The 110,144-nt window shown below is 38.7% G+C and overlaps 4 protein-coding genes and 1 non-coding gene across 7 annotated transcripts; 2 read left to right on the top strand and 3 right to left on the bottom strand.

Moving 5' to 3' along the window:
* Positions 1-14,421: 14,421 nt before the first annotated feature.
* On the bottom strand, positions 14,422-14,561 carry LOC128586851 (U4 spliceosomal RNA). The gene has a single exon (XR_008380314.1). It is a non-coding gene; the product is annotated as a U4 spliceosomal RNA (small nuclear RNA).
* Positions 14,562-25,628: 11,067 nt separating this feature from the next.
* Positions 25,629-37,070, top strand: CTBS (chitobiase). Its single transcript, XM_053592724.1, has 7 exons — positions 25,629-25,871; positions 28,159-28,297; positions 28,791-28,999; positions 31,759-31,930; positions 33,715-33,812; positions 34,126-34,287; positions 36,375-37,070. Exons 1-7 carry the CDS (start codon positions 25,704-25,706, stop codon positions 36,573-36,575), a joined length of 1,149 nt encoding a protein of 382 aa, XP_053448699.1. The 5' UTR covers positions 25,629-25,703; the 3' UTR covers positions 36,576-37,070.
* Positions 34,297-88,704, bottom strand: SPATA1 (spermatogenesis associated 1). Of its 3 annotated transcripts, none has more exons than XM_053592720.1 (14): positions 84,897-88,704; positions 75,704-75,865; positions 73,459-73,565; positions 71,711-71,828; positions 67,964-68,017; positions 67,642-67,873; positions 60,608-60,722; positions 59,490-59,547; positions 55,949-56,057; positions 49,134-49,259; positions 45,496-45,674; positions 43,854-43,952; positions 39,925-40,012; positions 34,297-35,670 (listed from the first exon to the last, which is right to left on the bottom strand). In XM_053592720.1, the coding sequence occupies exons 2-14, from the start codon at positions 75,737-75,739 to the stop codon at positions 35,648-35,650; spliced, it is 1,344 nt and encodes a 447-aa protein (XP_053448695.1). In that variant the 5' UTR covers positions 75,740-75,865; positions 84,897-88,704; the 3' UTR covers positions 34,297-35,647. The 3 variants fall into 3 exon arrangements, with proteins under 3 accessions (XP_053448695.1, XP_053448693.1, XP_053448696.1); XM_053592718.1 differs by lacking the exon at positions 84,897-88,704 and adding an exon at positions 83,958-84,062; XM_053592721.1 differs by lacking the exons at positions 34,297-35,670; positions 39,925-40,012; positions 84,897-88,704 and adding an exon at positions 43,134-43,771 and having other exon boundaries at positions 75,704-75,804.
* GNG5 (G protein subunit gamma 5) lies at positions 84,217-92,612 on the top strand. Its single transcript, XM_053592737.1, has 3 exons — positions 84,217-84,347; positions 88,716-88,860; positions 92,377-92,612. The coding sequence occupies exons 1-2, from the start codon at positions 84,267-84,269 to the stop codon at positions 88,839-88,841; spliced, it is 207 nt and encodes a 68-aa protein (XP_053448712.1). The 5' UTR covers positions 84,217-84,266; the 3' UTR covers positions 88,842-88,860; positions 92,377-92,612.
* Positions 92,613-93,257: 645 nt separating this feature from the next.
* Positions 93,258-107,461, bottom strand: RPF1 (ribosome production factor 1 homolog). Its single transcript, XM_053592725.1, has 9 exons — positions 107,185-107,461; positions 105,796-105,852; positions 103,307-103,387; positions 101,343-101,438; positions 100,601-100,754; positions 95,871-95,953; positions 95,305-95,486; positions 94,719-94,845; positions 93,258-93,830 (listed from the first exon to the last, which is right to left on the bottom strand). Exons 1-9 carry the CDS (start codon positions 107,410-107,412, stop codon positions 93,789-93,791), a joined length of 1,050 nt encoding a protein of 349 aa, XP_053448700.1. The 5' UTR covers positions 107,413-107,461; the 3' UTR covers positions 93,258-93,788.
* Positions 107,462-110,144: the final 2,683 nt, after the last annotated feature.

The raw sequence follows: 110,144 nt of genomic DNA, 5'->3' as shown, positions 1-110,144 counted from the left end.
GGTTTTGCTGGGGTTTTTGTTTGTTTTTTTTTGTTTTTTTAATTTTCTACAATCAAAATGTTGAGCTGCAAAGCAGTATAGGATTTTCTCCCCACATGAACATGTTTTATTAGAAAAAGCATTTGCAAAGATTTTGTGGAGATAAGGATAATGAAATGGGTTATTCTAGTTCTTTTTTAAAAAATACAGTGAGTTTTTTTCCCCCAAGTTGGATCTGACTTAATTTGGTGTGGATACTGATTAAATTATTTGATTCATGTAAAAACTTGCACTTGACTGGGTTTTCGTTTTTTAAAACATTTATTTACAAGTGATAATTTTCAGTGGGCTTAGGAAGTACTATAGTACTGCATAAAGAGCCTGGTAAAGATCCACCTCATACATTTAAGATTCAGGGGCAGCGCCTGTGGCTCAAAGGAGTAAGGCTCTGGCCCCATATACCGGAGGTGGTGGATTCAAACCCGGCCCCTGCCAAAAACTGCAAAAAAAATTTTTTTTCAGAAATATTAATACTAAGTATAATGCTTAACATAAGTACATAATACTTGTTGAGAATAAATATAAAATGCTGATGAAACTTAAATAGCATATTTCCTGGAATGAATGGAGTATAAATTTTGAATCAGAATCCTATTTCTCAAGAGGGTAGGAACCTTGTTTTATGATTCTTTTTGTGTATTCCCAGCCCTATCCCACTTGATTGCTTGCACAGAATATCGGGATAGAACAGGTTATGCTGTAGGTGACAAACACTGAGTATCGCACAATACAGCAGTTTAACTCTTGCTCTTGTGATGTCCAGTTGGGACTGGGCAGTCCTCCATCTTTAGCTGTACCGTCTGGAACACGTGGTCTCCAACATTGCCAAATCAGAGAATGAACAGACTGGCGGCTGGCACAGGACATTTTTAAGGACCAGACTGGGAAAAAGACATGCCTTTCATCTACAGCCTAACTGCAAACAAGACTGGAGGAAACAGAGCAGGTAACGATTTGGTGAGCACTCTCATCCCCGCTACATCATGTAACTGATGCTAGATATTTTATCTATGCTGTCGTTTAATTTTAAAAAATAAAACATAGTGTTCTGAAGGGGTTATTGCTGAATATTAAGGTTTCAAATATTCTTAATTTTTGGAAGGAATGTGTTTTAAGGCTTTTCTTACCTTTTCTAACCTTTTAATAATATGAAGTTTCAAAATGTTCAAATGGTAGTTTTACCCATTTAGCTACACACAACACGCACATTTTCTTTTGATTCTTTCAGTAGCCCCGTGAAAGAGAACACTTCCTATTTTTAAAGAGTTGATAACAGATTCAAATGACAAACCCAAGGTCCCATAACTAGTAAGTGATAAGACCAGACCTTAACCTGTATCTTCCGATCCCTAAATTTCCGACTTATTCCACAGTGTTGCAGTGCTTAGGACTGTTCAATAAAATATTGAAGAGTGAACAGTCCAGGTAGAGGTGACAGAACTTTCCCAAGATGAGAGGGGTGAAAGGATAAAACCTTTAGGGAAACTACAAATGGTTCTGCATGGCCAGAGTGAAGGAGTAGATGGGCCAGGCTAACAGGGTCCTAGATTCAAGACCTTATGACTTTACCCTGAAGGCTTGATGATGCTGTGTTCCTCTCCTAGTCGTGGCACCGTGAGTATTCCTTTATTAAAGCACTTATTACAAACGCCTTAACAGCATATCCTTCTGTTACAGCATTTATCTCACTCTGATTTCCAGATGGAAGCAGTATGGAGAGCTCCTAGAAGGAGCACGAAATAGAGATGAGGCCAGCTCCCAGGGATCCAAGTAGCGACTGGGAGGAGAGGCTGGGCTTGTAGGTGGAATATGACTGGACGCTGGGGTTAAATAAACAATCTAGGCTTATTTCCAGCTCAAGCAGCGGTGGATGACAGGGTTTAAGGCAGAACAGCTTTGGAGGATTACGCAGACCTTTGGAGGATGTGTCTGCACGTTACTCCCAGCAAAAGTCTGTCTTTAGGACTGCCCCTGGCCGGCTTCCGGGAAGTGCCCCTGAGCCTGGCGTCTTCTGCCTGCTGAGTGCCTTTGTTGTATGCCTGAGGCCTTACCATGCCGTACAGTGTGATCAGCTGCATTTATCCTACTGTGGTTTATGATGAATGCCTGTTTTGATCTGTGGGGCTTGAGTTTGAGTAGCCGAGGTTAGTCACATCATTGGGCACTGGACACCTCCTACCTGAGTGACCTCCAATAAAAACCCTAAACACCACGGCTTGGGTAATTCTTATGGGTAACTCTTCACATGTACCGTCACATACTGTTGTGACTCCACTAGGAGAGGACACCTGGAAACTGCTTGGTTTCTCCTAGACTTTCCAGTGTGCCTATTTTTTGTGTTGACTTTAATCTGTATCTTTTTTCTGACCACAAGCATCACAGCTTTTCTGAGTCCCATGAGTCTTTCTAGTGAATCATCAAGACCTCTGACCCAAGGATAATGATTTGTTCTGGACATGTTGAACTTAGGGTTCAACTTGAGACATCCAAGTTCATGTGTCCAGTAGGCGTCTAGATGTATGGGTTTGTAGCTTGACAGAGAGGTGCAAGCTAGATAGTGAGATCTGAGAACCAACACAGAAGTAGCTATTGAGCTATGGGCATACATGAGGTCACAAAGAGAGCCAGATCTAGAGTAAGAAGCAGAAGGCAGAGACTTAGATATCACTGATGTTTTAAAAGCAAATGTGAAGGCCAAGTATGGTGTCACATGCCCATAATCCTAGCACTGTGGGAGGCTAAAGCAGGTGGATTGTTTGAGATCAGGAGTTTGAGATCAGCCTGAGCTGGGAAGGAAGGAGCAAGGAAGACCCTGTCTCTAATACAAATAGAAAAACTAGCTGTCATTGTGGTGGGTACCTGTAGTCCCAGCTACTCTGGAGGCTGAGCCAAGAGGCTCTCTTGAGCCCAAGAATTTGCAGTTGCTGTGAGTTATGATGCCATGGTTGTGTTGCCATGACACTCTAGCTTGGGTGACAGAATGAGACTTGTCTCAAAAGAAAAAGAAAAGCAAATTTGGAAGCAAAGGCTCTTTATATGGAATGAAGAGCCAGACAGTTGAAAGTATCAGGAAGTTGTCAAAAGCCACCTTAGGAAGGAGAGAATTTCAAAGAGGTATAAATGTTCCAAAGGGGACAAGTAAGGTAAGGATCGAAAAACACTATCAACGGCCAGGCACAGCAGCTCACACCATCTGTAATCCAGCATGCCAGAAAGTCCAGGTCTGTGATCTCTGCCTAGGTCAAGGAAGAATTTATACAAGGCTGATAGCGAAAATTTAGGTTGTGCTGTTGAGTGGGCAGCTGCTGGTGGTCGGTACTGAGCTAGTGCTTCTGTGCTTCAGAAATAGCTCTTCTGGCAGGAGGAGTTAACAGGGAAAATGCTGGGTCACAGCGCCCTAGGGACTCTGTCCCAGCCAGACCTGACCATTTAGTTCACCTCGATCACTTGTTACCGTGCAAGCAGTACTGTCAACATATGTAAGTTTAAGTTTTTCTACAAGCTACGTTGAAAAAGGTAAGATTAAAGGTGGAAATAGTTTTGATAATGTATTTTATTTAACCCAATGTGTCTAAAGTATACATGTTATATTGTATACTATTTTATATTGATTTCAAACTATAATCAATATAAAATCATCAATAAATTATTTTACATTTTTTCATACTTCAAAATCCAGCACATGGTTTACACTTGCGGCACAACTCAGCTCAGACCAGCGGCCTTTCCCGTGCTCACCTGCCACGTGTGGCTACTGGCTTTCCTACCGCACCAAACAGCTCTGTGAGTGGACAGAGAAAGAATATTCGCAAGGGAAATGCTCTGTTGCCATTAAGTGAGAGCAATTTATTTCCTGGCAGTACTTACAGGCCAACTTTCTGTCACTAAATTCCATCCTCTTGCTTCCACTGAAGCACTCAATGTATAGTTGAAGCTCTGGAGAAGAGAGGAACATGAATAAAAGTGCTGTCCTTACCGTCATTGGGTGAAACAGACACTGAAATAACTTCCATGTGGGGTGAGGTGTGTTATTAAATGCTGTGGGAGCACAGACGCAAGAATGAACGAAAGAACACCCCAAGAGAAAATTAAAACTGACTTCTCCATAGTACCGTGCTGCGGATGTGATTAACCATCCATTTCTCTCACTGCACCCACACCTTTCTGGAGCTTCCATTTCCCCAGAGCTCACAGTAGTCCTTTTCTATCACTGCACAATAAACAGGCTTAAAGCACATTCACTATTTCACAGTCCCTGGGGGTCAGCAGCCCAGACATGCAGCTTAGCTGGGTCCACGCCTTGGCAGGGGTCTCAAGGCTGCAATCACAGTGTCAGCCCAGGTCGAAGATGCAGGGAGCCGCCACCAAGTCCCACAGGTCGCCCCCACGTCCTGGCCACTTGGCTGTGCCCATACTGGCAGCCCGCGACATGGCAGCGTGCTTTCCCAAATCCAGCAACAAGAGACTCCAGCAAAACACAGCCTACAAACCCTGCCCACCCTCCTTAAAATTGCAAACCACCCTGACCTGACATTCCTAATATCCCTTTACCCTGCTCTGCTCTATCTTTTCTTCCCACGGCAATTATCATTTGTAACATAATATGTACTTATTTATTAATAAGTACTTTCTCCGCAGCCAGATTCTGGGAAGTAGACAAGACTCAGACAAGACCAGCTCTTATTTCTGTTGAGCTGCAACTCTTGTCCTTAATTACTAGGGGTAGCTCTTTGACCCACACCTAGAGGTTATACCCAAATTAAATGGAAAGTGTAGAAAATCATCTGATTTTCTTTTTTTTACTCAAGTGCCTATATATACAAATACATATGAATGTATACTTATGTTTAGATTTATAGGTGTGGGTGCATATTTTAGCCCTTCAAAGTCTACAGAACAGGGATATGTTTTATACTCAAAGTGCACACTAAAGATACTTAGTTTGTTTTTCTAAAAAGATATTATTAAAATCATTGTTTATGTCCGTTTCACATTGTTTATGTCCGTTTTATGTTAAAACTAAGAAAACATATAAAGTGAACCTTAGTAACACTGACAGTGTTTAGGTAACAATTCTAGACCTCTTGAAAGATTGTTACCGTAAGAATGTCCCTTGCTTAAATTTCTCAAGGAGGCATTCCAGCATTCTTAATGTTTAGTTTCTTTATTATTTGTCTTAGAACATCATCCAATAAATATTTATTTAGAGTATATTCTAGGTACTTTGGATACATTAGACTAGGCGTGGATTGGGAAAGTTTTTCTACCAAAGGCCAGATAAGAAATATTTTTGGCTTTGCCATCCAAGAGGTAAAATGAAGGATATTTTGCTGTTACTTATCTAACAAGAGAGAAAATAAATTTCCACAATTTTATCATTGGCATAATTCCTAATAAAGTATTAATAATCAGTTTTAGTTAGTTTTCCCTATCAAAATTAATTGCAAGTGTTCCTTGGTTAATGCCAATCAATTAGATATGACATTTTATTCTTAAAAATGTCCTTTCACGAAGGTAAGTAATGACCAATAATGATATCCATCCATAAACTGATGACTTTTAACTGAGCTTATTCATTGTTTGGAAATTGTTTCAGAATTAGGTTCTTGTCTTGATATTTGCTTCTTAGTATGTCATTATCTTGCAAATTGATCTTCTCCAATTGCAGGTTAGATAGAAGCTCTTCAATTGCACAGTTAAATAGACTTTGAAATATGCTAATTTTCTTTGTACTTTCATTGAGGTCTGGAAAATGCTGCTGGGATTATTTTGGAGTTCAGAAAATATATTTGCTACTTTGTGTGGGAATGAAGATGTAACTCACTTCTTGGTTAAACTTAACATGCGGAAAGTGTATAAAGCAGCTTAATATAATTTTTGGTTCATTTAGTTGTAGTTAAAATAACTTTATAGCAAAATAAGACTTCACAAGTGGAGTCTTGCCTTTTAATTTTAGGTTGAGTTTATTAAGAAACATTATCAAGTCTGCAGCAAAGGCTAATTTCCAAAATCATTCATTGTTGAAAAATAGTTAATAAGGGCGATTTCTTCCTGCTTGGAAAAGTTTCAGACTTGGCCCTGATTTCAAAAAATTACAACAAACATGACCACTGCTAAGCCATCAAACTGATGTATTATGTGGAAAGTCAGGATATTCAGATTCTATTTCTGACAAGCATTCATGGAATTAATAATGGCTAAGACCACAAGGATGAAGAAATTCATCATTGGCACCACTTGTTTTGTAACATTTGGCTACAGTGCCATTGAAAAATAGACGCAAATGAGTTCAACTCTTTCAGCAAAGCACCTGTTACTCCAGACATATTTTCACCACCATTAGTTGAAACACATCCTAGTATATTCTGCTTCAGGTTGCACAGAATGAGTGATTTCTAGATGTCTTTAAAAAATACTCTCACCTATTGTTCCGTGTCAGTTATTCACAGAAGCTAATTCTTCTTTGACTCCTTGAGTAAAAAAAACTGGGCCCTATCAGTAATATCTGTTGACTTTTCAAATACCAACGAAAGCAACTCAAAATCACTTGCTTTGTTTTTTTAGATTAACTACTGATGTTGCTCCCAATGTCCCCAACTCTTTGATTAACTGTTCTTGCCAAAAAGCTAATAGTCTTAATTAAATAAGTTCATTATTTTTCTGGAAAAAAATTGGCTCAATTGCAGTTATACATTTCATTAGCTCACCACTGGCAAACAGTTTTTCTTGACTAACAAATGAGCCCCTTGGAAACTTAATTTTATTGCAGCCTCATTTTTATTTTCAACTTTTGTGAAGAAATCCTGCTGTGATAAGATAGTCTATTTTTAATTTTCTAATTTTTCTGGGGTTTTCCCATAATTAGGATTACTTTGATGAGTTCTTAGTCTGATAATGTCAATATATTGTATTTTTTAGCACAGTTATAATGTCATTACACACAATACTAAAACAATGCATTGATACATAGCATGACATTCCACTGTTCCTTAAGAGTGCAGCATTTAGGGCAGTGCCTGTGGCCAGTGGTTCTCATAGACAGCTAGAGGGTGTCACATGGAGGGGGGCAAGAGAGCCAGAGCGAGCTGGCTTTTACGGGTATAACCAAGGCACTCCCACAATAACAAACCCACTTCCATGATAGCAACATTAAACCGTTCATGAGGGCAGAACTCACATTCGTCCGTTTATGAAAACAGAAGGATTTAAGTTTCCGACACACAAACTTTTAGGGACACATTCAAGCTATAGCACCGTTCCACCTGCAGGTTAAAGTTCATCACTTCTGCCTTGCAGTCACAGGATATTCTCACTGAGGTTTGGAAGTACAAACCGGCCTACATCTTCTCCTGGAGTTCCTGCAGAAAATCACCTCGCTCACGCTGCCTGACCCTGGTGGGGGAAGGGGTCAGAAGCAACATCCCCCAACCAGGAGAGTGGAGTTGCCTTGAGTACTTACTTTCTGGAAACCACCTGTACATGTCACTCTCCTGGGCAACTCTTTTTTTTTTTTCTGATAAACTCTGAATAAAAAAAGAGGAATGGGCTCAGCAGTGCTGACAGCAGGAAAGACAGAAGCCCTGAGAATTCTGCCTTCACACCCCACCCACCTCTCACTCTGCCCCTGTGTACTGGGGAGAAGAGGCTCTTTCCTTACACAATTTGACAAAAACCCTACTCTCTGTTCCCTGAGGCTGAGAGTCTGAGAGTGAATTTTCAGAAGATGAATTATCATGCTAAATAATTGGCTTAATTTAACATCTGGGTAAATAGAAGGAGCTAGCATTGGCTCAGTTGGATGGTGCTTGCTCTGGGAGCCTCATTTTCTTCTGTCCTCAAGGATGACATAATACTACATGAAGTCTTTGTGCCTGACAGAGTTCTTGCCCCCACCTGTCACCAACTGCAACTGGACAGAGATGTGGGGAAAGCAGGTTCCCGGAGAAGTCTGCAGCAGACAGACCGTCTCCCTGGGATCCTGTGTGGTGGTTCGAGCTCCATCTACAGTGGCCAGGTGTCAGACTTGTCCTTGACCTGTGCTTTAAGTTACAGGAGCCACAGCCTACAAGATTTGCCCCTGAACACAACGCTGAGCACAGGGAATACACCTGGGGAAAAGATACAACTCAATCTTAATGGGGAAATTCTCCCTTTAGGTGAGCAATTGAAATAAACAGGCAAAAACCAAATCCCCAACAGGATTCTAGAAGAACCATCATTTCTAGGACCTATTTTTGCATGCTCACCTTGTTCTGTCCCTCACAGTCATCTCTAAATGTTTTTGGTTCAGATTTTCAAGGTTGGAGGGCCTATCTTTCCTCACCCAGGTGCTTTCTGGGAGAAACTTGGGTTTGGAGGGACAGAGGACAAGAGCCCTCCCAGTCCAGGGTAATTCCTAAAAAGGGCAGTCTACCTTGAAGGATAATGCAGCCAAATTATGCTAAGGGAAGGGATGCAATTCTCTTGTGTTTGAGTGTTTGTAAGGCAAAATGTAAGCCATATGACTTATGAGAAAAAAATTGTACTGGTTGCTCAGGTCAAAATCAGATGACCATGTTTTGTAGAGTCAAGTATGAATAACTTGAGTCTTGACAAACTTTTTCTGTGTCCCAGCCCAGCTCAAGGCTTAGACTCTGAAACTAAAAAAACTATAGTCTGAAGACCAGAAAATGTTTAGTGTCAAACTGGTCGGTTAATAGTTACAAAGGTTCCAGTCAGAGTATCTCTCCAAACCGTCCTTATCAGAAATAATCATCCTACCAGATCTGAGAAGTGTAGAGAGAATTTTCATTTTAAGTGACTCATTTAACATAGAAACACCCTATTGTGTATTTTGAAATTCCACTCCATAAAACTTTCAAAAGACGTCTAAATGTGTGTTCAGTTCCGTTATAGCATGTGAAGAGAATTATTAAAAAGAAAACAAATCTAAATGCATAAAAATATGGGCTCATCTGAACAGAGTGACACTGAACAGAGTCCAAGATCTTCTCCCTACTTCTCTGTGTCCCTTGCATGGGGACAGTCATGCCCTGGGACAATGCCACGGAAATAGTCCCTTCCTAGCTCGTATTGGAGATGGGGGAAAAGCAGGTTGGTTAAAAGCTGTATGGGCTCCATTCCAGACCTGGTCCTGTCACGGCCAAGCTGTGTTCCTTTGGTCAAGTTGTTCAACATCTCTGAGTCTAGGTTTTTCAGCGGCCAGTGTGTTCAGAGTCTTTGATTGACAAGCGTGAGAGCCTGACGCTACGCAGTGGAGGAAGTTCAATGCTGAGGCACGTCCCATCCTCTCTGTCAAGCTGCCTGTATTGCTAGTTTGAAGGCTTCAGCATCCACACTGGAGAATCAACATAAGGAGATGTAACATTTGCAAGGTTAGAAAGTTTGCACATGCAGCTTCAAGACAACCTCTCTCCTCTTTCCAGCTCATTTTAATTTCACAACAATCATGGAAGCATAACCTTCAGGTAAATATCATTATTCTCTTAAGGAGATGAACAAACAGCTTAGGCAAGGTTGGGCAATTTACTCAGAAGCATGTAGCTAACAAGTAGCCTAAGGAAAACCTGGGCCTGTAACTCTGAGCACCGCAGACCTCCTGCCTCAAGGCTGATTCCAGGAGAAAGGCCAAGTGGTCACACCAGGCTTGGTCTGCCAGTCTCAGCAGTGTCACCCAGGTGCTGGCTCTAACTTTCTGAAGTCTTTCATTTTCACCCAAGCAGAACGTGAAGGGGATGTCAGCCCTTCCTCCTCTTTCCATGGGGGAAAATCGACTAAGCATGGCTCAGCCATACAGCTCTCACTTGAGGTGTTTCAGTTTGTAGGGATAGAAAGGCTGGAGGATTTGACTTTGACCTCCACAAGAAGGTCTTTTCGTCCATTCTCTTCTCTCTGCTTCAGCCTCCCGAGGCTGCAGGTGGCCAGAGGACAGCCCAGGATGCCACTTGTAAACTATGAAATGGATCTGCCACTCCCAAATCAATGACTGTGATGCAAATTCTAACCACACCCTGCACAGAGGGACAACTTCAGAATTTCCATGAAGAAGGATCTCGCTTAGGGGTCCCAATCTAGCTGGAAGGAAGTGGGGAGGGAGGTGTTGTCTTGACTTTGAACGTGCAAGTCAGCACGCTGTTTTCACAAGGCTTGTGTGTTCTCTGGGGTGGCAGAGGCAAACCAGTAACACAATCCTATGAAAGAGCTGTGTGGAGGAAAAAGACGACAAAGACGTTGACCAAAGAGAGGACCGCATTCTGTCAGGTGGAGGAAAAAGATGCAAAGGCCCTGGAGGATATTCGTGCTGCAGGGAACTCACAGCCTAGAGAGGAAGGCGGAAGGGCAGCGCTCCTCCACCCAGAGATTACTCTCTGCATCTTCTGACTATCATCAAGACCAAGTTTTCTTTCCTCCCCAGATTTACTGACCACCGCAACCTACTTCCCCCCATTAATAGGGGTAACTTTACCTGTGATCCCTTCAGCTGAAGAAGAAAAGAAAGGCTTCCTTGGGGACTTAGAATAATTAGTTTATCAAACCAAGAGTCAGGCGGGCCCCGTTTTAAGGGCAGGGAAATGCTACTCCCAGTGGCCTTTCTGTCCAGTAGGGTCAGTTCAACATCAAGCCTGGATGCTCTAACACTGTTGTCCAGTTTGTTTAACAGATACTTATCTTAGTATATAATGTTTAGGCACAGGAAGAAAACACTAGAAGACCCACTTGTCTGTGCCACTCAAAATTTATGTGATTAAAGGAATAAATCAGAGAAGCATACTGAAGTAGCCGCTGAATGTATTTCAAATGCATAACAATTTCCCTAAAAAATAATATCAATCAAGTAACCTACCATCCAACCGAATAAAAAAAAGAAAGAAAACACTAGAAGAAATGCTTTAAATATGTACTTGTCTCTGAATGACGAGATTAAAGGTTTTATTATTTCTTCATTAGGTTTTCTGTGTTTTCCAATTTGTTTTTACAGTGAATAAGCATTAGAAAATAGAAAAACTAATTTCTGTTGCTTAAAGAAAACACACACGAATAGAAGTACGGATGGAGAGGCAGGGAGGTGGGCAATGAAAATCCAAATCCACCGTCAGAAAGCCAAGGGTGGCCTAAAGGATCAGGCAGCCTCGCCCATAGCGCCCCGCCCCTCCCTTCGGCCGCTCCTCCTCGACCCGCTCAGCCCCGCCTCTCTGCCCCTCCTCCTCGTCCCGCCCCGCCCCTCGGCCGCTCCTTCTCTTCTCGATCAGCCCCACCCCCGCCCCGGCCCCGCCCCGCCTCTCACCGCCCCTTGGCCGCTCCTCCTCGACCCGCTCAGCCCCGCCCCTCCCAGCCGCTCGGCCGCTCCTCCCCGCCCCGCCCCGCCCCGCGGCCGCTCCCCCTCGTCTCGCTCAGCCCCGCCCAGCCCAGCTCAGCCCCGCCCCGCCCCGCCGGCCCCCGGGTTCCAGCAGAGGGCGCCGTGGGGTCGGGCGCCCGCGCGTCTTTGCAGTCCGTTTACTCCGTGCCGAGCCCTCAAGTCTCCTTCTCCGTTCCAGGGAAGTGGAGGACTGAAGCCCTCCCAGGGCCGCGGGAGGGCCAGCACGGATGCCAAGCAGCTCGCGGGATGCAGAAGCGCAGTCCCCGCGGCCCGCTGCACATACCGGCGCACTCAGCCTGCAGTGGGCGCTGCCCAGGCGGGATCCGAGCCGCGCAGGCGGCCTTAAACCCGGTTCCGTCTGCTCCTGCGCCCCATCCTCTGTCCCAGGAGCTCCACCCTGGCACGCAGGCGGCCCTGGTCACCCAATGCGCGCCCAGGGCAGCGTCTGATGAAACCCCTTTATACCCAACAGTGATTGCATCGGTATTGCAATTGAAAAGAAAATCATAGAACATACAGAGTAATATATAGGAGTAAAAAATCCCAATAATGTGTATTCGTGTTAAAATCAGTCTCCCTTCACCACCGTCTTACCAACTCCCCATCGATAACGATGGACTAGTAATAGGATCCAAACGCATCGTTACACGTATAAGGAAGATAATTTATTGTACGGGGGTATCCGTGTGTAGGTTTGTTCATCCTGTCTTCCCTCCTTAGAAGAATATTGATCCAAATGTCAACAGTGGTAATTTCTAGGTGGTAAAATTATGAATGATTCTTGCTTTCTGAATGTTCTACAATAAAATGTGTTTGGGATGGAGAGAGGGTTGTTACTATTTTTAAATTCCATCTGCTCTTCAGGCCGTCCTCACTTCCACCTGAATAGACTAACTCTGGCAGCGCAGAGCCCGTGTGCCCTGCAGTGGAGAGATGTGTCACCCCCTAACTTCCCCATAGACTAACTCTGGCAGCGCTGAGCCCGTGTGCCCTTCAGAGGAGATGCGTCACCCCCTCCCTTCCCCATTGACTAACTCTGGCAGCGCTGAGCCCGTGTGCCCTGAAGAGGAGAGATGCGTCACCCCCTCCCTTCCCCTTAGACTAACTCTGGCAGCGCTGAGCCCGTGTGCCCTGCAGAGGAGATGCGTCACCCCCTCCCTTCCCCATAGACTAACTCTGGCAGCGTTGAGCCCGTGTGCCCTGAAGAGGAGAGATGCGTCACCCCCTCCCTTCCCCTTAGACTAACTCTGGCAGCGCTGAGCCCGTGTGCCCTGAAGAGGAGAGATGCGTCACCCCCTCCCTTCCCCTTAGACTAACTCTGGCAGCGCTGAGCCCGTGTGCCCTGCAGAGGAGAGATGCGTCACCCCCTCCCTTCCCCATTGACTAACTCTGGCAGCGTTGAGCCCGTGTGCCCTGAAGAGGAGAGATGCGTCACCCCCTCTCTTCCCCCTAGACTAACTCTGGCAGCGCTGAGCCCCTGTGCCCTGCGGTGGAGAGGTGCGTCACCCCCTCCCTTCCCCATTGACTAACTTGGCAGCGCTCAGCCCGTGTGCCCTGAAGAGGAGAGATGCGTCACCCCCTCCCTTCCCCTTAGACTAACTCTGGCAGCGCTGAGCCCGTGTGCCCTGCAGAGGAGAGATGCGTCACCCCCTCCCTTCCCCATTGACTAACTCTGGCAGCGTTGAGCCCGTGTGCCCTGAAGAGGAGAGATGCGTCACCCCCTCCCTTCCCCTTAGACTAACTCTGGCAGCGCTGAGCCCGTGTGCCCTGCAGAGGAGAGGTGCGTCACCCCCTCCCTTCCCCTTAGACTAACTCTGGCAGCGCTGAGCCCGTGTGCCCTGAAGAGGAGAGATGCGTCACCCCCTCCCTTCCCCTTAGACTAACTCTGGCAGCGCTGAGCCCGTGTGCCCTGCAGAGGAGAGGTGCGTCACCCCCTCCCTTCCCCTTAGACTAACTCTGGCAGCGCTGAGCCCGTGTGCCCTGCAGAGGAGATGCGTCACCCCCTCCCTTCCCCTTAGACTAACTCTGGCAGCGCTGAGCCCGTGTGCCCTGCAGAGGAGAGGTGCGTCACCCCCTCCCTTCCCCTTAGACTAACTCTGGCAGCGCTGAGCCCGTGTGCCCTGCAGAGGAGATGCGTCACCCCCTCCCTTCCCCTTAGACTAACTCTGGCAGCGCTGAGCCCGTGTGCCCTGCAGAGGAGAGGTGCGTCACCCCCTCCCTTCCCCATTGACTAACTCTGGCAGCGCTGAGCCCCTGTGCCCTGCGGTGGAGAGGTGCGTCACCCCCTCCCTTCCCCTTAGACTAACTCTGGCAGCGCTGAGCCCCTGTGCCCTGCAGTGGAGAGGTGCGTCACCCCCTCCCTTCCCCTTAGACTAACTCTGGCAGCGCTGAGCCCGTGTGCCCTGCGGTAGAGAGGTGCGTCACCCCCTCCCTTCCCCGCGCTGCACTTTGAGTCCCCTGGGAAAGGAGCTGGAAGTTTGTATCTTGGTGATTAATGGTTATAATGCGCTTGGCTACTGCCTGTATTTCTACCAGTTCCAGGAGCAGATTAAATCAGAAAGCGTTCCCTGCTGATTTAAGGGAAATAACAAAAGAAAACAAGATGATCATGCTATTAAGACTTCGTGGATTAAAAACCTACACGAAGGGGATTTCCTTTTTCCTTTTTTATTCTTGAAAAGCAACTTTGAATTTTTTCTTTGATTTTGGAGGCCAGAAAACCCAAGTTCTGATGAAATTTGGGTTCCATTAAAACTTGGTCTAACCACCCTAGAATCTTTTTTGTCTTTGAGAGTCAATATAGAAATTACATGTCTCTTCCTTCCTTCCCAGTAGAAAAGGGTTGGACGCTCTATGCTTAGCACAGGGCTCTCCAAACTCAGGTGTGTACTGGCATGTTTGTGAGAAGCAGGTGTGCAAAGCAGCCCTGCCCTGCTGCCCTCCAGGGATGGTGTGGTTTGACTTTTGCACATGAAAATGATTTATTTAAATACATATATTTTTATTTAATTTTTTAAAAAATTCAGTCTCCATAGACACCATCAAAAATTGCCAATGCTGACTATATTTGCAAGGCGTCATAGCGGGGTAGTGGGAAAAGTTCAATTAGCAATGATCACGCCTTGTATAAACCTCACTGGCTACAAAATTGCCATTGCGCAAAGCTAAATACTTATTTTTAAAATCACAATTTTAAAAGTAAATTAAAACGTTGGACATTTTGAAAATAAATGGAGGAAACAAACAAGAGCCATGTGTAAGCCTGTCTTTCCCTAGGGATTAACTATTTCTAACAAATTCCTTTTGAGGTTGTACTTCACCAGCCAGGATGATTAGCAACAGGACCAGACTGTGGAGAACCTGATTTGCTCATCTGTTATGAATTTGCCAGAAAACCCAGTTGGTTTCCAAACTTGTAGGAAACGCATTACTCCAGGGATTCTCTGACTTAAACATCTTACCAACATGCAAAATAGCAAAACAACTTCAGGAATTGGCGATGGTGCACTAACTTTTAATTTTGCTAGGTAAGTTCATTAAGAAAAGAAGCTGTTACCTACTTCTGAGTAGAGTAGCTGGCACTACTCTTTTGGCAAAAGAAAGACACATTGACAACAAAAAGGACATGATCTCAGAACAAAGAACTATCTCAAAAAAACAATTGTCACCTTATGTTTTGCCATATTTTCCTTAACTTTTCATTTTTTCCCCAGTGAAAATGTTGTTACTAACTTGCACTTTGCCCATATGCCTGACTTAGTTACTAGGCCTCATGACTGTAATTGAATCTTTGTAAATTGATGGAGACTAGTTTTATAATATTTAAGGGCTAGGATGCTGAATATCAAGGAACAATGCCCAGTACCTAGAAGTGACAAATGTTGGATATTTGGCTGAGTTTGTCCCAATCATAGAATCCTGTGCTAATCCTGCACCCAAGCTTCCTAATTTAGACAAGTATACTATCATTTATTAAACTTTAGGTTCTTTTTTTGTTTCTGTTAGGTTTGGATTTATATACTTTTCTAGAAAATTGAAGTTCTTTTTACGTGCATTTTTATCAGTTGAAGGCATTCTGCTAGTGACCACCCAAACAGGCTCATGCCTATAATCCAGCACTCTGGGAGGCTGAGGCTGGAGGCTCCCTTGGGCTCAGGAGTTCAGGACCAGCTAAGCAATAGCAAGACCCTGTCTCTATTAAAAATAGAAAGAAATTAGCCAAGCATTGTGGTGAGTGCCTATAGTCCCAGCTACTTGGGAGGCTGAAGCAGGAGGATCACTTGAGCCCAAGAGTTTGACGTTGCTGTAAGCGAGGCGGACACCATGGCACTATAGCCTGGGCAACATAATGGGACTCTGTCTCAACAAACAAACAAAAAAGAAAAAACAAAGAATTAAGCATTTTGATATCATATGGCCTTTTCCAAATCATAACCTTAGAATTTTAAGAAAACAATGTTTTGAAGGTAGATTGTACCAGACAACAACGTAAAGTGAGGGGGAGGGGACAGTTAAGAATTAAGGTTATGGTGGGGGGGGGAAGCAGAGAGAGGGACAGGGGGAGGGGGTGGAGCCTTGGTGTGTGTCACACTTTATGGGGGCGGGACATGATTGCAAGAGGGACTTTGCCTAGCAGTTGCAATCAGTGTAACCTGGCTTATTGTACCCTCAATGAATCCCCAACAATAAAAAAAAAAAAAAAGAATGAGTTGACATGAAAAGGTACTACATACAAATAAAAATTTTTAAATCCTTTTCTAGAATTAAAGCAAATACTGTGACCTCAAGTCAAATTCCCTTTTCTTGAAAGCAATCGTGAAGGCATGGAATCCTCTAGATGTTGAGAGCAGTTTGTAGAGAGCTCCCCTGATCAGTCAATGCCCACAATGCATATCTCAACCAGCTGAAAGTGTCTCTCCCCCAGACCTGGTGGAATAATTCCAAGGCACTTCCATGGAGATGAGGGCAGCAGAGAGTTTTTCTTTCTTTCTTTGTTTCTCTCTTTCTTTCTTTCTTTTTTTTTTTTTTTTTCTGGGCACAGGCTCTACTGCATTACAGAATAGAAAAGGAAACTTAATTATGACTTTCTTTCCAAACTCAAAATCATTTGGTATTTAAAGCATTTCAACCAGGAAAAAAACAGTCCTCAGCGGTTTTACCTTGTCTAGAAATGGAAAGATTCAACTAAAGACCTGGATGTCTGTAAAGAGATATTTTGCAGCCTCAGATGTCTTTTTCTTTTTTTTTTTTTTAAGACAGAGTCTCACTATATCGCCCTTGGTAGAATGCCGTGGCATCACAGCTCACAGCAACCTCAAACTCTTGGACTTACATGATTCTCTTGCCTCAGCCTCCTGAGTAGCTGGGACTACAGGCGCCGACCACAATGCCCAGCTATTTTTTTGTTGTTGCAGTTTGGCAGGGGCTGGTTTGAACCCACCACCCTCGGCATAAGGGGCCAGCGTCCTCCTCACTGAGCCACAGGCGCCGCCCCACCTCAGATGTCCTGAACTACAATTTTCAAAGTCTTCCATCAGAACGGACTTGACAGAAGACTCACACAACATTGGCACTTTCCCAGGCTTCATCCCGTGACTTGGTTCCCTTATTCTTTGGTCAAGACTCTCAAACTCGTGGCTGCAGCTGAGTTAGATCCACGCAGCTGCTGAACTGGCACCTCCAGTCCTGACTTCTCTCCAGTGCTGAATATCTTCCATCCAACAAGTTCCTTAAATTCAACATATCCCAAATCAAACTAACCCAATTCTGTCCTCCACTGGCAGCTTCCTTCACCCTCTGTATTTCTTTATTTTATTTAGTGACACTGTCACTTACCAAAGTGGTCAAACCGAAAACCTTGGCGTCATCCCAAGCTCCAGGCTTTTCCTCCACCCTACTGCCGCCTAATGGTCACTAAGGTCTGTCCTGTCCTACCCTAACATGTCTCATCCTTCATTCCTTTACCCCATCCCATTGTCACAGCCCCCTTTAAGGCTCTCATGTCTTCTTACCTGGACTATGGCTACTGCTTTCTTTCTTTTTCTATCTTTAAAAATTTTGTTTATAACTGACGCCTAATAAGCAAGTATGTTTATGGGGTATAATGTGATACTTCAATGCATCTATACATTACATAATGATCAGATCAGGGTAGTTAGTGTGTCCATCACTTCAAAACTTGCTCATATCTTTGTGGTGATAAACTTTCAAGATCCTCTTTTCTCACCATCTTGAAATAGACAACGTTTTAGCTATGGTCTCCCTACGATGTAGTAGAATGCCAGGACTTTTTTCCATCTGACTGTGACTTTGTACTTGTTGGCTGGCTTGTCCTTATTTTCTCTTCCATCGCCCTTTCTAAGCCCCTGGGAACCACTGTGCCACTCCTTCCTTCTATGAGATCAACTTTTTAAAGCTGGGCTTTCCAAAATGAGCCTGCCTAACTTCAGAGTCCTTCAAGCGATAATTTTAATTGTTCTCCGTTGCATCTCACTTCAGTGTTTTGGTAGATGGCATTTAATGAGGGTTCAGTTTTAAGTGAAGAGAGGACACTGGTTCACCATCTTACTTGATCTGTGATATCTTGAATTGTTTCTCCACTTACAATAAAATAGAGAACTATTTCATCAGATCGTATTACAATTATGAATTTTCTTTAACAATTCCCCAGAGACCTATCCATTAAAATTCATGTGATCCCACAAGCATAAGGTAGATCTTATTCCACAAGTGAATCCTAATTCTCAAGAAATACATCTGCCTTTGATGAAGAAAGCAAGCTTTAACTAGGATCACCCAGGCAGTAAAGCTGGACTGTATAGAGCTTTTGCTATTTGGTGTTCATCCCAAAACAACAAATGGTATTTTTCTTTCATTGGGAAGGATAACAAGGGGACTAAAAGCAGCTGAGATAGGACTGGATAACTTAACTATTTTCAAATATTGAAATAAGACACTTCAAAACTGGTTTGAAACAAAAAATAATATGGCATAACATTGAAATATTTTTATTCCCTAGAAAAGGCAAATCATAAATTTTTTTTTAAAAATGTCTAAAGGTTTGATCTTACATATAGTTAAGCCCTGTGATTTTCAAAGAGTGAAAATCTCATTCAAAATAAGAGATTACAGATGCAAAGTTTTAAAAAATAAAACACCCCCCACACAGACATACAGAGAAACATTTGCAGATTTTGAGGAATTTCTATAAATTTTGTGAGAACATTTTAAGTCCTATTATTTTCTTCAATATTTTATTGATGTAGGATTCAAAAAGGGAAAGGTATAAAAAGCCAGGAGAGTGGCAGCAGCAGCAGCCTGTCCGTGACATCCTGAGTCCTGACACAGCAGCAGCAGCCTGTCGGTGACATCCTGAGCCCTGACACAGCAGCAGCGGCCTGTCGGTGACATCCTGAGCCCTGACACAGCAGCAGTGGCCTGACCACCTCCCCCTGCAGCCTCCATAGTGAGGAGGAGGCATCATATGTGTCATGTTAAACATAATTTTTCTGTATATAATTACATTTAATACTTCTTTTTAAAACAATAAAGACATGGTAGGGAAGATTAGGATCCAAATTTTCTACTTGAACATTTTTTCTTCCTTCTTACAGAGACCCCAGTGCTAATTGAGCATGAGAAAAATGGTGTCATACTGACAGCCCCTGGTCATTACATTGAACTTTTTTATGACAGAAAATCGTGCAAGATATTCCACCGTTATGAACAGTTATTGCCTTTATGGTTATCTGCTTATTAAAATGCATAATCATTTTTCCTTCTGCATGTCTTTTATTGTTGTTGTTTAAAAGCACAGTTGCTAGACTGTGGAAGATCTAGAATGTCAGACTGAGAAGTATGCATTTTATTTATTTATTTATTTATTTATTTATTAATTTAAGACAGAGTCTCACTCTGGGGCTCTGGGTGGAGTGCTATGGCGTCACAGCTCACAGCAACCTCAAACTCTTGGGCTCAAGTGATCCTCTTGCCTTAGCCTCCCAAGTAGACATAACTACAGGTGCCTGCCACCACGCCCAGCTAGTGGGTTTTTTTTTTTCTATTTTTAATAGAGACAGGGTCTCACTCTTGCTCAAACTGGTCTCAAACTCCTGAGCTCAAGCAATCCACCCATCTCAGCCTCCCAGAGTGCTGGGATGACAGGAGTGAGCCACCGTGCCCAGCCTGTGACTGTCGGCAGCTAGCGATCTTTCCACCATGAAGGGGAAAGCCGAGTGTGCACTTTATTTTGAATGTAATGGGTTACATGTGTAGAACAGGGTTTGGGCAGATTATTCTGGCGTAGGATGTAGAGGTAGAGGAGAAAGGCAGACCAGTAACAACTACCTCAACTATCCAGTAACTAGAGACTTACAGTTGGGGTTGGGATGATGGTATAACCCTAAAAGTCAGCTGTGTCAGTAAATATTTGTTAACTGCAGGGAAGGGGCAGGAGAGAGAGGGCAGGGTGAGAGGCCGCCCAAAGAAAGTGTGAGATTGCACTTGGGGTATGAAGGAAGACGTGTCAGAAAGTGGCCCAAAGTTTCTAACCAGCAAAAATGCTAAAGTAGAGAATCTGGAGGAAGAAATGAACTTTGGGGATACATTTTTGTCATTGTGAAGTATAATTCTTAAGGCAGAGGATGGTCTGTGGGCTTGGTTATAACTTTAAAGTGCTTAGACTTCCGATTGTGCCCTTGCCCTGGTGCCTGCTCCTGCTAGGAAGGCTCTAGAGATTCCAGGAAGCCTGAGACTGCTGGTAGCTGGCCATCTTTCTACCAGGGAGGCGAAAGTCTGCCTGAGAATGGAACCAATTCAGTGAAAAGCAGAACCAAGCAATGGGGAACGAGACTTTGAGAACCAGTGATGTTATTAGATCTCTGGGTCCCCAGGATCTGCCCATGAACTTTTGGTTCCTTAAAATGAATAACTTCCTCTTTTCCACTCAAGCCTATTCCCATTTTCTGTCATTTTTATCCTGTGTCATGACTCTTTTGGAATCTTGATTTTCAGTTCAGTAAAATGTGATACTGTTACATGTGGGGTTAACAGTGACAAGATGGGAGTGAGTAAGAATGGAAAGGAGGCGGCGCCTGTGGCTCAGCGGAGTAGGGCGCCGGCCCCATATGCCGGAGGTGGCAGGTTCAAACCCAGCCCCGGCCAAAAACTGCAAAAAATAAATACATAAATAAAAAGAATGGAAAGGAACAGAAGCTAGTGAGTTTTGGGAAAATAGGACATGAGTGAATTGAGGCAGTAACGGAAATACTATGAATGCCACTCGTGATTGATCACTTCTCAGCCATATGCCTCAGGTCAAGTACTCTCGTGGCCAGAGATGAACTTCCAAAGTTTTCGCAAAATATGTATTAATATGTATAGATGCTTTTCGGAAGAAAGAGTTCATAACTTTTTAGATTCTCAAAAGGGACTTTGAGCTCCCCAAGTGATTAGGCAACATTGCCATAGTAAATGGGGAATGAGTTTGAAAAGATAGTGAAATTATCAGAACACTGTACTGTAGAAAGATTCTGAAAGCGCTAATTACAGCAGCGTCGCAACTTTATGCTACAAACCACCCTCATCACCATCACCCAGGGCTCTTGTTTCAAATTCATATTCCTGGGTTTCATCAAGACCCAGGGAAGAAGAATCCCTGGGGTTAGGGCCTAGAACTCTGCATTTTAAGATTTGCAGGTGATTCTTACCAAGACTAAAGTTTGAAAACCATAGATTTGTCAGATGGATTAGAGGAGAAAGAGACTAGAGTCCAGGAAACTAGAAGATGATTTTAACAGTGAAACAATGAGAACAGATCAGTGGGATTCGCCTAATTTGAAAGTGATTTTTATGTAACTGCTGATACCTAGGCTACTCACAGGTTTCAAGGCAATTTAATTGGAAGTACATATATAATTAAAGAATTTTTAGAAAACACAGTTGTGTCAAACTCCTCAAATTACAAGCTCCAGAGTGAACACCATGTGCCTTTGGATGAGTTTTTCATTCGAAGAAACAAGGCAAGTCAGAATATTTTGTGGTGCTCATAAGCTAAAAGGGAAACAAAAATTGTTAAAGGTACTTCATTAACACAGAGTTATAGTTCTTTAAATCTTGCTCCGATGATATGGGGTCCAAAAGGAAAAAAGAGTAAATAGTAAAAAAAAAAAAAATCTCCTTCATCCCACTTTCTCCCAGGCCCTACTTTCCTCTTCAGAGGTCAACACTGTTCCTAGCATCTTGGGCATTCTTCCAGAAAGTGTGTGCATGGATGTACACATGCTCTGTGCATACACCCATGTACAGGAATTCCTCATTTGGGTCCTATGCAGAAAAGAGTTACATTAACAGGGCTAAGACGGCGCCATCCTTAGAAAGGCCTGTTTCCCAGGTTGGCCATTAGGTGGTGTCTGAGAATTTGAGAGGATTTCTTCCCACTTCCTCAGTCTCTAAGGAGTTTCCATGGTAGACAACACTTCACACATGTCACAATGCAATGATGGTGCCCTGTGTGATTCAGAGGGCGTATACTTTTAGAAGTTTGTCTTTGGTTTCCTCCAGACCTTGCTGGGTACATTGTTTCCCTTTTCTGATTTTGCTTTATATCTTTCTGCTGAAATAAATCTTAGCTGTGAGTACAACTGAGTCCCGTGAATTCTTCTAGGGCAACACTGAACCTGGGGGTGATCTCAGGGACTCCCAGCACAGGAAGATAGGTGTTTTCTTCTGTATTACAGAACACAGTCGGATTCTATGGGAATCAGAAAGCTCTTTTCCTTGAAATAAAGGCAACCAGATTCCGTGAAACCATTCATAGCAAGAATGTTGCCAAATGCAGGTTCACCTGCTCGGCACCCAAGACCCAAGGAAAGTGCTGTTGAAGGAAAAGTGGTTTATTCAAGTGCTAGAAGCCTAAGGAGATGGTAGACTATTACAGACTACCTCATCTTTCTCTGTTTACTGAACATCTTATAAAAGGAAGTTGTGAAGGGGCTGGTAGCAACAAGCAAGTTTTGTGCAAGTCATTATGACTTGCTCCATGGTTATCAGCAAACAATAAGTTGTCTGGTGGATCTTGTCATCAGCAGTCTGCAGTAGGCCTATTCCAGACTCTTGAGTCTGTTTTTTCCTCAAGGTCATTTTCTCATTTTCTAATGTTGTGCCCAGCAGTTGTATAAGCAAGCAGCAAATTATTTTTAAACTGTTAAGACAGAACAAGTCAAAAGCATACCTGAAGCAAAATGGCTTCCCCTTAGCCAGTCTAGCCTTATAGTCTGAACGGCCCTCGGGGTGCACTTACAGGAACAGCCATTCCTCAGTACCTGCAAGGGGGTGGGGGGAGGTTGGTTCCAGGATTCCTGAAGATACTGAAATCCATGAATGTTCAAGTCCCTTATATAAGATGGCATACTATTTACATATAATCTATACACATCCTTCTATATGCTTTAAATCTTTTCTAGATTGCTTTCAATACATAATCCAATGTAAATGCTACATAGATAATTGTTACACTGTATTTTTCATTTATAAAATTCATTGTCATATTTTTATTATTTTTGAACATTTTTGATCTGAGGTTGGTTGAATCCGCAGATGTGGAACCTGTGGTTATAGAGGCCCAACTGTGCTGCTTCATTGAGTTTATCAATCAGTCTCAGTTCTACACCACCATTCTTCTGTACCTCATCAATAAAAAAATTTTGTGGGGCAAGTCAAAAGTAAACAGGGCTTTCTTGTCCACAGTTTCGCCAGAGACACCGTGTTTTCTTAGATAGCAATCATTGTACACAATGATGTCATGATTATATAATTCCTGTTTGGCACCTAGCCATTATTGTTCCCCTGGACATAAAAATGTACAGGGCTTCCCATGCTTGCTTCCTGGCCGCGGCAAGCTGAATAAAGGGATGTCAGTCCTGTCCCTAAATTCTTCTTTAGCTAGTCCAGATTGGATCATTTGCAAAATAATGGTTTTCTGAACTTTCACCATGACTGTTCACTTCAAAGTGAAATGGCTACCCATAAGTGTCATTATAAATTCTCCGACATGACCCAGTCTTTTACTAGATACTCTCTGACACTGAGCAGTTGTCATGGATAACTGGGGAGGAGGATTCATTTTCTCTTTCCTGTTGTGTCCCCTTTACTCTTTTGTTATTTATTTCCTTGTTTTGGTGAAACATGTTCTCTAGCATCCTGAGAAGGAATTTTTGATAAGTAAATACTTTGAAGTTTTATATGTCTGCAAAATCCTCATTCTACTTTTCCACTTGATTGGTATTTTGGAAGAATATTAAATGGAAATCACATACCTTTCAGAAATGCAAAGAAATTGTTTATCTTTGAGCTTTAGGTGTTACTTTTAGGAATCTGGTGACATTCTGATAACTGACCCTTTGTGACATTTTTCCCCCTGTCTGGCAGATTTTAGGACCTATTTTTTGCCTTTTCATTCTGAAAACTCACATTCTTCCATCCTAGAGCCTTGATAATTATCTTTTATCCTTTAGCACTACTGTGCTTTTCAAGCAGCCTTGTGAATTACTTAATTTTTTTTCTTGTCTAAACTACTTTTCCAATTTTCTTGTCTTTCTTTTTGTCTTTGTCTACATTCCTCAGTGTTATCTTCTGCTGATTTTTTTTTCATTTCTGCTATCTTCTTTCTTTTTCCAAGAACTTTTTATTTCCCATCCCTTTAATTGCACCCTATTGTGACTTCATATTCTGTTATCCTTCTGCAGACATTACTAGAAGTTTTTTGAGGTGTTCATATTCTTGGTTCTGTTGTTTGGGCTTCTTCCTTGCATTGGTTGCTGTCCTTTATTAAAAGTAAAGAGAGGAAACTCGGAGTGGGTGGCTCTTCCTGTTGACTTTGAATCGCTATACAGTTTGTGCAGAAAATCCTTTGATCAGCCTCTTGTGTTAATCAGATTCTGATCAGCCTAGGCAGGGTTCTGGTTTTCGGTAGGCACGAAGTCTATTATTTCCCGTTTTAGGTGTTTTACCCATATCCTCGCTAGAGAATTTCCCCTCTTCCTAGAAGTAAATCTCCCAACTTCGGTCTGGGAGGGAGAAGGAGATCTGTAGTGGAGACAGATCTAGCGATCTAACTGCTTCTCAAACGGCCTTCAGCTAATCCCATTCATTCATTTAATTTTAAGTTCCATGACATTAGCCTAACTCACAGCAACCTCTAACTTCTTGGTTCAAGGGATCCTCCTGCCTTAGCCTCCAGAGAAGCTGGGACTACAGGAGCTGGCCCTCTTGGGTTCAAGCAACCTTCCTGCCTCAACCTCTCCAGTAACTGGGACTACAGGAGCCCGCCACAACACCGGGCTATATTTTTCTATTTTTTAAAGACGGGGTCTGGCTTTTAGGCTGGTCTCCTGAGCTAGAGGGATCCACCCACCTAGGCCTCCCAGAGAGCTGGGATTACAAAGCGAGCCACGCCACCCTGCCAAACCATTTATTTTCTTTCTTTTTTTTTGGTTTTTTTGGCCGGGGCTGCGATTAACCTCTCAAAGGTATGCTTTCTAGCCTCCAGCATTTTGTTACTGTCATCTCCTGGGTTGGTTTTTACTGGTATTTAAACACAGGAGTAAGGGAAATGAGATGCTCGTATTCCAACCTACTACTTCTTCTTTTTTTTTTGGAGAGACAGTCTCACTTTATTGCCCTTGGTAGAGTGCTGTAGCATCACAACTCACAGCAACCTCCAGCTTCTGGGCTTGGGCGATTCTCTTGCCTCAAGTCCCAAGTAGCTGGGACTACAGGCGCCCGCCACAACGCCCGGGTATTTTTTTGTTGCAGTTTGGCCGAGGCCGCGTTTGAACCCACCACCCTCGGTATATGGAGTCGGCGCCCTACTCACTGAGCCACAAGTGCGCCCCCAACCTACTTCTTAACTCAGAACTGACATCTATATGATAAAAACCTTTTGGGTACTCCAAACATTCTGCTCAGTCGTGCCATCCAAAGACGTTCTACTGCTCCATTTTGGGAGACTCCCCAAGCACACAACTAACCAGTACACTGAGCCAAAGAGGAGCACCGCTCGGGGGAGATTGTGAGGGTGAGAGACTAGGACGCGTTCCAGTGCACCCTCCGCCAGCCCGCCCCTCCCGCCCCCTCATGTCGCCACGCCCCTCCGCACCGCCACGCCCCTACGCAAACACGCTCACCGTGTAGCCACGCCCCTTTGCGTTGCTACGCCACGCCCCACCTCCACGTCACGCCTCGCCGCCTTGCCGCCCGCTGGCTTAGGGGAAAGACTCAGCTCCCACAGTTTGGCGACCCGGCGACTGGCATGGCCGTGCCGCGGTTCAGACGCCGGCGCTTCCTCGCCCGCCAGCCGTCTAGTGCCCCCGGGCTCGCCCTGCTGGCGCTGTTGGTGCTGCCGCTCGCGGCCAGGGCCAACTGCCCGTGTCCGGAGCTCGAGCTCTGCCGCTCGATCCGCCACCGCCGGGACTTCGAGGTCAGCGCCTCTCCCCTACTCCCCCGGGTCAGGGTCGCAAAGCCCGCTGAGAAGTCGAGAGTAGAACCCATTCCTAACGAGGGAGAGGTGGTGTGAGTGCCACTGTTGGAGGCTTTTCCTCCGTGTGTAGATGAGGAAGCTCGGGCTCAGAGAGTTGAGTAACTCGTGGGGCTCACAGACAGGAAGGGCCTGCCTTGGCAGGAAAGTATTCAAACCCAGATCTGACCCAAAACAAAGCTCTTTTATTCCCTAGCTGTGCCTGTCTGGAAGATAGAGTCCATTTTTTGGTTTCCAGGAGAATGACGATTTGTAATAATTCGAAAGAATCTTAGCACTCTAACAGTCCATTGGAAGGCAGAATGGCACCTCAAAACCACCCCAAAAGGGTGGTAAAAATAGATCTGTCAGTAAATTTCCATTATACTTACTTAGCGATATATAAGGCTTTTGGCAACTTTAATCAAACACCCTTTCGGAAGCAATATTAAAACTAACTGGGGGCTTAGAGTTTGATGACTAGCAGGAATTGGAACTTATCAGGGAGGCCCAAAGGCTTAGTCCAAAGAACATATCTTTTGTAGAAATAGGAATGATTCCTAGTTCTTAATGTAGTTCATTAACTTTGAGACAGGGGCATTTATTTTAATGCCAATTAAAAAGTCCATATCCAAAGCTTAGGAGAAGAAATAAAAGTGGTGAAAGTGTTTATGGAGAACCTGCCTAGTGTGGAGACCTAACATCTTGTTAAAACTTTAGACAAATTTAAAATAATGGTGTTTGTTTAAGGAAAGAACCATTTATGAATTGTCATCACTCTAATGAGAAGGGATAGGTCCAGAAATGTCCCCCTTAGCAGAAAGAGCAGTGGGCTTTTATAGTTTGAACACAGAGGTAAAGTAAAACATTTACTTGATTGGCTATGGGGTAGGTTTTTGTGACCTGGTGGAAAGTCCATAGAGATTAGGTGGCAGTTTCTTATAGGTTAAGCTTACATTTAGATGTACTGTTGACATTGTTAACTTAAGCAGGAACCCAAAGCTGGAACTGTTTCAGCTTAATAGACTCCCAATTAAAATAGTTTTTAACAAAGATTAAAGATTCATGGTGGAACCCAATACATAGTGGGTTAGGCAGTATTTGTGGGCACTTTGAGAACCAATTATACGAAGAAGCAAAATTGTGCTCATTTGTATGTTCATGGTGTAAAGGAAATTAAAAATCTTGGGACCACCCACCCAATTCCGTATTCAAAAGGGAAGGTCCAGCCTGGAGCTGAGTCACACTATACCCCCTTCCAAATGATGAATTTTTACTAACATCACAAGTCAACAAGATTCACAAGTCAACCAGATCCCTAGGGCCTCAGGCATCTAGGACTGCCCCCACAGATCATTCATAAGGAAATTCTTTGATGGCTTCCTGTAGGAAATATCTTGCAAATTGTGACTTTGGGTCTGCAGGCTAAGTCTAGCTCCTGAAAGTAGAGTCTATCCAATTCCATGGTTAAAATATATATATTTTTTAAGAACAAGGTCTCTCAACAGTTACCAAGGCTGGAGTGCAATGGTGTGATACAGCTCACTGTAACCTCAAACTCAGATGATCCCCCTGCTTCAGCTGGCATGCCTGGCTAATTTTTGTTTTTTAGAGACGGGTCTTGCTATGTTACCCAGCCAAGTCCTGGACTCCTGTCCTTAAATGATCTTCCCCCTTTAGCCTTCCAGAGTGGTGTGAGCCACTGTGCCCTACCCTGAAACACAGTTTTAGCTGAGGATTCCTTCCTCAGCTTCCCTATTCTGCCTCCAGTTTTTGCTTCTTTAATCTATTTCCTACTTCAGCTAAAGGGATATTTCTAAAATACATACCTTCTTTAAAAATTGCTTTTATTCTCTCCCTTTCCCTCAGGATAGCTAATGGGGTACTCACAGGGTTTACTAGGCCCTACATGATTTAACTCCTGCCTTGGTAACTGTGAGAGACCTTGTTCTCTGGTTCTTCACTATGTTCTCTCTCCAAATTCTAGGTGTTGGCTGTGCTATGTATTTAGTTATACAACTACCATGTTCTCTGCCTCCAGGCTTTGGCACTTGCCACTATTTTTTCCAGGCTCATCCTTCCCCACAAGCCAATTAGACTTGACTAATTACCCTGGCACCAATTATATTAGGACTCCTTATGTCTCACTCACTGTTGTAGCATGGCACCTGATATCTGTATAGTGGTGCTTAATGTATTTTGGATGGTTAGCATGCCCTTGTTTTAAATGATGCTTATCCATTTCTGGCAGGTCTTTGTGTTTGATGCTGGACAAAAAAATTGGAAATCTTATGATTGGTCACAGATTACAACTGTGGTGGCTTTTGGAAAATATGACTCTGAACTTATGTGCTATGCTCATTCAAGAGGAGCCAGAGTAGTACTTAAAGGTACGTTTTTTACCAGATCTGTGAGTCCACCAAATTGGCAGGTTTATCTATTACTTGCTATTGTACTGACTTTCAGAAAAATTCTTTTTATGCTAATCTCAATCTGTTTTTTTTTCAGGATCCTAAAGTTGATCTTAAATAGTATATAATTCGTTTCATAAATACAGATATATTTCTGAAAATTAAACCACTGCATGGATTTGAGCAAAATGTGACTGCCTAATTAGCATGACTTTTACTTAGTCATAGGCAACAATTTTTGCTTCTAACTTGAGAATCATTTTACTAATTATTAATGATGGTTGTTTTGGAGATCACTAAGTAACCTTTCTATTATTTTGGTATATTCTTTCTTCATTTGGAAAACTTAGGGGTGTGGTCTTCCAAAATAATGAAATGTTTTAAAGACACTTTGATCTCTTTGGAATGGATTGGTAAGTAAATGTCATTATGAAAAACATATATGTACAAAAGATGTCTACTTCTTCCACAGGGGATGTATCCTTACAGGATATCATTCATCCAACTTTCAGAGCATCCTGGATAGCTCAAAAAATTGATTTGGCCAAATCACAATATATGGATGGAATTAATATAGATATAGAGCAAGAAGTGAATTGTTCAGCACCTGAATATGATGCATTAACTGCTTTAGTTAGAGAAACCACAGACAATTTCCATCGTGAAATTGAGGGATCACAGGTAAAAATTCATTTATTTTTTGGAAACCCCATATTTTTCTTATTAAAATGTACTTATGAGGGTATGACCAATACAATCTTAGTTTTATAGAAATAGAAGGGTAAAGAATTTCAGCTCATACTTCCTAAACATTTTTCTGCAACTTTTGTAGATTTTTTTTTTTTTTTTGTAGGAAACATATTTCTCACTCAAACTTAGATATTGAGAAGCATAATAACCAAAGTCATTAGTCAGGCAGAACATAAGTAACTATATTCTTGCAAAATGTTCTGGTACAGTTGGTCATCATGCATTTAAGAATCATTGGTAAAATAGTAAGTAAAGTGCAAGCGGCATCTTTGTGGCTTTATGCGTGCAGGGAAAGTTTGTCAGAATTCAGCTTCTCAGATGAGTACAGTGTATATCAAGAATGGTAAATACCAGGTAAGCAGGACATCATCCCCCTCGCCTCCTCACAAATTTTGGTCTCAGAAACCTTTCCTTCATTCTCTAGATAGTTGTTACTGATAGGTTGTATCCCATACATCAGTTCTGACCTATTTGCCAGTGCTGATTAAGCTGTACTGAAAAGGCAGGGAGGAAGACCTTGCAGTAGGACTGGCTAGTTCCATGTTTGAGAGATGAGTAGAATGATCTGAGCCAGTCAAGTTTATGTTAGGTGAATTAGTGAAGGGCACAGTTGCGAAGGTGGCCAGACTGTGGAAGATCCAGAACATCAGACGGAGAAGTATGCATTTATTTTGCATGTGATGGGTCACACATGTAGAATAGTGTTTGGGGAGATTATTCCATGGTAGTGTGTGAAACTAGAGGAGAAAGGCAGACCAGTAATGACTACCTCAACAATCCAGTAAATAGAGGCTTACGTTCTGATTTGGATAACTGTATAACCCTAACGGTCAACAAGTGGTCAATAAATGTTTGTTAAATGAATTAGTTAATAGGAAGGGGCGGTGGCGTCTGTGGCTCAAGGAGTAGGGCACCGGTCCTATATGCCAGAGATGGTGGGTTCAAACCCAGCCCTGGCCAAAAACCACAAAAAAAAAAAAAAAAAAAAGGAAGGGGCAGGGCAACTGTGAGAAGGAAAATGTGAGATTAGATCTGGGGTGTGAAGGAAGAAGAGTCAAAAAAATGACCCAAGATTTCTTAAATTGGTAACCAGCAAAAATGACCAAAATAGAGAATCTGGAGGGAGAAATGACTTTTGAGGATAAGATGATGACATTAGTTTATAGAATTGTGGTCATAGAATTAAAGAGAAGCAAATGTCCTCGAAGAGTCTTTTCTACATACTTATTTTTATAGGTAGGAAAACAAGATGATTTAAGTGACTTAGCAGTGACATAGACCTAGTTACAACAGGACAAGGACTAGAATCTGAGTCTTTCATTTTCTGTCTAGTAGACTAATGCTGCCTTCTCAAAAATAATGAGATTAATTATGACAGGAAATCTAGGTGGAAATACTTTTAATGTGCAACAAAGAGGTAAGGACTTACAAAATGGATTTTAAATTTACCTGTTTAGAATCATTAATTTTTTTCTATAATACTCCTATTTTATAGGAGGCAGAGATAAAATGGGGTCCAATCTGTAAAAATTGCACTTCATAACCTATTTTGTTGGAGCGCTATTGAGGAAAGCTTGCATTTGTAAAGCAGAGTTCCCTTTGGTGAAAATGCTCAGAGAATTACAGAGATAATGTCTTGAAAAAAGTTTTGCTAGAATTGGCCAAAGTATAAAAAGTCTACCTAATGGGCCACGCCTGTGGCTCAAGGAGTAGGGCGCCAGCCCCATATACTGGAGGTGGTGGGTTCAAACCCGGCCCCAGCCAAAAACTGAAAAAAAAAAAAAAAGTCTACCTAACATATTAACCTCTCAATTTTTAAAATCATCAATAAGTGTTTATTGAGTGCCTAATTGAGGACAAAAACAATCTTTAATGAAGTTTTAGAACATTTGTACACATATAAAATAAGGCTAATTAATATTTGGTTAAGGCTATATATAAACAGATAAAAGAGACATCCTTGTTGAGTGCTGTCTTACCATTCAAAATGAAAGCTATTACTCAAGGTTTATTTGAGTATTTCCACAAAATGAGATCATTGAAGTGATTTGCTTAACATTTTGAGTTGGTTAATTTATACCTGTGGGCTATAAAACACCACTATTTTCTAACTGTAATATTGGGCCAAACCTACTGGGTAGTCTTAACTGTGAATCAGGGAGACAACCCAGTCAGGTTACACCAATAGGTGACACATTTAGCCTGTACACATTTAGCCTGCACAATCAGCTCACAACCCGGTCAGGTTACACCAATAGGTGACACATTTAGCCTGCACACATTTAGCCTGCAGAATCAGCTCACAACCCAGTCAGGTTATACCAATAGGTGACACATTTAGCCTGCACAACATTTTAGAAACTTTTATATTTGCCTTTGTTCTCTGGGTGCTCAAGGGCACCACCACACTCCGTTGTTACTATACTCTTTTCCATGAGCCTAGTTTCTGAAGACTCAAGAATTTAAAACCTGTCTTCTATATAACGCCCTGTTCTTGGTCATTACACATCCAAATATAAGTCTGAATTATTCCAATGGAGGCAAAAAATATATTTCTTAGAACTGTTCTAATTCATATGCTGTAAACTTCTTTTTTGTGGGTAGTATGAGGCAAGAAAATAAATTTAAAAATATGACATAAACATACACATTTCATCATGTTATACATAAAGTGATGTTTTTCTTCACAGGTAACCTTTGATGTAGCGTGGTCTCCAAAGAACATAGATAGAAGGTGCTATAATTACTCTGGAATTGCAGATGCTTGCGACTTCCTCTTTGTGATGTCTTATGATGAACAAAGTCAGGTCTGGTTAGAATGTATTGCAGCAGCCAATGCTCCCTATAATCAGACATTAACTGGTAAGAATCCAAAAACGATCATTTATTAGCAGAATTAATTCAGGAACTTCAAACATTAAGATATCTTTTAGTATTTCTATTTGTATTCGTATACCTTCTTCATTTGCAAAGTTTGGTTGATAGAAAAATCACTTCATTTGGAGAGCTTTAAAGTTTATAAAAAGTTTTAAAGGTTTAAAAAAAATTTTTTTTTCTTTTAGTTTTAAAGTTTTGAAGTTTTCTAACAACCTTGTGGCATAGGCATATTGATATTGGGTAATCCTCTATTATAGATGAGATAAAAGTTCTCATTGTTTCTCAACTATTAAGTATTATATAGTTGGGACTCAATCAGGTATTATAATTTCAATTCCAGTATTCTTTTTTTTCCCCCAGTGCTAAGATAGAATTTTATTAGACAGAAAGGAATAAAGCAGTAAAAAGCACCAGAGCTTTTGGCAAAGGGGACCCAAGACTTTAGACCCAAGTTGGAAGTCTACTCTAATTCCAGTATTCTTGTTACGAAATCACATGAAGAAATTGCTTATCTAGAATTTGACAGGATATTTTTATTGAAATAACAAATGTTAAATAATTTAATAGTAAAGATAGTTATGGTGTGGGTACCTACATTAAATGATTAGTAGAATTGGCTTTATTTATTATTAGTACCCATGATATATTTAAAATTGTATTCCTATCAGAATTTGAGTACTTCTGACCTGTCACTCATATGATGTGGTCTTTGCATTATCCTCTCTAAAGTTTTAATTCATTTCTGTCACATCAGTCAATTGAATAAAAGATTGCTGGCTGTTTTTTAGACTCAACTGAAATTTTATGGCATAGTTGATATCAATTTACTTGGTATTGATTTATAAATAACTTGTCTTTTCTTTTGCATACAGAGGTTAACATCTTAGAACCTGGCCTATTCTAATTGAGTAGAATAGTCTGATCATAAACATGTACTATTTAAATTAGAAAAATAACTGAATTTCTTTCTGTTAAAATTATATAGTATTTAATTCAGAATTAATCAGTTTCATGAAAGATGTCAACTGTATTCTAGCAATAAAAGGTTCATTGTTAATTATGTCTGGGAAATGATGTGTACCCCCCTTTGGGATATCTAATGGTGCAACATAACAAGAAAGGCTCTGAAAAGCAACCCACTTACTAAACCCAACATTCTAGATAATCTACGCGTTATCTCTTACCAGGAAAACATGGTTTGCAGTATTGGGCAAGAAAAGGATAGATAGTATCACAAATTTGTTCATATTTTTGTTTCCTTCGACTGCAGGTTATCTACAACAGCATGGTGGACATTTCTTATCTCCAGCTATCATTCATACTTACAGATTATTTGTAAAACGCTTGTGCTTTCTATAACAAATTCTGAGACTATCACTGCCAGAAAGTTTAAGATTTATAGAACTTTGTTGAAACTTTAGAATCTAGAATATCATATATATCACGTCTTAGCAATTAATAGAACTATTATTGAGCTTTCCTGAAATGTGTCATTTTTCCTAGAAGTAGATTTTGTGAATTTTCTGTTTCATTATGATCTTAACTATTTTCACTTATTCAGAAAGAAGTGACTTAGAAAGCAAGATATTTTCTACATAGTTATACTACATAGTTATTAAGGATGAGTTTTATATTAAACACTGCTGATTTTTTGCATAAATATACCTGTTCTAACTAATTTAGACTGAGTGGTTGCATAGCTTATATGAACACATTAATAGATATGTGAAGAGAAAAAAATACTGCTTTTTCTGCCCCTACTTGACTAGGATATAATGACTACATCAGGCTGGGCATTAGCCCTAAGAAACTTGTAATGGGCGTTCCCTGGTACGGTTATGATTATACATGCCTGAATCTGTCTGAGGTAAGAACAGTTCATTTGTTATGTAATTTTTCTTCTCTATTTTTTAGAGCTTATTTTCTTTTCACTAGGAACATGTAAACTTTACATAGAACTTCTGAAATATAGTTTGAGATTAAAAAATGTTTATTTTAAAGTATTTAATCCCATGAAAGCTTCTGATTATACACAGTTATAGTCAGGCTATATATTTATAGTGTATGTTTTATTTCCAACAAATAGTTTTGATTGTTTTTTAACAAATAGTTTATTATTTGATCATGTTTCATCATCACGAGACTGATGATCTGTCACATGAACATTCTTGCATCTCTAGGATCGTATTTGCACTATTGCCAGAGTGCCTTTCCGGGGGGCTCCGTGTAGCGACGCTGCAGGACGTCAGGTGCCCTACAAAATGATCATGAAGCAATTGATTAGTTCCATTTCTGGAAGCCAGTGGGACAAAGATCAGCAGGCTCCTTATTTTAACTACAAAGTAAGACTTCTCATAAGTTATGAACACTCATTCTATTAATTTCATAATTGTATGTTTTAATAATTAGATACTAAGTATTTCCATCAGTTTTCTTACTCATAGGGCATAACATACAGACTGCTGTTTACATGAACAAACTTGTCTTTGAATCGGTATAATCAGTATAATTTAAGTTCCCTGGGGAGCAGTTTGAGTTTTGCTAATACACGTAGTACAGCTGCTCTGTGTGGGCCAATCTGTCATTTTAATGATGCCATAAAAACATGCATATCACAAACAGGGTTTCCTTAGTAATTGACAATTATGATAACTATTTCTTTTGAAAGAGCTTGTGGCCAAAATAGGTTACCACCTCTGACAGCCTCCATTTCAAAGTAGCCTGAAGATTTTGATGAGACTTTTACATAGGAATGAATGAGGCTGAGAACAGATGATCATCAATTTTACAATGGAAAAACTTATTTCAAATTTATTTCATAATTAAATTATAATTAATATTAAAAATTAGAGACAAAAACATTATATAAAAGAAATCTGAAGAAGTATAGTAAATAATTAGCAATCCTGTTAGGGAATGTGTAAAATAGGAACTGCTATACCAAAGTGGTAAAGAAATTTTTTATATTTTTTATAATTTACCCTTTGGATAATATCTTTTTCACACCTCAAAAATCTAAGTACAAATAATCTTTGAATTTACTTTGGGTTATGTTACTCTAAAAGAAATCCTAAAATCCTGTATCATTATATGATGTAGGTTAATTCTAGCAAGGGTTTATATGTCTGACTAATGATCTGATACCCATTTATAAAAAAATGACTGCAAATGCACTATATGTAACAAATTATAATTGACATACATATATATGCCTGCATATCAATCATATAGAAAAGTTTAGTGTAGAACTTTCTAACTTTAGAATCAAAATTATGTATCTATTAGTGAAACTAGGCTGTATTGTAATTCTGTCTTTCCTAAAGAGTATTTAGGAATACCCTGTCCTGGGAACTGCTGATATTATGTACACCACCCATGTGCACAAAATATTCACACATGTGCTATGGGCAAATGTATTTAGAAAACACTATATATTGTATGTCTCTCTTAAAGATAGGATTTGAGACAGTACATAGAGTGTTTAATTGTTGAATAGAACCTTGTTTTATGGCACTGTTAGCAGCAGGCAGGGGAACAATGTTTCTTGGATGTAGTTTGCTGAAGGATATGGTAACCAATTGCATATAGAGGCAAACCCTGGAGCTATTCTGTGAGACCTAAAAAAGAAGGTGCTTTCCTCCTCCATTGCCATTACCTTTTGATTTGGCTGATTCATCATAAACAAAATCATCTGTTGAGCTCTTAGCTAGGCACACTTCCAGGTACTATAGGAAATACAAAACAGTATATAAGCGGGTTTAGAGGACCAGTGAATCTCCTTAACTTCAGAATGGCCTAAGGCAGTGGTTCTCAACCTTCTAATACAGTTCCTGTGGGTCACAACCCACAGGATGAGAACCGCTAGCCTAAGGGAACATTAAAACACAAAACAAACAAATATGTCCTAGCACCATCTCTAGAGAATTTTGATTCAGTAGGTTTCATGTGATGTGGGCCTAGGCATCTATATTTTTAAAAGCCCTGCAAGTGGTTTAGATGTACATCTTGGCTGATAATCACTGGAGCAGGGCAAGGAAAGAATCTTAGGATATGAGAGGATCCTTAAGTAAAATAGACATATTAGAAGGCTCATTTTTGTAATCTATGCTTGTTAAAAGTGCCATAAGCATTATCTGTAACAGATGCTCCTAGACTTACAATTGGGTTGTATCTTGACAAACTCATCATAAGTCAAAAATATCTTATGTGGAAAGTGCACTAAATACTCAATAAAGTTTAAAAATCGTAAGTAGAACCACTATAAGTTGAGGACTATATCACATAAAGAACCTGGAATAATAGAGTGGGAAAGTATTTGGCCCTAAAATGTTTATTATTTCATTGTCTCCTTTTCGAATCACTTTCGAATCACACCCCCTCCCCCATTGTACTGAATACTTTAACTTTACATTTTAATTTATTTGTATAGGATGCTACTGGCCATTTTCATCAAGTGTGGTATGATAATCCTCGGAGCATTTCTTTAAAGGCAGCATATATCCAAAGTTATGGCTTACGAGGCATTGGCGTGTGGAATGCAGATTATCTCGACTACTCTGGAGATATTATAGCCAAACAACAAACTGATGAAATGTGGAATGCCTTAAAACCAAAACTATGGCAGAGATGAACATACATCACACTATTAAGATTTAGAAAAATGATCTGTATATAAAGATCTAGTTTCTTGAATAAATAAAAATGCGTACATTTTTGTCATGTTGTTATTATACTGTGTGGCCATAAAGTTTGTGTGCAGTTTAAACCATTGTACACGTATGTGTATACTAAAAAAAAAAAAAATGCTTTCATTCTTTGATTTTGAAAAATACATATTTACATCATTAGTATCCAGAAACATAAAGACAAGGAACAAGTCAACTTACTCTATTAATCCTCTATGAGATTTTTCAACACTACAATTAGGAAAAACTGCTTTCAGAATTTTATTATGCCAAACTTTCCCCTGTATTACTAAAATATACTTACAAATCAATGTTGATTTTAAAAATATATATAACTTGAAGTGGAAATTGTTTGCTTGGAATAGATATTTTAAAACCTAGGCTTTGATCAAGCAGTGGATGCTATACCTTTTTTCCTCCAATAAATCTTAAATTTAAAACCTGCATTTGAGTGTCTGATACAAATGATTTTTCTGTATCCTGACTCCTTATAGTACTTATATCTCTGAGGTACTTGAACTAAATCTCCAGACAGTGAGTGGAAAAAAAAAAAATAGGGGATTAAATATGCTCAACAAAAATGCAAGCAGGTAACTTTTAGTATTTTGAATTAATAAGTAAGTTACTAATACTGCCCAATTAAATTATTTCATGAGATTTACCTGTTAAATTTTTTCCATTAGGAATAATTCGGTGTTGAACTTGGTCCTATTCAATGTCATTTACAATTTTAATTCATAGTCCTTCATTCATGGACATACAGAATTTCTTGGCTAATTTTCTTGGTTAAATTTTTGTTTTCCTACATCTGCATTGTACTTTTAATTATCTAAAGCAGTGTTTTTCAACCTTTTTAAAAATATCTCAGCCTATAGTTAAACTTCCAAGGCACACTTAAATTGTGCTTTGAACATCTTTTAAAAATAATTTAATCTTTAAAATTTTTCACAGCAGACCTAAGATGCTCTCATGGTGCAACAGTGTGCCAAGGCCCACTGGTTGAAAATCAGTGGTCTAAAAACACTGATTAGCTTCTTAGCTAGTTAGAGGAATTTTATGCAAAGAACTTTCCTAAAGGTAATGACATCTCTGTTCTCAAGGGGCAATTAAGAACAACATTGTGCTGCCCTCATTAGTTCCTACAAATACACAGATTAACAACCTGAATCATCCTCCCATTTGATCCTGCAATCCCATTACTAGGCATCTACCCAGAAGAAAAACCTTTTATCATAAGGACATTTGCACTAGACTGTTTATTCCAGCTCAATTTACAATTGCCAAAATGTGGAAACAGCCCAAATGCCCACCAACCCACAAATGAATTAACAAGCTGTGGTATTGTATACCGTAGAATACTATTCAGCCATTAAAAAGGAGAAATTTTACATCTTTTGTATTAACCTGGATGGAGGTGGAACGCAGTCGTCTTAGTAAAGCATCACAAGAATGGAGAAACAAGAATCCAATGTATTCAGTTCCAGTATGACAGCAGTAGATGAGCTCATACAAGGTGGGGGGTAGGGGAATGACAGAGCACGGAGAGGGGAGGAAGGCGGGGTCACAGTGTATGGCACACCTCTTGGGGGTGAAACACAATTATAAGAGGGACTTTAACAAATGCAATCACTGTAACCAAATTCTTTGTATCCTTAATGAATCCCAAACAAAAAAAATCTGCATCCTTTGCATTTATTTCACTGCTGATGGAAGATGATGAGCATTTCTTCATGTGTTTGTTGGCCATTCGTGTGTCTTCAGAGAAGTTTCTGTTCAAGTCTCTTGCCCACAAAAAATGGGGTCGCTTGTTCTTTTATTATTGATTGAGTTATCTGTAGATTCTAGTTATCAGACCTTTGTCAGAATCCTAACATGCAAAAATCTCCCATTCTGAAGGCTGTTTGCTTTAGTTGTAGTGCTTTTAGCTGTGCAGAAGCTTTTTAGCTTGATAAATCACAGTAATTTATTTTTGGTGTTGCTTCAATTGCCAGGGGGTGGGGGGACGGGGAGTGTTCCTCATGAAATATTTACCCAATCCTATATCTTCAAGCATTTTACATGCACTCTCTTCTAGTATTTTTATAGTTTCATGTCTTAAATTTAATGGATTGACAAATTGTGGTATATGTGTACCATGAAGTACTATTCAATCATTAAAAAAGATGAAGACTTTACATCTTTTATGTTTACACAGATGGAGTTGGAACATATCCTTAGTAAAGTATCTCAAGAATAGGAAAAAGTATCCATTGTACTCAATACTATTATGAAACCAATATATAAACACTTACATAATCATATGAATGATAAAACACAAATACAGTCTGGCAAGAGGAAGGAGAGGGGAGGAGAAGGTCATTTGGAGGGGTCTTGCCTAATGTGCACAATGCAAGGGTACACTTCAAAATAACCAAGAATAAGTTATAAATGTCTTATCACAAAAATAAGTGAGGTGATGATTATGTTAATCAGTTTGATTCAAGCATTCCATATTGTATATTAAATCATCACCTTGCATCCCATAAATTTATAGTTATGCTTTAAGAAAATGTAAAAAACAATCTGCATCCATGAACTCTGGATCACATAAATTGTGCCCTTCCCTAAATGTTCCACTCTCCAAATTGGAAGAGTGATTGGAACAGTGATTCAACCATCTGTTATAAGAATATTACATTTCCTATTTACACAATTGTTTATAACAGAGTAAAATCAACCATTTCTATACCATATGTTGAGTCTCTATTGTCTTTATATTCTAAAATACATGAATAAAAACATTTAAATTCTTAGGTACTCCCCTCCACCATACCCTGGCTGCAAGTTCATTATCTCAGTTCTTTTATACTTCCAGATTTATTTCAATTAAGATATAATGAACAAATTATGTTTCTGTTCTCATGCAGACATATTAGCATTTATTAAAACATTTTTTGTATTTTAGGTAAATTATACATCAATAAAATTGATTTAAAACATTTTTATTTATAATTGGGCTTTAAGCATTTAGCTCTTAAATTTTAAGATATTAAAAATGAAAATTACAAAATATAGTACTGTAAAACAACAGGTAATAGACTTAAAAACCTTAAAAACCTTAAAACCTTGTAAGAAATGACCAGTCGCCATTCTGCGTTAGATCATGTCTAGTATTTCCTCAAACATTTTGTAATACCCACATAAAAAGTGAAGAGAGGTAAATGTTATGGTTTATATAAAACATTACCAAGGAGAATAATGGTTAAAACATCTGTTGAAGTAAATAAACTTTTCAACAAATAGAACTTAACATACCTAACTGAGATGGTAGAGATGTGTTAATTTTCTTCCGCGCCAGTTCAGCTTTCAGTGTTCGTAAGTCTGAAACTGCTTGTTTTCTCATCTATGAAAAGAATTATCTTTGAAAAATCAACTTCACCTTACCCTTCTAAAAGTACATGGTTGCCATGTAAATAGAGTTTTTGTAACCGCTTTAATTGTCTTCTCTTCCTGGCCTTTCCGTGACTTCATTACCACTGGATTGCCATGGTAAATGTGCAGATCATAAATCTTTATTTACTGCTAGATATGCTAAATGATAATTTCCTTTATTAATATATAGGGATAATACAATTGAATTCTTAAAACTAGAATGAAAAAAGTTTATTTTTTGCCTAAGTTTTACAATGTGTCCTTAATGTATAAAGAGAATAGAATTTTAAAAAACCCAAAATACTGGGCGGTGCCTGTGACTCAAAGGAGTAGGGTGCCGTTCCCATATACCGCAGGTGGTGGGGTCAAACCCAGCCCCATCCGAAAACTGCAAAAAACAAAACAAAACAAAACAAAAAACCCCTAAAATACAATAAATAAATAAATAAATAAATAAAATAAAACCCGTAATTTCTAGTCCTCAGAACTGGAGAGATATTTAAGAAATATAATAGTGTTTACTATTATATTAGTAAATAATATAATAGTAAACATAAAAACGGCAAGCACTCCCCTTAATGTATTAGCCTCTTTGATTTTGTCAAAAAAAAATTTAAGGCAGATACTATTACAGTATTTTTCCCCATTTTACAGATGAGGATGCTGAGACCCTCTAAAACAGTGTTTTGCAAACTTTTTTATCTCATGGCACACTTGAACATACTTGACAACAAGTCAACACACTTGACTTCTATGGCACACGGAAGTTAAGTCGGTTAAAATAAGGAGTGAAAGAAAAGAAGATACTTACTGTGCTTGGAACTTCTTTCGAAAATAACTTAATTAATGATCTTTAAAAATTTTTGAGGCACACCTAAGATCCACTCATGGCACATCCGTTGAAAATCACTGCCCTAGAGACTAAATTACTTGGTCAAGGTATGGACGCGTCTAAGTAGCAAGCGGTATAGTGGGGATTGAAACTCAAACCACCTGATAGCAGAGCCCTTGCCAGTCGTCTGGACCTGTAGCATGAGCATCACCTGGGAGCTGCTTGGAACAAAGACTCAGGCTTCACCCAGACCTAGAGTCAGTTCCTGCATTTTTTTTTTCCTTCAGGATAACAGAGAGATTTTATTAAGAAAGAATAAAGAGACGGTTCAGAGTACGTCTAAAGAGAGTTGGAAATAGGTCCCTGTCTTGAAGGAGCAGAGGTGAGAGAGATGTAGACAAAGGCCTGCAGAGGTATTAAATATTTCATTAAAAACTGGCTGCAAGTTTTTCACGGTTCCTGTATTTTTAAAACAGGATCCCCAGATGATTTCACGTTAAACTTTGAGAAACACTAATTATGCTATATTATCTTGAATAAATATGGTTGCAACTGACGTAGGGTAGGTTTTCTGCCCCTTAGTTTTGAATCTTACAGATAGAGTTATTTTGGGAAGATCATTCTGGAATAAATAAATACTTCTTACTAATATAATGTCTGTATGTGCCATTAGGCACTATGGTTAAATACAGAATTTCCCCCCTCCAGTCTGTAAGCTAAAAACTTTGTTCTCTTTTTTCCCCATTTTATGTATCTCCTCTATTTTTGTACTAAAAGTTGTAATTTGGGTTCAAACCATAAGTCATATTTATAAGGTTAAAATATACCAAGATAGTAGGATCTAATGTGTGTGCTTTCCAGAAGAAAAGAACATGATGGGATCATAATTAAAGGCTCTAGGAGTATTTTCAATACTCCTTTCTACCCACTCAATTTGTGTTAAATGTACAAGTTTCCATATTGGCTTACTCTCCATATATCAAATACACATAATTTTCCTTAATTGAACAAATTATTGTATTTTTCAAGCACATACTGTGTAAGGATGTTTAACTGGCTGGGCACAGTGGCTTATGCCTGCAATCCCAGCACTGTGGAAAGCTGAGGCAGGAGGATCTCTTGAGTCTAAGAGTTTAAGACCAGACTGAGCATCATAGTGAGATCCCATCTCTACAAAAAATTTAAAAATTAGGCAGGAGTGATGGTACATGTGTATAGTCCTAGCTTCCTAGGGGTATCACTTGAGCTTAAAGTTTTAAGTTACAGTGAGCTATGACACCACTGTACTCTAGCCTGGGTGACAGAGTGAGGTCCCATCTGAAACAAAAACTATGCTTCGTCCTTTTCCTTCTCTCTATTTTCATTTTAAGCTTCTTAGTGCTGACCCAGGTTTATCCTTAAGAATAGAGCTAGTGAAAAGAATCTGGAACTGCACTGGCCAGTACAGTAGCCAGCTGCCACATGGAGCTCTTAAATTAACGAAAATGAAATACACTTTAAAATTCAGTTCCTTAGTCATACAAGCTACATTTCAAGTGCTCAATATCCGTATTGTGGCTAACATTTCAGAAGGTGCAAGTATATAACATTACCCCCATTACCACAGAAAGTTCAGCTGGACAGTCTAATTCCAGAAAGGGGCCATTGTGTGTCATGAAGCTGTTTTTGATTAAGGAGATTAATTGAGGGCATTCATATAATTATATATATATATATATATATATGTATTTTTTTTTTTAGACAGAGCCTCAAGCTGTCGCCCTGGGTACAGTGCCATAGCATCACAGCTCACAGCAACCTCCAACTCCTGGGCTCAAGCGAGTCTCCTGCCTCTGCCTCCCAAGTAGCTGGGACCGCAGGCGCCCGCCACAGTGCCTGGCTATTTTATGGTTGCAGCCGTCATTGTTGTTTGGTGGGCCCGGGATGGATTTGAACCTGCCAGCTCAGGTGTATGTGGCTGGTGCCTTAGCCGCTTGAGCCACAGGCGCCGAGCCTCATATAATTATCATCCTTATTTTTTTTCTGTCCTGTGTAGATACTTTCTTGAAAATGTATAATCCTCTTCTGTCCAACAAAAGAGCTTTTGAAGATATCTGTACTTCTGTGATAATTCCTATGATGTGACTAATTGGAACACAATTCTTTTTTTTGAGACAGTTTATGTCGCCCTTGGTAGAGTGCCATGGCATCACAGCTCACAGCAACTTCCAACTCTTGGGCTTAAGTGATTCTCTTGCCTCAGCCTCCCATGTAGCTAGGACTTCAGGTGCCCGCCACAACACCTGGCTATTTTTTTTTTTTTTTGGTTATAATTGTTATTGTTTGGCCGACTGGGGCTGGGTTTGAACCTGCCAGCTCCAGTGTATGTGGCTGGCACCCTAGCCACTGAGCTAAAGGCATGGAGCCGATGTTCACAATTCTTATCATATACATAAAGTATTCCGAGAAGCCTCTATAAACATCTATTACACAAAAGATCCTACGGGGATAACAAAGTTAACTAAGCCTTTGCCTGGATGGCAGTGTAGAGTAGAAGACTCAGGATTCATAATTTAAAAACCAATGGAATACATATACATGACAATAGCCAGAGAGAATAAAATAATTACCCCAAAGTGGAGGGAAAAATTAAATAGGCGTTCAGAGGACAGCTCGATGTTTTGCCAGATTTATTCATGAAAAACTTCTAATACAGGCAAACTATTTCTTTTAAAATATCATTTTGAGACTACACTAACTCACAGAGTCCTTTTCCTTTAATTTTTCTTAGTGAAATTTTAGTTCAGCCTTGTTATAACATGCATCTTTTCACAGGATTTAGTTTCTCTTCTTTCATTTTTTTCACTCATGTTCTTTATTGTTAAGGTAACAATTTTAAGACAGTTGATCCTGACTACCCTGTGGACACACAAAGTTAAAACACCAAAATGTTTTATTTCAGGATAAATGTTATAATCTGACAAGGAGAAATGAAAATTACCTTAACTTCTATTATGAGTTTCATTTTGTCAGTATCCAGTTTTCTCTTAAGTTGGTCAATTGCATGCTGTACCTCAGTGATCTGGATTATTAAATAATTCTGTGTGAAATATATGAAGACTTTTATTTAGCATAACATCTATACCTGTTTTTTTTTGACTATCTTGTAAACTGTGAAGTGATAACATCAAAAGAGCAAATCATGAAAATAACCTATTATCATAAAATAAACTTATTGCTTTAAAGTAAATTACTATTACTTTTGCTTTCTGTTGGTTTCTTGCATTTTAGGGACCATTTTCTCTTTACTACCATTTTTTATTTATTTTATAAAAAGTAGATATTTATAAAAGCTACCATTAAATTAGCATCATAAGAACCAACAATTACTACTATGAAAGGAATAAGTTAGCTTTAAGCTATTAGTAATTCTTTAGAAATTGGCATAATACTTTATTAGCTGAATTAGATTAGAATTATTTAAAAATATTTGGGATAATGAAATACTATGTTTTATATAAGGAAATCTATTTGATACAAGAAAACTTATTTAAAATAAGAAGACACCTGGTTTCTTTTGACCAGAAAAATGTCTGAGGTATGGTGGTCCTTAGTAAATAAGTTAAGAATTTTAAACTGCCTTTGTGAAAAAAAATTCTCATATTCAACTTGAAAAAAAGAACAAGATAAAATATTGGCTTTGCCAAAAAAAATATCAACTACTATGGAAAACCACTATTTGAGCCTATTGAATTCAGCAAAGTTATCTAAAATGGTAAACTTTTAATCTTGTCTAAAGTTAAATCCTTGCTCTTAATCATAATTCATGTTTTAAAATTATTTTTGAATAATCAGGATTAATCCAACAAAAAATCAAATTGTTACGTGGCCTCTGGGATTTTTTTTTCATTTCCTAGTGTGTAGCAAGCCTTGGAAGTTTCTTTTTGTTTGATGTTTAATATATGGTGGAATTTCTCAATAATAAAATAAATGTTATGTCTCTGATCTCAAGACTATCTCAAGAAAAAAATGAATCGATCAAAATTTCATAATTTCTATAAAATATGAACATCTTTAAATTCCATGGGTGTTATAACCCCTGACCAAGTAGGACCATAGTGGACACTGTAAGTGTCCTGCCCTACTTTGTCAGGTAGTCATAGCATCAGGAACTGTGACCCTACCCCAGAAACAGGTAGATGCTAATTAGTCTATGTCAATCAACACATCACATTTCTTGACAATTATTTTTGATACAGGGATAGGCTGGTTGACCCCTCACTAGACAATGGGAAAAATTTATATGCACGAATTCAGAGAGAGGTTTGTTTCATTTTGGAGCTATGTAGCTTGACTTGCTACTGCATTGCTACCATTAGAAAAAGCAGTCTCACAATCTCACGCTCTTCAGTCTTGCAATGAAGTCAGCACCAAAAGTAATGGGAAATGTGAGAAGCACCAGACCCTGAAGGCATCAACAAACTGCTGACGATATCTCCTCAGCAACACTCCTCTCACTACATGGTGATGAATTTCTTACTAAAGTTAGTGGGAAGCATCCTAACTATAATAACAATGGCAATGGTAAAGCACGTAATTTGAATAGAACTTTTCCAACAGAAGGGAGACACATTCAGTAGCACCTTAGAGTCTGTGATGTTTGCCAGATTCTTGGGTCTCATCTTTATCTCCCGGGCTTCAAGTTGCATGAGCAATTTTTTATAGTAGAGTTCTAGATCTTCTCGAAGTTTTGTTAAAACCTCCTCCAATGATGCTGTGACTTTCTTTGTTTGAAAGTATTTTTTCTTCCAACCATCATAGGCTATAAAGAAAAGCAAAACTATAGTTTGAAAATGATTAAAGGTGGAAAGGACCACAGAGTTAATGTCAATTTACATTGTTTTCCTCTGATTTCCTCTTCTTCCCTCATATGCTGAGAACAAAAGAAGTAAGGGAGAGATGTTTGTTAGGTAATGAAAGAACGTGCCTGAAAATATATAAAACAGTAATAATAAAAAAATATATATATATAAAAAACAGTAATAAATACAGCAACCCCAACCAAGTTCTCCTTTAAACATGCAATTGCTTATGAAAAATCTTTATTTTAAAAATATTGTCTATAAATATATACGTATTAATCCATGGGTTAATTTCCCATAATCTTATTTGAATGTTATTTATACAATTAAAACTGTGCAAGTAAAAGACATGATTTTTTTCTTATTTTTACAGCCCTCCTAATGACTTAATGTTTTGTGAAATAAACTATTCTTATTTATCATTTATCAAAATTATGCCACATATTTCCCCCAAATTCTATAGGACAGAGTTCCTCAAACCTGAGACCCCTGTAATTGAGAAATCTGGAAATTCAACAACCAGTTTAGAAAATCACATCGACACCAATGAAATTCTAAATACAAACTTAACAGGAATACAAATTACATGCCAGTACACCAGAATGTGCTTATGTTCATTTCTTTTACTTTATCATAGAAATGGAAACTCCAAATTTAAGAATTCTGCATTATAAGGTGATTTGATTAAAAATATGTAGCTAGATAGAACTGGAGCTCAAGATTTTAGCTATTTATTTCCTTCATGCCCTGTTACCCAATCCTTCGGCAACCTCCATTGGTACCACTGCTAAAAGAGTTCCAGCAATACTTTTTAAGAAAGCTGCGTTATCATTCGAATTCATCTCTCTGCTTGCATTCTTGCCCCTCTACAAGCTATTCCATATAGTGGTCATGATCTTTCTAAAATAACAGTAAGACCTCTATAAGTTGACCATCCAAAGGAGTAGAACAAACTGCTCAACATGCAGAAGTGGTTGACATAGGTACTAGGCCTACTGTACTGATACACACATGTGGTGCATGCCTGGGGTATGAAAATTAGGTCAGCTTAAGAACCTCCACAGTTGATCACTTCCTTATACTGGGTAAGGAAAGTCCCTTCCGTATATTGGGTAAGGATCACTTCCCTATATTACCCAATAATATATACACTATGGAGGTTCTACTGTATTTTTAAAATCATGTAAATCCCTAGCTTAAAATCCTCCAATCGCTTTCCACCTTACTTGGAATAAAATCTACACTCCTTGACTTGGCCTTTGTGCTTCTTGCTGACCTTTGAGACTTCATCTCCTTCTGTATCTTCCTTGTTTATCATGCTCCAGCAACACTGGCCTACTTCAGACCCTTAATACCACAAGGTCATTTCCATCTAATGATATTTAGTGTTCTTTGATATTTAATGTTCTTTTTTAGTGTACAACTTGATATTTAGTGTTTTTTCTTTTCTTTATTTATTTTTGAGACAGAGTCTTAGTACGTCACCATGGGTAGAGTGCTGTGGTGTCACAGCTCACAGTAACCTCAAACTCTTGGGCTCAATTGATTCTCTTGCCTCAGCCTCCCAAGTAGCTGGGACTACAGGCTCCCACCACAACGCCTGGCTATTTTTTTTGTTGCAGTTGTCATTGTTGTTTAGCAGGCCCGGGCCGGGTTTGAACCCACCTGCCTCGGTGTATGTGGCCGGCGCCCAAACCACTGAGTACGGGTGCCGAGCCTGTTTTTCTTTTATGACTGCTTTCTCCCTCTTTAGACACCCAACTCCTTACTCATAAAATCTTAACGACATCTCCTTAGAGATGCTTTCCCTGATAATCCTAGCTAAAGCATCTTTCTCTTGCCCCATCGTTTTTTACTAATACTCTTTTTTAACTGATTTCTCAGCTCTGATCAGTCGCAGATACTGTCTTACTTATTTGTTTATAGTCTCCTTCCATTAGGACACAGGCTCCTTAAGGAGAGGCCTGTCTTTACTGGTTTCACTGCTGTACCCCCAGGCATTTAAAACAAGGCCTGATCCTGCTTTGTATAGTGGTGAGTATCCCACCTGTCACACAGGAGAACAAAATAAATAAATAAACGGGGCCCGGGACATAGTAGGCTCAATAAATATTCAAAGGCTGGTATTTTTTATCTTGAAATATCCCTGTTGAAATAGAGAGTGATTGATCCGTCCCATTTTATAAACAGAAAGAGGAAGGTGTAGGGAGGAGAAATAACCTGCCTAAGTAAAAGATATATTTGGTTAGAATCTAGATCCTATGATTTCTAGTCCATTGTTCAAATTTGTTCGATAAAATTACTCTCTTAACACTACAACAAGGAAGAGTTATTACCACCACTTCCAGGGTATCACTAACCTTTTGAGGCAGAATCTTCAGAAATATCTCCTGACATTGCCTATAACCTTCAGTCAGTTCTAGTGCGGAAACAACAATTTTGCTGTAAATTGATAATCCTAAAACCAGTTAATTACAAATAAACCTTTCATCCTTCCATAACCCAAATTGCAGGCTTCTCAAGTCATCTCTCGAGCCATTGTCATACACTTTCTTCGCCCTGGCTTATCTTTCCATCTCCACCAGACCTAACAAACACTGTCGCTAATTCTACTGCAAGAAAACTACTTACTTTTCTTAACTTCCCTCATTTATTCGCTTAAGCAAGGTAGACGGATACACATACCAAAAAGTGAAGTACATAGGAGAGTCCAGGGGACTGGAAGAAGCCTTCTAGAGTAAGTGATATCTAACCTCATCTTGAATGATTAGTAGAAATAACCACATGAACTGGGAAGAAGGCGGGAGTGGAAGGTTGGAAGAGAAGTACATGGCAGAGGAAAAAGCATCCTGGAAGGGCCTTGAGCCAAGAAAAGGCACACTCCAGATCCTGGCATATCCAACCTTCTCCGGATAGCCTCTCGTGATCTCTTCCACCTAATGTAAGTGTTCTTCCTTTGTATTTCTATCCACAGAATTCGGCAATTCCTTTATCACAGCATTCATCAGGATGTATCATTCACGCTCACCTTATCATTTCCCCACTGAAATGTAAGATCTAGGAGGGAAAGGGGAAGACCATGTCTGCTAACAGCCCCCAGAACAGTGGCTAGATTCAATAGACATTTAATAAATATTTATTTAATAAGTGAATGGAAGAATGAATAAACAGATCAATGAATTTCAACTATAAAAATATTTGAGTTTTAATTTTAAAAAACCTATGTAAAGCATTTATTGTATAAAATAGTGTTGAAAAATGGTTTCACATTTTCTAGACTGAACTCTCTTCAATCATGAACCACTTAAACTGTAAGAGTAAAACAGCAACTATTAATTATAACTTTATTACTTATTCCAAAAGGGTCAATTCTGTAAAATGTTTTTCTTAACTGATGAAAGGGATGTAATAAAATTTACCTTGACATTGCTTTGATTTGTTTTGTTCAAATAGTTTTTTGACTTTTTTAATTAGTTCTTCTCTAATTCTTTCCAGATACCTTCTTTCTTCCTTTACCTGTTTCATTTGTTGGATGATCTTCTCTCCTAAAGAGATTGCAATCCATATTCATCAATATCTAAACGCTCAAAGATGGTTTGTAATCTAAAATATAGAGTGTAAAACTTGAAAGTGTCTAAAATAACAAAAATAAATTTTCCCCCAAACTGTCTTTCTCACTGAAATACAGCATTTACTGCTATAGGGAATGCAAGGGGTCACTTCAGTCTCCAAGAGTGATACCTAAGGAGATTTATAAGACAGTGGGCCTTTTCTGCATTTCCAAATATATCTAGAAACTAGAAGCTCAAGTACTTATGCTTATAATTTTTAGTTTAATTCTCTTGGCAAATTTCTTTGATCCAAAGTTGTTATACTTAAATCTTACATGGCAAATGTGTATTTTAGAGAGAGTGTGTATACATACTTTTTTATTTTATTTTATTTTTTTGAGACAGGGTCTTGCTCTGTTGCCTGGCTGGAGAGCACAATGACATCATTGTGGCTCACTGTTAACTTCAAACTCTTGGGTTCAAGCGATCCTCATGCTTCCACCTCCTGTGTAGCTGGGACTATAGGAGTGTGCCACCATGCCTGGCTAATTTTTCTTTTTTTTTTTTTTCTTTTTTTATTGTTGGGGATTCATTGAGGGTACAATAAGCCAGGTTACACTGATTGCAATTGTTAGGTAAAGTCCCTCTTGCAATCATGTCTTGCCCCCATAAAGTGTGACACACACTAAGGCCCCACCCTCCTCCCTCCTTCCCTCTTTCTGTTGCCCCCCCATAACCATAATTGTCATTAATTGTCCTCATATCAAAATTGAGTACATAGGATTCATGCTTCTCCATTCTTGTGATGCTTTACTAAGAATAATGTCTTCCACTTCCATCCAGGTTAATACGAAGGATGTAAAGTCTCCATTTTTTTTAATAGCTGAATAGTATTCCATGGTATACATATACCACAGCTTGTTAATCCATTCCTGGGTTGGTGGGCATTTAGGCTGTTTCCACATTTTGGCGATTGTAAATTGAGCTGCAATAAACAGTCTAGTACAAGTGTCCTTATGATAAAAGGATTTTTTTCCTTCTGGGTAGATGCCCAGTAATGGGATTGCAGGATCGAATGGGAGGTCTAGGTTGAGTGCTTTGAGGTTTCTCCATACTTCCTTCCAGAAAGGTTGTACTAGTTTGCAGTCCCATCAGCAGTGTAAAAGTGTTCCCTTCTCTCCACATCCACGCCAGCATCTGCAGTTTTGAGATTTTGTGATGTGGGCCATTCTCACTGGGGTTAGATGATATCTCAGGGTTGTTTTTATTTGCATTTCTCTAATATATAGAGATGATGAACATTTTTTCATGTGTTTGTTAGCCATTCGTCTGTCATCTTTAGAGAAAGTTCTATTCATGTCTCTTGCCCATTGATATAAGGGATTGTTGGCTTTTTTCATGTGGATTAATTTGAGTTCTCTATAGATCCTGGTTATCAAGCTTTTGTCTGATTGAAAATATGCAAATATCCTTTCCCATTGTGTAGGTTGTCTCTTTGCTTTGGTTATTGTGTCCTTAGCTGTACAGAAGCTTTTCAGTTTAATGAAGTCCCATTTGTTTATTTTTGTTGTTGTTGCAATTGCCATGGCAGTCTTCTTCATGAAGTCTTCCCCCAGGCCAATATCTTCCAGTGTTTTTCCTATGCTTTCTTGGAGGATTTTTATTGTTTCATGCCTTAAATTTAAGTCCTTTATCCATCTTGAATCAATTTTTGTGAGTGGGGAAAGGTGTGGGTCCAGTTTCAGTCTTTTACATGTAGACATCCAGTTCTCCCAACACCATTTATTGAATAGGGAGTCTTTCCCCCAAGGTAAGTTCTTGTTTGGTTTATCAAAGATTAGGTGGTTGTAAGATGTTAGTTTCATTTCTTGGTGTTCAATTCGATTCCAAGTGTCTATGTCTCTGTTTTTGTGCCAGTACCATGCTGTCTTGAGCACTATGGCTTTGTAGTACAGACTAAAATCTGGTATGCTGATGTCCCCAGCTTTATTTTTGTTACTAAGAACTGCCTTAGCTATACGGGTTTTTTTCCGGTTCCACACAAAACGCAGAATCATTTTTTCCAAATCTTGAAAGTACGATGTAGGTACTTTGATAGGAATGGCATTGAATAGGTAGATAGCTTTGGGAAGTATAGACATTTTAACAATGTTAATTCTTCCCGTCCATGAGCATGGTATGTTCTTCCATTTGTTAATATCCTCTGCTATTTCCTTTCTGAGGATTTCATAGTTTTCTTTATAGAGGTCCTTCACCTCCTTCGTTAGGTATATTCCTAGGTATTTCATTTTCTTTTAAACTATGGTGAAGGGAGTTGTGTCCTTAATTAGCTTCTCATCTTGACTGTTATTGGTGTATACAAAGGCTACTGACTTGTGGACATTGATTTTATATCCTGAAACATTACTGTATTTTTTGATGACTTCTAGGAGTCTTGTGGTTGAGTCTTTGGGGTTCTCTAAGTATAAGATCATGTCATCAGCAAAGAGGGAGAGTTTGACCTCCTCTGCTCCCATTTGGATTCCCTTTATTTCCTTGTCTTGCCTAATTGTATTGGCTAGAACTTCCAGCACTATGTTGAATAGTAAAGGTGACAGAGGACAACCTTGTCTGGTTCCAGTTCTAAGAGGAAAAGCTTTCAGTTTTACTCCATTCAGTAAAATATTGGCTGTGGGTTTGTCATAGATAGCTTCAATCAGTTTTAGAAATGTGCCACCTATGCCTATACTCTTCAGTGTTCTAATTAGAAAAGGATGCTGGATTTTATCAAATGCTTTTTCTGCATCTATTGAGAGGATCATGTGATCTTTATTTTTGCCTCTGTTAATATGGTGGATAACGTTTATGGACTTGCGTATGTTAAACCAGCCTTGCATCCCTGGGATGAAGCCTACTTGATCATGATGAATGACTTTTTTGATGATAAGCTGTAATCTATTGGCTAGGATTTTGTTGAGAATTTTTGCGTCTATATTCATGAGTGAGATTGGTCTGAAATTCGCCTTTTTGTTTGGGTCTTTTCCTGTTTTTGGTATCAGGGTGATGTTTGCTTCATAGAATGTGTTGGGGAAGATTCCTTCTTCCTCAGTTTTTTGGAATAATTTCTGCAGTACAGGAATAAACTCTTCCTTGAAGGTTTGATAGAATTCTGGAGTGAAGCCATCTGGACCAGGGCATTTTTTAGTTGGAAGCTTTTTTATTGTTTCTTTGATCTCAGTGCTTGAAATTGGTCTGTTCAGGAGGTCTATTTCATCCTGGCTAAGTCTAGGGAGAGGGTGTGATTCCAAATATTGATCCATTTCCTTCACATTGTCAAATTTCTGGGCATAGAGTTTCTGGTAGTATTCAGAGATGATCTCTTGTATCTCTGTGGGATCAGTTGTTATTTCCCCTTTATCATTTCTGATTGAGGTTATTAGAGATTTTACTTTTCTATTCCTCGTTAGTCTGGCCAATGGTTTATCTATTTTATTTATTTTTTCAAAAAACCAACTCCTTGTTTCATTAATTTTCTGAATGATTCTTTTGTTTTCAATTTCATTGATCTCTGATTTGATTTTGGATATTTCTTTTCTTCTACTGAGTTTAGGCTTAGATTGTTCTTCTTTTTCCAATTCCATAAGATCTCTTGTGAGATTGTTGATGTGCTCTCTTTCTGTTTTTCGAATGTAGGCATCTAGAGCGATGAATTTTCCTCTTAAAACTGCTTTTGCAGTATCCCACAGGTTTTGGTAGCTTGTGTCTTCATTGTTGTTATGCTCAAGGAAGTTAATGATTTCCTGTTTTATTTCTTCCTTCACCCATCTGTTATTTAACAGAAGATTGTTTAATTTCCATGCCTTTGGGTGGGCTTGAGCATTTTCGTTAGAGTTGAGTTCCACCTTTAGTGCCTTATGGTCTGAAAAGATACAAGGTAAAATTTCAATTCTTTTGATTCTGTCGATATTTGTTTTGTGTCCCAGGACATGATCAATTTTGGAGAATGTTCCATGGGGTGATGAGAAGAATGTATATTCTTTATCTTTGGGGTGGAGTGTTCTATATGCGTCTATCAAGCATAGTTGTTCTAGGGTCTCATTTAAATCTCTTACATCTTTGTTTAATTTCTGTTTAGAGGATCTGTCCAGCTCTGTAAGAGGTGTGTTAAAGTCCCCTGTTATGATGGTATTATCAGATATCATATTGCTCAGACTGAGTAAGGTCTGCTTCAAGAATCTGGGAGCATTTAAATTGGGTGCATAAATATTTAGAATTGAAATGTCTTCTTGTTGTAGTTTTCCCTTGACCAATATAAAGTGACCATCTTTGTCTTTTTTGACTTTAGTTGCTTTAAATCCACATGTATCTGAAAATAAGATTGCAACTCCTCTTTTCTTCTGAATTCCATTTGCCTGAAAAATTGTCTTCCAACCCTTGACTCGGAGCTTTAATTTGTCTTTTGAAGCCAGGTGTGTTTCTTGCAGACAGCAAATGGATGGCTTGTGTTTTTTAATCCAGTCAGCCAATCTATGTCTCTTCAGTGGGGAATTCAAGCCATTAACATTTATTGAGATAATTGATAAGTGTGGTAGTATTCTATTCGTCTTATTTTGTGAGAGTCCATTGCTTAGTTTTATCTTTTGCATCAGTGTGGAGGTTAGGTTCTGTCCTTTGATTTCTGAGTTCTTACTTTGCTGCTGATCCATTGTGGTGGTCAGTGTGCAGAACAGGTTGAAGTATTTCCTGTAGAGCTGGTCTTGTTGTGGCGAATTTCCTCAATGTTTGTATATCCGTAAATGATTTGATTTCTCCATCAATTCTGAAGCTTAGCTTAGCAGGGTACAGAATTCTGGGCTGAAAATTGTTCTGTTTAAGTAGATTAAAGGTAGATGACCATTGTCTTCTTGCTTGGAAAGTTCCATTAGAGAAGTCTGCGGTAACTCTGATGGATTTGCCCCTGTAGGTCAACTGGCGCTTACTCCTGGCAGCTTGCAGAATCTTTTCTTTTGTCTTGACTTTGGACAGGTTCATCACAATGTGTCTTGGAGAAGCTCGGTTAGAGTTGAGGCGACCCGGGGTCCGATATCCCTCTGAAAGCAGTGTGTCAGACTCTTTGGTGATGTTTGGGAAATTTTCTTTTATAATATTCTCTAGTATGGCTTCCATTCCTCTGGGGCATTCTTCTTCCCCTTCTGGAATTCCTATAACTCGTATGCTGGAACGCTTCATAAAGTCCCATAATTCTGACAGTGAACGTTCTGCTTTCTCTCTCTTCTTTTCTGCCTCTTTTACTGTCTGAGTTATCTCAAGAACTTTGTCTTCTACCTCTGAAATTCTTTCTTCTGCATGGTCTAACCTGTTGCTGATACTTTCCATTGTATCTTTAAGTTCCCTAATTGACTGTTTCAGTTCCTTCAGGTCTGCTATATCCTTTTTATATTCTTCATATCGTTCATCTCTTATTTGATTCTGTTTTTGGATTTCCTTTTGGTTATTTTCCACTTTATTAGCAATTTCCTTCATTGTTTCCATCATTTCTTTCATTGTTTTCAAGATGTGTATTCTAAATTCCCTTTCTGTCATTCCTAACATTTCTATACTGGTGGAATCATCTGCAGTAGCTACCTCATGGTCCCTTTGTGGGGTTGTTCTAGACTGGTTCTTCATGTTGCCTGCAGTTTTCTGTTGATTCTTCCTCATGAGTGATTTCTTTTATCTGTTTCCTTGCCCTAATTTTCTTTTCACTTCCTCTTGCTCTTTAAGTTCTTGTGCCTGTGGACTAAGGGTTACAGGACCAGAAGGGTGAGAAGGTTGAAGAGCAAAAAAAGGGGATGAAAGAAAGGAGGACCGAGTGATAAGAAAAAAAGAAAGATAGAGAAAGGAGAGGGGGTGGGTATAAGGAATATTGACAAAAAGAAGAGAGGCACAGAAAGAGGGAGACAGGGCAATATAGATGTACAGTAGGGTACTTTGACACAACCTTAAAAAACCCCACCTTCTGGGGGTGCCCAGTTGCGTGGTTCCCTTGAGGTCAGCAGCTCTTTGCTAAACTGATCGGACACAGTACCCCACCTCCACCAAGTAGAGAGGAAAGACAAAAATGCTGTAAATCAAACCAAAAGAAGCAAACAGAAAACTTTACAGGGATAAAATTGGGTGAAAAACCAAATTATATCGGTAGAAACACTAGCAAAAATGAAGTTGAAGTTATTAAAAAAGGCAGCAATGGGAAATTATAATTAAACTAGGAAAATTGAGAAAGAAAAAGGGATCTGTGTGGAAAAGATTGAAATTAAAAAAACAAAAGAACATCAGCAACGTCAAAATAAACAAACAAAAAAAAACAACCAAACAAAAAAAAAAAGAAAAAAATACACAACCAAAAACAAAGCAGTTTGCATATGTTATTGAATATTGTCTGGGCAACACGTGGTCTTCTGGGGTATGAGATGTTAGTCACAGTTCTGATACGACTGGAGGCTGCTGATTTCTCAAACCCCAGCAGGTAGACATTTTTACCATTTTTAAGTGTACAGTTCACTGGCATGAAGTACATTAAGTATTTTCAACCATCACCACCATCCATCTCCAGAACCTTTTTATCCTCCAAAACTGAAACTTTATACCAATTAAACAATAACTCCCCATTAATATTACTTAGCTTTACCTCACAGAATGATCTGTACTTGGATCACCATACTTACTTTCCATCTGCAATAAAGAGATATCAGCTTTTCCTGAAGAAACAGGCTGACAAGGAAGTGAAGGAAAATCAATGAGATCTGGTAGGGTGATGTACTCTTTTTCACCTGTCTGTAAGCAAAACATAAAAATTACTAAGCTCTGACAGCACGACACATTCTTTCTTCACTTGTCTGTAAGAGTCAGTCTAGCTTACAGTAACCTCAAATTCCTGGGTTCAAGTTATCCTCATGCCTTAGACTCCCAAATAGCTGGGGCCCATGAGCACTCATTACAATGCCCGGCTAATTTTTCTATTTTTAGTAGAAATAGGGTCTTGTTCTTGCTCAGGCTGGTCTTTGGAGCTCAAGCGATCCTCTTGCCTCAACTTCACAGAGTGCTAGGATTACAGGTGTGAGCCAACGGTGCCCAGCCATTCCTCTAAGTTTCTACTAGCATAAATTAGTGAAATATCACTATTCTTTTGCAATAACCAGTCTGAGATTCTCATTTTTAAGAGTTTTTTGGGGGTCTATTTTTGACTTTCTGTGTCAAATACTAAATCAGTTCAGGTTTAAGCAGGAAGGAATTTAATAAAGGAAATGAAGTGTATCAGAAAGACTGAAGGAGCCGGTTACAGGCGTGATCTTCCAGAACAATGGTCCCCAACCTTTTTGGCACCAGGGACAGGTTTCATGGAAGACGATTTTTTCATGGATTGGGGTAGGGCAAGGCAGATGGTGTTGGGATGATTCAAGTGCATTACATTTACCTCAGATCATCAGGCATTAGATTCTCATAAGGAGCGCACAGCCCAGATACCCTCATGTGTGCAGTTTACAACAGGGTTCAGGCTCCTATGAGAATCTAATTCCACCATTGATCTGACAGAGGCAGAGCTCAGGTGGTGACCAGAGCAATGGGGAGCAGCTGTAAATACAGACAAAACTTTGCTCTCCAGCCCACCACTTACCCCCTGCAGTGTGGCCCAGTTCCTAGAAGGCCACAGAATAGCCCTGGGATGTGGGATACCACAGTTCTGCAATGACCTTTCCTTTAGTGAAGTTAGCATCTTTGAGGTCATTACCAGAACAATGCTGAAAGCAAGAAGCTGCCATGGTTTCTCCCTTCCTGATTCTCACACTCAGGAAGGTGAAGAAAGACGAATACTTAACTCATTAAAAAAAAAAAAAAAGAAAAAGAAAGAAAGAAAAGAAAGGGTATTGCTATTCACAGATGACATGACTTTATATATATATGGAAAGTCCTAAGGAATCTATGAGAAAACCTCATAGAATAAAATATAGCAAAATCTTAAGAGACAAATGCAATGTATAAAAATTAAACATATACCTTTTGGGATGCAGGTCATTAAAAAAATCAATTATATTTCTACAAATTAGCAAGAAACAATCAGAAAATACAAATATTAAAATACCATGTATAGAAGCTTCAAAAATATCAAATATGTGGAAATAAAGGTAACAAAAGATGTGTAAAAGCATGATACTAAAACCACAAGCCCTGCTGAGGAACCTAACGACCTCAGGAGGGAGAGTTTTCACAGATTGGAAGACTCGGTGCAGTTATCAATTTTCCTCCCAAATTGATCAACAGATTTAAGGTGATTCTAATCAAAATTCTAATAATCTTTTGTTAAGAAATTGCCAAGTTGATTCTAAAATTTATATGAAAACATAAAGAATTTAGAATAGCCAAAACAATCTTGAAAGACAAATTAATCAAGTTGAAAGTCTGATGTTATCTGACAACAAGAAGTAGTAGCATAAATCCTCAGTAATGAAGATGGTGTAGTACGAGCCCAAGGATTAAGGAAAATATCACTAAGAAAAAGGAGATCTGAAATTGTTCTATACCTATAGAGTCAACTGATTTTTTCAGTTCTACATGGGAAAAATAAAGTCTTAGTAAATGGTGTGGGAACTGGATATTTAAGGAAAAAACTGGACTTCAAACCTAACCTCACTATGTATACAGTAAACCTCTGAGATGTAGTGGTTTTCTTGAAACTGCCTCTATTTCACAAAGAAAAAATGCACTGAGAGTGCAGGAGAAAGGAGCTATTGACGGTTTGAGGAGAAGGTAAGACAGTTGTCTAGAAGAGCAGGAATAGACTGGGAAAATATAGTATACTGGGCAGAATTAAAGACTCATTTGAGGTTTGTGGTTTAACTGTGGGTGGGTTTTTACCACGTGTGAAAGACTTGCACCATAGAAAAGTTAATATTACCATCTGTGTTTTAGGTTCCTCACCTGGGAATAAGGATAATAGTAACTCCTCAAAGAGTTGTTGAATTAAATGAGTTAACATATGTAAGGCACTTAGAACAGTGATTTGCTCAATAGATGCTATTTAATTGGTTGTTACCATATCATTACTATTATTTAGATATGTAATTATTAAAGTGGCTAAGAACAGCCCGGTGTGGTAGCTCACGTCTGTAATCCTAGGACTCTGGGAGGCTGAGGCAGGCAGATTGTTTGGTCTCGTAAGTTTGAGACCAGCCTGAACAAAAGTAAAACCCCCCATCTCTACTAAAAATAGAAAAACTGAGGCAAGAAGATCACTTGAGCCTGAGTTGGAGCTTGCTGTGAGCTACGATGTCATACTCTACCCAGGGCAATAGCTTGAGACTCTGTCTCCAAAAAATAAAAATAAATAGTAATGTGGCTAAGAACATGAACTCTATAGCTAGTCCAGACCCCTTGGAGCAGCAGTTCTCAACCTGTGGGTCACGACCCACAGGAACTATATTAAAGGGTTGCGGCATTAGGAAGGTTGAGAACCACTGACTTAGAGACTAACACCAGCTCTAGTACTTATTAAACATATGAATGACCTGGCCAAACCATTGAACCTCTCTGTGCCTCGGTTTTCTCATTTGTAAAATGGTGAAGATGAACACGAGGATACAGTGACTGAGTATATGAAAAATACTTAGAATAGCGCCTGACAGTTGATAGTCACTGTTAGCTGTTATTAAAACTAGTATCGTTGTCATCCTAAGACGGTCCTAAATTCATCCTGGAAATATTTGAAAAATTCTACCAGTCTCTCTATCATTTCTTGAGAATAAATTGGTGATTTAAAGAGTGTGTATTAACTCCTTTAAACCACGGCAATTTCAGAATTAGGTAACATATCCAAGACCACAAAGCTGGTGACTAATAACACAATAACCATTCCTACAGTGCAAATATACTATATCAATCTGTTCTAAGGACCTGAGTTGATCAAATACAAGTATAAATGTATTAAATTACAAACAAGCTCTTAAAGCTGCAACTGGTTATAAAATTTGAGAAGACAATCTAAAAGGTGTTGGTTTGTAACTTTTCTCTCCCTCTCATTTGGGCATTTTATTTCCCCACTCAAAAGCAGAAGCGAAACTTGGACTACTGACAATTTGATATTAGAAGTACATTACAAGAAAAAACGCACATTTTAATTTGCATTTTCATTTCAATTTCAGTATGAATGCTATGTTGCAATACCTATATTTTAAATTTGTGCAATTTAAAACACAAATTTTGAAATCATACCTGATAGTCCTGTCTTCTGCTGACAGCTGCATCATCTTCAGTTTTGCAAAGAAACTCACTTAAATGAGAGATTTGAAAGTCATTAAAACATGATTCCATGAATATTAGCTTTCTTATTTTACTTAATGTTCTTTTTTTTTTTTTTTTTGAGACAGAGTCTTACTTTGTCACCCTCAGTAGAGTGCTGTGGCATCACAGCTCATAGCTACCTCCAACTCTTGGGCTTAAGCAATTTTCTTGCCTCGGCCTCCCAAGTAGCTGGGAGGACAGGCGCCCACCACAACGCCCAGCTATTTTTGGTTGTAGTTGTTGTTGTTTGGCAGGCCTAGACTGGATTTGAACCTGCCAGCTCCGGTGTATGTGGCTGGTGCCCTAGCCCCTGAGCTACAGGCACCAAGCCTTATTTAATGTTCTTTTTTGTTAATCCCCGCTGCCCACCTCTCTTATTTAATGTTCTTTAAAAACAAATATAACATTAAAAATTTTCAAAGTCAGCCCAAGATTAATTTCATATTAACTTTCAAACTCATTAATGATCAACATAAAATACACTTAATATGAGTAATAGAGTCATAGTTATATTATATTATAGTTAAATTCAAATTCTAGTCCAATGTCTATAGGAAGATAAAATAACTGGAAATTTTAGAAGCATATTTTGTTTATAGTTGTTTTGTGAATAATTGTTTATAAAAGCCTTTGTCTTAATTTCAAAAGACTATATGCAAAAATATTATCTAAGTACTAAATTTTAAATAAAATTATACCAATGTGAAACTTAAACATATTAATTAGCTCATCTACAACCAAGAACCTAAGGGAGGCAGAAGAATTAGTTTTAACAAAGGCAAGCAAAGACATTTTTCTGTGATCAGGTTGCCAGCAGTGACAAAAGGATTACAAGAGAAATAATTTAAGTTATAAATTATCCCTCACAGTATTGGAATGTTACTATAAAACAGTCAAGATCTGAATCAAGGTAATTTTAGTTAAGAATATCGGGAATTTCACTCATATCTTTGTCCTAAGTGGAAGTCCTTACAGCAGTTCTCTGGACATCTCACTGTTTTTCTTATACTTTAGTCTATGACATGTGGGATTGGCTCTGTACTAATTACCTTCTTCTGTAGTTAAAGTAATCATTATCTGAATCTTCCAATGATCCCGATAACTCAGAATTTCCAATTTGATTTTTTGCAACCTTGCTTTCTTTTGGAGTGGCTTTTTCCTCAGCTGATGGTGACGGTCATCCATGGCAATCAGAGTTCAGAATATTAAGAAAACACCAAAATAAAATTTTGTTTTTATATGTATATACTATAATCTTGTCCTATGTTTTAGATTCCCCATGACCTCTACTATATAGATTAGAAGGCAACAATTCCCAGAGTGAATTTCATGAAATCTTAATTTATGTGAGAAAAAAAAATTCTTTGGTTAATTCAGTTTGGGCAACACTGAACCAACCAACAGTAGGAAGCAACACAATCCCACACACACATTCTCCTACCGCGGGGTTTCTCTCGTCTCTGAGCACAACTGAATCTGCAAGAGCGGGTAAACTGGGTCTTCCTTCAATTTAACTGTCTTTCAAAATCTTTTGCCCAAATCTTTTGCTCTGAGAAACCTTTCTCAAAAATGCTGGGATAAATACACACAACATGTCATTTGTTATTTCATATACATTCTCATTTATAAAATCTCCTTTCATTTTAACATAATTTCTCCAAAACTGCACACTCTGTCTTCAAAATATCAACACTAATGCTCTACATGATCTATATGCCAGCCAAAGATGCATGAACCTGGCAGTGTTAATGCAGACTGCTTATCCCCTGAAGGAATCAATTTTTTATCATTTAGGGAAAAAAGTGATTCAAATTAATTATTTGAAGTCACTTTACAAGAGTTACCAGAATATTTTACAACCTGAAGCTCATATTAGTTTTAGTGTGGCTGCTACCATTTATTTCCCAGCTGACATTGAAATAGTCATTTATGGATAACAAACAGGGCTTTTCTAAAAGACCTACTTGGGTTGGGGCCTGTAGCTAAGCAGCAAGGGCACCGGCAACGTACACCGGGGCTGGCGGGTTTGAACCGGCCCGGGGCCTGCCAAACAATGACAACTACAACAAAAAAATAGCTGGGCATAGTGATGGGCGCCTATAGTCCCAGCTACTTGGGAGGCTGAGGCAAGAGAATCGCTTAAGCCCGAGAGTTTGAGGTTGCTGTGAGCTGTGATGCCACCACACTCTACCGAGGGCCAGAAAGTAAAATTCTGTCCTAAAAAAGAAAAAAGAAAAAAAGAGGATCACTTGTAATCAAGGGGTGACAAAGTGAGACACTGTCTTAGAAGATCTACTTAATTGAAAAATGAACCAAAAAATGGATATGCCAGCTATTTAAAATATTACTCCACCTACCCAACCACAAAAAGAAACAACATAGAACTCAGGAGATTCTGAGTTACATTTTGTTGATAGGGATACAGGACAAGTACCTGTTATTCCTACCAACAGCTTAGAGCAATGATACACTGTGTCATGCAGTACCTATGAAACTTACCAACAAGGAGAATACAGCTCTGTTTACTTTTAAAAAATCATAACACAATGTTTTGAGAAATAGATATAAAATACAGATTCACAGAAAAAGCAGCAATAATTTTGGAACTAAGTTCCAAACTGTGAGGTGTCTACACAGCAGAGAAAGAGAGGAATTTCAGCAAAGAAGGGATAGCATCTATTATTATTTTTGTGTTATTACAATTATACACTACGAAAATAGAGGATGATTATTACACCTTATTAACTCATAGAGATACATGAAGACAGTTACTATTTTTCAATATTTGTTCAGGACAAGGATCTAAGACACTGTGTTTGATTCTACGTGTGTAGCAACATATCCTTGTCCTCAAAGAGTTTATCATATTTATGAAAACTAAATTAAAAAAACCTGGACTGCATGCCTGTAGTCCCAGCTACTTGGGAGGCTGAGGCAGGAGGATTGCTTGAACCCAGGCATTTGAGGTTGCTGTGAGCTAGGGTGACCCCATGGCACTCTGAGTAAGACACCGTCTCCAAAAACAAAATAAATAAAAATAAAAAGCTGAGCTGGTTTCTAACAAAATGACAAATAAACCATAGAATCAATGAATAGGGAGAGAAATAATCCAATTCTGTTTAAGCCAAGACTATGTAAAAGATTACTTAATTTGTGCATTCACACATTAAAAAGGATTTTCACATCTATTGTCCAATTTTGGGCCTCACAATAAATAGTAATACTGAATGGGAAATTGCCCTGCCAGACAGACGAATAATATTAAGTTACAGAAAATAAACTACGTCAATAGTGGTTTAGAAGATGTATAAGTGGGACAGAGTAGAGAGTCTAAAAGTTGTTATGTGCATGTAGGAATTTAGTGTGTGGTAAAGATGTCACTTGAAATCAGTGAGGAAGAAAGGACAACTGCACATGCATTTGGAAGAAACAAATCTATGCTACCTCTTTATAGCAAACATATTCCAAAGAGTTAAATAATTAAAAGTTAAAGAATTAAAAATTCAACCAATTCATCAAATATTCATCTATATCTTCTTTTAAGCTAAGGGCAAAGCCCTTTCTAAATATGACAGGCATGTCAGAAATCATAAAGAAAAACTGTGCAGCTTTGTTACATAAAAACTAAAAGGTTTTTGAAAATAATCAAAAACAATATTAATCTACAAACTGGAAAAACGTTTGTAACATTTAAAAAAAACTTTTACAAATCAAACTTAGGATGAACATTTCAACAGAAAATAGGCAAAGGACAAAAACGAACCAGTCATAAATATATGTAACTAGCCCACAAACATATTAAAAGATATTCAAACCTACCAGGAATCAAAGAAATCGCTAACAAAGAGAAAAGGAGTGAGCACATTTTTTTCTATCAAAATAGCAAAACTTCTAAAGGTTGGTAATATATCAGTGTTAAAGTCATATATTTTGGATTCTTGTGCACTATTAGACAAACTTCGCAATTTTAAGAAACTTTACAACTATCATCAATAAACTATAATGTACATAAGGGAAAATGGAGGTACTCAATCTCATAACACACATAAAAATTAATTCCTAGTAGATCAATGAACCAAACCATAAAACGTTTGCATTACCATAAAACATTGAAGCAAACCATAAAATATTTGCAAGATAATATAGGACTTAATTTTCATGACCTTGGGACAAAAGACATATTTTTAAAGAAGCTATGAATAACACTGACTATAAAAGAAAGTACCAATAAATCTGGCTATATTAAAATCTAAGAAGTGCAGTCCTACTTCTGCTTATGATGTAGAAAGCCAAAGGAGTGCTCCTACCTGAACCAGGAGAAAAAGGTAGATAATCTATAAAATAATAATTTCTTTCAAATTCATCAGAGTTGATTTTACAAGGCAATTTGGTGAACTAAGTATTCATACAAGAAGATAAGGGCAAAAATTTTCCAAAGTTGATGAAAAACAATATTACACAGGTTCAAAAAGCTGAGAGAACCTCAATCAGGATTTAAGTAAAATTAAAATGCTGTGCACATAATAATTATACTGTTGAAAACCAGAATTAAAATCTTAATACAGTGGAGAGAAAAAGAAACAAAAACAACAGACTTCTCATCAGAAAGTATGTAAAACAGAAGACCATACAGAGATATCTTTAAATACCAAAAGTCAACAGAAATGACAAATAAAACCTGACAATCAAGAACATTAAAATAGCCGGGCGCTGTGGCAGGTGCCTGTAGTCCCAGCTACTTGGGAGGCTGAGGCAAGAGAATCGCTTAAGCCCAAGAGTTGGAGGTTGCTGTGAGCTGTGATGCTATGGCACTCTACCCAGGGCGACAGTTTGAGGCTCTGTCTCAAAAACAAGCACGCAAGCAAACAAACAAACAAACAAACGAACAAAAACCCTGAGAGAATTCACTATCAGCAGACCTTCCCCACAAATTTTAAAGGAAGTTTTTCAGCCAGAAAGAAATGGTAATAATGAGGGTAAATATAAAAAAGTCATTTCCCTGGCGGTGCCTGGGGCTCAGTGGGTAGGGTACCAGCCACATGCACTCAGGCTGGTGGGTTCGAACCTGGCCCAAGCCAGCTAAACAACAACGACAACTGCAACAAAAAAATAACTGGTGTTGTGGGTGGGAGGCTGAGGCAAGAATCATTTAAGCCCAAGAGTTTGAGGTTGCTGTGAGCTGTGACTCCAAGGCACTCTATCAAGGGTGACAGCTTGAGACTCTGGCTCAAAAAATAAATAAATACATAAATATACTGGCACTTTCATGTTTATTGCAGCACAACAGCAAAGATGCAGAACACTTCATGTACTCACTTATAAGTGGGAACTAAATAGTGTGCATCCATGGAAGGAAGGTCTGGGACAATGGACAACAGAGAATTGCAGAGGTTGTGGGGTGATGGTGGGAGGATGGATGATGGGAAGTTGGTTGGTGGGCACAAAGTGTGTTGGTTCAGTGAGATACGTGCTGAAGGCCCTGACTTTACCACAATGCAATGTATTAATGTAATAAAACTGCATTTGTGGGCGGCGCCTGTGGCTCAGTCGGTAAGGCGCCGGCCCCATATACCGAGGGTGGTGGGTTCAAACCTGGCCCCAGCCAAATTGCAACCAAAAAAAAAAAAAAAATAGCCCGGCGTTGTGGTGGGCACCTGTAGTCCCAGCTACTCGGGAGGCTGAGGCAAGAGAATCGCTTGGGCCCAGGAGTTGGAGGTTGCTGTGAGTTGTGTGAGGCCACGGCACTCTACCGAGGGCCATAAAGTGAGACTCTGTCTCTACAAAAAAAAAAACAAAACAAAAACAAACAAAAAAAAAACTGCATTTGTACCCATGAATATATATAAAATGGGGGCAACAGAGACCCCCATCTCTATAAAAAAGCAAAAAATCAGCCAGGTGCAGTGGCATCCAGCTGTAGTCCTAGCTCCTTGGGGTGGGGGGGTCGGGGTGGGGGGCGCAAGGCAGGAGAATCACTTGAGCCTAGGAGTTTGAGGTTACAGTGAGCTATGATCATGCCACTGCACTCCAGACAAAGTGAGATTCTGTCTCAAAAATGAAAGAGGTTAGGTGTGGTGGCTCACGGCTGTAATCCTAGCACTCTGGGAGGCTGAGGAGGGAGGATTGATTGATCTTAGAAGTTCAAGACCAGCTGAGCAAGAGTGAGACACTGTTTCTATTAAAACTAGAAATAATTATAGGCTGGTGCCTGTAGTCCTTCCTAATTACTCAGGAGGCTGAGGCAGGAGGGTTGAAGGGAATTGTATAATGATGTAAATCTATATTTATTAATATGAATCTATGATATATTCTAAAATAAAAAGAGGCTTTAAAAATTTATGTATGTCTCATTTTTAGAAAAAAAAAAAATATGGTTCAGTGCCCCATAGCACAGTGGTTATGGCTTCAGCCACATACACCAAGGCTGGAGGGTTTGAACCCAGCCCAGGCCAGCTAAGACAACAATGACAACTGCAACAAAAAATAGCCGGGCGCTGTGGCAGGTGCCTGTAGTCCCAGCTACTTGGGAGGCTGAGGCAAGAGAATCACTTAGCCCAAGAGTTGGAGTTGCTGTGAGCTGTGATGCCACAGCACTCTACCAACGGTGACATAGTAAGACTCTGTCTCAAAAAAAAAAAAAACGAAAAAAGAAAAGAAAAAAAATATATGAACTGAAAAGAATAACTGGAGTAATAGACACCAAAATACTAACAGAAGCTATCTCTGGGTGGTAAAGTTATTATTAATCTTTACTTTCTTCTTTATCCTTACTAATGTTTCTAGAACTTTTGAAAATGAGCACAGACTGGCTTCTCATTTAACCTTTTTTTTTTTTTTTTAGTAAAGCACCAAAGAATTAATAACATTTAAAAACTATGTTTCCACAGAATTCACAAAATTAAAAACTCCCACAAAAGTTTCTTTTTGGGGAGTTCAACCAAGTAGCACAGTTCAGGAATTTAGCCAATAGCCCAAGGAGTGAAATAGGACACTATGCACACTTCATTACCACTTGACCTTGCCCTGTTCAGGAACACTGATACTCTACTCTGAATTTTTGTTTCCTAGGTGTTCTTTTCCTATCCTTTAGTGATTTTGATGAGTGGAAAGCAGAGGTATTTTCAGATAAAGAAGATAAAGACTCTCATTAAGAATCTCACTAAAATCAAGTAATAAATTGTAGATATTAAATACTTCTAAGAAAGTGCTAAATTTGGAATGCAACAAATGTAACTTGTTAAGAGTTAATATATTCTATACCCATAATAAATGTTATTATTACTTTCTGGGGGTTAATTCATAAATTCTTGATAGATGTGCTTTTCCCTCGTGGTTTATTTCCTTATGTAATATGGTAAAAAAGTTTAACTGATTCTTTTTTTATTGATTCCTAAGAGTGTAGACAACTTTCTTAACATAAATTTAATTTTGATTTGAGCATTTTTAATTATCTATCACTTTTTAAGAATCAAGTTATTAAGGGCAGCGCCTGTGGCTCAAGGAGTAGGGTGCTAGCCCCACATACCAGGGGTGGCGGGTTCAAGCCTGCCCTGGCCAAAACTGCAAAAAAAAAAAAAAAAAAGAATCAAGTTATTAGTAAGTGGATAGGTATGACGATTAAAAAATTTTTAATTCTTTAAAATATATATGTCCCCCAACATTAAACTTGTTTTGACTTTGGTTTGTTAGTGTTTTCCTGATCCCTCCATCCTTTGAATAATACCAACGTTTTATGAAGTAATCCTTCCTTTCTCTTTCCCCACAGGCTTAATTTTATCTGAAACTATTTTTATTTTTAAAAAAGTAAAGATGGTAGTTTATTTAAGCACTGTAACTATTTTGTTTTTATTTTAACATAGTACTTAAATTGTTCTTTTTCTCCCACCTGGCAAAATTCTTCTTCTTATTCTTTTTTTTAATTATTATTGTTTTTAAATCCCTAGGTTGAACAGCAACTTTCCTTTTTCCCTGTATGCTGCTTATATTTGTAAGGCTAGGTTGGCCGGGAATTGGTTCACAGGCTTGATTGCTAAAATGTACTGTTAATAGTGTCTTTGTCTTCCCCCACTCCAGTTGAAATCACCTTCTTCCTGATTCTTGTTAAGAAGCTCTTTCAAAGTGTTTTCTAACAAACTAGAGTATCTTCCGGGTTCCTCTCTTGAGAAAGATATGCTAACTGGTCTGTGGACTGTTTCATCAGCCTCGGTGACACCGTAACTAATCTGCTGCTCATCTAAAGTAATTGTCGATGATGCTGAATACACATTTCCTAAATGGTCCATTACAGGAAGTAAATATAATTCTGGTTGAAGAGCCTAAAACAGAGGAGATTTAAAACATTAGATGGTAATTAAAAAAGTATAAATCAAGAAATCAGCCTAAGTGTAAAATGCCCCATTACATACATATGGGGGAGCAAACGACTTGAGTTTCAGTTCTGATTCTTGCTTTTCTTTCACCTAGAAGTAAAGAAATGAGAAGAAATTAAAGCCTCGACAACATTTTTCAATTTCCGCCTGCCCCCTTTTTTGGCAGAAGACATGTTATTTGTGACACATAAATCAAAATTAAAAGCTAATAACTATGGCTAGATTCCACAAAAGGTGGAGTATAATCCTACTTTTGTTCACTAAACCAAACATAATAGAAATTTTATGTCATTTAATAATAATAATTATGGTTATCACTTCCATGGACTCACTATGAGCCAAGCACTACTCTACGTGCCTTGTATGTATTGGCTCAGTCAGTCCTTAAAACTTCTTCTGTCAGTCACTGACCATCCATAGCTTACAGACAAGGGGACTGCGGCACTAGAAAGCTAAGTCACTTGTCCAAGACTGTGTAAGTATGAAGTATCCAAGTTGAGACTCAAAACCAGGTAATCTGATCCCATGGTCCATATTACTAAACTTTATGTCCTACATATTCTTTTTTTTTTTTTTTTGAGACAAGAGTTTCATTATGTCGCCCTGTGTAGAGTGCCATGGCATCATGCTCACAGCAACCTCAAACTCTTGGGCTTAAGTGATTCTCTTGCCTCGGCCTCCTGAGTAGCTGGGTCTATAGGTGCCCATCACAATGCCCGGCTATTTTTGTTGTTGTTATTGTTTTTGTTGTTGCAGTTGTCATTGTTGTTTAGCTGGCCCAGGCTGGGTTCAAACCTGCCAGCCTGGGTGCATGTGGCTGGCACCATAACCACTGTGCTACGGGTGCTGAGCCTATGTCCTACATATTCAATCCATAGAATTCATTTGTTGTTATTTATTTAACAAATAGTACATGTCAGGCAGGCTCTACATGGTAGAGATGCAGTGACAAATAAGGCAAAGTTCGTGCTCTCATGGCACTTATATTCTCTACTAGAGAGAGAGCAGATATTAAATGATTAAAAATTACTTAGGGATTTGATATATGTTTTATTAAAATAAAACAGTGATGTAACAACAGGGTAGAAGAAAGTCACTTATAGAAAGAATATCTAAAACTAGGTAGTGAGGAAAGGCCTTTTTGAAAAGATAATACTTAAGCTGAGACTTGCGTTATGAAAAGCAGCAGCCAGCTCTCTGAAAATCAGGGGAAAATGATTTTCTGGCAGGTATAAGGACTAAAATCAGAAATGAGTTTGCCATGTTTGAGGCACAACGAAAGATTGTTGTCCCTGAAGCATAAGACTAAGTAGAAAATGGTAACAGATAAAATTTAAGAGGCAGCCTATGGTACCAGACAAAGAATGTCTAGCTGCCTGTCACGTCAGCCCAATGCAGAGATGAGGATTAGGTGCAACAAGCTTTATTGTGAGAGAGCCAGCAATCTGGACATCAGCAAGAGTAAGCTCTCCAAGTCTGTCCTGCCCTTCCATTTCCATGACCACAATTTTATACATAAAACTTCAAAGCAAAGACCATATTAACCCTTTCCTTAAATGAAAATAAACAAAAATCAGCATAACTCATGACCCATTAAAACATTTCCAATTCAAAAGTTAATCTTCTAAATCATTTGTCCTAAACTACTCAAGATACAGATTTTTAGGTGAAGCTCAATTTACAAAACAAGAATGTAAGACATGAGAAGAAGGTCGCGTAGGAGCTAAACCAACCAGAGCAGCTGTGTTGTCTCAGCCCCAGCCTAACTCCCCATCTTACTCTCACTACGGGGGCTCTCACTATACCTTCCAGGGGTTCACGACCTTCCTAATGCCGCAATGTATCTTCATTGCTAAAAAGGGTTGCTACCCACAGGTGAGAACCGCTGCTAGGCCTTCCTTATCTCTTTCCTGAACTATGGTAAGAGCCTTCTAGCTGGACTCCCAGCCTCCAGTCTCTTCCCACTTCAACCCAACCTTCTCAAACAGGCCCAATTAATTTTACTGAAGGCTTTAATTAGTCACCCTTTTGCTCAAAAACTCCTTGGTTTCAGAAAAAAAATCCCAACTATTAATCTGGCATTCAAGACCATTCAAGACAAATTACTTTATAACTTTATGCTTCCCACTATTCCCTTTCATGTAGTCAATGCTCCATTACAAAAATTAACTACTTTTTCTGTATTAGTTGCTTGCTTTTTTATTTTTATGCTCATTCTGTTTTCTCTGCTCAGAAAGATTTTCTCACCCTTTATCCTTGTGTGATCAACTATTTATCTTTCAAGTATGAAAGTGAATGTAACTTCTTCCTCAATGTTTTTTACCGCCCTTCTTCCCTTGCTGGAACTAATCGCTTTTTCATCTGAATATACAAAATATAATATTTTATTTATTTATTTTACATATTTTATCTTCACCACTACACTGAACACTTTTAAGAACAGGATCCATATCCAATTCTTTTTTCTAGTTATATATATAGAAAAACATCAATAAATATTTGTTGAAAATAGTAAAATATTAGAAGGTCCCTGCCAATCTGAGATTCAGTGATTGATATTTTATAAATCTACATGAGAGTTATTTATTTTCTTCCCTACTTGAGGAAAATTAACTTAATGATCAGTAAATCCTAATAACAAACACTTCTTCACATTTAGCTATTGATCCCAAGATTCCCACATAGTAAATTATGGTAATACTTTGAGGGAATATTCTTATTTCTTCCATTATCATTCATTATTTAATTTGCTCGATAAACATTTAAACACCCCTAAGTGGGCTTGGCAGGCACCAGTAGCTCAGTGTTTAGTGCACCAGCCATGTGCACTGGGGCTGCTGGGTTCGAACTGGCCAGGGCCTGCTAAACAACAATGACAACAATAACAACAACAATAATAAAATAGCCGGGTGTTGTGGCGAGTGACTGTGGTGCCAGCTACTTGGAGGCTGAGGCAAGAGTTTGAGGTTGCTGTGAGCTATGATGGCACAGCACTCTACCAAGGGCAACAAAGTGAGACTGTCTCAAAAATAAAATAAAATAAAATAAACACCTCTAAGTGTAAAGCACCATCAGGCACCAGTTATAAATATTATATGATGGTGAATTAAAGTTCCTACCCACAAGGAATTAAAACAGATATTAAACAATAATCACATAAATTGATACATAATAACAATATCCTAACTAGAATGCTATAAGAATATACTGCATTTTAAAGAGTTTAAATATACAAAATCTTGATAAAAGAAATAAACCTTATACAGATATGAGAAACATCTGAGATCTGATGGCTTGTTAGATTGGGAATTTCAGCTAGGAATTCTCTCCACTTAGACTATCATGACACGCATCAAAGCTGACACCAAAAAAAGAAAGAAGTTGGAGCCAAATTATCATTTTCACATTAAATGAGGCTAGTTGTGGCCCAAGCAATAAGAGCCCCATTTTTCTCCAGAACACAAGTACTTATTTAAAGTGCTTTTAAAAACTGTCATTTAGATTTAAAAAATATATTACTTTTATAATCACATTTTAAATGTCTTCCTTTTCTTCTTAAGAAAATTGACATCCAAAAAATTCCCATCCTTTTATTGCTGAAAATGTGCCCATGAGCTCCTTCCTTTTTGATCTGTGTTTTTATTGATATTCCCATTTCATTATGATTGAGATTAAATATCTCATAGTATTTTAAGAAACTTGAGTTAATAAACACTTAAGAAACATGATTTCATAAGGAATGGGTTTTCTTAATCAGAAAAAAAGTGAAAAAAAAAAACTTACCACAGCTAAATTATTTCCGATGCATTTCAGAAATAAAAATTTTTCTGCAACAGCATCTTCACCAAGGAACTCACCCAGACGTTCCCTCAAGGCTTGTAAAGTAAGGTGAGGAGATACCCTGAAATATCATGAAATTGCTTTATAATGCAAAACTAAATACATTTTCAATCTACTAATGATTCAGTAACTTTAGTTAACTCAAACGTAATTATTGGTTTAATATGTCCGATATAGCCTAATACGCTTCTACATTGCTTGGCCCTTTGTAAGTCTTTCTTAAATATCTTTTAAAATAAATGTTTAAAAGTCTGCCTTTTAGCTGAGTATGGTGGCTTATATCTGTAATCCTAGGACTCTAGGGGGAGGCCGAGATAGGAGGATTACTTCAGATCAGGAGTTTGAGACCAGCCTGGGCAAGAGTAAGACGCCTCTACTAAAAATCAAAAATTTAGCCGAGCGTTGTGGCATGTATCTGTAGTTCTAGCTACTTAGGAGGCTGAGCCAGAAGGATTGCTTGAACCCAGGAGTTTGAGGTTGCTTTGAGCTAGGCTAATACCATGGCTCAGCCATGGGCAACAGAGTGAGACTGTCTCAAAAAAGAAAAACGAGTCTGCCTTTTAAAATTATGTATAGGAACACTGTTTATAAATGTTCTTTTTGTAACGAAAAGGAAAATAATTGTCCACTTTGCTAATTAGCTTCAAATTTTGTTAAAACTTGTTATGAAATTTACATACTTTTAGACATATATTAAAGAATAATTTAGGCATTTAGATATTTATTTTGGAAGTTTGGAAAGCGTAGCTAGTGCTTAAAATTTTTTCAAACAATAAATGTTGTTGGATTCCACATCTTTACTTATTAGACATACCTCATTCCTCAATGTCTATAATTTAAAGCCATCATTTATGCTATTGTTCTGAGTTTTTGTTTTTCTAGGATCTTATGAGAAATATTAGATATACAGAAATATAATTCATTCATTAAGTCAGCAAGTTTTACTAAACCTCCTTTGTATCAAACATTGTTCCAAGGATGATAATATGGCAATTAACAAAACAAACGAAAACTTTGTCCTCATAGACTTTATAATCTAGTGGTAGGAGTGAAAAATTAACAAAGTAAATAAGTAAAACATATAGTTCATAGGACACTGCTAAGTACTACAGAGAAAAATAAAACAGGGAAGGGAGAAAGGGACTGTAGCTGTGATTTAAAATACAGTGATAGAAAGTGATACTTAAGTCAAGACCTAAAGGAAATGACAAAGCACGCATGTAGTCATGTGTGTTCCTGTGTTTTTATGCATATGCATATAGATAAGTACACATAATACATATATACATACGTTCTTTGTCTATATTTTTAAACTGTTTAGAGAAAGGGCCATTGCAGATACATCGGTTTAACTATTATTCACAGCTCTTCAACAGGTTTTTAATTTCAGATCACTTCTCTTTCAGTTTTCTTTGTGTATAACCATAATATACGGGTTGTACAATTTTTGGGATGGCAGTATTATGGCCCAGTGGTCTGTTCCCACAGCACTGTTTGATTTAATTGCCACATAGCACTATTTATTGATAGTATTCATTAAGTTAGGAAATGGATCTATCACATGGACAAGATATTTTTCACTTAGAATTTTTAAATTTCCAGAAAGCATTTTTCTCTGCAGGAAAAAAAAAGCGGGGGCGGGAGGGGAGTTCTTTTTCAGGCATGTTGTTACATGACCACAAAATACTTGCCTTATAAATCCAGCTGAAATGAATTTGTTAACAACTTCTATAGAAATGGTATTTAATTTATAGTTCCAGGATCCTTCAGGGACATAAAAAACATGAAGCTCCACCAACTGAATAAATTGACAAGAACAGCAGTTAAAATATTATTTAGGCGACAAAAAAAAAAAAACAGTTGATATCCTATAGAATTTTCATAAACACAATTAAAATAGATACAGAATGCATGCATCCCTCTGAGCAAACAAAAAACAAAACGAAGAACCAAGAATTTATTCTCAAATTGGCATATTTGACATTGGAAACAAAGTTATAGATATAGATTTAGCTCCTAGATTATCCCAACACTGATGGAAGATGTTCCTTCTGTGCCTTCTGTGGCCCACAATAAGAATACGGGAGCACCAAGACCAGTTTTCTTATCAACAACCTTCACCCCATTCTCCTCCCCACCTGCTCAGTTTCATTGGGGTGACCCTGTAGAATCTTTATCCTTTGTATATTGTCTCTTTACTCCGTTCTGATGATTGCTAGCTCTCCCGCAAAAGAGTCAATACTGTGGTCTGGAGAACATGTACATTCCCCAGATTTCTAAGAAGAACCTATTCCTAACCAGTGATGGGAAAACAAATGCTTGTTCTTACACTGGGCATATCTGTAAGCTTGTCTGTGCTTATGTAAAACTGTTTATTTTACTTTTAACGTTTTGTTATATCCTTGATTATAAGATTCTTTTTAGAGGAATCTTTAGATTACTACAACAGAAACAGAACAATTATAGCAAATATAGTCCTATCTTTTAATCTAATGAAGTTGTGATATTCACTGCATATTAAAAGTCAAAACATGGCTCGGCGCCTGTGGCTCAAGCGGCTAAGGTGCCAGCCACATACAGCAGAGCTGGCGGGTTCGAATCCAGCCTGGGCCTGCCAAACAACAATGACAACTGCAACCAAAAAATAGACAGGCGTTGTGGTGGGCACCTGTGGTCCCAGCTACTTGGGAAGCGGAGGCAGGAGAATCGCTTAAGCCCAGGAGTTGGAGGTTGCTGTGAGCTGTGATACTACAGCACTATACTGAGGGTGACAGCTTGAGGCTCTGTCTCAAAAATAAATAAATGAATAAATAAACAAAATAATAAAAAATAAAAGTCAAAACATTTAAATGATTATGCTCAAACCGCAATATTAAATATCTGAGAAACCTTTAAAAGTTTGAATATGATCTACTATTATTAATTTTTACGGGAGATAAAAACGGTTCTTAAACTGAAGGTTTTGTTTGTTTTTTAAAACCTAGAGATGACTTCTATACTTATGATGATGAAATATTAACTAACAATTTAAGACGTTTGTGTACATCTGATAGTGAAGTTTGCTATATGCTGCATTTTGAACATCACAGTATTTAAAAAATTATTCCCTAGCATACTAATAAATATTTGCAAAACCTTAAGTGAAGTAAATATGACCTTATTTACAAATATATTAATATTTTATAGGTGGAAAATATTTCTTGAACAATAAGTATGTTGATGGTATAGTGGTGAGCATAGCTGCCTTCCAAAAAATAAAAATAAAAAATGTATTTTAACAGTTAATTTTTTCCAGAACAACAAAGTAGTTGCAAAAATACTGAAAAAATTTTAAAGTATATATAGTGGAGGGAAAAGCCTGATTGGAGTTGGTTTAACTGAAAATGGGAAGAAGGTATTGGAAGTGTGAGGTGGTATGAAATACTTGTCTAGAAATGTGGAAAATTGAATAAAAGAGTGGCAGATAGTAAGATTTACTACCTGCAAAAGATTCCACTTAAGACTCACGGTCATGAAAGTAAAGTGAAATAGTCCTTATGCTGGCACATTTTTCTACAGCCATGTCCAAACTAGTCAGAGGTAGAATAGGTGGGGAAAAGGATTAACCATGGTTATTGTTTTGCCAAGGAGCAAGATCAGAAAGAGAGTGGCAAGGAGTCAAAAATACACACAAGGGAGTTATAAAGGCTTCCTGTGGAACCGAAGCTATTAAGATTTTCAAGGCACCATGCATTGGGATGACTCAATGCAATCTGAGTATCAGAGAAAGTCAGCTAGAGACACAAGAAGTCTAATCAGATAATGGGATACCTGCTGTTGGGATCGTGGTGCAGTCAATATCTATTACTTTATATAATATTTTTGCTTTATAAGAATTTCTCAAAAACAATGATAAGCAAGTTTTTCTTGTACTCTAGTATAAAAAGATTTTCTTACCTCTGAAGAGGAAGGTCGACTTGGATTGAGCGACATATTCACTAATGTCTGAATAGGATAATTATCAGTTGGAACTTTAGTTTTTTAAAAATCTTTCTTCATTTAAGTAGTATTAAATAAAAGTTACAATATATTTCTGGCTTAATATCATCCCACTCATTTCTGGTTCAAAAAATGAGAAGAAAAGCAAAAGCTTTAAAATAGAGTCAAAACGAATACTTAGCAATGTATATAATCTATGTGTTATTCTAACTCAGAAAGACATATTACCAGTAAATAGGGCTGGGAGGCTAGTAATTGCAATGAAAGAGTATATTTCCTCTACAACTAAGTAAACCGATAAATTTCATTAAAATGGTATAATTCTTACGAGGTGTATTTTACTATTCTAAACAACAACTTGTTTCTTGTTCAAAAATTAAGGTTAACGATTTGGTATTTTACATAAAGCAGAAATACACTTTTGGAAGTGAAAAGACCAAATTTATACAAATGACTGTGGAATGATGAACACTGTTTTACAACAATGTATTTCCTCCTGGGCCTGCACACTTCAGTAATAATTGTGAACAGCTGGGTAAGGTGGCTCGCGCCTGTAATCCTAGCACTCTGGGAGGCCAAGGTGGGTGGATTGCTTGAGCTCACATGTTCGAGACCAACCTGAGCAAAAGTGAGATCCTGTCTCTACTGAAAATAGAAAAACTGAGGCAAGAGTATCGCTTGAGCCCAACAGTTGGAAGTTGCTGTGAGCTATAACGCCACAGCACTCTACCCAGGCACACAGCTTAACTCTGTCTCGAAAAAATAATAATAATAGTAATCAGTGTGAACAATCATTCCAGATGACAATACCAGCCTTTAAATACACGTAGTATCAGGCTTCTGTGCATTATTTCTTGCATTTTTCTTCAAGGATTTATGGCAGTTCATGCCGTAAGAGTGAATGATAGAATTAAAGACATATGAATATATAATAAAAATCGAAAAATAAGGTTGAATTATTACTTTAAAAAAGAATTATCAAAGTAGGACAGTCCTTAACAATTCAGAATCTTTCCAAAGCTTTTCTACATTTTTTTTGAGACAGGGTCTCACTTTGTTGCCCTCGGTAGAGTGCAGTGGCGTCACAGCTCACAGCAACCTCAAACTCTTGGGCCCAAGCAATTTCTCTCCTCTCAGCCTCCCCAGTAGCTGGGACTACAGGCATCTGCCACAACACCCAGCTGTTTTTTAGAGACTGGGTCTCACACTTGCTCAGGCTGGTCTTGAACCTGTGAGCTCAGACAATCCACCTGCCTGGCCTCCCATTTTTGTACATTCCAACACATTGTTCCACCTTGGCTTATACACGTAGCAAGAAAAAATTTAAGCCCAGCAATACCAGATCTCTGATCTGGTACTGCTTATATAGCTCTATGAAATCCTATCAGGTACCATGAATTATTTTAATGGTATCAAAGTTGAAAAATTATTTCCTGGGATGTCTTCTAAGTCAAATTAGTTTCACATTATTACTTTCTATGTAAATTTATTACATTTTTTTATAGTCCAGAAAGCTAAGAATCTCACAATAAATAAAACTTAAAATGTGATTTATCATTTTGACCATGTCAAACATTATTTTAAATAAATTAATACTTTAAGGAAACATTTAGATAGTTCCATTTCTGTATCTAGCCAAAGGCTCTTTCTGACAATACACTAATATTAGTTAAATGAAATATATGACTTGGACACATATATGGTCACTTTCTTATCTTTCTTATTAGATAAGAATTAGTGGTAATAATCTAAATAATTGCAGCACATAATCATTAATGAACTGGAATGCAAATTAGGAGGCCAGATGTTTAATTTCTATAGATACATTACATTTGATATTTCAATTTGGAATTCATCCCTCCCACTCTTCCTTCTTTCCTTTTTTTTTTTTTAGATTAAGGTCTCCCTTTGCTGTCCAGGCTAGAATGCAGTGGCATCATCTCACTGCAACCTCAAACTCCTGGGCTCAGGTAATCTTCCTGCTTCAGCCATACAATTAGCTGGGACTAGAGGGATGCCACCATGCCTGGTTAATATTTTCTATTTTTTGTATAGGTGGGGTCTTGAACTTCTGGCCTCAAGCAATCTTCTCCATTTGGCCTCTCAAAGTGCTAGGATTACAGGTGTGAAACTGATGCCCCAGACCCAGAATAAACTTTTTAAGCAAAGTCAAGACAGGTCAATCAAGACCTTTACTGTTGTCCTAAGGTAAACTGCCCTACGACACAGGTTGAGTATCTCTAATCCAAAAACCCTGAATATGAAATGTTCCAAAATCTGTAATTTCATGAACCCTGGCATGATTCTTAAAGGAAATGCTTATTAGAACGCTTTGGATTTGGGGTTAGGGATCCTCATCTGGTAAGTATATAATGCAAATATTCTGAAATTCAAAAAAAAATTTGAAATCTGAAACATTTCTGTTGTTAAGCATTTCAGATAAAGGATACCCAACCTGTGTTACTCCTTCTAAAGTAACACTGAAGGCTGGGCATGGTGGCTCATGCCTGTAATCCTAACACTCTGGGAGTCTGAGGCGGGTGAACTGCCTGAGCTCACAGGTTCGAGATCAGCCTGAGCAAGAGTGAGACCCTGAGCCGGGCGTTGTGGCAGGCACCTGTAGTCCCAGCTACTTGGGAGGCTGAGGCAAGAGAATTGCTTAAGCCCAAGAGTTTGAGGTTGCTGTGAGCTGTGATGCCACGCACTCTACTGAGGGTTCTGTCTCAAAAAATAAATTAATTAATAATGAATAAATAAATAAAGCAACAGTGAAAAAGTGATGTTGTGGATTATAAGAACTCCCTTTGTCTTTTCCAACTGGATCAAGGTTGGACACCAAATCCTGGGCTGGCCCAGAACCAATGAAATGGCCTAATGTAAAAAGAAAAGTTCTTGGAAATTAGAGTTGGGATGAGAATTCCAGGTAAAAGTATCAGCAGACATTGAAGCAAAAAGAATATAGAAAGAGAAGTCATAGAGTATCATAGACATTAGGCAAACTCATGTTATGAAAAAGCTATACTTACTTGTAAACAGAGGTAGAAAAATAAAAACCCTCCAAGAAAATGATTAAGTAAATTGGTAGTATAGTCAGCGGGAGAACTAAGAAGCTACGTAGCTGATTCATGATTATAGCTGAGTACTGGAGAGAAGTCATAAACTCTTGCTACCGACGTCCCTAATCTTGGGTATATTTCCAGTATGCCTTACCAGTGCCACAGCTTCTGTTTTTGGATTTCCACAGGCTATCTGCCTCCACTACACTCTACCATCTTTATGTTTATCTGCCCGTTGCTTGAGGTAATGTGAGCAAGTCTTCGTTAGAGACACCAAAAAGGCTACTTAAAACTTTAGGCATGCTTAGAATTTGTAGTTGATCCTAACTGAATCACGTTTTATATACTAAATCCTAACATGTAATACTTGGGATTTTCAAATTCTTTATCCAATACTAACTAGCTAATGAACAAAATAGTTGCAACAAATTCAAACAAAAGCAGACTAATAGTTCAAGGACCAAAGATAAGTGACTCTAAGGTTCAGTCTAATTAATTGCATAATTCTGCTTTATAAGCCTCCTGCCAGGAGTGGAAGTCAACTTTATCTTAGTTACTAATTCTCATCAACTGGTGCTGTCTGTCTATAAGTGAGTTACTGAAAAAGATCCCAGGGTCACATCTGGCCTCAGTAGGAAAGTGTACAGAAATGAATTATCATAGTCGATTGTGGATTTGAGAAAGTCAGTTGGTGATTTATTTCCCTTCTTTGATCTAGTCTCTACATTAAAGAGAGTTAGCTATCATGCTTTTTCTGCACTTTTCCAAAATGATTTGGGGAGTTAACAGCAGAGCTGAAAAATCAAGCTTAGGAATTTCTAACACTCTGTTCAGCATCTAGGAACAAGGATCCTGGTAATTTTTATTTCCTGTCCAATTTGATGATATGGCATACAAGATGATGCTCAATGGACTTTAGAAAATCGGAAATAAATATTAAAAATAGAAAACTGACATGGGCTATGGTTTAAATATACCAATAGAGTAGAATTTCACACAAAGTAATTAGATGGACTGGAAGCCAGAAAAATAGGTTTCTAGTCCTGTATAATCTATAGGACTGTTCACTGGTCTAAGTCTGTACCGTTTTCCTAAGGTAAACTGGCCTACTATGCAGGTTAGGTAGGTATCCTTAAAGTAAGTGACTTGAAGATGCTTTGCAGCTCTAAAATTATATGATGCCTTGGTTGCTCAAGGAATGTAAAAGTTACAAGGAAACTTTTTTTTTTATTTTGGGGGATTCATTGAGGGTATTAAGAGGTTACACTGATTGCATTTGTTAGGTAAAGTCCCTCTTACAATTGTGTCTTGCCCCCCAAAGGTGTGTGTGTCACAAACCAAGACCCCACCCTCCTCCCTTCTTCCCTCTCTCTGCTCTTCCTTTCCCCCACCTACAAGGAAACTTTTACTCTGGAAAAAATCAGAATATAGCCAATCTCATGCCAGGTGATGGGTGTCTTCTTGACTAATTCCGGATTGTTAAATCATCAAAGCATGACATCTATCTGATCATAATAAATTCAGGTTACATATATGTCCTGAGAGTTGTGCTCTATCTAGTTCATGGTTAACCTGTAAATGAAATTATAATCCATTTATAATAAAGGGTTACCTGTTTTAGGCAAACAGATTAAAGTGCCTGAGAGCACTCCAGAGCCTTTAAGTATTTATAGCCTTTAGACTTGTAAGACCAATTAAGGAATGAAGTTTGTCTTCCATACAGGCTCTAGTGAAGACAAAAATGGCATACTTGTCTTGATGTGAGTTTTGTTTTTTAGAATATAAAGGGGTATTTCAGGGTGAGGGCCTCTTAGAGAGTAACAAAATGACACAGAATTAGAATTTACATTGGAAAATTATAGAATGTTTTCATATATCTATTCATGGTCCTTTAGTTTTCATAACCATAAAATAGCAACAGAATATTTTAAACAAATTTCTGGGGGCAGCACCTGTGGCTCAGTGAGTAGGGCACTGGCCCCATATACTGAGGGTGGCGGATTCGAACCCATCCTGTCAAGGCCAAACTGCACCAAAAAAATAGCCAGGCATTGTGGTGGGCACCTGTAGTCCCAGCAACTCAGGAGGCTGAGGTAAGAGAATCACTAAGCCCAAGAACTGGAGGTTGCTGTGAGCTGTGACACTACAGTACTCTACCAAGGGTGACATAGTGAGACTGTCTCTAAAAAAAGAAACAAACAAATTTCTGTTCACCCAACTATAAAAATTCTTTGTGAGGTTTCTAAAGGGATAGAGGTATCTTCTTGCCCAGCATAAAACCTGATTTAAAATGTATTTTACAATTGTTTCTCTTTGTAAATGTTATTTGAATGCTTAGAGTCTCTCAAAGTTTACAATCCAAAAATAGAAAATGTTCATAACTGAAAATGATTCAGGTTCAAATATATTTGAAGTTGAACACAGAAAACAAAAATCTTGCCTCGCTTCCTAATTGTATGCAACAATCAACATGTTGCTATTAACACACTTTGGTAGAATAAATACATCTTAAGCAGAGAGAAATACATTTCCCCCTAGGTCTCTGTCTCTCAGTGAAGGAAGGCAGAGTTTTTGAACACAAAGACGGCACTTTCACTTCTCCATATACCTTTGGGGAGGCCTTTCAAAAGGGACAATAGAAATAAAATAATCTGTATCATCTTTCTGGGCCAGAACTACAATTACTGGTATGAAAGTTATAACAGTAAAGGAATAGAAAAAATATATAAACTTTAAAAATAAGGGCTTTTTAATCCTAACTCATTCACCCCAAATGGCTCGTAACATCTATAGAGGCTGAGCTAAAAATACAATGAAGTCTTATGATCCTATTACTAGCTATCTTAATTAAATTCTTTTGCTGTTCCTTGTAGCCAAATTTCTATACAGTTCCATATTCAATTATGAAAACTACTCCTATACATGAGCAGTTCCATGGAAAGAAATACATTACCGACCTATAACGGGATAAAAATCAGGTCTAAGTTCTAGTCTTTTCTACCACAAACTAGCTATATAACCATAGTCAACTGACCCATTCTTTCCAACTACTATTGAAACAATACCATAAGCTCATGAGAAAGGGGTCAGAATTGTAAAGTCTCTTTAAGGAGACTCAGCTTTTAGTTAAACTATAAAGGCACATGAATCTTAAAGTATTTTACTAACTCAAATACTGAATTTATAAGTCTTTAGTGAAATAACAAACTTAGTGAAGTACTTAGGGTACTACTCAATTGAATAAGGTAAAGATTCCAGGTAAACTTAAAATAACAATGTTCTGCTGACATAAAACGACCACTTTCTTGGTTGTGTTTTCTTGCTATTTATTGTTATAAAGCTCCTCTTGGTGCCCAACTGTTTTTATTAACAGGTTTTAAACATTAAAATGTTAACATCTACCATACACACCTACATATTATACAGATATGATTGGTAAGGTCTTTACAATGTTTTACATCATTGTGGGAGGTTGAAGAACATCTCTGAAATAAAGTTTTTGTTCAGGAGATACTGACAGTTCATAAATTATATTTACTGCTAATCATTTCAGATGCAACTGAACTTAAAGTGAACGCAAATGTTTTTTTTTCCTTCCTTCTTTCCTATCCTAAAAAGAATCTTTAATTAAACACACTACAAAAAAACAGTACCTGGCATTTGAGATAGCAATCTAGTTTGGGGTTCCCAAAGCAGTGGTTAATAAAAAAAAAAATTTTTTTTTCTGAGACTGTTTAGGCCTAAAACACAATATGGGTTTTGCTTATTTCTCAACATTCTTTCTCACAGAAGAAAGGATTGTTCCTGCTCATTTCATTAAAAAGAAAAAAGAGAAAGGATTGGACCACACATTCCCTGAAATCCCTCCACAATTCTGACCTTACGGCTTAAGGGTACATTTTACAACTACCGTTAAGTTAAATAGAACATTCTCCGAGTAAAGATACTTATGTTTAATCTAACAGATCTGTAGAGTATGAATGAGATTTTAGCACTATATTTCAAGAAGGCACCAAAGGTGAAATAATTTAAAATACTGCTGGGGAAAAGAGCAAAGCAGTATTTAGCGAAATTTCTTTCATATTTTTTACATATATCATTTTTATATCATTCTCAAAAAACAACTCTGGGAAGTGTGCTTTATTATTTCATTTGGAAATGAGGAAACAAAGGCTTAGTGACCTTCAAGTGGTTTGCCCCAGGTAACAGCCAGAATTCAAACCTGGTTTCTAACTCCAGTCATTACATCTATTGTATACATTCAGCAAATGCTAAACTTACACAGTACATTTTTGTGAACTGATATAAACTGTAAAGTTAGGACTTTTTGACCCAGAGCCAATTCTACATGATTTTCTCACAATGTAAAACAGTTTAAATACACTAATGAGTAAATCATCTATGTTTACATAACTATCAGTGTATTTGGAGACAGGCTACCCCCAAATAAACAGGAAACATTTACGTTAAGTGCTGTGACATAACACACATTCCCATGGGTGACACGCACAGTCTGAGCTTGTCTTGCTTGGTTAGAATTAGAATCTACTGTCTCGCCGGAGATCAATTTCAAGCAGGAGGTAAAAAATTACACTGAAACACAAAAGAGCAAACTTTTCTGCAACACAAAGCTTTATTTTAAAAAGCACAATAAGCGTTCATTCTCTAAAGAAAATGGGTAACAGAGGGGACAGGTGTATCTTCAGCCAGCTGCTTTGCTTCTTCACAGCCTTTCCCGGAAAACCGACCGCAGGGGGGAGGCGACAGAGGTCCACTTGGACAAGATCCTGCCCAGCCAGTCGGCGCCTGCGCCCGGCCCACCGTCGGTTACCGCCACCCCGCGGCCCCTGCCCGCCTCGGGGTCCGGCCGGGACAGCGGCCCGAAGGTGCGGTCGGACCAACTCGGGTCCGGTGGAGACTCGCTTGTGCGTGGGGTGCGGTGACTCAGCCGGGCACAACTAGCTCCACGCCGGGGCTGGGCTCGCCCCTTCCCCTTGCTCAACCACTGCCGCAGACTCCGCGAGGAAAACCGGGACCTCCTGGTCACCCCGCCACCAGGCCCTTCAGAACCCCCCTCAAGCATGTGACTTCCCTCACGGGTTCTCTTCCGAGCCCCCTCTCGGGTCGTGGCGGCTAACGTCTAGATCTTTCCTTACCTCTCCCGAGCGTGCAGGAGAAGGAGGGCGCAGGGCGGCTCTGGCCTCCCGCAGCCGCCGCGCCCACCGGCCGCTCCGCCCTTCCACTCCTCTCCCTCTCCTTCCCCGCTCGCGCCCCCTCCCGGGAGAGCCGCCGGAGCCCCGGGCCGGGCAGGGCGCGCATGCGCGCCGGGAGTGGCGGCGCGGGGCCCAGAACCGGAAACTTAAGAGACAAAGTTCGGAGACCCGCCCCCCGCGCGCCGCCCAGCCGTCTGGCACTCAGCCCCGCTGCCCACCGCCCCGCCGTCCCGCCTGGCTCTCGCGTGCGCCATGTCTGGTTCCTCCAGCGTCGCCGCAATGAAGAAAGTGGTTCAGCAGCTCAGGCTGGAAGCCGGGCTCAACCGCGTTAAAGTGAGCGGGGGCGGGCGGCCTGGGGGAGGGCAGGGCGGTCGCAGCGGGTGGGATCCGGCGGCCGCGCTGGCTGCGGCGGGTGGGACGCGCGGCGGCCCTCGCTTCCCCCGGTGGACACGGGCGTTCGGCGCGACGATCGGGACCTGCCACGCCTGGAGAGGACGCTGCGCGGCCGGCACTGTGGTTTGGGGGGCCGATTAGTTCGCCCTTCCGCCCCAGGACTCCAAGGCGGCCCGCATTCCGGTCGGCCGCCCTCCCTCCCTCCCTCGGCGGTGACTCCCCCGCTGGCGGCGCCAACAGCTGCTGCTCCGCGCGCGGTCCGCGCCCTTCCCTGCCTGCCAACCTCCCTTCTGTCGTCGCCGGACGGGGTATTTTCTGACTTAGCAAACTTAAGTCTTTTTGTTTCATTTCTTTCCCAAACCTATGCCCTTTCGTAGTCGGTTCTTTACTTCCAGCATGTCTCGTCCACGTACTTGAGTTCTTGAATAACTTAAACTATGGATTAAAGAAGCATTTAAATAACTTAAACTACAGATTAAAGAAACATACTTGAATCTGAGGTTACCATCGGTGCCTGGTACAATCTCGAACGAAGGGTACATTTCATCCCTGGTCAGCGCTGTTTGCTCAGATTTGACCTTGGGGCTGTCTACTGGTCGGCCTGCCCGAGAAAGTGATTAGGGTGGGCCTGTTTTATTAATCTTATTTATTTTGGCGTTTGGTTAGCACTGGCCTTGTCTTGGGGTATTTGTTTTGGGGAAAATACATTTTGGTAGGACATCATGACATTCAGTTGCTATTTTAAGTATTTACTGATTTTTAAAATCCTAAATAGATTGGCTTCCTCCAGGAAGGAACAGGTCAGGTTACCTGTGTCACACTTCTCATAATTAAAAAGGAAACAGAGAAAATATGAACTGTGCTAGAAGCAGCCAGTTTCCAAGATGATTTAAGTTTGTACTAATCAGGCTAGCCAAAATGTTTTGTGGCGAGAGGGCCTCTCATAGCTTCCTTTAACTAGAAATGGCAGGGACCTGGCTTACTCATTTGCCACCTCAGGAGGGAAGGGAAATTCCTACCGGTTTTGATGTGGGAGCCCCCCTCACTTCCTGTCCTTTAAAGGCTGTAGTCGCTACTGCTGTTGGGAATTCTTTTTCTCATCTCCCAATTCTCACCTCATGCCAGTGGCTTATGGTCATTCTTGGCCAGATTTAGCTCTGAAATTTGAAATCATCAACTATTTTACTGTTATTCAGGGGTGCTTTATCATTGAGTGGGCCAGGAAAGAAAGAAAAATGGAAAAAGAAAGCTCTCCCCAGCACTCCCCCCCACCACACACACACAAAAAGAAAGTGGTAATTGTGTCTTCAAGGAAAATGAGGTGAAGTCTTCAAACTAAAGTACTCCCATAGATTTACTTTGAAAATCCTAGCCACTGCGCTCCCCAACTAGATCCTGCCTGTACACCTAATTCTTCGGTAGGTTTCTGGTCTGAATCATTAAAGCCACCACAAATGATTTGGTGTTCTCCATGTCTGCATAATGTAGCAAGGAGGGGAGGGCATCTCACGTTGGAATTTTAAATGAATTTTTTTTTTAACATGTTGCTAAATGTGGTTAAGTTCCATTTCCTAATGTGCATGTATTTTATCTATGACTCAGTGCTAGGTACTTATTGATGGTATTTTCTTTCTTTTTTTTTTTTTTATTAAATCATAGCTGTGTACATTGATATATTCATGGGGCATCATTCACTAGCTTCACAGACCGTTTACCAAGTTTCACATATACCCTTGTAAGATGCACCGCTGGTGTAATCCCACCAATCCCTTTCCCTCTACCCACCTCCCTCTTCCCTCCCCTCCCTCTCCCTCTTCCCCCTATTCTTAGGTTGTAACTGGGTTATAGCTTTCATGTGAAAACCCTAAATTAGTTTCATAGTAGGGCTGAGTACATTGGGTACTTTTTCTTCCATTCTTGAGATACTTCACTAAGAAGAATATGTTCCAGCTCCATCCATGTAAACATGAAAGAGGTAAAGTCTCCATCTTTCTTTAAGGCTGCATAATATTCCATGGTGTACATATACCACAATTTATTAATCCATTCGTGGATCGATGGGCACTTGGGCTTCGTCCATGACTTAGCAATTAGGAATTGGGCTGCAATAAACATTCTGGTACAAATATCTTTGTTATGATGTGATTTTTGGTCTTCTGGGTATACCCCCAGTAGAGGGATTACAGGATTGAATGGCAGATCTATTTTTAGATCTCTAAGTGTTCTCCATATCTCTTTCCAAAAGGAATGTATTAATTTGCATTCCCACCAGCAGTGCAAAAGTGTTCCCTTTTCTCCACATCCGCACCAACATCTCTGGTCTTGGGATTTTGTGATATAGGCTAGTCTCACTGGAGTTAGATGGTATCTCAAAGTAGTTTTGATTTGCATTTCTCCGATGATTAAAGATGATGAGCATTTTTTCATATGTCTGAAGGCTGCGCGCCTGTCTTCTTCTGATTGTATTTTCAAACTAGAATGGATGCTTACTATATTTTAATTGTTACATTTGAATGGAGTTGGGAATTACCACAAGTGCTTGACAGACTGCCCCCCCATAGGTAGGTCAGGACACTAGTGATAGTGAAAAAGGGCGCTAAAAATCATGCCAAGATTGCAGGGTTTCAATCCCCAAGTGCTTACTTGGGAACTAGCAGCTGAGTCCAGTTTTAGAGTCTTTATCACAACTTTCCCCGTTGCCTGGAATGGAATGCTGTTTCTCACTGGTAGTTATTTGGCTAAATCTCTTGTCATTGAAATCTCAGTTTCAGTGTCACCTCAGGCATTTTCTCTTATTGCAGCCACCCCATCACTGTGTAATAAATCATTCTTTTTTTACTGCAGAGCACTGTGGCTTTTTCCCTTTTTCCCTCTGTAACAGAAGGGTTCTTAGTTGTGTATTCTGTGCCTAATAGTGTATTTGGCACAAAATGGTGTTGGGGGAGGAGTGTTATGAAAGGGAATTAGGTTGGACCCTACTTACACTTCAGACAGAAAATTATTAGGTACATCGTCCTCACTGCATGTTTTCTGCTGGCTAATGTAAATGAAAACAAACACTTCAACATTATGAAAAATACTATCTACTACCCTACTTCAGCTACACTTGTTTTGGGGGGCAGGGGACTAGGTGGGAATAGGCATTTGTAAAAGTACTTGGTATCCATGATTTAAAAAGTACTTCTTTTTCTTAGCAGCTAGTAAACCTATGAAACTCATTATGTTGGCCGGGACAGTTGTATAAGCCAAACACAAATAGATTTGGGATGGGTTTAGATTTCATCTCAGAATGAATTACTTTTTCAGGTCTGGGGTACAGCAGTAATCTGCAGGGGGGTTTGGTATAGAGAGTATTTTAATTTCCTTTCAAAAGCCACATAACCAGTTGGACTGGACATCTGCTCTCACCCTCCTTGGGGATAGTTAAGACTGAGCATAAAATAAATGATTATTTTTCTTGTTTCCCGAAACCCCAATTCAGGACTGAAGGTATTGGATGCATTCAGGGCTTCTTTAGTCATTCATGTTCTACATCTGAGCCATCCAATTCATTGTTTGGTATTACTATACCATCAACTGTTTTGTAAAACTGTAGACAGTGACGGCTTTTGGTGTCATTTCTTTCTTTAGTCATGTGACTAAAAGGCTGACAGCAAAGTTAAACAGCTTTTCTGAGTAGGCTGCTTTTAAGAAACTATTTGCCCCAAATGTGATTTAACAATGTTCACATATGTGTTCAATGCCACCTAAAACAGAACTTAAAGGAGCATCTGTGGCTTTGCAGTTATTTATCTCCTACATCACCTTACCAAAATATATACAAATGTTTTAAGTGAATGAATGCATGCCTTTCACTGTTTTAATTCAAATTCAGGGGAGCATGAGACTGTTAAATTTGAAGAATGTGCTGAATACATTAGTGTTTGTTTTTCTACATAATATGCTATTAATAGTTATCTCACACAACGTTCATTCATAGTAGGATTCTTCCAGTTAATACTGCTCTCAAGACAAAGTAATCATTTTCTGGAATATTAATGCTTTTTGTTTAACCTCTAATGCCGTGTGCTAGGCTTTGTGCTATGTGTTGCAAATAAATATGATTGTACTGAATCATTGGATGCTTCTAATAAGAGGAAACATAAACCAGTCCTATTTACAAACAATATTTAAGAGCTCAGTATATGAATGTTAGTTTTTAGTATATCTTTGTTTTGAAGCAAGAGAAGTGTTTATTTCTAGTACAGTATTTCCAAAGATCTGAGAAAATCTTCTCATCACCTGGTACTTTCCTCCTGTTACGTGTAGGTTTCCCAGGCAGCCGCAGACCTGAAACAGTTCTGTCTGCAGAACGCTCAACATGATCCTCTCCTGACTGGAGTATCTTCAAGTACGAATCCCTTCAGACCCCAGAAAGTCTGTTCTTTTTTGTAGTACAGTGGATCTTCCAAAGGTAAGTTTCCTTAAATTTTACAAAACCTTTCGTGGTAGTAATAACTAGTCAGCTCTCTGCAGCACTTGAAAGATTATCCTGTGCATTTTCCTTTGACCCTCCTAAGTTTCCAGTCTTTTTCTGTTTGGTAAGGAAAGTGAGGATTGAAACTTGCTGATTTAGCAATTCCAAAGACTAATTGTTTCTGTTTTACCATAAAGAAAGTTAGAGGATTTAATAACCATAAAGGTGTAGGAGTATTACTATAAAATTCCATTGCTGTGACAAACCATGTGTTACTTTTTATAGCATTAAGCCCAATGGCATGTTTATTTTGGGGTCCCCAAGTACCAGTTTTGATTTTGTATACCTATCAGATTTTTAGACAGTTGAAAAAATCTGCATCATCTATGAGGGTGACTTTTAAAGTGCTGCCACTTAGTTGGGATTAATTCTGGTATAGGGCAGTACAGCAAAAGAATTGGGAGCTGGGAATGCAAGAGAGAATCAGGAGCAAGTTGAATAAGCAGACATGGTAGAGGCATTTGGAGCGAGGAATAACAGGTTTTACTTGTTCTCATTTGTTAAAGATAAACATGGAGGAAATAAGCTATGTGAGTTCTTGGTGGCTAACTGTAGATTGAATATCAGAGAATTAAACTTAAGACCTGCAGGCTCTATTAAAGCGTGCTTCAGTATATTAATTTATACCTTCCACATCACATATCATGTGTGCAAAAATGTTAGTCCAAGAGAAGTGACCAAAAACAAGCTTTGAATAATTTGAAATGTTAGTCCAGGATGCTACCTTTTTATAAATTCCTAGGACTTTAGTTAGGACACATACTCACTAGCATTGATCTATGAGAAGCAAGTTTAAATTAATAGTGCTTGGCAAGAAAAGGCTTTGTATACGGCACACACCTATTACTAGCATTTTCACTCTGCACAGTCCCGGAAGCTGCTTCCTAAAATACCTTGTTAAGTAGTTGTGCCCTCTCTAATTATGCTTTGTAGACTTGAGAATGTCCAGGAAGTCTGTGGAAGTACATGTTTCCAGTAAATAGTATAGGTTAAGAGGGTTTATGTTTTTTTGAAATACCAGGAGAAAAATACAATATGCCTTTGAGTAACAGGTGTCTTTTGGGATCAAGTGCATGAGGAAGTAATTCTTTTTAAGTCTAGCATCTTCGTATTTACAGTTCATTGTTTCCTTGCTTCTGGCAATATTCGATTCACTTAGAATCAAATGGTTCCTTTTTAACTTCAGTTCTTAATTGTCTTCACTTTACAAAGTGGTTTATATTTATTTGAATAAAATACTTTTAAGAATCCTCAGAATCTGTTAGTAGTTTTAAGCTTTGGCAGGGATACAGAATCCAGATTTCAAAGTAAAATAATGGCTCTTAATCTCAGCAGTCTTAAGAAAATAGCTTTGTGGATATTATGATTTGTAGAACTTTAGGCTAGGGGAGAATATTTAAGTACCAAAGCATTGCTTCTCAAACCATAATGTATCTACAGATCACTTTCCTAAAATGCAAAGTCTAATTCTATAGATCTGAGGTGAGGCCCTAGAACCTGCATTTCTTAAAATTTCCCATGTTATACTAATGCTGATGACATTGAGTGGCACGGATGTAAAGAATCTATGTTGGGGGTTTTACATACTCATAAATGTAGCTTTTAAAAATTACAAAGTTTTTGTAATTTGAAAAAATTTACCGTAAGTGATTTAGCAACAGGTAGTCTAAGAAAAATAGAAATATCATGGTCAGCACACCTAGAAATCCCCACTATTACGTGTTTTCTTTACTTTTAAGGAAAATGTTTTATTAAAATTTTTCCTTTTTAATACAAGGTAGAAGGAATAATACAGGATAAGAACTGCAGAAGTATTTAATCATTAGAACATGTATGCACCCAAAAAACCTGGATAGGAAGACAGGGTTAGTTACAATAAAACACCTGTAAAATTAAGGTAGCTTTCATATGAAACTTAAAAAAAAAACAAAAACACATTACAATGACCACCACAAAAATATTTTTATTTTTTAATAAGAAGGCTCCTAGTAAATTGAGACAGAATTTCTCTCTGTCACCCTGGTAGAGTAGCGTGGCATCATAGCTCACAGCAACTTCAAACTCTTGGGCTCAGGCGATCCCCTTGCCTCAGCCTCCCAGGCAGCTACAGGCACCTGCCACAATGCCCAGCTAATTTTTCTACTTTTAGTAGAGTAGAGATGGGTTCTCGCTCTTGGTCAGGCTGGTCTGGAAATCCTGAGCTCAAGCAATCCACCTGCCTCTGCTTCATGCTAGGATTACAGGCATGAGCCACCGCGCCCCCACCCTTGTAAACAAGATTTTCAGTCGTAAAGTTTCCAAAGTTGAGGCTATAGAGAGGCCTTGGTATCTATCTGTATACTTTACCTCTAATAATTAAAACAAATTTAAGTAAAATTAACAAGGAATGAACATCTAAAATTTTAACAATACTGAAAGTATATAACCCCTGCATGCATAATATTAGTACTTAGTCTTCCACAAGGAGCATGAGATCACTTTATTGCTGAGCCCTTGCCCAACAAATTTTAGCCTATTTGCAACTATTTTAAGTGAGAGTAGACGTTTTCATGATTCCGTTTATGCTTGTTAAACATTTTTGTTAATGAAATATCTCAAAATGATCAGGTACAAAGATGAACCATGTATCTACTATCCTGAATTAAATATCATTGTTAATTTTTTTTTTTTTTTAGGAAATAAAACAGTTCACACTTCTCCCTTTCCATATAGATGAACATAGATAGTTTATGTTTTTATTTTTTAGTATACATCCTTATTCCATCATCTCTATAAACCTTGGTTATTTATCCATTCCCCTACTGAGTTGTATTTAGGCTGTTGCAGCTTTTTACTTACAACACTACTATCTAGGTAAACAGATACGTTGTTGCACCCACTACTTTACTAGATATTGCCAACCTGCTCGCCTAAATACTTGTGCTCATTTCTTCTAGAGATGAACAGATTTTCCATGATTTTTAAGAGTTGTATGTTAACCTTACTATGATACAGAGTACACTTTGGGAGTAATCTTAGCAAGTTAATCTTAAGTCTTTTTATTTATAAAACAGAAATGATATACTTTTAGAGTGGTTGTGAAAATTAAGAGAAAGTTAAGATTTTACCGTTACTGTACCATAGGCATTTCCCATCCTATTTATCCTTCAAATTCTGTGATGTGTCTGCTTTCTAAACATAGATAAGGAAACAAACTTAGTTTAATTGAAAGCACTTTATAAACTGACATTTGAATGAAAACCCTAAAAGCAATTTAATAATAATAATAAAAAAAAAGAAAACCCTAAAAGCAATACAACATGTACTGTTTTTCAGAAAAACAGGCAACGTATATAGAGAAATTCATTAAAAATTGACAAATAGAAAAACACGGATAACTTGTTATTCATGAACAAACTTTTCAGACTACTTTCTTTGATACTTTACCCTAATTCATCTTCTTTCCCATTTCAGGTTTCCCAAACCACTTCTCATCAACCCGCGAATGTTCCAGAGAGCTAAATTTTTTGAAGCCTGTAAAAAGCTTATCCCTGTAACACATGTGCCACGCTGTAACACAGAAACTTCTACTTTTGTCAGTTCTTAACATCTACCTCTCTGAATTTTCATGACTTTCTGTTTCACGAGGGCGATGGTTTTATATACACTGGGAGGAGGAGACAATAAAATACTTGGTATAAAATTGCTTTGCTTTATTATTAGCTTTAAATACACTATGTATTAATCTGTTTTGAATATCTGTGAAGGGGTTATGTTTTTACTGTTTGTTCCACCAACTCTTCGTGACTTCACTGCCAAGCATTTTCGGAAAAGCTAGGGATTTAAAGGTGAGTTTAAAGGGATTTAAAGGTGAGTTTTAGTTTTTTAAGGTCAAGAAGAGAGAGGCTGTTAAAATTTAAGTTTATAGTTTCTATCCATGAGTCATTTACAGCGTTAACTTAGTTTTAATAAATATTTCAAGTAAATTTTGTAGGGGGTATTACCAGTTGCACCTAAAAGTTACTTCCTAACACAGACATGTCTCCTAAGGACAGCAGTAGAGAGAAAAGACTAGACTGTGAGAGAACGCCTGGAGGGAAGTACCATGTAGTGACAGAGCCAGAGCAGAGAAAAATTGGAACCAAAGATGAGCTTCAGTAATTTGCAACTTTGCTTCAAGTCCTGGCCATACATTTTGCTTTAAATTATTTTACCCTTCTGGGGCGGCGCCTGTAGCTCAGTCGGTAGGGCGCCGGCCCCATATACCAAGGGTGGCGGGTTCAAGCCCGGCCCCGGCCAAACTGCAACAAAAAAATAGCCGGGCGTTGTGGCAGGCGCCTGTAGTCCCAGCTACTCGGGAGGCTGAGGCAAGAGAATCACTTAAGCCCAGGAGTTGGAGGTTGCTGTGAGCTGTGTGAGGCCACGGCACTCTACCGAGGGTGGTACAGTGAGACTCTGTCTCTACAAAAAAAAAAAAAAATTATTTTACCCTTCTGAAAAGCTTAAGGGACTATTTTAAAACATGCCAGAAACCTGGCCTCCAAATGAAGTTAAGGCTATGTGTCAGACACTGGGGATCCAAGATTAATCAGGTATAAAATCAAGAGTATCTACCAGCCAGTTATTCCTCTCCAGCCCACATGTTCTATGAAAATGCAAATAAATTCACAGTTACAAAAAGATAAGTTTTAGGAAATCTAACCTGTCACCAAGTGACTTTTATTTATGTTTGATATATAAATATACTATTATTTAGCAATTTGTCCAGACACGAAAGATGATTTATGAAATCAGTAAAACCATTTTGAAAAGAATGTCCTGTCACAAATATTTTACCAACTTTAAAATTGATCTGTTCAGCAAAGTCTAATTCTGTTACTTCGGCTTTATAAATGGAATTTTCTTCTACTTGTATCCATTTCTCGGGGCTGTAAATTAGAAGGGTAAGGTAAAAAAGAAAATTAATGAACAATTCAGGTATGAGTGAATATTAACTTCCTTAGATCTCTATAGTGCTGAAAAATTCAGGTCTTTCTGAGACCCTGAACAGTCAGTCTCAGGTCTAACATAAAAGATGTTGGTGATCACTCTTCGGAGTGTTTGACTATTCAGAGTGTGTTAATTTTAGAGTAAAAACGTTACCTAAGTCCAGCTTACTAGATAGGAAAGAATGTTTTGTAACATTGAGGTTTTCATGTATGACTTAAGATGATTTCCAAACCTCTCTATATAGCACTAGTTCTCAAGGAATGAACATACAGTAGAATATGGATCTCATCCCCTAAGTTACTGACCCAGTAGATCTGAACCAAGAACTTCCATCCCTAATAGGTTCCTAGGTGATGGCCACGATACTGGTCCCACTTTGAGAACCACTGACCTTTAGGCTATTACAAATGAACCAGGATTAATCAGCAGTCCCAAACAACCATATCAGATGGTTTGTTCTAGCTTATAGGGGAAGAAATTCAGAAGCATAATCTAAGATGTAAGCACAAAGTTTAGAGCCCAAGGTTTCCTTATTCTATACTTTTCAGGTCTTTATTATCCAAATGTAAGTGCAGCAGCAGCATTACAGCTCACTGGAACCTCAGACTCCTCAGTTTAAGTAATCTTCCCAAGTACCTAGGACTACAGGCATGTGTCTATTTTTTTATTTTTAGAAGAGACAGGGAGGGGTCTTGCTCTTGCTCAGGCTGGTCTTGAACTGAACTGAGGGGATCCTCCAGATTTGGTCACCCAGAGTGCTAGTATTAGAGGTGAGAGCTAACCACACCTAGTGCCCTTAAATGGATTTTTAAATAATAAGCACATACCTTATGGACCCATTCATATTCTCCATATTTAGAATCAAAGGTTCCTTTCTGAAGAGATCTTAATTTTAAGGTAAAACGTGGTCCAAGTTCTTGAATTCCTACTTTCTTTTCACTCTTGAATATGTACCTTTAAAGAGAAAAGAGTTAATAAAGAAATTAGTCTGGGGCAGTGCCCGTAGGTCAGTGGGTAGGATGCTGGCCACATACACCAAGGCTGGTGGGTTCGAACCCAGCCCAGGGCAGCTAAAACAATGGCAGCAACAACAACAAAAAATAGCCGGGCGTGTGGCAGATGCCTATAGTCCCAGCTGCTTGGGAAGCTGAGGCAAGAGAATCAATTAAGCCCAAGAGTTTGAGATTGCTGTGAGCTGTGACACCAGGGCATTCTACCTGGGGCGACAGCTTGAGACTCTGTCTCAAAAAAAAAAAATAAGTCTGAACACACCCAACTGTTACTTAACATAATGACAAGGTTAAAAGATAATTTTTTCCTTTAGAATACTTGTTGCTTAGAAAACAGGTTCATGTTGAAAAGTATTTCATGAATGAAGTCAAAATCCAAGGTGTTAAAAAGTACCCTCCTCACCTGTGAAATCTAAAGAAGATATAATCTCGCTGATTATGGAATGTGGCAACCTGCCTTCCCATAAATTGAGGATCATGAGGAAAGAGAGATGCAAACATTCGTCCAACTGAATGACCCAACCGTGTTGTAAAATTATTCAGAATTATCTCAGGTATGTGTTCTGTAGGGTCCTTGCCTCTTCTCTAGGGAACAAAATGAAAAACATCATAAAGAGAGTCAATCAGCAAAACAGTAACTCTCAAGTACCGGAATGTACTTGACAAATTTGAAAAATTTAAGGGTTTTTTAAAATGACTACTACAGATGGCTTGTCAAACCCATGAGATGAGATGTATCTAAAATTATTTTAATACATTGTGAATGCAACTGAAGTCAAGTCCTACTAAAGATCCATAGGCTTCATGGTAATGAGGGCTAACACCTGTAGGCCTTAACTCAATCAACCTCGTAAGAAAACTCAAAAACTGATTTAACTGGGGACAGAAATGCCATTACTAAAATCACTTATTTGTGCCTACTAAAGAAATGTGAGGATCAATACCAATCTAGGAATGCATACAACCTACCTTAATTTCCTTACGAAGACGAACACTGCTCATTTTAAAGTGAGCAGTTGGACCATTTGGCAAGTGACTCAAAATAAGTCCGTCTGTTCATGAAAGTTAAGAAGAACAATGAACTTTAAAAACCAAATTCAATTGTTTAAATAACTGGTCCTCCGCAGTCCAAAGGCCCCTAAAATCTATAGCTAAGTGAAAAAGTGGGTGGGTGCAAAAATTCCTCTGGGTTAACCAAAGTTTTCCTACCCTAGCAAAAACTCAAAACACATCAATCAACTTAAATCTCTTAAGGAAATTAGTGTAGTCCTCTTTTTTTCTTTTCCCTGAAAAATAGCTTCTCATCACCCTCAATAGGATATCTTGAGGCAACCTAAACTGGGGTAGGTGGAAAAATTAATTGACTACCACTCTACCAGGAATAGCAGGATGGGATTCTAGAATAATGTAGCACTGCAAATAGAAGATAAATTAACCTTTGTGCTCAGAGACTCATAACCCAGAAATGCCATTTTTATGGTTAGGACATGCTGTCAGCTTTGCATATCCCTTAAAGACCAGAGACTCTTAAGTTGTCTTCTTGAAATCAAACTTATTTTTTCCTCAAGAGATAAACCCTTATTTGTAGGACTACTATACTATAAATTATAATCAACCAATTAATACCATTTGGTGTCTGCCATGAACAAAAAATTATGCTAAACAGTCTATAAATGAAATATAAGACACTTTCAGACAATCAGCAGGGTAAGCCCTGGGTGCAGCTAATTTAGATTACTACATATGCCTAATTGGTAAGTTCTCACATAATCTTAAATCTACAAGTTTATAGTATCATGCATTTTTTATTCATGCTATTTCCAATACCTGTGATATTTCATTCATCCATTAAGGCCCACTTCAAATGTTACCGCCTTTTACACAATCAGAATTAAACCCTTACCAAAGTGCTGGTCACTTATTTGAATTATAGTCATGCAAACACTTTTCTTCCCACCTAATCCATTAACTCTTAGATCTGTTTCTGACAGATGCTAGTGTCTACTTCATTGCACATTATCAGCAAATGTTCAAATTTTTCCCTTCTACAGGGTGTCCCAAAAGTCACCATACGTAGAGAAAATGGGGAATTGTGGCTGAACATACATTTACAAAATACTCATTATAAAATCTTACAAAATACTCTCTACATGTTAGCCACCTCTTTGTAAAATTGCGTAATAAACTGTAAATAAAGGTATATTCAGTTATAGTTTCCCATTTTCCCTACGTGTGGTGACTTTGGGGATGCTCTGTATTTAAAGATTTATCACAGGTTCAACTTCACAAAGTAGAGTCAGAACTATTTTTTTCCTTAATCTTCTACTTTTTTTTAAGAGACAGGGTCTCATTATGTTTCCCATGCTGGTCTCAAAATCCTAGTGATCCCCTTGCCTCAGCTTGAGTAGCTGGGGTGACAGGTACAAGTTACCACGCCCAGCTGCCAAAAACGTTTCTTTTGCACATATTAATGGGGCTAGGCAATGTAAAAGTCATTTTCTCCAAACCAAATCAAGACTTGACTCCTTTCTAGAGCATTCCCACTATACTGTGGGTCGTGTCAAAAGCAAAGCACAAAATCCAAACTTATCAGTTTCTTAAATAACTTCCTTTCCTGAGTACGTGCATGGAACAAGCAGCTTTATTTCTATTATTGCTAAGCCCTAACATGAGTTCATGCAGAAAAAAAGTCATCATGCCTAGTTCTGTAATGAGGGAGAGAATGAGGAGGGTCGAGTAAATTAGCTGAAATTCCACACCTAGGCACTAACAGATTCTGCCAGAGTAGGGCTACGCTTACGCCCAAGCCCTTGGTGGGCAGCCAGCAGTCCACATTTGAAAATGTATAGAGATATTTTGCTTGTCAGGATGACTCACACATTACTGGTATTTAGTACCCCAAAGGCCAGAAATGCAAAACATCTTACAACATGCTCAGGGTATAGCAGCATGAATTGCCCTGTTTCAAATGCCAAACAGTTCCCCATTTAAAAATAACAAATAAGAGGACACAGGTCTGTACAGATAAAGCTTCCATGCTTCACACTACACATTTATTAAAATGCCTACTACGTGCTGTGCATTATGCCTTAGAAACATAATACATTTTATGTAATTGTCAAAACTCCAAAGACAGGTATCATTTTCTATACTGAAAAATTAGGAAAAAGAGTGGCTAAGAAACTTGACTAATCAAGAACTAGTCACAGAACTAGCAAGTCATGGAATCTGTATATGATATTGTATTTGCCCACGATACAAGAGCAAACCCATGAGGGTTAGCTACAGTTTAAACAGCTGACACAATTCTTCCTTAGAATAAGTCAAAACTGCCTATCCTTGTCACTTCCTACCACCCAGCACTTCTCTTTCACAGAATAGCCTTTCCATCGTCTTTACAACTGTCATGTTCCCAGAGTCAGCTTCCCATAGGCTGAATCCTCCGTTTTTTCAACTCTTCCCCAAGTGTCCACACATGAGTTGTAACGTATTAATTCCTAAGCCCATGTTAAGTTTCTAGGATTCACCATTATTTCTTTTAGGTCCTTAAACTATTATTCTTTGAAATAGTTTACATTTTCTGTCTGGATCATGGCAAAGATAAACCTGTAGTCCTCTTTCCTCCCTCCTTCCTTTGGGTATTTCTTCCCCTCCCTCCTTCCTATAAAAATCCTAATTCCATTTGCCTGTCCCACATCTTCTTCAAAGGATAACAGACTCATTTCCAAGTTTACTTAGATATTTTTTGATGCTAGGATATCTGCCTCCTTTAAGAATTTCTTGGCCTTATCTTACAATCTCTTTATCCAAGATAGCCTTCCAACCCCTTTATCCATGTCCTTATTTGAAGATAATTCACTGTTAATAAAGTGACAAAAGCAAGGTAAGATTTCTGTTTTCCTAGTGTTTTTCACCAGTACTTTGCCATCAGTTGCCTCATTAGACTTTAATCAGAAAAGATCAGGTATCTCTGAAATTATAAACAACTAATATCCAAGCAGGATTACAGTTACAAAAATACTATTCATTGAGACTTAGGAATTATCTACTGTATAATGCTATATCCCCAAATTATAATCTCAGGAAGATACATGCATGCAGTTTCAAACTTGGATGAAATTAATCAGCCTACTACTTACTGAATATAAATCAGATCTGTGTACTGATGATACTACAGCTACCTGACAGTTAACCTACAAGGTATCCAATATGGTAGACAGAAAACTATTAATACATTTGGGTAAATAGATAATATAATTTTACAAAGAAAAGACAACATAAGCTTTGTGAAAGCAACAGGTGATCTAAGTGACCATAAATATATGCCTATATAAAATACTTCATATAAAACAAGGACAGAAGGTTTACTGCACTGATGAATGTCTGCTTCTCAGCAAAATGTTACTAGCAGCCTTGAAATGATGACAGTTTTTTTTTAACTGCCAAAAATAAAAAAAGAGGAAATCGAATTTTGGTACTTTTATTTTTGGTGGCAGTTTTGTTTTTTTTTAAAGGTGCAACTACTTCAAAAAACAGATCTTTTCTGGACTAGTTAGTGTTCAAGAGATTCTACTTTCTTTGGTCTATTAATCTGGTTGAGCTAAATTACAGTATGGCCAACAAAGCACGTTACTAAGTTTTAGTCTATTTTAGTTTCTGAAAAGCTACGAGTATAAGTGAATAAAGTAATTTTTTTATGTTATACTAAAAAAAGTAAAAGCTATAAAAGTTATATAGAATTCAAAAAAAATAGCCTTTTCAACCAGTAATTTAAAAAAAACAATGTTCATTGATATTAAAGAGAAAATAATATCCTGGCAGCAACACAGTCTGGTCTCCACTTTTTGTGAATCACTAATAATTTTATTTTAGCAATCTGACTCCTTCACCTGGTCATCTTTAAAATTACTGAATTCACAGCCACCATGCAATAAATAAGTAAAACAACAGTAACGATAAATAAACCTAGACATCCCTAGAAAGATCTCTTATATTAAAACAGGAAGAAATAGGGGTTCAGGTAACATATTCTCCTCAGATCTGAGACTCCTAGAAAATGTTTTAGGTTGGAAGAAACACATAACATGGGCTTAGATCTCTACCTCAAAACATACTGCTGTGATACCCTTTCTGGCAATGTAAAGTCTAGCTATACCACCCTGTACGCAGACCCCCAGATAGATCAGCCTCTTCATGCCTCTATCACTCCAAATGTCATCCCTCTGCACAGAGCATCCTTCCTCTGCCTTGTTCCCCTCATTCACCTCATCCAGCTAGACCCAACATAAGCGCCTCCTCCCCTTGAAGGCCTTTCTCCCTGATATCCCAGGGTGTAGTTCACCAATCACAGGGTTTCCACTCTATCCTGTATTTCTCTCTTTAACTGTGCCATCCACACTGTATTTTGTGTTACCATGTCTACTGTAATTCCCTGTACACTGATGGTCTCCAGTATTATTGCTGAATCTTGTATTAAAGATTAAAACAATGGCTTGGCACATACCTAATTTAATATTTGCTGAATAGAAAGGAAAAAAACGAGTTCACAAAATTTTGGATAAATATGCACAAACTGTTGGTAAGAAAAACAAAATTATGTCCTGAGAGTTACAGGGACTATTTCCTTGCTCTTTTAAATATATTTTAAAAGGGGGCGAGGGAGAAGACAGGAAATTGTCCTTAAAATGACCAAAGGATACTCGGAGTTTTACGATCTTCATTAATAACAATCAGATCTGTGAAATCTCTTGCGATGCACTGTGGAATAATTTTTTTCAGAGCCAGTCCTCTTCTGTAATAAACATGGGAGTTTGGTATCACTGTGGAGAGCTGTTCACAGAGTCGTACTGTTCTCTGTAAAAACAACAAAAATTCTCAAAAGTGAAAAAGAAAAATCTTACATGGTATATATATTCATAATGAAAGAAGTAACGATTATGTTTAGTGTTCTTAACAAAAAGCAACACAGGGGAAAGAATGAAATCTGAACAGCATTTTATCTGTTATGAAATGAAAGGCTGATCGTCCTAACACCATGGTTCTCAATGGGAGGTGATTCTGTTCCACCAGAGGACATTTGGAAAAGTCTAGAGATGTTTTTGATGGCAGACCAGTGGTGGCTGTGGTATGTGGTTGCTACTGGCATCTAACAGATAGAGGCCAGAGATGCTGCTGAACATCTAGCTGATAATAAACAGGAGAGCTCACCTGTTCCAAGGATTACCCAGCCTAAAACGGTAACAGTAGTAAGGCTCAGGAACCCTATTCTGAAGAATTGTGCATGGTCAGTTAATCTGCAAACATCCCCAGCACTACATTTTATTTAGCATACTCAGAGACATTATCTAGGGCAACTAACTCACTCTTCTGAACAGAGTACTTTAAACAGAAGTGGTATAAGAAAATTAAGAATTCAAGTGCTATAGGAATCAGTGTATTTACCCCATGAGGCCTATCTGATGTTGTGATCAGAATCTTGGGAGAAGTCTGCCTGTTGAAGTAAGAAGCAAATTCATCTGTAGCTTCATCATAAGCAACCTAAGAATGGAGAAGAGAGATTTTATACCAACCAAATAATCCACTAGGCCTGAATTTTAAAAGTTCAGCTTCATCAGAACTGTTGGACACTGACTACTTGGACTAGGAAGGATTGATATTAATTAATAGCAACACAAAGTGGTTTGGTAAATGTCCCTTTGTAATATACAAGTATAAAACCTAATAAAATGGTCAAAAATCACTTCAGGGCACAAACCAAGATGAGCTCATCTGTGAGTTCCTTGCACGTCCTCCATCAACGTGGTTGGTGAAAACAGTAACTACCAATTCCAGGACTCAGAGCAGTCTTGGATTTAGAGGCGGCAGGATGGGAAGGGAAAACCGGTAGTAGTGGGGACGGGTGTTAAAACCACAGCTCTGCCAATCCAACGCTTCAGAACCAGTTCAAGGTCGGTGTGGACCACACAGAAATTTAAAGGAAAGCTCTGGAAGTGAAAAAGCCATAGGGGGCTGAAATAATCTCCATAAATCCCTGACTGCAGCTAACTTTACACACATGTGGGTGGGGAAAGAACCCAGTGAGCAGTGAAAGGCAAGGGAGACTTGAGAACAGGCTGCACGTCTAAACGCATTCCTCAACCCGCATGTGGCAGATGGCAGAAGGTGTCTCAAGACATCTGCTAATCCCTGACACCAAGCCACACAAACACAGAGCCAGTTCATAGGCATGTAGCTTAAAAATAACACCAACAACAAACCCCCGCCCCCCACAAAACTCAGCAGAGACACTGGGATACTATGGGGGAGATAGATTCTACAGTTTAAGTCCAGGCAAGCTAACAGCCCTTAAAAAATGAAGCAGAATCCAGAGTTACTGCAATACATTGTCTAAAATGTCCCATTGTCAACCAAAAAATTACTAGGTGAGTGAAAAATGAGAGTAGAATTCAAAATCCAGGAAAAAGCAGTCAACAGTAACTGACTCTAACTGGGTTCAGATGTCAAATTTAGCAGACTTCAAAGCCACTATTATACTCAAGGCTTTAAAGGAAAACACACACCTGTAACCCCAGCATTTTAAGAGGCTGAAGCAGAAGGATTACTCGAGCCCAGGAGTTCATGCTTGCAGTGAGCTATGACCACGTCACTGCACTCTAGCATGGGGGAGAGAGAGACACTCTTAAAAGAAAAAAGGCAAGCAAACATTACAAAACCAAGTTTCCTTTAAAAAATTTAAAAACCATATAAATTTAAAATATTTTATAAAATTTTAAAACCTTAATTCTCTCAATGCACTGTTAGAAACTATTTAAAGAGAATGTGCAAAAGGAAGATCTTAAAACCAAGTTTTAATAATAATACAAAAACACCATCAACATTATCCTTAGACATCAAAATGTCTAACAAATACTACAAAAGTCTACAATATGAGGAATTCTTTTAAACATTAAACAGTACTTTTAAAATAGTAAAAGAGTACCTGATCTGTACAATTCAAAAAATTTTCTGAAATATTTGAAATTGAAATTCTTTGAAATAAAAAACTTTAAAATATTAAAATTACTATTCAGAGATTAGAAAAGTTTATCTAGACATAAAACAAATTCTACAAGACCAGTGCTCTAACCCATGAGCTATGGAGCCACCACAGAATAAAACAAATTCTAGAAAATTTTGTGTTTTCTTACAGCAATATTGAAAAGTTCAATTATGAAATAATCTAATGAAACAATTGTTTTAATTGTGAAATAATCATAAATAAATCAGAAAATTTAATTATAAGACACTGTCAACATTGTAGTTGATCACTCCATTACACCACTTCATCAGTGAGCACTTTAAATTAAACACCAACAATAATTTATCAAGTGTGATTATTCAAATTCATTTACGACTTATAACATTACCTCTTCATCATTAGGGTCTACTGTGGTTTCATCATACACTCGCTGGTTGTCAATGGTCTTTGGTATAGGCTTTGGTGGAGCCTAAATAAAAGAGAAAGGGTTACATTTTAGAAGCATTTTACATTAATTAGTTTACATTATGTTGGAGTAAATAAAATAACAGAAATCTACAAATCACCTCAAAACTCAATCTGTTGCTACATCAATCCTAATAACAGTACTGAATAAGAAATCTTTTAACAAAACTAAGCAGACATACACACATACTAGTAGAATGGTTAATAATCAGTGAAATGGCTTAAAACCAGGCAGACGTAGCAGAGAGAATAGGGGTCGAAATAACTACTAAAGAGAAAAATGTCAAAGAGTATTTTTAAAGAAAGAAAAAAATTACGGAAGTATCATGTACCTGACTATCCCACTATATCCAGAAAGCTGTTCAGAAATAAGTAACAATTCCAAGGTTGGGGAGGTCAACAAAAACAAAAAATTAAAATTAAAAAGAAGAAAGAAGGGTCAAAAAAAGAAATATGTAACAAAATCTATCCATTGACCCAGGAATTAGCATGCCAACATTTGTGGAAAACTGACAGAATCAGCAATCACGCATACTCAGCTCAGACCAAGGAACTGTGTAAATGAACTATGAAGGGGCAGGAACAAAAAACTATAAGAACACACTAACTAAAACTGATATAAAATATATTTATACTGGTAGACATATGAAGAAAATACAAGCTGATAAACTATTTGAGCTTTAATTTTTCTATTACTGTATGAAATATTGTTTTAAGTAATTTTTTAAAGGAGGCACTTATAAAAAGTCATCTTTCGTTCATAAACAAGAACGGTGGTTTTTCAAACGATTATCAGCACATTAATTAGCTATAACTGATTATTGAAGAATGAAAGAGACTAAAAGATTCTGCAGTTAAAACAGTTTAATATGAACAATTTTGAACAGCTTAATCTAACAGTATTAAGAGAATGTATGAAAAAGTAGAGTGTTTCGTTTGTATAGTCTTTATTATATTTTTTCCCTTTCTCGAACACCCTAGCCTTGTTTGGTACCTTTATCTGAAGAGACAGGAGTGTAGAGAGTTGCATGTTTCTAAAATTTTCCAAGTATAAATCATAACCTATAAGTAACTACAAGTGAAATTAAATGAAAATAACTTAGCTATGCAATATTCTAAGAGTATTTAGTAGTTCTTTTGAAATTCTTCAATAAAAGCTGGGATGCAGAGACTTAGGCTTATACTCCTACCTCTTTGGGAGACCAAAGCAGGAGGATCGCACATGAGGCCAAGAAGCCTGTGACCTGCCTAAGTAGAACAGTGAGACCTTGTCTCTACAAAAAATAGAAAAATTAGCCAGGTGTGGTGACAGGTATCGATTGCTAGAGCCCAGGAGTCTGAGATTGCAGGGAGCTGTGATGATGCCACTGCACATCAGCATGGGTGACGAGACAAGACACTGCTCTTCGTTCCCCCTAAAAATTCCATTTCTCTACAGTGGGTGCAAAAAGATTTTTTTTTTTTCAATAGCAAAAGTTCACTTCTTACCAATACCACAAAACAGCCAAATCCATTTTTTTTTTTTTTTTTTGGAGACCGAGTCTCACTTGTCACCCTGGGTAGAGTGCCGTGGCATCATAGCTCATAGCAACCTTAGACTCCGGGGCTTAAGCGATTCTCCTGCCTCGGCCACCCAAGTAGATACGACTACAGGCACCTACTACAATGCCTGGATATTTTTAGATACAAGGTCTTGCTCTAGCACAGGCTGGTCTTAAACCTGTGAGCTCAAGCAATCCACCTGCCTCCGCCTCCCAAGTGCTGGGAATACAGGCATGAGCCATAGCGCCTGGCCCTCCAAATCCTTTCTCGATACATTCTCTGCTCTTCCCTTTGCCATAATCCATCCAGGTGTCTCGCCCTTCTCCCACTTCATTCTTACCCTTCACAGGTTCATATTCTCTGTACCAGCTCTCATTCTTATATACTCCCATCCTAGTATAGAAGGTTTTCCCCACCAGTGCCTGACAAAGAGCCTTTGCTTCAAGTCACAAGAGCGTTAGAGCTCCAAGCCTAATTTGGGGAGCTTCCCCATTTCCAAAGTCAGGGAGAAGTAAAACACCACCACTGTTTACTGTGTATGTACAGAAACATAACATAGTAAAGATTAAAATAAGTGCAAAAATAATAAATAAACAAAATAAATAAAAGAGAAAATGAACAATTTCACGTGAGTGGTTATCTTTAGAGGGAAAAGCAATCAAAAAGCAGCAGATATGGGGCTTTCAACATTATTTGCTAATGCATTATTTCCTAAGCTAAGCAAAAGATAGTAAGGGTTTGTTATATTATTTTTGTGTCTTATTATACATTTGAAATATTTCATAATAAATTTTAAGAGAAAGTAATTCAAAGTGAATAGCAGGAAACATTTTAATATAAGACAGAAAGAAGGCTAAAATTTTTATTTACCTTATCACCAAGAGCCTCTCTCTCTTTTTTAAGTCTTTTTTTAGCTGCCAACTTTTCCTAAAGGATTAAAAAAAATATTGAAAAATCACCAGTTACATCACAAACACATAAGGAAATTACAAATTACTAGGGACATGAATATTTAAACCAATCTTTGTAGTGTTTTAAAAATCTGAACATCGATGTTTATACCTAAATTACTGTAAGCCAAATAAGCCAGTCAATTAATGACATTTCTTTGACAAAGACCTTACCCCTTCAAAAATCTAAATTTGCAAGTGAGCATTAAATGAGCGTTAAACTTCACTAGCTTCATATTTGGCTATAAAGCTGCAAATTAACGAAAGTGCAAAATGTATTATCTAAACAAGTCAATAGGTTTTGTTGTGCTGTTTTGCCTAACCAGTTGTATCCAGCAATCATGCTGACTGCTACTCTTGAAAAGCACTAAAAATAAATAGAAGATGAGTTTCAAGTTGTTACCAGTGAAGCTACTTCTAGTTATCCACATTATTTTCTATCAAAATACACTTTTAAAATAAGCAAGAACTTACAAGGTTAGGTTTATTGCTTTATCAATTTACATCTTCTAGAGATTTCTAAAGAGAATGCTGGACACCCAATAGAAAATAATATATATTTTTTCCCCAGTACCTGCTGATCCTCAACCCATCAGTTACTGGATTAAAACTCCTAGCCCCAATAAGTCTAAAACATCTCTCCCCACACTTGACCACCAGAATGGGTTAGATATCCCTTGTATGGAATACAACGGCACACACTTGGGAGGGTGATGAATAAGCATCAGTCCAGGACCTCAACGACGCAGGCAAACAAAAATATTATGTGTGAACTTCCATAATACGCAAGAATAATCAAAGACTTTCTTCCAATTACAATTTAACCTCAAACGAGAACTGTGAAATTGCAAGTCATTTAAACTTCTGTAAGTTTCAGTTTATATTTAACCTCCCAGAACAGTACGAAAATAAGGTTATAGAGCACAAACACAACCACTACAAAATTTACAGTACTAATTTCGGCAAGAGTTGCTCCAGGAATGAGAAGCGATTTATTTGGATTTATTACGTGCCTATATTAAATCACGCTAAGTAGACTGGCCAAAGTGGGGGCTAAGACTTTTGTCCTAACGGGTAATTTTAACCAGTAGGAGAACAAGACTTAGGGCTTAAGAGTTGTCAAGGAAGGGAGCCCTCCACCTTATCGCGCAGGCAAAATAGGGCAAGTGGACCAGGACGCCGGCCCCGTGGCGTCACCCTCCTCTGAAGCCACCGCGGGGACTCGGAGCCGGGCAGACCACCGTACTGGCGCGGCCCTCCTCCCAGCAGGAACCACACCGCGCATGCGCCGACCGCCCTCTCCGCTTACCTTCCGCTGCTGCTGTTTCCACCGCGTGAACATTAAATGTCGCCGCTGTTTATTCTTGATCTCTGAAATGCTGAAGCCTGGGGGAAAGGCAGCCGCTTTCGCGGGTTGGACCCCGCTTTCTGTCGCCCCATCCTCCGCGACTGCAGCCTCCTGAGGTTCCTCAGTAGCGACTTTCCGTTTCAGGCTTTTCTTCCCGTTGCCACTGCTCTTATCCCCGGACTTCGCCATGGTCTTGGCTCCTGGCGTCTGCGCGGAAACGGAAATGACTTCTTACCTGACGCCTTCCTTAAGCTTTTACTTCCGGGTTGCAAAGTTCCCACGCTTTTTTTTTTAAAATCTCACAGCACGCTTGAACCTATAGTTAAACTTCCATGGCACGCTTAAATTACGTTGATAAAAAAAAAAGTAGAGCAGAAAAAAGAATATAATTAACTGGGCTTGGAACTTCTTCTGAAAATAATTTAATTAGTGATCTTTAAAATTTTTCTCAGCACACCTAAGATCTTCTCAGGACATAACAGAGTGCTGTGGCCCACCGGTTGGAAATCACTACTATACCTGGCTTTATGAGGTTTAGCCAGTTTGAAGGAGCTAAGCAGAGGTTTAGGAAGCCTTCCCAGTTGTATAACAATGAAATGAGTTCCAGGGCTTCTAATCTCTGCTAAACCCAGTCCTCAAAATTATGGAACAAAAGAATTATTGCCCTGCTTAGCATACATTGTACCAGAGAGAAATCTAAAATGAGCACATAAATAGATAGGGTAGGTGGCTATAAAGTAGCATACTTTATGTAAAAAATAGAATAGAGTAAAAGAAGATAAAGAGAAGGTAGAGATTCACATTGCAGTTTTAAATAGCATGGTTGGAGGCTTCATTAAACAAGTTACAATGAACCAAGATTTTAAGGAGGTAATAAGGTAAATTATGCAGTTAGCTAAGGGAAGAACTGTTAATTTGAGAAGAACTCGTTATAAAGGAGGAAAGCTATTCTGGCAAAGGAAAACAGCCAACTACAAGGCTGCTAGTCAATAGCAACCTTAGCATGTTTTAAGAAAACACCATGGATGGAGGCCAAGAGTCATATGAGAAAAGAGGAGAGAAAATGTTAATGAATCTACAAAGGGGGTTCATGTTGCTTCCCACACAGAAAGCCAATTACTGAGACAGCAAAGATTATCAAGGAGGAAAGGGTTTCAGAAGATACATCAACCGGGAGGGGGAGGCATAGAATACCTCAAATCCACAGGGTCAGGGATTTTTTATGAATGTGAAAATGAATAATGTGTAAGGGGAGTGAACATCATTACATGTTTGGGGTGGAGTGTGGGGCATACAAGTGAAGTGAATCAGGCTAGTATGTAAATCCTATGAACATAAAATGGTGGACAAGTTCCTCTCGGGGTGGGAATTTTACTATTATAATGATCTAAATGTTAATATTGTTCCTTCTTTTAGCCTTTTGCCCAAGCTCAGTGGTCCTTGTGCACAATCTGCAGTGGCATCTCTCTTGTCTTTTCTGGACAGCTGGTTTAAGGGTCTGTAGTTATCTCATGGCTGTAAGGGGGTTCCACCATTCCTGAACAGAAACTCAAAAGGGAATACATTCAGCACTCTACAGAGAGTGACATAGTGAGACTCTGCCTCAAAAAAATTTAAAAATTTAAAAACATAATACATGAGCTAGGTGTAGTGGCTCATTCCTGTAATCTTAGCACTCTGGGAGGCTGAGGCAGGTAGATTGCTTGAGGTCAGGAGTTCAAGAACAGCCTAAGCAAGAGCAAGACCCCCATCTCTACTGAAAATAGAAAAACTAGCCAGGCATTGTGGCAGGTGCCTGTAGTCCCAGCTACACAGGAGGCTGAGGCAAGAGGATCACTTGAGCCTAAGATAGTGAGATTGCTGTTATCTATGATGATGACATTACCTAGGGTAACAGAGTGAGACTGTCTCAAAAAATAAAATAAGGAATGCATCATTGCAACAGAAAGTTACAAAGTTTTGATCAGCGATCTTACTGGCCTGAGAACTTGAAACATAAGAGAACTACAAAAAATTATTTAAATATTGTGTTCTTGCTTATGGAGTTGGTTACATAAAGAAGGGAGAGAAGGGTTAAAATTGGATAGGTCATGTAGGGTTTTGTAAAGACTTTGGTTTTTATTTTATATGAGATATAGATATCACAGGATTTTGACAAAAAGAATGATATGATCTGTCTTACCTTTTTAGAAGCATCACTCACACCCTTCTTTTGAGAAGAAATTTTGTGACTGTAGGTGTGGAAGGAGAGAAGAAATAACAGTGACTTGAATGGGGGTAGATCTAGTGGAGGTGGTTGAGAAGTGATCAGGGTCTTCTGGAAGGTAAAGTTGCTGACCATTGAATAGAGGGCATGAATAAAAGAGGAGAATCACAGATAATTCAAGCACTTTTGACCCAAATGACTGGAAGGAAATGGAAAAGACTTCAGGTGGAGCAAATTTGAGAGGTAAGATTAAGATTTCAGTTTAGGAAATGTTAAGTTTGAGACACTCACTCGTGATCTAATTGATGTTGTCAACTAATTAGTTGGGATGTATGATTCTGTAGCAGGAGACAGTTGTGTGAATTAGAAATAAGAAGCTGGGAGTACTCCACATATAGAAAATGTTTCAAATAAACTGAATGCAGATAGAGAACTGAAAAAGAGATGAGAACCAAGGCCTGAACCCGGGAGCCCCACTTTTCTTGTGGGAGCAGTCTCACATGAAAAGCTAGAGGGGAAAGAAGGACTTGGCGAAGGAGAATAAGAAGAGAAAATCAAGAGAGTAGAGTCTCATGGAAGTCAATTTCTTTTTCTTTTTTTCTGAAACAGAGTCTCATTATCTCACCCTTGGCAGAGTGCTATGGCATCATAGCTCACAGCAACTTCAATCTCTTGGGCTGAAGCGATTCTCTTGCCTCAGCCTCCCAAGTAGCTG

Source organism: Nycticebus coucang, chromosome 5 (assembly GCF_027406575.1).
Source record: "Nycticebus coucang isolate mNycCou1 chromosome 5, mNycCou1.pri, whole genome shotgun sequence".
Lineage (NCBI taxonomy): Eukaryota > Metazoa > Chordata > Mammalia > Primates > Lorisidae > Nycticebus > Nycticebus coucang.
The sequence above is the reverse complement of the archived record's forward strand: the minus strand, read 5'-3'. Positions and strand labels throughout refer to the sequence as shown.

Coding starts and splice junctions, on each gene's coding strand:
- GNG5 (XM_053592737.1), top strand. CDS start 84,267: ATGTCTGGTTCCTCCAGCGTCGCCGCAATGAAGAAAGTGGTTCAGCAG. Junction 84,348..88,715: donor CCGGGCTCAACCGCGTTAAA/GTGAGCGGGGGC, acceptor TGTTACGTGTAG/GTTTCCCAGGCAGCCGCAGA.
- SPATA1 (XM_053592720.1), bottom strand. CDS start 75,739: ATGTCGCTCAATCCAAGTCGACCTTCCTCTTCAGAG. Junction 71,829..73,458: donor ATTTCAGCTGGATTTATAAG/GCAAGTATTTTG, acceptor ATGATATTTCAG/GGTATCTCCTCACCTTACTT. Junction 43,953..45,495: donor CAAACATCACAGACTCTAAG/GTGCTACTGAAT, acceptor TATTTCACACAG/AATTATTTAATAATCCAGAT.
- RPF1 (XM_053592725.1), bottom strand. CDS start 107,412: ATGGCGAAGTCCGGGGATAAGAGCAGTGGCAACGGGAAGAAAAGCCTG. Junction 100,755..101,342: donor CATCAGATAGGCCTCATGGG/GTAAATACACTG, acceptor TTGTTTTTACAG/AGAACAGTACGACTCTGTGA. Junction 94,846..95,304: donor ATCTTCTTTAGATTTCACAG/GTGAGGAGGGTA, acceptor TTCTCTTTAAAG/GTACATATTCAAGAGTGAAA.
- CTBS (XM_053592724.1), top strand. CDS start 25,704: ATGGCCGTGCCGCGGTTCAGACGCCGGCGCTTCCTCGCCCGCCAGCCG. Junction 28,298..28,790: donor AGCCAGAGTAGTACTTAAAG/GTACGTTTTTTA, acceptor CTTCTTCCACAG/GGGATGTATCCTTACAGGAT. Junction 33,813..34,125: donor CATGCCTGAATCTGTCTGAG/GTAAGAACAGTT, acceptor TTGCATCTCTAG/GATCGTATTTGCACTATTGC.